General features: G+C 37.8%; 4 protein-coding genes and 1 long non-coding RNA gene across 18 annotated transcripts; 3 read left to right on the top strand and 2 right to left on the bottom strand.

Annotated features, from left to right (window-relative positions):
• Window positions 1-11,386: 11,386 nt before the first annotated feature.
• Window positions 11,387-22,002, top strand: LOC116420735 (myelin-oligodendrocyte glycoprotein-like). Of its 2 annotated transcripts, none has more exons than XM_031947446.1 (7): window positions 11,387-11,549; window positions 12,135-12,221; window positions 12,557-12,898; window positions 15,930-16,043; window positions 17,788-17,904; window positions 18,176-18,342; window positions 21,529-22,002. In XM_031947446.1, exons 1-7 carry the CDS (start codon window positions 11,507-11,509, stop codon window positions 21,556-21,558), a joined length of 900 nt encoding a protein of 299 aa, XP_031803306.1. In that variant the 5' UTR covers window positions 11,387-11,506; the 3' UTR covers window positions 21,559-22,002. The 2 variants fall into 2 exon arrangements, with proteins under 2 accessions (XP_031803306.1, XP_031803307.1); XM_031947447.1 differs by having other exon boundaries at window positions 11,389-11,589.
• A 19,315-nt stretch (window positions 22,003-41,317) lies between these two features.
• Window positions 41,318-53,657, bottom strand: LOC116420734 (myelin-oligodendrocyte glycoprotein-like). 2 transcript variants are annotated; one of them, XM_031947438.1, is made up of 7 exons: window positions 53,375-53,657; window positions 50,249-50,341; window positions 49,536-49,877; window positions 47,606-47,713; window positions 44,784-44,900; window positions 43,978-44,141; window positions 41,318-41,735 (listed from the first exon to the last, which is right to left on the bottom strand). In XM_031947438.1, exons 1-7 carry the CDS (start codon window positions 53,502-53,504, stop codon window positions 41,655-41,657), a joined length of 1,035 nt encoding a protein of 344 aa, XP_031803298.1. In that variant the 5' UTR covers window positions 53,505-53,657; the 3' UTR covers window positions 41,318-41,654. The 2 variants fall into 2 exon arrangements, with proteins under 2 accessions (XP_031803298.1, XP_031803299.1); XM_031947439.1 differs by having other exon boundaries at window positions 53,383-53,438.
• On the top strand, window positions 41,772-42,479 carry LOC116420736. The gene is made up of 2 exons (XR_004231148.1): window positions 41,772-41,949; window positions 42,359-42,479. It is a non-coding gene; the product is annotated as an uncharacterized LOC116420736 (long non-coding RNA).
• Window positions 53,658-69,234: 15,577 nt separating the features above from the next.
• LOC100917055 (myelin-oligodendrocyte glycoprotein-like) lies at window positions 69,235-97,027 on the bottom strand. Of its 6 annotated transcripts, none has more exons than XM_031947440.1 (8): window positions 96,751-97,027; window positions 84,239-84,357; window positions 79,055-79,147; window positions 78,354-78,695; window positions 76,273-76,380; window positions 73,552-73,668; window positions 72,696-72,859; window positions 69,235-70,441 (listed from the first exon to the last, which is right to left on the bottom strand). In XM_031947440.1, the coding sequence occupies exons 1-8, from the start codon at window positions 96,753-96,755 to the stop codon at window positions 70,382-70,384; spliced, it is 1,008 nt and encodes a 335-aa protein (XP_031803300.1). In that variant the 5' UTR covers window positions 96,756-97,027; the 3' UTR covers window positions 69,235-70,381. The 6 variants fall into 6 exon arrangements, with proteins under 6 accessions (XP_031803300.1, XP_031803301.1, XP_031803302.1 ...); XM_031947441.1 differs by having other exon boundaries at window positions 72,696-72,760; XM_031947442.1 differs by having other exon boundaries at window positions 84,239-84,352.
• A 15,723-nt stretch (window positions 97,028-112,750) lies between these two features.
• LOC100917315 (myelin-oligodendrocyte glycoprotein) lies at window positions 112,751-134,337 on the top strand. Of its 7 annotated transcripts, none has more exons than XM_031947448.1 (8): window positions 112,752-113,010; window positions 117,395-117,578; window positions 126,505-126,591; window positions 126,998-127,339; window positions 129,371-129,484; window positions 132,052-132,258; window positions 132,640-132,777; window positions 134,148-134,337. In XM_031947448.1, exons 3-7 carry the CDS (start codon window positions 126,510-126,512, stop codon window positions 132,765-132,767), a joined length of 873 nt encoding a protein of 290 aa, XP_031803308.1. In that variant the 5' UTR covers window positions 112,752-113,010; window positions 117,395-117,578; window positions 126,505-126,509; the 3' UTR covers window positions 132,768-132,777; window positions 134,148-134,337. The 7 variants fall into 7 exon arrangements, with proteins under 7 accessions (XP_031803311.1, XP_031803308.1, XP_031803309.1 ...); XM_031947449.1 differs by having other exon boundaries at window positions 112,752-113,015; XM_031947451.1 differs by lacking the exon at window positions 117,395-117,578 and having other exon boundaries at window positions 112,751-113,015.
• Window positions 134,338-136,878: the final 2,541 nt, after the last annotated feature.

Raw genomic sequence — 136,878 nt, 5'->3', positions numbered from 1 at the left:
TTTTTCACAAGCCTTTTCAAGGAAAATTGCCATCCTATGATTACAGATTTAGTCAAAAAGCACCTCAAGGGTCATCTAGTTCAACTTCCTCATATAAGATAAAATTGAAGCCTAGAGTAGAAACTTGATTTGTCCAAGGCCCCACAGATATTAAGTTGAAGAAAGAGGATTTAAAATTAAGTTCTCTGAATTCAAATTCAACAAAGGAGGAACTATCTATGCTGTTTATACAAGATTTTTATATAGCATTTCCAGAAGACACTGTGGCAGAATTACATCTGGGCAGGCAGCCACTCTCAGTTTGCACAACATCTCCCATCAGGAGTTGGAAAGGAGTATAAGCATCTGAAACTAACTTCTCAGAAGGTCATGTCTAAAATGTTAATTTGTTTCATTAATATAGGAAGTTTTTGGAAGGATTTCAAAATGAGTGGAACCATGGCAGTGAATGTATCAGGAGCTATAATGTGTCCAATAAAAGTTGGTAGAGAAAAAGCAGGTTGGGTTGGTGTGGCTTGTGGTTTATGGCACCTGACAATACTACCCTACTCAGTAAGAACAAAAGAGGACTTTATGCTAAATCACCAGTTCAGGCATTAACTGGCACAACTGTCCATTGTAGTCCTCTCTTCCCATAAAGTGTTAAAATGTGAATGTAATCTCCCTTTCAGTAATCTCTCCCCAGAAACACCAAAGACTATGTAACTACTTGGAATCTTGTTCTTATAGTTTGGTTGGTTTCTTTGTTGTTGTGGTTTTTTTGTTTGTTTGTTTGTTTGTTTTTAATGAATAGATCTCTTTTCCTCCCCCTCTTTTTTTCCTTTCCCTCTCCAATTTTTTCTCCCTCTTTTTCCCCCTCTCTTTTTCCCTCCCTCCATCCCTTTGCCTTCCTTCACTTTTCTCTCCCTTCCTTCCTTCCCTCTGCCCCCTTCTCTCTTTTTTTGTCTCTCCCGCCTTTTCCCTTTTTTTCTCTCTTTCTGTCTCACTCCTTCCTCTCCTCTCTTTCTGTCCTTTCTTTCTGTATCTTTGTCTTTCTATGTGTTTCTGTCTCTGTCTTTGAGTCCCTCTGTCTGATTCACATACACATATAACCCACACATCCACACATGCACATGCTCACACACAGTGCACACATACACATATGCACATACACATAAAATTTGGAAGCATGAAAAGACTGTAAAGAGACTCTAATCTGAGATTTCAGATTTTATTTAAAGTTTGGAGCAAGGAAGTATGTGAAATTTCACATTTAATAGTGTGAATGGATAATGTTTTCCTTACTTTTATCATGTTTTTATTAATCTAATTCAATTGTTCAACTATAATCTTCATGTTTAAGTGGCTGAAATAATCTGGTGGATCTAAAAAGAATAAGAATGACCAGTAGGTGGAGGCTGAGCCAACAAATTTAGCTAATCAAAAGTAACCAGTAGGGGAACAGTGTGGGGTAATTGACAGCTACCTACCTAGACTCCTATAAAAGGACTATGTAAGAATGTGCTATATTTTTATCCAGTGGTCTGCTATTTCATCACAGGGAGGCCTTTATTGTAATATTACAGGTTTCTATTTGTTTCCCACCTGCCATCCACAATTTTACCAATCTCTTCTTCCAACACTGTAAATTGCTTTCTAGTATCTTCTAACTGTCCTCACAGTTCTAAGTAATTGCATCTCTCTTCATGCTATCCCTAACTCTTCACATCAAGAATTTTTGCTACTGAATCTGGCTTAAACTGGTCAATCCAAAACATTGTGCTGAGATAATTTTACACTTTATTTTAGAGGAAGGCAGAGAGATAAAGCTTGAAAATTTGTGACATAAAAACTGAAGTTTATACAACTACCTTTCCCCAAACCTTGTGCAAATTTTCCTGGAAAAAAGAAGAAACAAGTATAGAGAATGTTATGGAAGATGTGAAATTTATGAGGAATCACTCTTGAAATCTTTGATAATCCCAACTGCTAGGATGCCTCCTTGTAAGTATCTTGCATTTATTCTGTATATATTTATTTTGTGTAACAGTGACTATTCTGGCCCCGACTGTCTGAAGGCCAGTGATATATTTTACCCTTCCTCCAGGGTTCTTCAGTAGTCTTAAAAGGTTTAGAATATGTTTACTCTCTCTGCCATTGACTCAAGCTCCATCCCACCATGGCATTCTCTCAATTTTAGGGGTCTTCTGTTCCCAAGTGCATTTAACTACTCTTCAATCCAGATTAACTTTTACAAATGAATATTTGCCTCAAAGCTATAATAAGAATAAACACATAATTATCACTTCCCCAGTATCTCACAGTGGTTCTCAAAGTATGGTCTAGAGAATCCTGGGGATCTCTGAAACCCTTTTAAAGGGTCTACAAATTCAAAAATAGTTTTTATTTCCAATATGGTAAATGTCTATAAATATAACCCAGATAAACAAAAATGCTTTGGAGAGATCCTCAATAATTTTTAATAGGATAAAGATACTGAAAACAAAAATTTGAGAACCAGAAAGCAAAATCTCTACTTGAATTACTTCAGTCTCTGGGGAAGAAAGGGGGATTACATTCACTGCTTAATTCAGTTTCTATTTAACATAGTCTCACCAAATTTCAAATCCAAAAATCTCCTTGGCTTGAGTCCTAAACATCCTGACTTCTCAGGGGTTCCTGCTGAGCTAATGGCAAAATCCAGACTTCTGTGCTGCCTCCAATGTCATCATGAAGAAAACCATTTACACCCAGAAAGAAGACTGTGGGAACTGAGTATGGACCATAGCATTTTCACTCTTTCTATTGTTTACTTGCATTTTGTTTCTTTTTCAGGTTATTTTTTTTTTCCTTCTTGATCCGATTTTTCTGTGCAGCATGATAACTATATAAATATGAGTACATATATTGTATTTAACATAAATTTTAACATATTTAACATGTATTGCACTACCTGCCATATTGGGGGGGGGGGAGAGGGGAAGATTTGGAACAGAAGGTTTTGCAAAGATCAATGTTGAAAAATTATCCATGCATATGTTTTGTAAATAAAAAGCTTTAATTTTAAAAAATTGTTTAGTATCTATTTGAAAGACTGAGGAACTGCTCTTGGGATCACAGGATAAAAAAGAGAAAATCCCTTCTGCTCTCTCTTCCCTGAAGGATAAAGTAGAGATATGGAAAGTCCTGGCTCCACAAAATTCATTTCCTGTCCACTGACAAATCATACCACTGACAATCTAGCCATACTCTTTCCCCTCCATCAGACTCTGGAATTGCTTCTGGGATCCTGGACTCGGTTCTGGGACCCTAGACTCTGAGAAGTAAATTTTTACAAAAGGCTTAGGTTCAGAAAGGTTCACATAATTCAGGTAAATCTGGATTTAATTCTCAGACATCCACCTCTGTCTGTTTCTCTATCCTTCTTTTACACTCCTAGTCCTGACAGAACAAAGTCTTTTCTGTCTGCTCATCTAGGCTTAATTCTGAGCTTTGATTAGAAATCACTATTCTCTTTATGTCAGTATATATATATATATATATATATATATATATATAGCTTGTCTCCCTTATAGAATGGAAGAGATTATTTCAAAACTTATAGCTCTGTATGCCCAGTTGCTACAGAAGATGCTTATTAATTCATTGCTAATGGCCTAAGGACTGGAGAATCTAATCACCTAAAGCACTGATGGGATTAAAGAGGTTAGAGGTACTGAGGAGACTGAAAGAGTTGAAGAGGCTGATTTTCTGAGGGGAAGTGACAGGTATTTTGCATGTCAACTATCAAGTTAATGTATGACATCTAGCCTATCACTGCAAATCCATTGTTGCCCTGCAGCTACAGGAAAGTATCTCCCTTGAACAAGGGAAAATGCAGTGAAGGAAGTGAGGGGAGCACTCTCTGGGAGGAGAGATGGGAAAAACCAAGTGTTTCAAAGGAACAAGTGGACCAAGGCCCAATGCTTATGGGAAAGAACAAAGTGTGTTTGATATTCCTAGGACCCAGAACTGTCTTCAGGGTTTAACAGTTGATCATATGAGAAAAATAATATTGAAACATGATGAGGGAATTAGTATATGAACATTTGAGTACTTCTTGGAGTTTTCTGTGTCTTCTTAGTTCTTTAAAGTCAATACAACCTTGTTTCTTCCTTCCTTATCTCTGAGGACTCCTCCACTCCCTCTCTTTCCCTTTAGAGAAAACATAGGTGTACAAAGGTGATAGTGATAGGCTTCTGAAAAAATGAACTGACATGTAGGGGAATGAAATATTGGTTTCTATTTCAATTTCCTTTTGTCTCATATGAGAAAGCTTTATCTAACATATTATTTATCCTTTCAACTTCCCCTTATACCATGACCACCACCCTGGTTTATCCTTGTCACAGTTCTTGACACCCCCATCCACGTCCCAGAGACCCAGAGAGTCTCCTGTGCCCCTGTCACAATTATTGATGCACTTCTCCTGCTCATGGAACTCTTTGAGGTCTGATGGACATCACATGTTCCTTTTTCTCTTCTTCTTCTTCCTTAAGTCTCTTCTTCTACCTGTTTCCAAAAGTCTAAAAGGCCTTGGATATGAATAAATGGATTTGGGTTATTGACTGATAAGATCTTTCAAGGCCACATTATTATTACCTACTATTTGTGAGACACAGTATGAGGCCATTCTGGGGTTGATACAGCAAGATGTAACAACTCCGTACTTCTATTTCTTTGGAAGCTTAAGTTTTGCATATTGCTTTTCTCATAAGTTGTGCAGATATAATCACTAATTTTGGCCTCAGGTTTGTCTCCCTCTTAGGTCAACCCAATGTAATCCAACAGCACTTAACACTGTACCTGGAACACAGTAGGCATTTAACAAATGTTTGTGATTGACTTAAAGTTCCCTCTGTGTGTCAAGCACTTTGCTAGGTACTAGGAATACCAAGACAAAGACAAAGACAAAATCCAAAACTGTTCTTACTTTCAAGGAGCTTACTATATACTCTCTATCAGAGGAGGGCTTATATCAGCAGGAGCATCACTCTCAGCCCTATTTACACTAACCCCTAAGTCTAAGTCAGAGGATCCTAGACATTGTTTCAGCTTAGTGTTTCAAGTGAGGAGTTGAGATTTAGAAGACTGATTTCAAATTTCCATTATGGCTATTTAATGAAGGAGGGAAAGGAGGGAGGGAGGAGGAAAGAAATGAGGAAAGAAGGAAGGAAAGATTTATTAAGTACCTATTATGTGCCATCACTGTACTAAGTTCTTTTTTTTTTTTTTTTTTTTACAAATATTATATCATTGATCTTCTGACAACTCTGGGAGGTAGGTAGATTAGAGACAATACTGATCACTGAATTGACCAGAGTCCTTAAAGAAATCAAGAGTTTAAAGAAAATATGTTGAATAAGGGAGCTGTGGATAAAATTGTCCTCCTTGGGAAAAATCAAAATCAAAAAGACAGAGATCACAAACATCTGATGCAAGATCACCATTAATACTGTCCCAACAAAGAAATGGGAGTTATTTTCTGTTATAGTTGTGGTCTTGAAGATAATTGAATGATAAAAATATTCAAAAGAAAAAGATAGAGTTCATGTATGTGAGCCCAAATTCAAAGGAATCGGGCAATGAAAATATGGTCAAAGATAGAGATCATTCCAAACCCCCTCCCAAACAATAAGCTTGGTGTCATCTTCAATCAGATCATGATTAGATACCAAAAAACCCCATCAAATCATAATCACACATGTAAAACATTTTCCTACTGCAAATATGAACCAGAGGATCACAAATATGACAAGTATGCTTAAGCAGAGAAGTGTCCCTTGATTCCCAGGAAGTAGATGCCCAAGGAATTAGCTTTAATATAACTAAAAATATAAGCAAGAGGACAGAGATTGGCTGGAAAACATTAGGGGTCAGAAAAAATTAAAATGATTTGAAACAGAAATCACATAACTACATAAAAACATCTGAACATGAGAGATCTCAACAGAAAAAGAAATTGACCAGTTAGGTAGAACAAAAGTACACACAAGAAATCAAGAAGTCCATATTGTAAACATAAAGAAACAAGTAAAAATGAGAAGTAACTCTAATCCTGATACAAAAAAAAAAAAATGTTAATTTGTTAATGCTCAAAAGAAAACTGCTACATTGAAACAGTCTCTGAATCCTGATACAAAAAAAAATGTTAATTTGTTAATGCTCAAAAGAAAACTGCTACATTGAAACAGTCTCTAATGGTTAAAGCAAATTTGTTTCTCCATGCTGAGAGCTCCTAGAAATAATGTAGTTTGAGTAAAATAGGCAATATATAAACAAACCAAATAACTGAGGAGAGTATCAATTTAGACAAAAAGAAAGGGATGAACCCAGAAATTGCACCATTTCTGCATAAAATCTCATTTTTAGCAATCTCTAGCGAAAAGATAAACACTACAAAATTTAGAAAAACTGACAATAATATTCAAATAATAACAATAATAATAACTGGCTTTAAGGACAAGTCAATATTAATATGCAGAAAGATCACTGGGTCATAAAATAGCCAACAAATCTATAACTATAATATTACAAGAAAAGTGTTCACACATGGAGTCAGATGTAAGCTCATTTTTGAATTATATATAATGTTTTTGTGCTTGTTTAAACAATAGGGAAGAACAGAAACAAGATTAAAAGGGAAGTACAAAGCTGGGAAATAAATTTTACAGTCAATGTTTCTGATAAAGGTCTTATTTCTAAAATATATAAAGAACTGTGTCAAATTTAAAAATATGTCATTCCCCATTTGATAAATGGTCAAAGGATTTGAACAGACAATTTTCAGATAATGAAATTAAAGCCATCTATAATTATATGAAAAAATGCTTTAAATCACTATTGATTAGAGAAATGCAAATTAAAATAACACTGAGGTGCCACTTCACTCCTCTTACATTGACTAAGATGACAGGAAGGACAATGATAAATGTTGGAGGGGAGGTGGGAAAACTGAGACACTAATTCATTGTTGGTGGAGTTGTGAAATGATCTAACCATTCTGGAGAGCAATTTGGAACTATGAGCAAAGGGCTATAAAATTTTGACCCAGCAATACCATTACTATGTCTGTATCCCAAGGACATCATAAAGAAGGGAAAAGGACTCACATGTATAAAAATGTTTGTAGTGGTTCTTCTTGTGTTAGCAAAGAATTGGAAAAGGGATAGATGCCCATCAATTGGCGAATAGCTGAACAAGTTGTGATATATGAAGGTAATGAAATATTATGGCACTCTAAAAAATAATGAACAAATTTATTTTAGAAAGGCCTGGAAAGATTTACCTGAACTGATGCTGAGTGAAACAAGCAGAACCAGGAATACATTATACACAATAAAAGCAACAATGTAAAATGATCAACTATTAAAGACTAGGTTCTTTTCAGTGGTTCAGCTTTGTATCATTGAACCACTGAAAAGAACCTAGTCTTTAATAGTTCCCAATAGTTGCAATCCCAACATATTTTGAATAGAAAATGGCCTCTGCATTCAGAAAAAGAACTAAGGTAACTGATGTAAATCAAAATATGCTATGTTCACTTCTTTTTTTCCATTTTTAAACTCTCTCCTATGATTTTTCCCTTTTGCTCTATTTTTTCTCTTCCAAGATGATTCATAAAATCAAAATTATTTTTTTTTTAAATACAGGCAGTAACTCATACATTGGAATAGACTAAAGATTAGTGGTAATCATGAATACAAGTCATGCATTGGAGAAAAATGGAGGAAGACTGAATCAAAGTGTATGTACACAGGTTGCCTTGAGAAAAATAAGCTATTCATCAGAGGCTGAAGTAAAGAAGGGAAGAACAGAAAAAATGGTGCTGATGTCAAGGAGTTTTGAGAAGTAGAAAAAGAAAAGAGAGGGACCTCCTGGTGAATGGTCTGCATTTATTCACTAAAGAGAGAAGCAGGTAGAGAAGCAGGTAGTAGATAGGGTTGGGCTAAAAATCAGGAAAACCTGGCTTCAAATCCTACTTCTGCAACTTACAAGTTGAGTGACCATAAGAATAACTTAATTAACCTCTCTTAACTTCAGTTTCTTTATCTATAGAATTAATCCATAGATTAAAATGCTTCTCATACTTATGTAGCATAATTATTGCAAGAATCAAATGAGATCAATTATATGAACTCTTAATTCTCATAACCTTAAAAATGTTTTTACTGTTACAAATTTTGGTTTTTTTCCATGAATTGCCTGAAATAGACCTATATCATACACAGGCTGTGTCTCTTGATGAATTTTTCTTTCATTCATTTAACAAGTCAATTAAATCTCAAGGTTGATTTTTTTTCCCCAAGGTTGATTTTTTTTTTTTTTTTTTTAAGAAAAACTAGCCTAACTTGCATGAAATAAGATCCTAGGAGAAGTTAGCCCACCTGTGTGGTAGAGCTTTTTGGAAACATTGTTCCCACAACATTTAGTCTCCAGTAAACCATTTTCCCCACCCAAATCTAATCAGTTTCCATGTCTCTGACAGTCACGTGTCTCTCAGCACTAGAGGCAGCTTCCTCGCCACCACTATCTCCACCATACTTCTAGCCTCCTTGTTATAATTTTGCATAAATCAATTATTTAGAGAACTGTCTTGGATGGGATAACTTGATGGCCCAGTGGATAGAGCACTGGCCCTAGAGTCAGGAGGACATGATTTCGAATGTGGCCTCAGACACTTAATACCTACTTGCTATGTGACCCTGAGCAAGTAACTTAATCCCAATTGCCACATACAAACATACATATATAGTTGGCAGGAGAGAGTACTAACTACACCTAGTAGAGATTCAGAACTTCATATATAATCCTTTTTCAGTTCTTTTTATAAGGAAATGTTCATTTTTGTTGATATTTGTCAAGTTGATTAGAACAAAAAAAAGTTTTAAAAGAGAAAGAGAAAAAATCTGAGGGTGTATGACTACAAACTCAACAGGAGTCATCAGGTGATTAGACAATTTTAAAAGGAAACTCTTAAGACTGTATTAATACCACTACACACCTGTCAGATTGGCTAAGATGACAGGAAAAAATAATGATGATTGTTGGAGGGGATGTGGGAAAACTGGGACATTGATGCATTGTTGGTGGAGTTGTGAACGAATCCAACCATTTTGAGAGTAGTTTGAACTATGCTCGGTTAATAAACTGGGATTACCTTTGATCCAGTAGTGTTACTACTGGGATTATATCCCAAAGAGATTATAAAGAAGGGAAAGGGACCTTATGTACATGAATGTTTGTGGCAGCCCTTTTGTAGTGGTTAGAAACTGAAACTGAATGGATGTCCATCAGTTGAGAATGGCTGAATAAATTGTGGTATATGAAAATTATGGAATATTACTGTTCTGTAAGAAATGACCAACAGGATGATTTCAGAAAGGCCTGAGAGACTTACACGAACTGATGCTGAGGAAATGAGCAGGACCAGGAGATCATATATACTTCAACAATAATACTATATGATGACCAGTTCTGATGGACCTGGCCATCCTAGCAACGAGATCAACCAAACCATTTCCAATGGAGCTGTAATGAACTGAACTAGCCATGCCCAGAGAAAGAACTCTGGGAGATGACTAAAACCATTACATTGAATTCCTAATCCCTATATTTATGCCCACCTGCATTTTTATTTTCCTTCACAAGCTAATTGTACAATATTTCAGAGTCTGATTTTTTGTACAGCAAAATAACGTTTTGGTCATGTATACTTATTGTGTATCTAATTTATATTTTAATGTACTTAACATCTACTGGTCATCCTGCCATCTGGGGGGGTGGGAGGTAAGAGGTGAAAAATTGGAACAAGAGGTTTGGCAATTGTTAATGCTGTAAAGTTACCCATGCATATATCCTGTAAATAAAAGGCTATTAAATAAAAAAAAAAAAAGACTGTATTAATAGAAATCTAGAATCTAGAATTAGAGAAATTCTGTTTCTCTGTTTCCAACTTGGTCTAATCACTTCTGGAAATGCTAAATACTGACCTTTTCTTTAGAAATGACATCATCTTCACAAGCATGACCAGAGAAGGGTGATCAGGTTGTTGAGGGTTCTTAAGAGCATGCCATACAAAGATCAGTTGAGGGGAAATGATTATGATTTTTCATAATTATCAAGATGATATGTTTAATGAATTTGCTAATAATTTAGATATCTCAGAGATGTCTCTTCTGGCTTGGGAGTCAGATTCTTATAATGCAGCTTGGAATGATTAATCAATTCTTATAATTCTCCCTTGTATATATTAAATGAAGTGGATCAAAGATTGTGAAACTTGTTCATATCACAGAATTCTTGGTCCTATCTCCCTCACCACTATTGAGTAATGATCCTTGTGATTTGAAAAAATCACTTACAAACTATGCCCACAGGACTAGAGAACACTCATATTGTCCTGAATTCTTGAGCTTGTCATGGGAAACCTCTCAGGTCCTAAGAATGATTATACTGTAATCCACCTTCTCACCTCTCTTCACTTATGGTTTGTGTATAAATTTTCTACCTCTCCTACAACAGGGAAGGTCTCCTGCTCAAGAGAACTTCTGATGTGTAAACTGTACTCCTCACTCTGAAAGTGTTTAATTCAACTACTACTTGGTAAAGTCTCTGCTTTGTGCAGTTCCAGCTATACACAGTTTAGAGACCAAGACAGTAAAATTCTGTTAATTAAGTAAACAGGAAATCTTTAGCCCAGAGAAAGAAGACTTAACAGAGACATAAAGTGTCATGTGGGAGATGGATTAACACTTTATCTGCTTGTCCCCAGAGACCAGCATTAGAAACAATGGATAAAAGTTGCAGAGAGGTAGATTTTGCCTTGGTATTAGGAAGAATTTTCTCATAATTTGAGCTGTCTCAAAACAGAATGTTTACCATTTTTAAGTGATCTATAAGTGATAGCTAGATGACCACTGATAAGAAATGTGGCAGAATTCCCCTTGGTGTGGATAGATAGGATCAGATCCCTGGAGTGCCTTTCAACTTGGGAATGCTGTGATGCTCTCAATTAATGTTCTGTCCATTCTGCCTTCTCCTTACCCCTTATACTCATCTTTGTCTATTCCAAATACTGTCTCCTTAGTCTGTTACAGGTACTTCCTAATTCCCAAGTCCCTCAATTCACATCTCCCATAAGGTATGCTTTCTTCCTTCATCCTGCTCTAGTGGACTCAGCTCTAAACTTCAGTTTTTGATCTGACTGGCAGCACAGAGACTTTGCTCAAAAGAAGTTAATTCAACACCGAAGTCATTCTTGCTACTACTGGTTTTTGGATTACGTCTTTTTGCTTATGCCATTGAGTTGAGCTTATCACAAGAATACAGTCCCAGGATGAAGGGTGGGGTTCCAACAGTAGAGATACAAGCTCCAGAGGAGAACAGAAAATACAACTATAACTGGAGGACCAACTTTTGGGCTCAGTGGTATTTCCAGAGTCACTTTCTGCCAGCAGTCTCAGGATAGAAGTGGATTTCCTAAAGTATGAGGACACAGTACAGAGCTCTATACAGGACAAGTTATACAGGTACAGCAATTATACAACAGAGCTTACTGGGATTTATGAGGTAAGTCTAGCTTCCCTTTTTAGCACTTCCTCCACTCTTTTCACCCTGAGTTCACCCAGATTCTCTGTCTTGGGAGAAATCGATTTCCCCTCAGTCCCAGATATCTAAGTCTCCCTACCCACAAAAGAAATGAGTGGTGAATCCCTGTGCTATATATACCCACAAAAGAAATGAGTGGTGAATCCCTGTGCTATATTCACTCTTAGTTGAAACATTCTTATGGAATAAGGCATTCAGAAAAGGCTCCAGGGAGAGAGGGAAAGAATTTAAAAAATAAAAATGGTAAATCTGGGGCATTTGAAGCTGAGGGGAAAGTATGAGCCAAAGTATACAGGAAGGTGAAAATAAATATGGAAGAAGAGGTTTAGAAAACTAGCCTGGGTGCAATGGAAGGTGGATGAATCCAAGGGTTCATTTTGTAAGTCTTACTCCTATTATCATTGGACTTCCTCAGTAAGATGTAAGGGATCAAGGTGTCTCTGGTCCACTGACACACTCCTTCCTATCACAAATACCCTACCTCCAGTGTATTTTTCTTCCCTCAGGTATAATGGAGATTATTAGTCCTTCAGGCAACTTTCTCTCCAGTTTTCTCATCTTCCTCTTCTTTGAGACATACACATTGGCCTCAGGTAGGAGTATTTATTTCTCCCTAACCCCCAGGATTTATCAGGTGGGTTCTGAAGGATAAACCCAGAGATATTTTGCCTTCCTATGTCACTCCCAATACTTTCCAAGTCATTCTTTCATTAACCACCAACCCTTCCAAATGCCTCCCAATTTGTCTTCTCTTCTTCCTGAAGCCTTCTAAGTGTCCTCTTCATTGATTCCCTTCTTCCTTGATTCCCTCCATGGACTCTATCTCTTATTCCTTCAGATGTTAGCCTCTCTACCATTAGAGGTTCCCCAGTTCTCCCACTTTCTGCAGGTTTTTTTCTTCTGAACCCCTCTCTCTTTCTTTCAATAGAGGAGTTCTCAGTGATTGGACCTACACAACCCATTCAGGCCCAGGTAGGGGGAGAAGCAGCCCTGTCATGCCATCTTTCTCCCCAAAAGAATGCTCAGGACATGAAAGTGATTTGGTCCCAATCACTAAAAATCGTGCATCATTATGAACATGGGAAGGATGAGTTTAGAGATCAAAGCCCTGATTACCAGGGGAGAACAAAACTGATGAAAGATTCCATCACTAGTGGAAATGTCATTCTGAGAATATGGAACATTACAGCCTCAGATGAAGGATGGTATAAATGTCATTTTGACAGCGATTCTCATCAAGAAGAAGCTAATGTGAAACTATGTGTCTCAGGTAAGGAGCTAGTTCTGAAAATTTGGAGTTCCCATAGGAAGGGTTGGGAGAGTGTTTTTTTTTTCCCATCTGAGCCATGCCAAGTTGGTACTGGTAGACAGAGGAGGCAGTGGAGTCCCTACTTGGGAGCTGAAGCACAGAAATCATAGTAAAAGGAATTGAAAACAGTCTTGCAAGACTGGCTGACAAAGATAAAGAGGAAAGGGAAAGAAAATAAGGAGGGGGAAATGGAGAAAGAAGAGAGGGGGGACTTTGGTGACAAAAGAGAGAAAGCAGAGAAAAGGGCTGTAGAGGAAGAAGCCTTATCTTTCCATCTTTTCCACAGTACTGATAAGAGAAATTTGAACACAAATATTGCTAAAATCTAGGTAAACTGTATCCACAGTATTTCCCTAGATTAGTAATCCTATCATAAAAGAAAATGAGCTTAGTCTGACATTACTTGTTCTCAATGGAGCCAACCTTTGTAAACATTTCTCTCTTTTCTAAATGTTCACCAACCACCTCTTTCATTTTTTTCATGGTAAAATCAAGTTCATTAGCCTATAATTTTCAAACTCTTCCCTTTTTTTGAAAATTAGACAATTGTGCTCTAATCTTGTGATACACTCTCTATTTTCCTGTGATCTTTCAAATATTAATGGATATTAATATTAGGAATTGTATCTGACAACTCTTTCAGGACATGAGGATGTAGTTCAACTAGACCAAGTGTAACTTGAATTCACTAGACACTCTCTTACTATTTATTTCATTCCTCTCACTTTTTCCTTTAATAAAGAAAACAACCCATCACCCTTTGACCTTCGATTTCCTACCCAACATAATAATTGTTGGCAATGGTTTTTAGGTTCTTTCTGATTGGATTATTTTTGCCAAAGTTACAAGGGAATGGCTTGGAAAGTGATGGGAGTAATCAGTTGCCATCCATTATTATAAAATGAGAGAAATTCTTTATTCAGTCTTGAGTATATGTGTATGTGTGTTCTTTTCAAGAAGAATCTCAAATCTGTATTTAAGCAGTCATTGTATGACTTTCCTCATCCTTCACTACCTCATGTGTTACCCTTTTCCATTCTCCATTATCCTGACAAGGCTTAAGTCTCCTCTCCATCCCAGATCCCTTCTTGTTTCCCCATGGCCTTGTCATGTAGGCAACAGGTGGTGCAAAAGATTGAGCAATGAGCTTGGAGGCAGAAAGACTTGAATTAATATCTGCCCTCAGATACTGGCCACTGTGCCTGTGTGCCCATATAAATGATAAAGCCCATCAAAAACTTTGTAAATAACTCTTGAACAGAATCTCTGGAGGTTCAGAGTAGTTAAGTGACTTTTCCATGGTCAAGTGGCTTAGGATCAAAGAAGAATTTGAACTCCAGTCTTCCCAGATTCAGCATTCTATCCATCAATGGAAACTGCTTGTTTTCATAGGAGTCTTTCTTCATAGAATACACATAGAACACAGAATAGAATATACTATTTCATCTTCCCTTTTATCAAACTTACTTTTTTTAAATCTATACTTTTCAATCATGGTGTTCCAGTCATAGTTTACATTCTGTTGGATTCCAATAATACTTATGCAGATATGTTTGTCTCCTTGCATTAAATTCTCTAGTTATTGTACTACACTAATTGGTGTCAAGATATCTGAGTCTATGAACTTTATTGTTGCTCTTCTTTTTGAATGTTGCAAACTTCACATCATAAGGGATTTCTACTACTATTTTCCTACTTTTTCCTTGTTTCTTTGGTGTCCACTATGTTCAGGGAGACAGTTTGTTCTCTCTCTCCTTTTTCAGTTTAACATTCTATAGATAGATAGATAGATAGATAGATAGACAGACAGGCAGATAGACAGGACCACCTCCAGTCATCCTGATCAATATCTTGCCCCTGGACCCAAATGGCTCTGGAGGAAAGAGTGAAGCTGGTGACTTTGTATAACTCACCCCCACTAAAATCCAAATCACCTGCATGTCATAGTATCACCTCCTTGGTGGACAGTGGTTTTGATTTTGACAAGTCTCATGTCTTCATCATATCATGGACATAATCTCCAAGGAGACAGTAGACCTCTCTATTAATCATTTTAGGTTGGTAGCCCTCAGAAAGGTATCTCCAACCAACACTATTTTTCTCTGCTTTCTCTGATGAGATCTAGATGATTCTTATCTGGGAGCATCTTTGGATCCTCAACAACATTCCACAGATCAAGAGAAATTGCTTCCAGCTCAGAGAGTATATAGCCCCACATTCCACAGCAAGAATTTCATATCCATTGCCTAAATTTAAAGGCTTAATAATATCTTTCCTTCCTTCTTTGTGACACATTCTTTATACTCCAGCTTTCTTCCATAGACTATGGCTCCCTTCTACCTCTTTGGAATTTTTTTCCTTTTTTTTTTTTCTTTCATTAAAGCATTTCCGTTTTTTCAAGGGATTCTTCATGCTTCCTGAAAAGCTAGAAAATAGACTACTTCCAGCTTTTTGTCCTACTTTAAAAGGAAGAACATCATAATACTCATTCATAATTAACTAACAGTATTCCCAGGAGCATTCCATATTCTCTTAATATTTTAATAATTTGTGAAACTATAAAGACATGGTTCATCACTGTCCCCAAACCTTCTTTATTAATGCTCTCATCTAATGTGTACACGAAGCTCAGAAATATTTTGTACATTTGAGAAATTAGGGTGAAAAAAGGAACAGAGCTACAGGATGGTGACAATCAGGGATAGTAGTAGTGAGAGTAAAAGTTTTTTTTTTTTAAATTTGGAGAGGCTTAGTTATATTTTGTAGGCAGCAGAGAAGGAATTAGTAGATAAAGGGAAATTAAAGATCCCTTCTTTGCCTAACAAGGCATGCAGTCTGTGATCTTTTAAAGCTATTTTGAAGGTCTCCTTTTTATGGCAATGCACTTACGTGGTATGAAATTATTATACTCTTTTTATTAATGTAGTCTAATGGGCTGCTGTGTGACAGAAAGCTAATGCTCCAAGGTAATGTCTAAACTATTTTCTCTTAGGTGATGGAGCTGAGCAACAGAGCCTACCTTGGTTGAGTATTTTCACTGGGATAATTATTACAAACTGGATACTGTCATTTGTCTTTTCTGCAGTTTACTTCCTTCGATACAAAGGTAAATATAAGAAGGAGCTGAAGGTAGGGGTTACCAGCCAACATACTGGGCAGGTCAAAGCAGGAAGGGCAAAAAAGGATATCAGAAGTCTGTCTTAACTTTTTGTCCGTCCCTCAGCCACTGATTACTAGTCTCAGCATATCTCCAAACCACTCCTTAAGTCACAGTCCTCAAAAACCTCCTATAGATTACTTCCTTTACCTCCCCATCATAAAGTTACTCCACCCAACACACCTTTTTCTCAAGGTCACTATTCTACCCCACCCTCAACTTCTACTTTTCTACATATACACATTGGATCAGCAGAAGGACCCAACCATTCCCAAGTCTTCATCTTGAAGTCACAGATCATGGACTTCAAGTTTTGGAAAAGACCTCAACGGCAATCTAGTGAAATCCATATGAAAAATGAATTACCACTATAGCATATCCAACAAGTGGTCTGTCATCAAGATCTCAAAGGAGGAGGAACTCACTACTTATCAAAAGAGACATTCCATTTTGGGCAGTTTTCATTATTAAGGCAAACCTGAATTTCTATCTTTGCAATTTCTATGCATTTGGAGTTTTGTCTTCTGGGGCAAATATAACAAATCTAATCTCTCTTCTACAGAAAACCCATCAAAAATTTGAACTTGAATAACACTCACATGTCCCTCTAACTCTTCTTGTCTATGGGCTAAACATTCCCAGTTTTTTTATTTGATCCTTACATGGCAAGGACTAAAGGCCCTTTACCAGCTGGATGCCCTTCTGTAGACGCTCACCAGATTATCAATATACTTAGCCTTCAGTGCCGAACTGAGCATTATTCCAAATAAGGGCTGGTGGAGGCAGAGTACAAGAGAAGGATTCCTTCAGTAATAGGTTTCTTCAGCTAAATCACATTGCTTGGTCATATTAAGATTATTGTTTATTAAAAATCCTAGATATTTTTAAGAAAAATTGCTGTAAAGCCTAAATACTGTTGTAGCGTAGACTTTTCTCCCATTACATCTCTTCACACATTGTACATTTCAGCCACACATGGATGTTCTCTAAATTAACCCTCCTATTTCCCAAATCCATGTTTTTACACAGGCATTGCCCCTGTATAGAACAAACTATTTACTCACTATTTCATTGTCAAATCAGAACTTCCTTTGGAGCTCAATCATTTTTATTTAGGAAATCTGAATGAAGCCTTAATTATTTATGCAAAGTGCTGTGTCCTGGGGTAGGGTGATAGAAGACACTCTGTCACTTTCTACAATCTCAATATGTACAGGAAAGGAGAGAAAGCATTCTAGAAAGAAGGGACAGAATATTCAAAACATAAAAATAGAAGATTTAAGAAATAGTACACTGGGTCAGTATGGCTAAATAACAGAGTTAAGTAAATAGAAGTCAGGAATATGTTTAAAGGATGAAAAGGTAGAATAGGGCAAGGCTGAGAAAAGTTTTAATTCCCAAAAATAAGAATTTACTGAAGAGTGTGATGATTTAAGAAAATCACCATGGCAATTCTTTAGAGGATGGATTAGATAGTGTGATTTGAAAACAGAGAACAATTAGGCAACTATTATATATTATATTTTAAATATGTAAAAAAAAATACAAGATAATTTAAGGGAAAGGGACTGCTAATTTGGATTGGGGGAGCATATAAAGAGGAAAAGTATTTCCTTAACTGATAGGGAAGAGAGATATGAAGGAGAATATGAGATCAGAACTTTTACTACAACACCCTTGGGACTTCTTTCAGAACATGGTCTCCAGAAACTTCCCTGGCCATGGGAGATAAATGGAATCCTGGCTGTGATATCAGCATTTGAAATTGGTCTTGCAATTTGTTATCTGTGGGTGTTTCAAAGATTTGAAGGTAAGGGCTAGAGGTTATGGGATGGGGATATGGGGAGAAGAACAAGATGAAATTAGAAATCCAAGACTCCATAGTTCCTATGCAGCTCTGATCCCTTCTTTCCCCTAATCCTCCTACTCCTATCTTGCCCTGACTTAGAATGCCTTGTACAGCCCTGCCTTGGGTTTGTGCTGATCAATGAGACTTGGTTCTGTCATGGAAACAAAATTCAGTGTCCTAGACATGCCCAGGACAGGGCTCCTGCTGATGGCCCTTGGGGTTTGGCCCCCAGGATGTGTTTACAGAGAGAAGTCGGACTGGATGGAATCGCTCATTTGGATCATCTTCCTAGTCTATGTTGTGTTCTCTGCTGCTGAACTTGGGATTGGACTTCTATTATTTACCTGCCTGTTTCTGCTATGTATAACCACTTCCTTCCACTTCTGGGTCACTAAAAAGGTAATATGAACCTGAGAGAGTATGCTGCTCTCTTCATCCCTTTCATCCATCTCTGTTCTTTCCTTTTCTATCACTTGTTCTCTCTCTAATTCTCCCTGACTTTTCCCCCTTTAACTCTCCATATGAAATTGTCTCCTCTCTTCTCTATTACTTCTCTCCTCTTTGTGTTTCTTCCTTTGTCTCTCTTTCTGTGTGTGTCTAACTTTCTGTCTCTATTTCTGTCTCTCTCTGTAACTGTCTCTGTGTTTATCTTGGTTTCTCTCTGTGTCTCTCTGCCCCTCTTTTCACTCTCTCTCTCTATTTGTCTTTTTAATCTTTCTCTGTCTCTTTGTGTATGTATGTGTGTCTCTGGCTCCTTTTCTCTTTCTTTCTGTCTCTCCCTGTGTCTGTCTGTCTCTCTCTTTTCTCTGTCTCTGTTTCTGTGTGTATCTCTCTGCCTCTCTCTGTCTCTATCAGCTCTCTTTGTTTCTTTCTCTCCTTCTTCCCATTTTGCTTTCCCTTTCTCATCCTCCGTAATCCCTAGGCCATAAATATCCATTCCTACTTGATATCCATGGAAAGCTAGGACAAATTTTATATTGTGCTCCCTGAAAAGTCTTCCAATTATAGAGGAGAGATGACTGAATCCTGACTCCAACATTTTCCCCTGACTCACATTTTCTGACTATGTGACCTCAAGCAAGTATCTCATCTATTAAGCAAGCAAGCAAGCATTTACTAAGCACTTACTATGTGCCAGGCACTGTGCTAAGTCAAAGTCTAGACAAGAATAATAGTAGTGAATAGAAAATGAAGATAATCATCAGGGGGAAGGCACAAGCCTTAAGAAGAATCCAGAAAGGTTCCTTTTATTATCAGTCCTTCCACCAGGGAGTTTTATGAAGAAACTTAGATTTAAAATTAGGATGTTGAGTTTAAATCCCACTTGACTGCTTAATAGCTTTGTAATCTTAGACAAAATACTTAACTTTTATGGGCCTCAGTTTCACCATCTGTAAATGGATGGAAGGGGGAGTCAATTCTCACCCCAAATAATGTAATTACAAAAGGTCCAAACATCTCAGTTATATAAATCACTAGGTATGATTAAGTTATCACAGATAAACAAGATATAACTGTGCCCAGATACCAGGAGTATTAATTAAAATTAAGGAATTTTATAACAAATGTATTATGTTATTAATATATTAATAATATATAATATATTATATGTCATATTATAATTGTATGTATAATTATAATATATAATAATATATTAAATTGTTATTGTGTTAAATCAATTGCAAGAGAGTAGGAGAGGACAAGAGGCTTTGCAGTCTCAATTTCCTGGACAATGTTTTAGTATCTCCCTGCCCTTCCAAATTCCTTAACCTCTGGTTTACTTAGAACCCTTAGAATTCACATCCTTCAATCAACCAATGGCTGTGTTCTCTCCCTTGGTGATTAAGAGCTATATGAGATGTGATTCACTTTCAGGTAACTTGCAGGTGTCATGACAAGATAAAATAAATACATGTAATAACACTATGTCCTTCTCCTGCTCTGAGAACTGTGACCTCTACAACTACCAGTATAAAGTCCACAACTTATAGACTAATATTCAAGACCCTCCAAAATCTAGTCCCAATATATTTTATTTCCAGTTGCTCCCATTCACATTCTCTATGCTTCAGCAAAACTGGTCCTCTCACCATTCCCTGAATATATATGGATTATCCAACTTCCAAGGCTTTGTTTGCCTTGATCTTCCTGACTTGAATGTGTCGCCTATTTTCCTCACTTCCACAAATCATATCTATGCATTAGGGCTCAACCCCAAACCCATATCCTCAAAATCACTCAAATTTTTAGAGATCCTTTCATCCACTGGCTTCCTTTTCCCTTCATTGTATGAACCTCTCCCTAAACCCTTATAACCTATGTTATTTATCTTTCTGTACATTTTATGTTGTGTTTCTCCAGGAGACTGAATTTCTTGAGAGCAAAGATGACCTCTAGCTCATAGTTTTTTCTCCCACAACTTAGATCAGGATAAATCTCACAAATATTTCAGACTCGTCATGCATTTCAAAAATATTTAAAGTGAAATAATGGCATTTGTGTAAGAGCCCCATACACCTTGCATTCACACTCAAAGTGGAGTCCCTTGAAGAAAATTGATATCTCAGATTTTAGGAGTGATCCTGTGAGTGACTTTTCCCAACTCAGAAGTCTTCATTAATGAGATCATCATTCACAATCAGCCAGAGTATTTAATTAGCTTTAAATAAAGGCATTTACTAAGATGTTTACACTAATAGTTGGTGTAAAACATTGCTCTCCAAAAAAAAAAAAAAATGGGGCAAAATCTTCAATAAAAACAGAGTTTTCATGGAAAAAGTGAGTTCATTGGTAATGAGACACATATAGAATACACATGCAGCATAGGGTAACATACACTCCCTAGGTAACAAAATCTTTTGTTTTCTTCTTTCCTTCTTCCTTCCTTTTTTCCTTTTCTTCTTTATTCATTCCTCCCTCTTTTTCTTCCTTCCTTCCTTCCTTCCTTCCTCCTTTCTTTTCCTTCCTTCCTTCCTTAGTCTGTCTTTCTTCCTTGGTAAAGTGCTCTTGCAGTCAGAGTGCTGCTCTCTGCTGGAAAGGCTGTTCAGATGGATTCCCCTGATTTCTTTTGTTGAATACTTTAATTCTACATTATGCATACAAATATTACCTCCTACTAATCCAGTAGTTCCAAAGTCTTTGTTGTTGGGAGAGAGAAAGGAGGAGGAACATCCCTTTCCCTCCCCCCTACTTCCATGTGTTTTTCACTTACAAACCATTCTCAACCCTGGACCTAAATGACTTGCTGTTTTCCTATAAAGTCTCAAGGAATGTGACTGATTCAGTCCTAGGTGACATCACTTGCTTAAGGACTTATTTGCACAGTGTAGGATTATAATAAAATTCCTTAGCAATTGCTTTAACTTTAGGCTCATTGATTTAGTTGATGAATTTTGTGATTATGTCAACTGAGGAAGAGAGGAAAGGTCTTTACCTTGCCTAGTAACCAACAAGGATAGCACTGGGAAGGGAAACCCTAGGAACTAAACAAAACATCTCTCCATCCTTTTGTCACAGATGGGATGTTGGAGATGAGGAACTGAGAGGCTGATTCCAATGTATCTCTGGTCTTGTATCTTTCCCCAGATTGATGAGACATCCGAAGCAGAATCATAAATGTGCTGACTTTACCACTGAATTTTGATGGGAACTCAAACTACTTTCTCCTTATTATCCCTCTGCTATTTGGTCACATAAGGATTCCTTGAGTTACAAAAAAGATTCTTCATCACTTTTATCTACAAATGAGAGACAGCCTGAGAAAGTTGCCTTCTAGTTTGTGTCTCCCCACCTCAAGTCTCTCCCCATTCAAACTGAGTGGATGCCCATCAACTGGAGAATGGCTGAATAAATTGTGGTATATGAATGTTATGGAATATTATTGTTCTGTAAGAAATGACCAGCAGTTAACATGTTTAACATGTATTGGTCAACCTGCCATCTGCGGGAGAGGGTGGGGAGAAGGAAGGGGAAATTGGAACAAAGGGTTTTGCAGTTGTCAATACTGAAAAATTATCCATGCATATATCTTGTAAATAAAAAGCTATATTAAAAAAAACACCTTAAAAAAAAGAAAGAAAGAAATGACCAGCAGGATGATTTCAGAAAGGCCTGGAGAGACTTACATGAACTGATGCTGAATGAAATGAGCAGGACCAGGAGATCAAGAACAACAATACTATATGATGATCAATTCTGATGGACATGGCCCTCTTCAACAATGAGATGAACCAAATCAGTTCCAATAGAGCAGTAATGAATTGAACCAACTACACCCAGCAAAAGAACTTTGGGAAATGTGTCTGAACCACTACATAGAATTCCCAATCACTCTATTTTTGTCTGCCTGCATTTTTGATTTCCTTCACAGGTTAATTGTACACTATTTCAAAGTCTGATTCTTTTTGTTCAGCAAAATAACTATATAGACATGTATACATATATTGTATTTAACATAACATATTTAACATGTATTGGTCTACCTGCCATCTGGGGGAGGGGTGGGGGGAAAGGAGGGGAAAAATTGGAACAAAAGATTTTGCAATTGTCAATGCTGAAAAATTACCCATGCATATATCTTGTAAATAAAAAGCTATAATAAAAAAAAGTCTCTTCCCACTCAAGTCTATCCTCCACACATCTATCAAAATCTTCCTATCTAGTTCCTAATGTTTTCTCTTTGAGGATTACTGTTTATGTCTTATATCTACAATTTTTTGTGTGCTATCTCCCCCATTAGAATGTGAGGTCCTTGAGGACAGGGACCATGTTTCCTTTCTTTTTTTGTATCCCTAGTGCTTAACACAGTGCTTTGCACATAGTGGGTACTTAATAAATGCTTACTGATTTGCTTTGGCTTCTTTCAATTTTTCCTGTCTTCTAAACATTGAATTCTTCCTACCACCTTGTACTCTGTAATCTAGCTGGTCTTGGTCTTCCACACTTCAGTAAAGGTATGTGAGGGTCAGTAAAGTCCACAAAAACAATTAGAGACTTTCAAAGAAAGAAAAAATAAAAAGGGGTTTACTATGATCTCTTGAGAAAGGGCATCTCCTATCTGACAAGACATCTGTCAGCAAATCATGATTTTCAAACACAAGATTAAATAGCCTACAGAAGCCCCCAACCAAGATGGTTTTTCTCTCATTGTTTGGGGGAGTCCAGGCTTACATCTCAGAAATCTAACCCAGAAACAAAAGAATACAAATAAATAATAATAAATTCTTAATTTAAGTTTCCCTAGAGAACTAATATACAAGCAGATATAGAATTCAAAGCCAACATCACCTTTAAAAGAAGTACTTAAATGTTAATTAAGAAGTGGTGGAAAAATAGGAATGGACAATACCTGCAACTTTTAGCTATAGCTCTATTTGTTATTATAAAGTCTCAAGTCATGATTAAAGTATAGTTTAAGGCTGTATTCCCATAAAAGCTTCTTCACTCAGTTAATTCCACCCAAGTACTTTCTCAAAAGCAGCTGCTGGTACAATAGAATGTTCAGCCTAAAGTCAGAAGACTGAGTTCAAATCTGATCTCAGACACTTACTAGCAACCGCATGGTCTTGGGTGATTTACTAATCCTGTTTGTCTCAGTTCCCTCATCTGTAAAATAAGCTAGAGAAGGAAATGGCAAATCACTCCAATATCTTTGCCAAGAAAATTCCAAATGGGGTCACAAAGAGTCAGATATAAACAAAATGATTGAATGACAATAAAAATGGGGTTATAATGGCTACCACCTCAAAAGGTTATTGTGAGTCTTAAATGATATGATTTATAAAAAGTGTTTAGGACAGGGCCTAGCCCCATTATGATTATAATGCTTCCCCATGCATATGTATTTCCATCTAGTGCCAGGACCACACATCTATGCTTCCTAATGTGTGATATCTAAGAACATCTACTCTTCCTACTGATGATGTGTATATCCATTGAAGAGTATACCCAAGGTTTACTGAAAGAATGTTCTATCATTATTGCTACTTTTATTGCTATGTTATTCCATTAAAATATATTGCTTTAGGGGTGGCTAGGTGGCACAGTAGATAGAGCACCAGCCCTGAAATCAGGAGGACCTGAGTTCAAACCTGGTCTTAGACACTTAACACTTCCTGGCTTTGTGATCCTGGGAAAGTCACTTAATTCCAACTGCCTTAACAAAAAATAAATAAAATAATTAATTAATTAAGATATGTTGCTTTGAACAAATTGTACATGGCAGGCAAATAAAAGGAAAAGCATCAGTAAAAACTTGTGAGCTGTGGTTTTAAGTGTGTGGATCCACAGTACACTTCTGAGCTTAGTATAACTTTTTTTTTTTTTGGGGGGGGGACTCACATGAAAGAAGGGATTCCCCAGATGCTACATTTATATTTAACCAAAATGTTCTTTTTTATGACTTCCACTCATTGTTCCTAATGTTGGACTCTGAGGCCAAGAACCTGTATCTGCATGGCAATCTTTCAAATATTTGAAGACAGATATCACATCCTTCCTAAATTTTTTTATCTAAATATCTCCATTATCCTGTTGTCAAACTAATGACTAAGCCAAACTCATTAATTTCTTCATCATATGAGAGTATTAGAGTATTAGGCATTTGGAGACTAATTTTCTGTGGGAAGAGAAAAAAGCTTTCAGTACCTTGCTTCATGAGTTAGTAAGTCTGATTCTTTATTCCCATGCCTAAAAGCCATTTATGTTACATTTCACTCCTCCTGCAGGTTTCTCTGTAGAGGCTATCAGGTCTCTTATCTTAACATTGTAATCTGGGGAGTCAAATCACCTTAGTTACATTTAACTGCTAAACAATCAGTGTAGTTGCTTTTTTTGTTGTTGTTTGTTTTAGAAAGAAACACATCAAAAGAATAGAACAAACATAAACATTCCTTTTTCCCCTGCTAAGTCCTTGGGGCATTATCCCTCCAAATCTCCCTCCTTCCCTTCTCTGGGAAAGGGAGATAAATTAAGTTTGTTGAGGTTCAGAAGGGACCCCAAAAGGCTGGGGTCACAGATCAGTGTCATGAGGTGTTGCAAAAATTTGCAGGCTTGAACCCATCTCCAAGTCAAGGGACAAAGTTTATTGTAATTGTAATATCAATTGGAGTAGGCTAAGTTCCAAAAAAAAATTTATCAAAGAACCAAGAGAAAGAAGACAAATTTAACCATTTCTTCAGGTCACTAATATGCTAATTTTATGGCCCAGAAGTAGAATTGAGGAATGGTCTATTCACTACTGTCTCAGGAATTTGTAATCACTGACCACCAGATTATCTGTCTGTCAGTAATGTTTGCTGATAGATTGTTAGAACAATAGCATTTTAAGTTCATCCTTACCTCTGATTGACAACTGATCATACAGTAATAATTCCACCTCATAGCCAGACTCAAGAATAATCAGGTGGAAAACAAAGAAATAGAATTGAGAAACTGAGTTAGAAGGATACAACCTTGAGCAGAGACTAAGATTGTCCTCCCAGCTCTTGCCCAGATAAGATGTTTACTTGTCATAAGATATGACAATTCACGAAGGCATCTGAGTAACTTATGGTATTTCTCTCAAATGGTGGGTTACTGACTTAATTATCAGGCAATCAGATTCAAAGCTCAAAAGAATATCAGTTATAGTCCCAAGAGATTTTATTTCTAATAGAAAATTCTACTAATCACAGTTTACAGCTAGTTACATTATTTTTAAAAATTTACTAGGACTTATACACATAGAAGCTTTTGTTTAACATGTTTTATATATTTAAACTTATTCTGGTGGAAAAAATCAATCATTAAACAAGCTTATAGATTCTTAGTAAAACACATTCCTTCACACTCTCAACAAGCTTATTTCTCAGAACTGACGACCTTGCTTATCCTGATGGTTTCAAGAAAACTTAAAAGCTTACAAATTAAGGGGAATTGACAGAGACTCCAGAGAAGAGCCTGAGCTTGCCATTTCCCACTCCAACTATTCTTAGTGTTTTCATGGACTGTGCTGTTTGATACCTCTCCCTACTCTGGGAAGGAGGAAAAAGATGTTGCACACCTCATACTTGTATGTGAATTGATAAGGCTTTTACCTCATCCCTTTTGTTATACACACATCATTACCAATCTTAGGTTTAACATGATGACAATAACTCCAAATAACTTAGTTTACAATTTTAGAATTTTTCTAAGTAATAGCTGAATAATCTTGACTATAATTTCTTTTCCTTTAATTCCCTTTTGTTTTAGGGAGAAAACAAGACAATTCTTAAAATTGAGATAGAACAGATTTTTAAATTGACTTAACTTTGAGCTTTCCTAAATTCTAATTAAAGGTTCTAGATATACTGAATTGCCATTTGGTTATTTTCCAATTCACACAAATCATTTCTTTTTTGGGAGCCAACAAAAGGAGTAAGGTGACAGTTTTTTGCTGAAAGGGCTCTCAGAAGTCTGACTCTAGATAACTCAGAAGCAGGCTATTTGTTATCAGAGCTTTTAAAGTAGTAGCAAGCTGTTTTTCTGTTTTCCTAAAGTTCCCAAACTATTAAATCTTCTGTTAATGCTATCAGTGCAAATAGAATACAGTTTATACGTCGTTTTAATTAGAGCTCCTTTAAGAACTTTTTTTTTTACTATCTTCTCTACTTATGTAAGGTCTCTTAGTCTTGGGGAGGCTTTAATTTAGTTGAATTTGCTTCCAAATTACTTTACACACACATAAAAATCATTTATCTCAACATTGGCATTATATGTTGGCCACATCTAAAAATCTATGTAAAGTTATCAAATATGAAGCAATTATATATAATGTAGCAGTTTCATATAGCATGTTTTAAGCTAAGCACTTTTGCAATCATGTGATCTTCATTATTATATCTCTTTATAAATCAAAAAAAAAAAAAAAACTAGGCAGAGATAAAATAATTTGCCATAACTTTTATAGCTAATACATGTCCACAACTGAAACAGAGAATGGTGGGCTTACCAAATACAGAGATTGATTGGCTTTCTCACCTCACACTGACTTGCTGGGTATTGCCAGGGGTACCCAGATTTTTCCCAGGCAATTGGTAGACAGAACCTGCTGAAGGCTGGGTTGACTAGTGCCAGAATCTGTCCATAATAGTAGTTTCAGGTGCCGGGACTCAGGGAATGCTGTACATGGAGCCTGACCTTCATGTCATTCCTATTCTCCCAAGCCAAGTTGGGGAGGTATTTGGGCAAGGTTTTGTGAAGTCCCCATGGCTGTTGCTTTTTCCCCTATTTCTACAAGTGAGGCAGAATTTTAGTTTCCCTACAGTACTTTAGCATTCTCTTTTCTTAATCTGCTCTGAGATGAGAGGAGTTAGCAAATAGAGAGACTTGGAGTATATTGATCTTGTTAGCAAGCCCCATAACTGAGATACACTCAGGGCTCCGGGGAGTAGAGTGGAGATGGTCCCTTAATATCTTCTAGGGTATTTTCCCAAAGGAGTAGGAGACACCAACAAGATAGGAGTCAGTGAAGGGTTAGCAAAAGAAAAAGTTGCTACTTATCTAGTTTGTTTCTTTTTCTTTTCTTTCAGAATGGGGCAAATTCCTGGAATTATCCCCAATGTTTCAGGAATTTTTTTGCCATGTTAAAATGACTAATTGCCAAACTTATTAATCATTGCTCTCAAAACTTGAGAATCTACAAAAATATTATTTTAATTTTCATTACCTAACTTTATTTCTATAGCCCAAAGGTTGGCCAGAGCTGAGGTCCACAGAACCATCTCAGATAGTAATATTCCATGATAATCATATACCACAACTTGTTCAGTTATTTGCCAATTGATGGGCATACCCTCAATTTCCAATTCTTTGGCACCACAAAAAAAGATGCTTTAAATAGTTTTATATGTATACATCCTTTTCCCTTTGATAACTTTGAGAAACTACTAGTGGTCTTGCTGGGTCAAAGGATATGCAAGGTTTTATAGTACTTTTCACATTAAAAATTGTTCTCAAGAATATTTGGATCCATTCACAATTCCTCCTCCTGAGCATTAGTGCATCTATTTTTTCAAATTCTCTCCAATATCAATCATTTTCATTTTTTGTCATATTAGCCAATCTGATAGGTGTAAGGCAGTACCTCGGAATGGCTTTAATGTTCATTTCTTTAATCATGACTATATTTTCTCATATGACTATAAGAAGCTTTTCATGCCCATTCATGTCCTTTGGCCATTTATGAATTGAGGAAGGATTCATAATCTTATAAATTTTACTCATACATTTGAGAAATAATGACTTTATCAGAAAAATTTTTTGTAAACAAAAAATTCTCCAATTTTCTGCTTTCTTTCTAATCTTGGCAGCATAGCTTTTGTTTGTACAAAAATATTTTTTAATTTAAAATAACCAAAGTTATCCATTTCGTATCACATGATGCTCTCCATCATCATAAATTCTTTCTTTATTCATACATCTAAGAGGTAAAATTTTCCATGCTCCCCTAATTTGCTTATGATATCACTCTTTACTCTAAATTGAGTACTCATTTTTACCTTATCTTGTTATATAATGTGAGATATTGGTCTAACTCTATACCTATTGTGATTATTCAGTCATTTTGGTTCCCTCAGAGGAATACAATCAATGACAACTTTGAAGGAGGCAACTTCTACAATAGATCATGGCTTCCTCGTGCTGTGTGAGGGAGAATGTTAGCATGTGGGAAAGTGATCCTGTCCTATAAATCAAATAATATAGAGAATTTCTAATATGAAAATTCTCTCTACCTATGCAAGTCAGCTATATAATCTGAACGAGTTTACTTGGGCACAAAGAAGATACCTTGATAATGGTTATACATCCAGTATGATTCATGGGACTTCAATCTAAGCTTTTCTGAATGTAAGGCAGGCCCTCCATTACCTAATCACTAATTCATAGATCCCTCTCTGGTGGAGGATGGGGGGAATTTGTTGCTTTTATTACAAGTTGGGATTTCATAGGATTAAGGAATTTGCAGTTTAAAAACTGTTCCCACTGATATAGCCCAGTAATTCATGTATTAGATTAGATTAGAAAAAGAATCCAATATACTAGAGATCATCTATTTTTTTATTATAGCTTTTTTATTTTCAAAACATATGCTTGGATAATTTTTCAACATTAACTCTTGCAAAACCTTGTGTTCCAATTTTTCCCTCTTTCCCCCCACCCCCTCCCCATAAATAACAAGTAATCTATGTTAAATATGATTTTAAAAATATGGTAAATTCAATATATGCATACATATTTATACAATTATCTTGCTGCACAAGAAAAATCAAATCAAAAAGGAAAAAAGTGAGAAAGAAAATAAAATGCAAGCAAACAACAGCAAAAAGAGCAAAAATGCTTTGTTGTGATCCACACTCAGTTCCCACAGTCCTCTCTCTAGGCATAGATGGCTCTCTTTAACACAAGATCACTGGAACTGGTCTGAATCATCTCATTGTTGAAAAGAGCCTTGTCCATCAGAATTAATCATCATATAACCTTGTTGTTGCCATGTACAATGATCTCTTGGTTCTGCTCATTTCACTTAGCATCAGTTCATGTAAGTTTCCAGGCCTCTCTGAAATCATCCTGCTTATCATTTCTCAAAAAAAAACAATAATATTCCTTAATATTCATATACCATAACTTATTCAGCCATTCTCCAACTCATGGGCATCCATCCACTCAGTTTCCAGTTTTTTGCTACTACAAAAAGGGCTGCCACAAACATTTTTGCACCAGAGAGCATCTCTTAAACACTGCACCAATGCTGATTTGCAAGGGAACTGCTCTTCTTCCTTCTCACTTCTTTTTCATAAGGATCTTGGGCTTCTTCCCTCACTCATGTTGTATTTGGGCTGCTGATAATTTGAGGTACATTCTGCCTGTCACATTTCCTAGGTTTAGGGCCCCTTCCCCAATCTTGCTCACAAAGGCTTCTCCTCTTTGCCACTTGTTTTTCTCCTTATTCAACAGTCGTCTGCATTTCTAAAACTACCACTCTGACCATACTCACATACACATATGCACACATATTATCCACACATACACACACATGCCCACACAGAGAGACATAGATAGGTCATTTTGAAGTAAAAAACAGAGCTATTTGGCCCACTTTATATGACTTACCCAGGCTTCAGGCCAGGTATTTATGTAATGAAAAGCAAGTAACCCAGTGCTGGAACTTAAGACACCTGGATTTCAGTCGCAGAGATGCCTTTGCCTGGATGAGGGGTCTTCTGTAAGTAAGTTTTCCTCTTTGGGCCATATTGGAATCCTAGTGTCAACTTGAAACAAGGTGAAAACTCAAGGGTGATGTCAGAATCCTGGTGTTAACTCAATAGAATTGATACAGTGCTTATTGGTTCACACCTTAGAGCGAATCCTTACAAGGTGATAAGTTGCTAATACTGATGGAAACAATGCTTGTGTTCATACCTTTAGAGAGCTCATAAGTATCTAAGTACTCAATGGTGTTCACACGAATGGGAGAGTTCAGGGCTTAGTATGAGATCTGAATTCACACCTCCCTTAGGGCCAGAGAGCACTCTGGGAGATAACCCAGAATCCCTCTCCCTCCAGAAGGCAGAATTAACCTTTGGGAGATCACATATATAGAGGGAGCTCTTGGAGCTTGGGAACTTATTTACTTGAGTTAGTTACTTGAAACTCTGGGAGCTCGAGAGAGTTTTGCTTAGAGTTGGAGAGGAGCACTCTGCAAGAAAGCCTACAAGCCCTATCTTCGAGGCAAGAGAGATTTCATCGTATCTTCCAACTTGGTGCCGGCTGGAGGCTGAGGAAAGCAGAAGCAGAAGCCAAGAACAAAGCTGCAAGAACTCTTGGAGCCAGGCAGAGAGATAGGCCTGAGCTAAGCAGCCTATATTTTAGGACACAATAAAAGTTCAGATCTTTTATCAGCTGGCTATGATTTTGGAGTAATTATTTATTTCAACTGAGACTAAGGCTGCCTCCAGAAAACCTTCACAGGGCCACAAATTCCCTTTTGGAAAAATGTGTGTAACAGTTATAGGTTCCAAATGGGGATTAAGAATGATCAAACTACATGATCTTTAAAATATTTCAAGTTCTAAGACTTCACAGTTCTATGAGCACAGAATCTCTTTCAGTTAGTGGACTAGTTCTGTTTCAAGTCTCTCTTCTTTTTCTAACATTTTGTTACAATTTTAATGAATCATTTTTTGAATTATTGAATCAAGATTCTTTTGTTGCTTTTGTTTATAACTTTCTAATAGTTCTGATTTTCTTATGGTTTTTCTTTTTGATCTGTTCTCCAGATCACTCGTTTATGATTTTTTATGAGGCGTTTTACATTCTCTTCAATTTTTGTTTCAGTCTTTATATTTTATTTTATTATTTATTTATGAGGTTTTTGGACAGTGCAGAGCCAAGGTAAAATGTGAAATGTCTCATCAACAGTCCTGCAACTTGCCTTTTATTTTCTGATGACACTTAGTATTTTATTTTATTTTTCAGTGAATGAGAACTTGTTTCTTTCCCTTTCATTCCTCCCAACATAAAAGAAAAGAAAACTATATAGCAAGTATGTATAGGTAGGCAAAACAAGTTTCCATATTATCCACATCAAAAAATAGATGTCTCATTCTGTACCTTGGATCCAATCAATGAGGTTTAAACTTCAGCCTCTAGCAAATTGGAATATGGAATTTAAATCTTCTTTAAACTTAGGGACCATCACAGGACATAGATTCAAGGCTCTTCATTATCCTGGTTACCTTTTTCTTTACACATTCCAACTTTTCAATTTCCATCTTAAGCCATGCTGCCCAGAATTAAACATACAATATTCCAGATAAGTTCTAACTAGGACAGAGTAGGAAAGGGCCTTCTTACTCCTAAAAGTCATGCCTCTTTAAAAGCAGACCAAGATAACACTAGTCTTTAATAACATTAATGATTCACATATGGGTTTGCTGTCCACTCAAATGATTCATACCTGGCTTGCTGTTTACTAGGTCTTTTTTTTTTTCAGATGAGTTTGATGACTCCTAGTCCATCCTATATTTGGGAAATTCATATTTAAAAATCCAAACAAAGTTTACCTCCTTCTTTGGGGGAAATTAAGCTCAGGATCTGTGCGTACAAGGGTCTTCCTCATCATAGTTTTGAGAAGGAGAAAAAGATGTCGCTAGAACAAGAGTTTGAAAGAGACCTTGTGCCAGCTAAGCTTCCTCCCTCCTCTCAAACTGATTCAAATTTGATCTGCTGCATATTAGAACTTGCTGTTTGGCCCTTTCCTAATCTATAAACATAAAATTCTTGCAGCAGAGGTTGCATGATTTTCCCAGGGAGAAAGAATTGAAATAGTCACTGGAAAATGATGCAACCAGTGTTCCATATAGCAGGTTCCCACCCTGATGGCTTTGCTCCTATTAGCATTCATAGTCCTATTTTGTTAACTCCCATCAGCATACATGATCTTGTGCCAAAATTAAAGCCAAACAGGATAAGGTAGGTGGGGGCTAGTGCTACAACTGAGGTGTGAAAAAAGGGTGAGGTGTTCTGTCAGTGGATAGGTTTCTGTGATAGTGACTAAACTTCACTAATAAGCAGATAGCTAGAACAAGATAGGACTACAAGACTCATGTTGCAGATTCCGGATAAGATGGAGAAACCAGTGAATAGTTAGAATGGGAGGAACAAAACACTTAGCTAGGATTCTATACTTTCATAGGATATAGCAAATGAAATTGAGGTCATTCTGAATAACTGGTAATATTCTAGCAATATCTCAGTCATCAAGGGCTCATGCTGGTATATATCAAGAGCTAAGTTGTAGTTCTTCAGCTCTTATTCCTCAGGCTCAAACTGGGGAAGCACAGGTTTGAGTTGAGAAACCAAATTTAATCCCCTTCCTCCTCGACCTAAATAATCTTGTCTCATCTACAAGAAAAGATTCTTAGGTTGGAAAGGAGTCCAAGGAGGCCAGATAGAGAGAAGACAAAGAGATATCTCAGAGTTTGGGAGAGAGAATTACGAAATTCATGGGGGCAGAGAAGAGATTGTGATGAAAGAGAAGTTGAGGAAAGAATGGTCAGAGCGAAGGAAATATGACATGAACCAAAGCAGAGGGAAGTCTAAGAGATATGAAGTGAAGAGTGAGGGTTTGGAGTTGAAAGGAAGACTAAAGGGACAGAAAAAACCACGATACTAGGAAGGCTAAGGGAAAAGCAGGAAGTTGGGGGAAGGCAAAGAGGGATAATGGGGTGTCTGAAGGCTTAGAGAATAGACCAGAAAGACTGGGGAAACCAAGAGAAGTCCTATAGAATTCATAGATAGCCTGTGGAAACAGAGAGGAAGAAAAGATGGAAGGGAGGTCAAGAAGGTCAGGTGGTAAGAAATAATTAATATGAAAAATACAGAAATGCAAGGGATGACTTATACGTCATTTGTATGTGATTTGGGGGATATTTGCAGGGAGGGAAAATAGGAGTTCTTATCCACTTTCACTCCATTGGAAAGTTTCCATAGGGCAGTTAGCTATTCTCCTTATGGGTCTAGGGATGCTTCTAAGAAGCTGGAGTATCTAATGCTACTGGCTCAAGTCTCCCTCCTTTTTAAACATGTACACTTTTATTTAACTTGTCTTCCATCAGCATATAGATTAAGTGACTCTTCTTCCCCAAATTTTGGCACTAATTTCATGGAACTACTGGGTAGACTAGAGAAAGCCTCCATCATACATATGTTGTGTGTCTGGAAGGAAATTGTTTTTGTTCAGTTATTCTCAGTCATGTCCAATTATTTGTGACCCCATTTGGAGTGTTTTTGCAACAATATTAATTGTCATTTCCTTCTCCAGCTTATTTTACAGATAAGGAACTGAAGCATTTAGAGTGTCTAGGATCACAGAGCTAATAAGAGTGTGAAGCCAGATTAGCTGTCCAGTAGGGTCAGTGTGGATTAAGGGGCCATTATACACACATATGAATATACACACATATATATTGGTTCCTTTTTTTAAATTGTCACAGGATGGGAAACTAAGGGGACATTATGGCTCTGACAAATTTTTTTAATAAAGAAACAAGTATTAAGGTGGAAGATACAAATTCTTTGATTGCTTAATTTACATGTAAGTAATAATACAACCTCCTCTTTTTTTTCTCTCTCTCTCTTGTCCAGATTTGTGTCAAATAGCTCCTTTAAGGGGAAGCTAGATGGCACGGGGCAGCTAGATGGCACAGTGGATAGAGCACCAACCTGAAATCAGGAGGACCTGAGTTCAAATCTGACTTCAGACACTTAACACTTCCTAGCTGTGTGATTCTAGGTAAGTCACTTAACCCCAATTGCCTCAGCAAAAAAAAAAAAAAAAATAGCTCCTTTAAGTAGAGCAAGGCAGTCATGGTGGAGGCAAGTAACGCTCTATAACAATACATTGGACAATATATAGAATAATTATTTTTTAAAAAACAGAACAAAAACAAATGTACAACCAGATTTCTGAATTTGAATTGTAGAACTCTGGGGATATTTGCTTCCAAAATACTTAGACTGCTTGATTGTTCCAATTTTTAAGTTCCAAGTACCTAAATAAGTAAAAAACCAAATAGATAAATGAATGAATTATGAAAGAAAATTATGCTTTTTATAATTATCAGGAGACCAAGGAGGTCAGATAGAGAGAAGACTAAGAGATATGTCAGAGTTTGGGAGAGATGTATGTGTATAATGTATATGTATATATATAATGTATATGTATATGTATAATGAATTTGTTAATAATGTACATTTTTCCAATAGATCTTGAGTTAGACTCTCACAATGCAGTACAAAAATAATCAATTGTCCTGTGTAAGTGAAATGAATCAAAGATTGCATTCATCTTTGTTTCTGATATTGTTTTTGTCACAGAATTCAGATCCTATCCTCCACCAAGTAATGACCCCCAGGATTTGTAACAAATACTTTAAGAATTTTTCTCACAGGATTGGATTGTATGTATCCAGCTATTCACAATTTAGAGACCAATACAGTAAAATGCTGTTAAGAAAAACATTTGAAGCTCTGCTCAAAAAATCTCTAAACTATGAATAGCCTTTAACTCAGTAATGATACTACCAGTCAAGGTACTCTCAAGAAACCAAGGAAAGGATAAAGACTCATGTACAAAACCTTCCTATCAGGTCTTTTCATAATAGAAAAAAACTGGAAACAGAGATTACCCACATATTAAGGATGACAAAACAAATTTTGGCCTGAATGTAATGAAATATAATTGCACATAATAAATTATTAAATGAACAACATCAGAGGAAAGTGGGTAGATATGTATGAAATGAGAAATTGTAAAGTAATTAGAATGAGAAGAATTTGAAGAAATACAGCAACATTCAATGTATAACCTTGGTCCCAAGGGTCAGGGTTGTATGAGACTCGCTTTTTATTGGTGGAAATCAATGTCCTACACCTCAGTGAGGGTTGGGCTGAAGTTGTTCAAAACTAGTGACAGAAGAAATTTCTCTTCTGTCTATTTCTAGCTTTCCAGTAAATTTCTCTGGCTTCTACTTCAAAAGAGGAGATGAGTAATGTTTTTTTTTTCTTTTTAAGACTTTTTAAGGTAAGACTACCTTAAAGGTAGTCTCTATCATATCCCTGTTTTCAACTTGCTATACTAGAAACTTTGGATAAGTTTCTCCTTGCATGCATGAGATCTCTGTCCAAAAGTTCTTTATTGTCTGAATTATATTCTCATAGAGAGACTTTCTCTGATTTCCCTTTTTTTTATTATAGCTTTTTATTTACAAGATATATGCATGGGTAATTTTTCAGCACTAACAATTGCAAAACCTTTTGTTCCAATTTTTCCCCTCCTTCCCTCTATCCCTCCCTCAGATGGCAGACAGACCAATACATGTAAAACATGTTAAATACAATATATGTATACATATCCAGACAGTTATTTTGCTGCACAAGAAGAATTGGACTTTGAAATACTGTACAATTAACCTGTGAAGGAAATAAAAAATGTAAGCAGACAAAAACAGAGGGATTGGGAATGATATGTAGTGGTTCACATGCATTTCCCAGAGTTCTTTTGCTGGGTGTAGCTGGTTCTACTCATTGAACAAATGGAACTGATTTAGTTCATCTCATTGTTGAAGAGAGCCACGTCCATCAGAATTAATCATCATATAGTATTGTTGTTGAAGTATATAATGATCTCCTGGTCCTGCTCATTTCACTCACTCATTTCTCTTTTGCTATCAACTTGTATAAATGGGTTTCTTTGCTATTTGCTATGTGCAACTAATATTTGGTGGGAAGAGAAATCAATTATTGGATAGAAAATCTAGAATTCTCCTCTCCCCCTTAAAAAATTAGTAATCAGAAGCTGTAACTTGAACTTACAAATTACATCCCTGGGAGGATTCTGGAAAGACAGCACAGTAGGTCAGAAAATTTCAAGCTCTCTAGGTTTTCTCACACAAATACACACAAACACACACACACACACACACACACACACACACACACACACACACAATTTCATCTCAGGACTGAAATAAAACAGTGAAAAATAAATAAGACAAGGCAAAACAGTGATCCTCATGGAACAATCCAAGAAGACGCAAAATAAGACCCCAGGACTAAGATTTAGCCAGTGTCAACATAAATGTCTCAGCAGAAGCAGTCAGTGGAGAGCCCAGGAGCTAACTGGCTTTGAAGGAAGCCTCAGTTTGAATCACAACTTTTTTTTTTTCCGCCTCTGAGACAGCTTGGGAAGTTGATTAGCTTAGCTAATTAGGTGATTAGGAACAACAGGCCAAATTGTGCCGATCTAGACTAAAAGGAGCCAGAACACTTAGTGAATACAGAAGCAGTGCTGGCTGCAAGCACTTGCAGGAGAATGAAGTTCTTGGTTTGAGGTTCCAGGATAAAGGGGACAGTTGAAGTAAATCCATAGGCACTATCCCTCCCACCCCAGGATTAGAGGTGCTTATAGTAATAAGCTCTCATTTTTTAAAATGAGCAGACAAAGAAGAAAGCACCCAACCACAGAAACTTACTGCAGATATAGGGAAGACCAGAATTCATCTTTAGAGGAGAACATTGAAGTAAAAGAATCCTCTCCTATCCTAAAGAGTAACGTTAAATGACAAACTGCACAGAATGAATTTATAGAAGAACTAAAAAAAAAAAAAAAACTTTAAAAATCAAATGAGAGAGTGTAGCATCTGGAATAGCTCTCTGAAGGATCTCAATACCAGCCCAAGTCTTTAATCTTGGGAGAGGAGTGAAGAGGTAGGAATCCACATGGATGATCAATCATGTAGTCCATTTATTTCAACTTCTCTGAGTCTTAAATATCTTGGTACAATTACATCACTACAGCACACTGCACATGTGCTAACTATAAACACCTTGCTATTATTATGTAGATGCTTCTTTGCTGCAAATATCTCTGCTTCAAGTAGAACACAGGTTGTCATGCCCCCTGACTTCTCAAGAAAGCTGAGACACCCCAAGGAGAGAAGAGAGCTGAACCAGACATTGTCAGTATGTTCCACCTGGGCTGAAGGGTCTTATACCTCATCCAAAGTTCCCCCACTATTTGTGGCCCTCTGCAAGAGAGACTGAGGAAAAACTAAAAACTAAAATGAAATAAGAGCCTTCCAAGAAAAACATATTATGAAAAGAAAATAATTATTTGAAAATTAGAATTTGAGCAAGGCGGGAGCGGGGGGGGGGGGGGGGGAGAGAGGGGAGAGCAAGGTCAGGGGAGGGGGGAAGGGTGGAATCAAGATGGCAGAGAATAGACAGGTGTTTGAGCTCTTCCTGGCTTTCCTTTGAGAAACACCAGATCAAATCTCTGAACTGCTTTTGGAATAACAGAACCCACAATATTTGGAGTGCAACAAATTTCCAAAAGAAGATATTTTGGAAGAATATTAGGAAAGGTCTGTTTCAGTCGGGCACAGGATAAGACAACTAAGCATAGGCATAGCACAGAGACTGAGGGCAGAGTGGTCTCCACACTCTGGGGGAATCTACCAGGAATATCTTAGCTAAAATCAACAATACAACATTGACTACTCTGTCCTGGATCAGAAGCCAGTGGATTGGCAGACTATCTGTTAGATATCCAATGTAACTATAAAAGGCAAATTATGAGCCCCTGAACCCCAGAGTAATGGGAGATTTAGGTTGGCTACACCCACCCAGCACTGGAAGGAAGCCAGGGCAGTGTGAACCTACTGTCATCTTTGGGTCTTTTTGGATTGTTCCATGAGGATCACTGTTTTGCTTTGTCATTTATTTTTCACTTTTATCCCAGTCCTGAGGTGCAATTTTGTGTGTGTGTGTGTGTGTGTGTGTGTGTGTGATAAAACCTAGAGAGCCTGAAATTTTCTGACCTACTGTGCTGTCTTCCCAGAAGGAAGCTTGTAATCATCTCCCCTTTGCCTTCAGATTTAAAAATCTTTTTAAAATGAGCAAAAAAAAGCAAAAAGACCATAAATAGCTTTTATGGAGACAGGAAGGACAGGTCTCAAACCTTGAGGACACTAAAGGCAAAATGTCTCCAGATGAAGTTGATCTCCATCTCACAAAAATCTCTTGGAAGAATTCTAAAGGGATCTTAAAAGAAAGAAGAAAAATGGGGAAAGGAAATGAAAATTTTGCAAGAGAGTTTGGAAAAGAAAATACAGATGTTATCTGAAGGAAAAAAACTCCTTTAAAATAGATTTAGTGAAATGGAAAAAAGCATATAACTTCTTACAAAATAGAAACAAAACAACTTGCAAAACAGAATTTTTGAAATGGAAAAATACGAACAAAACAATTCATTTGAAAATTCAACTGGCCAAATGCAAAAGGAAATTTAAAAAATAACTGAAGAAAATAATTCACTAAGAATTAGAATTGAATAAATAGAAGTACATGACTCAATGAGACGTCAAGAATCTGTCAGACAAAACCAAAAGAAAAATGAAAAATAGAGAAAAATATAAAATATGTCATTGGAAAAATAATTAATCTGGAAAATAAATCCAGGAGAGACAATCTAAGAATTTTTGGACTACATGAAGACCATGATTTGAACTCAGGTCCTCCTGACTTTAGGGCTGGTGCTCTATCCACTGTGCCACCTAACTGCCCCTAGCTTAGATAATTTTGTCTGAAAACTGCCAGTCATATCTTTTGACTATTGGTAAATAGTCAAACCAAGGAATGATTCTTATTTTTATAAATTTAACTCAGTTTTCTATATATTTGAGAAGTGGGGTCTTTATCAGAGAATTTTGCTGTTAAAAAAACATTTTCATTAATAAATAATTATTAACTATGTATTTCCCTTCATCTTACTTTCCTCCATTTATTCTATTCTCAACCTTTTCATCCTGTCCATTCTCAAGTATTTTGTTTGACTTTTACCTCCCCCAATGTGAGCTCCCTTCTATCAGTCCCACCACTTCTCTTATCGACTTCTTGCCAACTTTCACTTATGATAAGATATATCTTTTACACCCAAGTGTGTTTGTTATTCTTTCTTTGAGTCAATTCTGATGAGAGTAAAATTCACACATCCCCTTTGACTTCACTCATCTTGCTCTCCACTGTAAAAGTTCTTTCATCCCTCTTTTATGTCAGATAATTTACACCATTCTACCTCTCCCTTTCCCCTTTCCCCAGTGCATTCTTCCTTCTAACCCCTTAATTTTATTTTTTTAAGATAAACAACCCATCATATTAAACTCACAAGTGTGTTTTCTGTTTATTTGCACTCTTTCTAATCACTCTAATAGTTAGAAAAATTTTAGGAGTTACAAGTATCTTCCCAAGTAAGAATGTAAAAACTTTAATCTTTTTTTAAATAATTATAACTTTTTATTGACAGTACATATGCATGGGTAATTTTTTACAACATTATCCCTTGCACTCACTTCTGTTCTGACGTTTCCCTTCCCTCCCTCCACCTCCTCCCCTAGATGGCAAGCAGTCTTATATATGTTAAATATGTTATAGTGTATCCTAGATACAATATATGAGTGCAGAACCGAACAGTTCTCTTGTTGCACAGGAAGAATTGAGTTCAGAAGGTAAAAATAACCTGGGAAGAAAAACCAAAATGCAAACAATTCACCCTCATTTCCCAGTGTTCCTTCTCTGGATGTAGCTGCTTCTATCCATCATTGATCAACTGGAACTGAATTAGACATCCATTCCATTTCCATCCGAATATATCCTATACCGTATTGTTGTTGAAGTGTATAATGATCTCCTGGTTCTGCTCATTTCACTCAGCATCAGTTCATGTAAGTCTCTCCAAGCCTCTCTGTATTCATCTTGCTGGTCATTTCTTACAGAACAATAATATTCCATAACATTTATATACCACAATTTACCCAACCATTCTCCAACTGATGGGCATCTATTCATTTTCCAGTTTCTAGCCACTACAAAAAGGGCTGCCACAAACATTTTGGCACATACAGATCCCTTTCCCTTCTTTAGTATTTCTTTGGGATATAAGCCCAGGAGTAGCACTGCTGGATCAAAGGGTATGCACAGATTGATAGCTTTTGGGGCATAATTCCAGATTTCTCTCCAGAATGGTTGGATTCGTTCACAACTCCACCAGCAATGCATCAATGTCCCAGTTTTCCCTCATCCCCTTCAACATTCATCATTATTTTCTCCTGTCATCTTAGCCAATCTGACAGGTATATAGTGGTATCTCAGAGTTGTCTTAATTTGCATTTCTCTGATCAGTATTGATTTGGAACATTCTTTCTTATGAGTGGAAATAGTTTCAATTTCATCATCTGAAAATTTTCTGTTCATATTCTTTGACCCTTTATCAATTGGAGAATGGCTTGATTTTTTAATAAATTAGTCAATTCTCTATATATTTTAGAAATGAGGCCTTTATTAGAACCTTTAACTGTAAAAATGTTTTCCCAGTTTATTGCTTCCCTTCTAATTTTGTTTACATTAGTTTTGTTTGTACAAAGGCCTTTTAATTTGATGTAATCAGAATTTTCTATTTTGTGATCAAAAATGATCTCTAGTTCTTCTTTGGTCACAAATTCCTTCCTCCTCCACAAGTCTGAGAGGTAAACTATCCTATGTTCCTCTAATTTATTTGTGATCTCATTCTTTATGCCTAAATCATGGATCCATTTTGATCTTATCTTGGTATATGGTGTTAAGTGTGGGTCCATGCCTAATTTCTGCCATACGAATTTCCAGTTTTCCCAGCAGTTTTTGTCAAATAATGAATTCTTATCCCAAAAGTTGGGATCTTTGGGTTTGTCAAACACGAGATTGCTATAGTTATTGACTGTTTTGTCTTGTGAACCTAACCTAATTTTTTCTACCTCTCTTAATTTTAAGAATTCTTTTGAACTTCTCATAGCCTGGGGTCAATTCAAATTTTTCTCTGAAACTTTTGATGTAGGAGTTTTTGACAACTCCAACATGGGAAACTTGTTGACCCAAGGTCAGGAAAGAATAAACATAATGATGAAGAGGTCTATATAATCTCTGTGATAATGGAAACTGTGTGGGAAATGGGAAATCCCCTCTTTCCTGATCTTACTTTTCCATTGTAATATAAAATATTCCTCATGCTTCAAAACTAGAATGAAAAAGAGAGTGAGCTTTTGTTGATCTGATGAGTAATTAGCTCTTCTGCTTCAGCAGTCAGAGAACTCTCATCCTCATTTACCATTGCTAGGCCTTCCATTTTGAGTTATCCATATTTTGATGCAACAGTGCTCCCCAAACTTCCATCTGGTTCCCTAGAAACAGGAATAATTACTGAAGTTATTATGTGGTAGGAGGTGGGAAACACAAAGGACCCCTGTTGCCTGGCCATTGCCTAATGTTGTAGAGATAAGTGAAATAAATACAAAGCATAAACCTAGATTAAAGTTACTTGGAGTGGACAGGAAGAAGGGGTATTAGGAACAGAAAACATGAGAACTAAATGTTCAGAGAAAAAGCAACTTGAAGGTAAGTGAATCTTATCATTCATATATTCTTCCATACACCTTTTCTCTATACACTAGTCAAACTGGGCTACTGTCTGCTCTGCGAACCTTTCCCATTAACTTTCCCATTACCAAAACTTTACTCCATCTGTCCCCTATTGCCAGATTGCATGCTTTTCTCCTCTGTGCCTCTTAGAATTCTTTTCTTTCTTTAAGACTCAGCTCAAGTATCTATATTCTGTGACACATCTCTAATCCCCTCCAATACTTAGTGCTCTTTTTCTCTCAGATTGCCTTTTATCTATGTGATGGCAGAGAAAATCAAAGTATTTTGCTTTTCTTGATATAAGTAAATTCATATTAAAATATGACTTTATTTCAGTGCAAATGAATAGTTACATCTATCCCTGTTTGTTCTTTCTTGATTCCAGATCTTTGGCAAGGCCAACCAAAAAACAGAATCTGACCTCCTTCGGACACCTGAAGTCAACAACAGACCAGAATATTAGGAAATCTATTTCCCTCTTGAAATACAACAAACTATCTCCAAGACCATTGGCTGCCTAAACTTTAGGAAGGTCTCTTTGCCAGCAGAATGGAGGATGGACTGGAATAAGGGGAAAGAGTTATAGCAAGGAGTTTAACCAACATGCTACTCCAATAGTCTTGGTGTGAAATAATTGAGGCCTACTCCAGAGTAGTGGTACTGTCAGAGGAGAGAAGAGGTTATATAGTTCAGGTGTTATGAATGTAAAACAGACAAGCCTTGGCAACAAATCATATATGCTGGTGGTTAGAGGAATGAGAGAGAAAGAGAAAAGAAATGAAGATGACACTTAATTTGTGAGGCTGGATGACCAGGAGGATTCTTTCCATAGTCATAAGGAAGTTAGGAAGAAGGAAGAATTTTAATGGCAAACATAATGAGTTAAATTTTAGATTAAGATGCCTATAGGACATATACATTTCAGCATGTCCAATAGGTATTGGACATGAGGGATTGGAGGTGAGAAAATTTGGGATAGATAAGTAGATTTGAGAATTATGAGCATAGAGATGATAACTGAATCCAGGAGAGCTAATAAGATCATCAAATGAAATAGTAAAGAGGAAAAATAAAACATAATAGACCCCTGTGAGATAATCGTTGTTATCTGGCATGAATGAAGACTCAGCAATGGGAACCGAGAAGGAGCTTCTCTAATAAGAGAAAAACCAGAAAGGTGTAGTGTCCTAAATATGTAGCAAGAATAGGTCAAGGAAAACAGAGAAACTGACAGTCTCAAAGGCTGCAGAGAAGTCATGAATAATGAGGGTTGAGAAATAAAACCAATAGATTTGTCAATTGAAAGAGCATTAATAACATTAGAATAAGTAGTTTCAGTTGAATCATAAAATCAAAAACAAGATTGTAGAGATAAGAGAGAGAAAGGAAAAGATGTGGAGGCAAAACTTGTAGGTGACTTTTTCCAGGCATTTTAATAACAAAAGGAAAGAAAAATATGAAAAAAAAATTACTAATGGAGATGAATACATCAAGTGAGAGTTTTTTTGAGAATGAGGGAAACATGAGCATGCTTGTAGGGACAGGGAAAGATTGAAGGTAAGTGAGAAAATGGTGATCAGAGGGGGTAATACACCAAATAAGACAGAATGGAAGGAATCTCTTGTGCATGAAGAGGCATTGGCTTTGGCAAGAAGGCCACTTTAGTATGTGAGATGGGGTTAAGAAAGAGATAGAAGCAAATGACATGTGAGTGAGTTGATAAGGGGAAAATGGGAAAAGAAGAGGGAGAGTGGATTCTCTTTGACTTCCTTTTACTGACCTATTCCCAACCCAATCTGAGGTAGGTCCATTGCCTTTCTCAGTCATCTCATGCTTCCAATCCTCCCATCAAAATCACTGTTTTGAGTCCCCCTTTTCCTTTTATCCCTTTCATTCCTGTGCCACTCTCAGTTCAGATTTGGTGTTCAATGGCTTTTACCTCACTAGCTAGCTGCAAAGATAACAATCATTGAATCAAATTAGGCAAACCCAACCTAAAATTACCTTATTGTCATCTCTGGAGTCTGATTTGGTGCTGTGATGGCACTTTTGTTGATAGTAGTACTTTATTTGAAGTGTAAAGGGAATATTCTTTGTAATTATAAGCAAAAAACTTGCAAGTGCAAATTTCCATTCTTTCCAAAATGATGTTTCATCAAAAAAAAACCCTGTATATAAAAAAGAACGTTTGAGCTCATGTTGAGAAGAAACAAACAAACAAAAAAAAAAGCCTTCCCTGTACTCCTGGGGAAAGAGGGCTGGGATTATCTCTTGATAGTCCAGGGCCCTCAAACTTCTCCATATGGGATACAAATGTACTTTATGCACCATTTTCTATTTTAGATTATACATTCTCAGAAGGGTCCCCATCCTCTATACTTTCAATAAGGACATAGAAGAGGACCAGAGAGGAAAAAAACACTCAAGAATACATAGGAACTAGCCATGCTTACAGGGTCAAGACTATGTGAAGACCAGGAGACTTGTATCAGTTAGTTTGGGTTTTTTTTTTAAGAGTGAGGGAAAATTCAGGGTTTGGGTTGCAAAGAAAATGGGTCACACTCAGAATTTAGAGTGCACTCAGAAAGATGACTGCATATGGATTAGAGGACACAAAAGAGTCAGAGTAGTTTGTACACTGAGGGGTGCACAGTAGAGAAATGCTCAAGGAGGCAAAGGCAGATCAGGCTGTACTGAATTAGGAGAGGTGAGGACTGCACAAAAATGGATGGACTCAGTTCTAGGCTGCTTAAGGATTTGATTATCATCCCATGATTTCATCGAATTGCTCCCCATCCCTCCCTTCTTACCTCTGCATCTGTGCCGTGACCACAAATAAAAAAGACACATTTCAATTTCAAATGTTGTAAGCTGAATCAGAATCCCATTAATTGCACCAATCCAGGGACGTAACCTGTAAAAATATACTGACAGAAGCCCCCAACCATGAGAGAATGACTAAGGTCTTGTTGTCTTTGCTGTCCCCTCACCTATAATTAGGTTGCTCACATGGATTTAACATCCTTAGCTGTGCCACACCTAGAATAATAGAAGAAACATGGTCTCTGGGGCACTGCAAACTAAATTTCACCTTTCTATTGTATCTTCTGGAATTCCTGCTCATTAATACCAAATATTCCTTCATTGTAAATCCCTTTCTTGCTTCCTGCCCCTTGATTAATTCATAAAATTGTTTTCATTTTAGATTTCTTTTTCTTTCTTATTCCTTCCATTTTCTGTCACTCAGTAAGATTTGTCTGCCCTTCAGGGATATTTCATCCTTTGGATGTCCTTTCCAATATTTGTTATATCTTCCCTCATTTCCCCTAACACACTGCTCCTTGAGAGGGACAAATTTCCATTACCACTTCCAGACTCCAGCTCTGTAGCTATTACTCAGTAATCCTTTCTTCCTTGAGGCTCCCTCTACCTAAATAAACAATCCAATTAGTTGATAGCTTCCAAGTGGCCTACAGATCATTTTTCTTTTCTCAATGAGAAAATATCTGACTCAGAGTATCTCTTTTCATTCCAACTCTTGTCATACAAGTATACATCTACATCTGTGCTGATATTTCTTCAAGCACATTAGTTTTTCAGGTTTTTAGTCTCCTCAGGTCCCATGACTTAGTTTTCCAATCCAACTCAGCCAGAGAAGGTCACCTAGTCACACCCTTGACTTTCCTATCACCCACAAATTCTGTTCCTACTAACTTCCCTAAGCTTCATTCCTTCTAAACTGAATATTTTTCTTCAGCATGACCTCCTATCTTTTCATCCTTTAATATTTTTTCTAAACCATCACCCCTGAGGTGACTTCACTTTCCCCTATTCCTAATATTGACCTTATAATTAACCAATTAAATAACTCTTTCAAATGGCCCTAATCCTCTCAAGAATCCTCCATCATTCTTCCAGTCACACAGATTCAAGATTGTAATGTAATCCATGGCTCCTTACCATATATATAAAATCAGTTGCCAAATCTTATTAATTCTGCTTCCAATATGTCCTTTACATTGGTAATCTCCTTTTATGTTCACACGGCCACCTTCTAATGTTAGCCTTAGTCAATTTTTGCTTGGATGATAACAATGACTTCTCAGTTGGTCTCCTTGTTTTCAAGGTCTCCTCTCATCCATCCTTCCTCCACTGAGCTGTCAAACTGATATTTCTAAAGCACAAGTCTAACTATGTCTCTCTTCTGCACAACAGACTTCAGTGACTCCTATTCCCTCCAAGGTCAAATACAAACTCCTTTGCCTGATATTAAGCCCCTTTATATCTTGACCCCACATTTATAGTCCTTATTCTATATGACGTCTCTTCAAACTTTTTAAAGCCTACTATAGTCATCTTCCTGCCATTCTACTCAGTACATTTTCCAACTCTATGCCTTTGTACAGGCTGTCACTAATGCCTGCCACCCTAAATTTTACCTCTTAAAATCCTTAGTTTCTTTCTTTTTCAAATATCAACTCAATTATCACTTTTTACATATCTTCTTTTTAGTTGACATTTAACAGATGCTGGTCCTTTCCCTCCTTAGTTATCTTGTACTTATTTGTCTGGGTTTATAGATGCATTTTGTCTCCTCTGACAGAATGTACTCACCATGAGGGCAAGGATTTTCCCATTTTGTCCTTGTATCTAAAGTACTTAATAGTGTGTTTAGCATACAGGAGGGTTTTTTTTTAATCAATTTATTAATTGATTCAAGTACACTAAATTTTTGCCAGACTGTACTAGACTCTGATTTTCCTCTTTCATCATGTCCTCTCCCCATTTCTTTTTTCATTCCCAATACAAGAATTATCTCTAGCCCATCTCCACCTCTACTATCTAAGTCCATTTTTCCTTCAAGACCCTCCTTGAAACCTTTCTTGACCCTTTCCTATCATTAGGTAAAATGATTTCTCCCTCTTCAGAATTCTTAATAATATATTATCCAGATGTCCCCTTTGGATTTATCCACAATTCACTCACAGAATTTGTTAGCTCTATGAAGGCAAGTATAAGTTATTGAGTTATCAACTACAACTACAAAGTAATGAAAACATTAACTTCTTTCCTTACTCCACATTACAAAGCAAAGCATAAGCCATGTCTTTAAAATGCTGGTTAAGTTAAAATTTTTTCAGTTTCTTTAAAAGTCAATTATCATCTTTATTTAGCTTCTTATCCTATTTACCCTACCCAGAGGCAGGGATTGTGACTGAAGGAAAGAGACAAAACAATTTTTTGGTAATTCTATAAAGCCTCTTACACGATTTTTGGACAGAAAGCTGACCAACATATGAAGAATGAATGACCGATTGGAGAATTAAGGCCATGAATAAACAGGACAGTTTTTTTTCTCAGAGACCATCAGAAAAATGTAGAGGATGGGATAGAATGGAATAGGGGGAGTGGAATCATGTGGTCATATAATTGCAAATATGGAATAGGGTCTATGGTAGACATTATGGGTAACATGGAATATAGAATATCCTGGGGGGACAAGTGAACAGTGACTAGGTAAAAGTTATATTCTCAATACTTTGGGTTCAAAATCCTTTTCCTCTCCAAGACTAGATAGAAATATCTGATGAGCTAAATAGAAGCTTTTGCCCCAGTTTCCCCTCATAATTACCTTGGAATAGCAGCATACAGATAACAAAAATCAAATACATCACCACACAAAGCACAATAAGGATCAAAAAGTATGTTGGTGGCAAAGGTGGTATCTGAGTTTCTTTACCTAAAACACAATTGCACATAAGTCTCAGGAAAAACATACTAATGCATCAGTTTTTACATCATTATCTCTCCCTACCACCCATTTTCATATCCCCAATAAGCAGAGGGCAAAGACATCTCTATGCCAAATTCTGAGCCCTGCTGGCCCTGCTTCTCTCTGCCCCAGCTTTGTAGCCCACAGCAGACTGTCCTCCCCCCTCCCACCAATAACATTACCATTTTCCCTTTCTCTAACCCCAGCCCAGGCCACATCACCTTGTTTTTAGTACCACCTATTTGTGAGATACAACACCAGACTACACTGATTATATTATGGAATACAAGTAAGATTGGAGGCTAGTTTTGTATGTTTTTGTATAGATGTTATACTCATAGGTCTCAGAGTTAGAAGGGAAGTCAGAGGTTCATGTTGTTCAACACATACTTGAATCAGACTGTCTTGAGACTCTTCCCATGAGTGATCATCCACCCTTTGCTGTAAGTCTCACTAGGAGAGGTGACCAATTAACTTTTATAGGGGTCCCTTTCACTTTGTTATTGTTCTAATTGTTGGGCAGTTTTTCCAAATCTAAACTTTCTCTTCTGAATTTGGTGTTCAAAGACGTCAAGCCAATAAGAAACTCAACTTATATCGGCCCCTGAGTGGGAAAATGGACCTTGAATTGTCTTTCAACTAAAGAAAATTTGAAAACCGGGATGATCATTATTTCTGTCTCTAGTGTAAGCATTTTTCCAACTTTCAGATAGTCTTCGAGAAGGCTATGAATGATTTTGGGAGCTTCAAAAGACACAATCAGAGCATTTAGGAGCAAGAGTCTTTGCAAGGATTTGCTAGTAGCCAAACAGAGAAAAGTAAAGTCCCAAGGAACCTAAAGGATTCAGGGTAGGAGAAGCATGGAAGCAGATTCATCTACTCATAGGCTAAGCCACATTTGGAAAACCAATATAATATAGAAACTTCAATTGATTGGAGTCTATTCTCCTTACAATTCCTAAGGACTCACGTGATATAGAGAAGAGTTTGCCCCAAGGAGGAAATATTTGTAATTCTGTCCTTCAGTGTTCCTTTATAAAACTAATTATTGACATTGATTTTTTAAAAAATTGCAGTGCTAATCACTGACAGGTAATAGTAGAAGTTATCTTAGTTTCCTGAGAAGACATGTAGCTAGCTTCACAAAAAATCTAATATGAGAAAGTCTAAGTCTAAGATGAGAAATTGCTATGTACTTATCATAAGATTACAAAGAGACAAATAAGGCCATTGTTCCCAACCCCTCCTATTACAGATAAGGAAAGAAAGACACAAAAAAAGCAAAAGTATTTTTCCATGTTTAGATTAACAAAAAAAAAAATGGCAAATGGATTAAACTTCTTCCACTTGTACCTATGGTACAGAATTAGTAATAGTAGGTGACAGCTTCAGAAGATCAATTAAGCATGATATCAGTGAAAAAAATTCTTGTTGGCTAAAATTTATCCAGAAGTGGAAAGGGCCACCTCCTCCAGGGATGCAGAAAGACTTCTCATTAGAAGTCCTTGTGTAAAGGCTAAAAGATCTATCAAATTCAACAAGTTTCATTAGGTTTCTTACATGTTCAAGATATTAGGCTAAGAATTGAGGATACAGGCCAAATGAAAATAGCTACCTACAGAGAATGTAGACAGAAGTTTCTAGTTCAGAGAGGTATTAGAGTACATGATCTTTGAGTTCTCTTCCAAGTAGGATATCCTTTAGTTCTATTAATAACAGAGCTGGGAAGACATCTCTCCTCCCCCATACATATTCATAAACAGGTCCATTCCAGTCTCCACCTCCTTACCTAAGACCTTCAACTCCACATTAGCTTCTTCTTGGTGAAAACCATCCTCAAAGAGACAATTGTACTTTCCTGCATCTAAGAACTTCACATTTCGTATCTTCAGGGTGACATTTCCATTTGTAATATCATCTCTCACCAGTTCTGTCCTCCCTTGGTAATTAGGGGCCTGGTCTCCAAAGTGATCATCTCCACCTTGATAGAGATGTACCACCCGAGTAGATTGCAACCAGACCACTTCCATGTGTTGTGCACTCTGAGGTGGGGACAGGTAACATGGTAATTCTACCTCTTCCCCAAGTGAGGCTTGGATAGGTTCTGCAGGTCCAATCACTGAAAATTGTCCTGTTTAATCAAGCAGGAAAATGATACAACGGGTCAGAGAAAAGAACAGCTGAAGATGGAAAAATATGCAAGGTTTATGCAAGAAATCTGTCAAGGACATAACACTAAAATAGGATTGGGAGAAAAAAGTAGAGAGTAAAAAAAAAAGTAGAGAGAAAAATGTTAAGACTAATGAACGGGACAGTATATCAGGACAATGAAAAGTCTATAGGAGGAAAGAGGAAAGTTGAGAAAATCTCACAGAGTCAAGGAGAGTATTAGGGAATGATCTGGTTGGGTATTAGAGTAGGATAGAATCTCTATCCTCAGCCCTCAGTGTTTAGAACTCTATTCTTAGCCACCAAGAGTCAAAAAGAAACAAATGCACTTACCTGAAGTCAATATTGGTTTCTTGAGAAGGAGGATGAAAGCAATCACAAAATTAGAAAGAAAGGAGCCTGAAAGATTGGGAATTTCCATTGTGCCTAAGAAGAACAAAGGAAAGGGGTCATGAGGAATCTGAGCATGTAATGTGATATGATGTAATGAGAAGGGCATGTGAATGCTCTGGTATAGAGGCAAGGAGATCAGCCACTCAGAATACAGCCAAACCCACCAGACAAGGCAAGAGATTAACTGAGAAGTAAAGCTAAAAAAATGATTCCACACTTATTCAGATGAGAATACTAGAAGTTGCCTATGAGAAGAGCATAATTTATGTAATTTTTATATTCATTAATACACATGTTTATTACTGCATTTTGAGCATTTATTGAGTATTGTTTATTAAACTATGTAACTTTTGGGTTATATTTCTAATATAGCAATCTGCTATTGATTGTAATCATTTTTATTTATATGTATGCTACTACTTAGTAATGAAAGTAGCAGCAGCAGCAGCAGCAGCAGCAGTAGTAGTAATAGTAGTAGTAACAATGACAACAATTAGTTTACATAACACTCTAAGGTTTGGAAAGTAGTTTACATAGATTGTCTCATTTGAGTCATAAAAACTGGATGAATGATAATTGTGAAAATATGTATAGAAGAAATGCACATATTTAATATTTTTGGATTACTTGTCATCTAGGAGAGGAAGAAAAGGGGAAAAGAAGGAAAAATACATTGGAACACAAGGTTTTGCAAAGGTGAATTTAAAAATTAAAAAAACTTTAATTAAAAAAATAAGAACTGGGTAAGGCAGGTGTTATATTTATGTTCATTTAGTGAGTGATAAAGAAATGAAGCGCAAAAGAGGGTGTCTTGCCCAGAGTCACAAAGCTAGCAAGAATTTGAAGCAGGATTTAAACTCAGAGACTTTTGAATCCAAATCCAGTGTTCACTATGCCATTAAACCTTTACTTTTTATTTTTATGTATAGATATATGGATAGAATTATTATGTATATTTTACATTTACAGAATTACAGAATAATTTACAGAATTATTATAGTAATCGAGATTTAATTATTTTAGCCATTCTTTGCTTCATTGTTTATGATTATTTAATGTGGGCTGTGGATATCCATGTTCTATTAAGCTTTCTATGGATTATATCTGCTTATAACTTAACTATCTTGTCACAATGCTTTAGTGTTATTCTATTGCATGTACTATTAATTCACATTGATTTTTCTTATGGGTTTTTGGCAGAACTGGAAGCATTCTAGGATGTCATGGAAATTACCCTTATTTAAATCATTAGTACTGTGTGTCTCCTGTAGTGTTATAGATGTCAAACATACACTGGCTGACTTTTTTCAAAGGGCAACATAAAAGTTTCATCCCAAGGGACCTCTATAGCCCCTTTTGCACTACGTCTATCTCTTTGATGAGTTTTTCATTCCCCTGTGAAAGAGAATTGTGTGATGCTGTCTATGTAGAGAGATGTGACTCTTGATTGGTGGAAAGACTTCTGAGAAAAAGAAGCAGAGAAAGATGTGAGCCAAAATTAGAAGACTAGTAATTGAAGACCCTCTGAAGCCTCTTGTGGGTAACTGACTAGTGGAAAAATCTGACACATACACAGATAATACAAAGTGAAGGAGGAAGGACAGTAAGGACATATGAGGGATGGAGAATAAAAAAGGCAAAGGGCTCTAAATTGGGAGAACAGAGGAGAGATATGGTCCTGAGATACAGAGCAGGCCAGTTGGGCTAAAGAGAGTAAAATGTATGGAGAATAAGAGGTTGTCAGACTAGAAAAGTATCTGACAGTGAAGGACAATTCAATGCCAGATAGAGGAGGTGACACTTTGGTTCCCACTCCATAGATCACTCAGAAATAACCTTCTAGCTCACTGGAGGTCACTTGTTTGGTGGACCTAGGAAATAAACTACAAGAAGCAGAAAAATCACCTCTATACTCTCTTAGAGAAAGAGCCACTCAGTATTTGCATGAATGTTTCCTGGGATGAGAGAATCTACTACCTACAGAGGCAATTTATTTTATCATGGAATAGTTCTAATTGTGAATAAATGTGTTCTATTCGTTGATTGAGCTGAAATCTACCTTTGTCTCTTTTCCCACTGCTCCTAGTTCTGACCCTCCTGGCTTGACACTAAGGATATTTTCTCATTTATTTCCTACATATGAGTCCTTCAAATTTTTGAGGATACCAATACCCCACCCCCTCACCAAAGTTTCCTTTTCTCTAGGTAAATTTTAATTCAACTCAATAAATATTTTGACATTCATTTTTATTTAAGAAGCAATTAGTTAGTGCTTATTACTTATCAGGTACAGTTCTAAGCTTGGGGATTACAAATGAAAAAAAAAAAAAAAAAAAAAAAAACAATTCCTGCCCTCACGGAGCTTTCATTCTATTTCTTAGCCCCTATTTCTTTAAGACTCCAGGTGGAAGTATTAGCCAAGTGTTTGCTGGCCTGGGGATAGGAAGACCAAATATTCTATTTCCTGAATCTGTGAATTCTTCACTTACCAATTATCCTCTGCATCCTTTTCAGCATGGCTATGGCCTTCCTGGAATATAGCACCCAGAACTAAAAATGATGTTTTAAACCTGGTCTGAGCCAAGTGGCTTACAATGATTCAATCCCTTTCCATCCTCTGGACACAATGCCTCTTAGTGTGACTGCATTCCCTTCCAACCACTCTATCATGTGCCTTTTCTCCTATGCGATCCTTTCTGGCTACTTTATTCTTTCAATGTTGTGATATTCAGGGGACTTTCTCTAGTCTACCCCTTCCATACACCCTATCTTCTCTATTCTACCACATTCATTCCACATCATTCAGGTTGCCCTGTCTGTGCCAGCCTGCAGGTATATCCTCTCCCTCTGCTCCCACACCAATCTTCAATATGAAAACCAGGATGACTAGTACTGTTGCTCACTGTTAAGGAGTATGAAAACCATTGTTTCTGTTTGATTCCTGGCATTAGACCTGACTGGAAGGGACCCTCATTCCCCAAGGAACAGGGATCCAGAAAGAGAAAGTCAGTATGACTTGAGATGGGGCAGAGGAAGAAAAAGCTTAAGGAAAGAAGCCAAACTTACCTCCTAACCTGAGCTGAGGAGAGGGACTATGCTGAGTATCTGAGGTTGCAGATTTTGTGTCTCTTTGTTGATTATCTTCACTCTGCAGAAAGATTTCGCCTAGATGCCATCTGTTCTGAGAGCCAGTCATGCATGATATAGGAAGCAAATCTCTTCACTTTTGTGTCCTCTGGTCACTCCCCATTGTCCTCCTCCTTTCCTCCAGGCAAGGCATGCCCAGACTCATTTGCTCTCAGAAAGGGAGATCCCCTAAAGCAGAGCCCACATCTCTCCACTTTCCACTCCACCTTCTGAACCTGCTCTACTCCTGTCCTTGGTCTCAGCATAATGTGATCCAGATCACTCCCACTCCAGCACCCAAACTCACACACACTCTCCTTCCAGACCTGTTCCTTTCCATTGTTGTATGTCATTTGTTCAAGAAATAACTTATTAATCTGTTAGTTCCTCTCTTTTTTTGTATCCCCAACCCTTAGCAGGGTTCCTGGAACATATTAGTTGCTGATTTTACTTCCCTAGTCTCCTGCTCCAACTATAACCTTATTTCCATTATAACGTGGTGCTCTCTAAACTTAGACTAAATATCATGAAGGAATTAAATAGACCATTCATGTATCAAACGAGGATTCTTTCCTTTATTTAGGCTGGAAGTATAATTTCATCTATTTAAGGAATGACTGGTATAGAAACTCATTCTGCTAATTCAATTACTTTAAAGTATAATTTAAGGCAAGGAGAGATTGAATGACTTATCCATGGTCATATAGCTGGTGTTTGTCAGAGGCAGGATTTTCTGAGCCCCAGGCTGGCCTCTTGGCCTCTACATCATACTGTCTCTTAGATCTTTTATCATTGGAAAGGATACTCCATCTCTCTCCCCCATGCACTAAAAGGTATTTTTCTTGTTACAGCTAAGTAACTGTTAGAGTGCTTAATCGTAGGATTTAGCCTGCCATTTGATGCCTCTATTTCCTTTTCTCTGGTTAATTGGAAGTTCCACTTAGTTCTAGGTCCAATGACAAAATGATCCACTTGCAAGTCACTGAATATTTAACATTATACATTTAAAAACATTTGATCTGATAATGAGGTTCTGAATATCTAGGTAGAGTTGACAGAGAAAGCCTGATGTACTGGTAAGATTACTCCCTGAAGCAAGCCAGGAAGGGCACTGATGAGGATCTTCTTAATCTTACAGTCCTACCCTCTGTAGAAGTCTTGGGTAACCCCGCCTTATTGTATCAGAATAAATCAGAAAGCCAAATTATGATGTCAAATTCCTGAGGTTAAATTTCTTTTTTTTTTTAATTTAATAGCCTTTTATTTACAGGATATATACATGGGTAACTTTACAGCATTAAAAATTGCCAAACCTCTTGTTCCAATTTTTCACCTCTTACCCCCCCCCCCCCCCCCCTAGATGGCAGGATGACCAGTACATGTTAAATACATTAAAATATAAATTAGATACACAATAAGTATACCTGACCAAAACGTTATTTTGCTGTAGAAAAAGAATCAGACTCTGAAATATTGTACAATTAGCTTGTGAAGGAAATCAAAAATGCAGGTGTGCATAAATATAGGGATTGGGAATTCAATGTAATGGTTTTTAGTCATCTCCCAGAGTTCTTTTTCTGGGCATAGCTGGTTCAGTTCATTACTGCTCCATTGGAAATGATTTGGTTGATCTGGTTGCTGAGGATGGCCTGGTCCATCAGAACTGGTCATCATATAGTATTGTTGTTGAAGTATATAATGATCTCCTGGTCCTGCTCATTTCACTCAGCATCAGTTCATGTAAGTCCTGAGGTTAAATTTCTCCTGTAACTCTGCCCATGACCTACCCATCTTTGCTGAATATTTTTTGGGTTAGACTAACATGGAATCCTACTTCATCATATCTTTCTTTCCATCTTCTCCCCCATGCCTCAAAATGTCTTTCTCCTTGTTATAGCTAACTAACTCTGTAGGGTACTAAATCCTCTTCAGGATTTAATTTGCCATTTATTAGAGAACTTGTCTTTTCCATTGTTAATTGTTAAAAACCCCTTTCCTTTCTAACAATATGCCCACCAAAATCTTTTCATATTTACCACTACTGATACTTATTTCGACTCATCATTTTGTCTGTAACCTCTTCTCATAAATAAATGTCCCTTTTGGTAAGAAGACCTGGTGAAGTTTTTCACAAGTGAATTGCTATTAAATCTCATCATTTGATGTCAATTGCTTACCTGAATCCCATCATTTGCTAGGCCTACATTAATCTCATCATTATGCAACAAGGATGCAGTAGCACTTGGCTCCTTTGGATGCAGTCCCTTCTGTCCCCAGAAATGCATCTGGTCAGTGTTATGCTAGACTATAGTGACTCACACGGTTTCAGTTGCCCACAAACACTGAAAGTCACTTGCTAACCACACATGGTTGGGAACTTTTGTGCCCCAAGATCAGGAAGCTATATCAGGGAAGCTGAGCCAATTCCTTCCTCCTCTACAAGTCTGAGAGGTAAACTATCCTATGTTCTTCTAATTTATTTATAATCTCATTCTTTATGCCTAGATCATAAACACATTTTGATCTTATCTTGGTATACGTTTCTGCCTAGTTTCTGCCATACTAATTTACAGTTTTCCCAGCAGTTTTTGTCAAATAGTGAATTCTTATCCCGAAAGTTAGGGTCTTTGGGTTTCTCAAACATGAGATTGCTAAAGTTATTGACTATTTTGTCCTGTGAACCTAACCTACTGCACTGAGCAACTATTTCTTAGCCAATATCAAATGGTTTTGGTGACTGCTGCTTTATAATATAGTTTTAGATCAGGTACAACTAGGCCACCTTCATTTGCATTTTTTTTTCATTAATTCCCTTGAAATTCTTGATTTTTGGTCTTCTAGATGAATTTTGTTATTTTTTCTAGGTCATTAAAATAGTTTCTAGAGAGTCTGATTAGCAGTATATAAATATATATACTGGTATGTAGTGTAACAGTAAATAAATAGATTAGTTCAGGTAGTATTGTCATCTTTATTATATTTGCTCCACCTATCCAAGAGTGCTCAATATTTTTCCAATTGTTTACATCTGACTTTATTTGTGTGGAAAGTGTTTTGTAGTTTTGCTCATATAGTTCCTGTTTTCCCTTGGCAGACAGATTAAGGGAAAAGTATTTAAAGTACAATATGAATCAGGAATGGGACAGGTAATTTATTCTTATTCCCAAAAAGAAATGCTTAATAGAAACAAATTATAATGTGCTTTAGCAATATGATTAAAGCAAAGTTCAGTAACATCAGTATACACATAATAGGCTGGTAGAGTGATGATGAAACCATATCAAAGCATAAGGCAGTTTGTGTTTTTGTTATCCAAGCCTTTCATTTGTGTTCAACTTTTCTGACTCCAATTGAGTTTTCTTGGCAGAAGTATTGGAGTCTTTCCTTCTCCAGCTCCTTTTATGAATAAGAAACTGAAGCAAGCAAGGTTAAGTGACTTGCTTAGGATCACACAGCTAGTAAAAGTCTGAGGTCAGATTTAAACTCACAAAGATGAATCTTCCTTACTGACAATCTATCCACTGTGCCACCTAGCTATTCTATAAAGCAGCTGACAATGAATTAAACAGGTACTTCACATTTTACTTCAGACATTCTCAAATTGAATACCAATTTTGGGTCAGATATCCTTCTGGTAATGTCTTCTCTGAGGCAGAAACAGTTCATTTAGACATCAAATTGCTCACTGAAACTCAGGAATTTCAAACCTTTGAATTCACAAGGTCCAAGCCAGTCCTTAACAAATCCAACAGGAGAAGCTTATACCAAAGTCAGGGCAGAATAAACACAAAAGAGGCAGAAGCGGCCATGTGATCATAATTGTATGGCAGCTGGGTGGAAAGCAAAATAATCACCCCTTCCCCAACCTGATTCTCCTATTACATTAAAAAGCCCTCAAGCTTCAAATTTAGAATGAAAAAGAGAGTCAAGGTTAGTATCTAGGATTTTTGTGCATTTGATGAGGTCTCATCTAGTCTCACCAGAAATCATCTACCATTGTGAATCATCACCCATGGCTAGATGCAGCACTGTTTCCAAGCTTCCAGTCACCTAGAAACAAAAATATTTACTGAGCATGTTACCTGATGGGACGTGGGGAATAAAAGTGGTTCTGTTCCATAAGTATTGACAAATGCTGGGGAAGTGACTAAAATAAATAGGAGGCACAAGCATGGGGTATAAATGTTGTCCAGAATAGTCAGGAAGAAGAGCTACAGAAGAGGAGGAAACATGACAATTGTTTAGAGTAAAATATTATCCTCAAATCTTTAGTCTCTCTCACTTCACATAGATAATCTGTAGATTTTAGGTAGAATTTGAAGAAAGTCAAGGGAGGCAGAAAGCTAAGGCGAGGAGAGAGAAAATTCCAGACATGGAGGACAGTCGATGGAAATGAGAAGTATTAGGAAATAAGCACTTCATTAGGAGATGTAGTGAATGGTGCAAGAACAGCCAGGAGGCCAGTATCCCAAGATTGCTGAGAACATGGAGGGGAGTAACATATAAGAAGATTGGAAAAGTAGCAAGTATTTAAATTAGGAAGGGCTTTCACAAACAGGGGGTTGTAAGTTTGATACTCAAAGTAATAGACAGCTACTAGAATTTTTTGAATTTGGTGACATACGTTCTAGAGTGGCATGGGAGGAGAACTTGAGGCACAGAGATATACTAGCAGGTATTTGAAAGATAAAGGTGTGAGGTGATAAGGGAGTAGAAATGTCAGAGAGAAGAGACCATATATGAGAGATATAACTAAGATAAAATTGAAAGGCCTTAGCAAGAGATTATATATGAGGGAGAGTGAGGAGTTAAGGATGACCCTTAGAGAGCTAGCCTGGATGTCTAGGAACCTCAAAGAAAGAGAGAAGGAAAAGGAAGGATTTGAGAGAAGATTATTGAATTGTTTTCAGTATATTGATCTTAAAATGTCTATAAGACATTGATATTGAAATATCTGATTGACTGTTGGAGATGCAAGACTTTAGGTGAGGAGAAAGGTCAGTACCAAACAAATAGGTAACAGAATTATAAGTTTAGAGATGATCATTGAATTCATGTGAGATGATTAAATCATTAAGTAAAGCAGTATAAAAGGAGAAAGGAAGGTCCACAATAGAATCCTATGCACACTCATGGATAGCAAACCTGACCTATATAAAGATACAGTGAAGGGTATTGATAAGATCTGAAAGAGGAGAACGAGGAAAAAGCAGTCTAGAGAAAATCTAGAGAAAGAGAGTATTAAGCAAAAGAAAGTGGCAAGTAAGTGTTACAGTGAATGGAGCATAGCGCCTGGAATCCGGAGGACTCATCTTAATGAGTTCAAATCTGGCCTCAGACACTTACTAGTTGTGTGACCCAGGGCTAGTCACTTAACTCTGTGTAAGTTTTCTCATCATTAAATATGAACTGGAGAAGGAAATGACAAATCGCTTTAGTATCTTGGCCAAGAAAATTCCAAAATGGGATTACCGAGACTTGGAACTGACGAACAGCAGTCAAAAGAAGACATCAAAAACATCAAGGGCTGCAGAGTAATCAAGAAGAATGAAGTCTGATAAAAGGTCATTAGATCTGGCAATTAAAAGATTGTCAGTGATTTTGAAGAGAGGAGTTTCATTTGAGTGAGGAGCTGAGAAGCTGAACTATAGGAAGTTAGGACAAATGAGAAGAAAGTAAGTTCCTATTGTATCTGCCATTTCAAGTAGTTTAGCTGCAAAAAGGAAGAGAGAAATGACAACAATGAGCTGAGATGGACAGATGACTTGGTAATTTTTTGGGGGGAATAGAGAAAACATTTATGTTTGTGGCAGAAAGGAATCAGCAAGCAGCTATGGAAAGACTGAAAATGGGAGAGTCAAATGATAAAATGGGAAATCTGGAGGAGAGAGAATGAAATGGGCTTGCCTTTGGCAAGAACAGAAACTTCTTTGTGTGAGACAGGAGTGAAGGAGGAGACTGTGGCAGGGGGCATCTGAATAGTGTAAAATGCAAAATAAGGGAGAATAGAGCTCTCTTAACTATTTTGAAAAAGGAGGTATCTCAGTTTTTTAATTAATTATAAGGCTAGGTTCTCAGCTGAGAGAGTGAGGGAATGCCACGGGAGACTTGTGAAGGGATGAATAGATTTGGAAGACCCACTGTGGTAAATGTGATAGTGAAACAATTAGGGAAGTTTAAAAGGATTGATTTGTAGCAGTGAGAGTCTGAGTTGAGTTGAGACCATATAACATAAATATAAAAGGGATTGTTGGAGATACATGACTTTAGGAGAGGAAAGAGGTCAGGATTAAACAAATAGATTAGAGAATTATCATTTTAGAGATGATCATTGAATTCATTTGAGATGATCTAATCATCTCAGTATAAAGGGAGTAAAACAGTATAAAGGGAGAAGGGAGGTCCACACTGATGACTGAACTGAGGGGATTAATGGATGAAGATGATGCTGAGAATGAAGAACAGACCAGAATAGAACTCGGGTTGCAAGGAGAAAGACCTAATATAAAATCCTCTGTTTGGCATTCATATCTTGCCAACCTCTTTCCATTCTGCTTATAGCTTATATCCTCCACCCCATGTGCTCTGTAACTCAATGACAGAAACCTGTTTTCCTTGAACAAGACAATCTATATCCCAGCTCCAAGGATTATCTTTGGCTTTCCTTGATGTCAGGAATTCTGTCTTCTTATCATATCTGTCTATCTTATCTTATCCAACTTTCCCAACCTCCTTCAAATGCCATCTAAAATTTCACTTTCTATGAAAACATCTTCTTCCTTCCTCTTTCTTCTAGTGACTTTTCTGTGCTGCTTACCTCCCATTTATCCTGTATATCACTTGCTTGTACATCATAGTTTGCATGACTTCCTCCTAGAATGTGAGCTTCCTGACAGCAAAGACTGTCTTTTCCATTCCTTGTATCCCCAGAGCTTAGCAGAATACCTGGCACATAGCAAGTGCTTAACAAATATTTACTTAGAGACTGACCACCATGAGCCATAAAATGTGACCCATGGAGGAGATGAGGGCATTTAGACAGTGAATGACTGAGAGGACTGGAACTGACTCTCAAGGACTTTAAGCTAATCAAGGACTGGGGAATCTGGAAGGGAAAGGTTGTCCTCAGCAACTAGCCTGGAAAGAGAAGACAGAGGGGTTTCATCTCCCATACACCCCCATGCCTAATTCCCACTACAACTCAGAGATCTGAACATGGCATCTACTTTCTTGATCTGACTAGGGAACAAGGGAAAGAAACCAACCTGTGTACTGGATCATGATTGACTCACCTCAGTGATTAGGCATCTGTTTGAGATGATGCATAGGGAAAAAGAGAGAGGGTTGAGGAAAGAATGGGGGGAAGAGAGGAGTGTGTAGAGGGAAAATAGCAAAAGGAGATACAAAAAGGAAGCAAAGAAGGAGAACAGGGGGGAGAGGGCAGGGATGAGAAGGGACAAAAAGCATAAGGAAATGGGAGGAAAGAATGGGAAAGAAGAGAGGCAGAATGACCTCTCTTTGACCTCCCTCTCCTTTCCTCTTCCCAGCCCAGTCTGTGGCAAGTTCACAGTCTTCCTCAGCCTATCCCCTCTTCCCAAGTCTCCCACTGACTTTCTTGTGGTGATTCTTCCCTTCCCTTTCATCCTTTTGAAGTCCTCCACCAAGCTAAACTCCACTCTTAACTGAGTACATGTTCCCTAGGTTCAACTTGGTTTCTTATCAGCTGCCTACGGGGATGTTCACCTGTAATTCAGTCAAATACAGGTCCTTTTCCTTAAATTATTTTATTGTCAGTTTAGGGGCCTGATAGGATCTGATGTGAGAAACATTCTCAGTTAAATATGGTCTCAAAAAACATGATTTCCGTAAAAAAAAAAAAAAAAAAACATTAAAATTACTAATATATAAACTCCCCCTTTAAATGTTCCATCTTGCCAAACTGATAGCTTCTTATAAAGAAACACTGTAAACCAAAAAGGACCCCTGAGCTGATGCTAAGAAGAAACAAGATGACCCTTCCCAGTTTTTCTGAGGAAAGAGGACAAAGACCATGTATTTCTGGCCCTTTGGCAGTTCTTGGGCTTATTAAATCCTCTTCCAATCCCTCCCTGGGCTTTAAATGTGGATTCTTATGCACCAGATTCTATTTGAATTAATGTAGACTTTAAAAGTTCTCAGTCCTTCAAACTTCAGGCAAATGTACAGAAGAGAGTGGGGGGGAGACCAACCTCAGGGCTACACTTTTCTGTGTGTACATTACATAAGGATACTATTTAGTTGATTTCCTCCCCAGTCCGCAAGGTGGTGCTTTTTAATTTTCAGTCTCTACTTTAGAGTCTCTGAATTTTCAAAGACATGAATTTCAGGTTCATCTCCAACCCTAAAGCTATGAAAATATAATACTCTAAAAATGGTAGAGTTCTCAGTTCTTAACTTATTTGTGCCTTGTCCAAATTTCCTTCCTCTCCCGTGCCCCCAAATCTCAAGGTCCTCCTTAGGCTCAAGGAAGTCACTTCCTTTACTTCCGACATATATACCAATAACTCACATCTTAATTTCTCACTGAACAATCACAGATCCATTGGAATACATTGTCTCTCTAGTTCTATATTGAATAACAGAAGTCTCCTAACAATCCACCTTTCCCAAGGGTTCCAAAGGGTCTATTAGAGAAACCAAGCAATATTATGGATGTTGAAAAGAAAGTTGAAGTCCTTAACAGAACCACAGACTGAACTGCTACAAAAGAGAGAATTATTGAGTATTACAGTTGAAAATAGTCTTAGAGAATGCTTGTACAATTCTCTTATTTTATACTTAATATTCCACTGTCCTTGATGACAGGATTTCTTATATAAAAATCTTTACAAATCTTTTCCATTTATATTTCTTCATTACTCTCTGGTCACTTTGAATCTCTTAAAATCACCCACATACTTGTAATTGATTAAAACCCTCAGTTATTTTTCACCAAATGTTGGTTATCCTTATTTTTCCTATCTTGTACTTGTGGATTTGACTTACAAGTCAAATTTAAGCCTGTTTAAGGGATTGAGGTAAGAGGGCAGGAGGACATGAGGCTTGAATTATGATTGGAATATCCTTGAATAAGAGAAATAATGCAGAGATGCAAGAGAGAGCTTTTCCTCACTTCACATGGATCTGAGGATGGAAACTTCCCATGGAAGTTCCTCAAGCTCTAGAGCACTAGTTCTTTGGCTAACAGATATATTGAGACACTAGGTGGAGCTATCAAGAGAAAGATGTTGGAGGTAATGAATGCACAGAAGTAGAGAGAAAGATCATGGATCCATCTACTTCAGTGCTTTGGACATGCTCTCCCCTCTCCCACTGTGCACTTTGACCCCATTTGCTCCTTTGTAATTAAAGAGTTGTAATCTCTCCCTTCCAAGGTCAAGTGCTATCCAGAGAAGGAGCTAGGATGTGGGTCAAACTAGATAACTACAGCTATCCTCTTAGAAAGTACCCTGAGGAATCCACAGCCAGAAGCAACAGAGATATCATTTGAAATAGAGCCAGTGAGCTGCTCTTCAGATCTTTGAAAAAGAAAAAGAGGAGACTAGAGTCAGTATAAGACTAAGAGGCTTCACCAGCAGGAAGTCCTGTGCAGATCTGAATCTGTGAATTTGGACTGAGAATTAGAAGGAGTCACAGGGGCCATCTTTTCACTTTTTCATCTTTCAAATTAAGTCTGAGGCCCAGAGGAGCTAAGTGACTTCCTTGCCCAATGACATAGAGAAGTAAGATTTGATCTCAATTCTGTGTATTCCAAAGTCATGCTATTGAAAAACTGTAGATGACATACCTGTCAAATTGGCTAGGATGGCAGGAAAAGATAACGCTGAATGTTGGAGGGGGTATGGGAAAACTGGGACACTGATACATTGTTGGTGGAATTGTGACTACATCCAGCCATTTTGGAGAGTGATTTGAAACTGTGCTCAAAAAGTTATCAAACTGTTCATACCCTTTGATCCAGCAGTGTTACTACTGGGCTTATATCCCAAAGAGATCATAAAGAAGGGAAAGGGACCTGTATATACACAAATGTTTGTGACAGCCCTGTTTGTAGTGGCCAGAAACTGGAAACTGAGTGGATGCCCATCAATTGGAGAATGGCTGAATAAATTGTGGTATATGAATGTTATGGAATATTATTGTTCTGTAAGAAATGACCAGCAGGATGATTTCAGAAAGGCCTGGAGAGACTTACATGAACTGATGCTGAGTGAAATGAGCAGGACCAGGAGATCATTATATACTTCAACAACAATACTATATGATGATCATTTCTGGTGGACATGGCTCTCTTCAACAATGAGATGAACCAAATCAGTTCCAATAGAGCAGTAATGAATAGAACCAGCTACACCCAGCGAAAGAACTCTGGAAAATGAGTGTGAACCACTACATAACATTTCCAATCCCTCTGTTTTTGTCTGCCTGCATTTTTTATTTCTTTCACAGATTAATTTTACATTATTTCAAAGTCCGATTCTTCTTGTGCAGCAAAATAACTGTTTGAACATGTATACTAATATTGTATTTAATTTATACTTTGACATAGGGAAGGGGCGGGGGAAAGAAGGAGAAAAATTGGAACCAAGGGTTTGGCAATTGTCAATGCTGAAAAATTATCCATGCATATATCTTGTAAATAAAAAGCTATAATAAAAAAAAGAAAAATTGTAGATGTAATCCTTGCCTGAAAGAGATTTCTGCTTTAGATTGAAAATGTCTTCTTCCTACATCTGGAAGAGCTTTAGAAGACAAAGAGAGATGAAAACTCTGTGGACAGCTGGGCTTTAGGGACAGTTTGGTAACATTCTGACTACAAGCTGCCATGTAAATGCTCCACATTTGGGTAGGATTTTTAACAAGATTTTAAAGCACTCTTTATTGTGGGAGATTTTTGGTTCATCTGTCTAAAATTTGCTCTGAGTATTCACAAATACTGACACAAAACCAAGATTTGGTGGCATATTGAATAGAATGGCAGGCAATTGGGAAGATCTGACTTCAAATCCTGCCTCAGACCCTTGCCATAGGTGTATTCCTCTGCAAACAACCAACAACCCAACTTTGGTGAGCCCTATTTTCCTGTTCTGTATAATGGGAATAATAAAACATCAACTTCACAAAGTTATTTTGAGGATCAAAAAACATACTATACACAAGATAGGGATGACCTGTCAAAGAGCAGAAAGGTCCAGTAATGCTAGGGCATTTACTGGGTTTATAAAAGTCAATAAGTGATGCAGACCTCTGTTCAGGGTAGAAATTATCTGAATGAGCTCTTTGTCTTGTTTAGAACAGTTCCTCGGAGGTGTCAGGGAATTCTCCTAATGGGGGAAGGAAAAAGCCTCTACTTCCAAAGCTCTCCTTTTTGACAAAACCTATGTGACACAGTGGGAAAATTGCCAGGTACCCAGGAACTAAATATGAGATGGGGCTGGGAAAGAGCCCTCTTGGGAACCTGAACAGATTTTAGGGCAGGATGTAGGCCTAACCTTACTTCACTTTCCCCTTTCCAACTTTCCTCAGTAAATATTCCCATAGAATTCTAAACTCAATCAATTCTTCACTAAAGAGTTTTTGCTTTGTGCAATTACCTTCTAGTAGCAAAACCTCATTTCCAAAAAGCATAATTCATAAAAAGAAGAGATGCAATGCCTCTTTTCTATTTTTGTTTCTCAAAGCGTAGTGGGTAGTAGTAGAGAGCACTACTCAGGCTATAGCTGGCTAGAAAGGCAATAATCTCAGAAAGTTCAGTGCACAGCAGGAGGTTTCAGCACATTTCCAATCAGCACAGTCTCTGAAGAGTGCTCTCAGCTGATCCATGTTTTCTCTAGCCAATCAGCAAAATTATGCTGCTCTTCCGATCAATAAAGTCCTGCCAAAACAAAGAAGGAATTTTCCCATCATCTCTCACCTTCTCCTATAAGCTGGAAGGAGTTTAAGGAAGCTCCTCTCTCTGTCTTCTATTTCTTCTGTCCCTGGCTTCTTGTGTTTCCTCCCTCACTCAGTTTACTCTCCTGCTTCTTTCTCTAGGTGAATCTCTACCTATAGCAAATTCTCACTTCTTCTGAAGTAGTGATTTAAGTCTAACATGGGGTGTGAAAATCAAAAAATGTACCTCTATCAGAAATGTCAGGAATTTCCAAAATCCCCAGAGAATTTTCCATAATTTATAAGTATCAATATCTAATACTCAAAAACAAGTCACATATAAATGAGTTGATGGATCACAATATCCTGCTGCTACTGTTACCTCAGTCAATGCTCTATCTTCAAACAAGACTTCTCATTATATTCATCTGAAAATTCCTTATATGGTCCTCAAAAATCTATGTCTCTCCTGAACATTTTTTCTGAAAAGTTTTCTTCCAACTTGATTTTTATCATTCTTCTTCACCTAAGTGTTCTTTTCCTGTCTTTTCAGCATTCAAATGTCTTCATATGAAATGGATAATACCTTGCAATAAGGTAATAAGGAGCTGGAAAAAACCGTAGGTGTCATCTCCTCCAGAGCTTTCAAACATATGGTCCATAACATTCCCCAGTACACCTTAACCAGATTTCAGTCATACTCACAGCAGGGTAGTTCACAGAGAAGGCAAAGATCATGAGGGCAGGTACCTATGATTGATTTTTCATCTGTTATAACACAAGAATGGAGATGTTAGGCAGGACTAGGGATGCACTGGGTCAAATCACACATGCAAGGGGCACTCAGGCCCCTTTGTTCTGTACCTCACTATGGTGTTGGGTTAGATTCAGGTTTGTGCAAATTAGCCTCTAGTGAAAGAAGGCTTACTATATTTCATCTCACATTCACTGACTCACTAACAAACCTTTACCATGAGGATAATTATAAATGACATTATTTCTTACAAATATTATGCTAATTAAAAGGCAAGATAACAGAAATGCAAGATCCAGTATGAATCAGGAATGGGGCAGGAAGTTTATTCCTTTTCAAAAAGAGGAATGCTAAGTATAAACAAAATTTTAATATGTATTGATTGAACTATTAAAACAGAATCTAGTAATTTATTACTGGTACAGTAGGATGAGAAGCTAAAATTTATTTTTGAGTTGAATTTCTTTTTTAATATTTTCCCCAAATACACATAAAGACAATTTTAACATTCATTTTTCTTATTAATTTAATATTACATTTCCCCAATTACATATAAAAACAATTTTAACTTTTTTTTTTTACCTCAAAATTCTTTCCCTTCCCAATCTTCACTCACTGGGAAGGCAAGCAATTTGACAAAGGTTATACATGTATAGTCTTGTAAAACAAATTTCCAAATAAGTCATGCTATGAAAGAAAACACAAACAAAATAAGACCCAAGAAAAATAAAGTAAAGAAAAAGTATCTTTTATCTGAATTCAGGCTTCACTAGTTTTTTCTCTGGAGATGGAAAGCAGTTTTGATCATGTCTTTCAGAATTGTCTGAGATCATTGAATTACTGAGAATATCTTAGTTATTCACAATTGATCATCATAAAATATCCTTGTTACTGTGTATAATGATCTCCTGGTTCTGCTTACTTCATTTTTCATCAGCTCATGTAAGTCTTTTCAGGTTTTTCTGAGGGCATCCTACTCATCATTTCTTATAGCACAATAGTATTCCATCACAATCATATAAAATAACTTTTTCAGTCATTCCCCAATTGATGGGCATTCCCACAATTTCCTATTCTTTGCCACCACAAAAAGAACTGATATAAATATTTTTGTACATATACTTTTCTTTGTTTTTGTTGGATTTTTATTTAATCTCTTCAGGATACAGTCCTAATAGTGGTTTTGCTTTGTCAAAGGGTATGCATGGTTTTATAGTCCTTGGGGCTTAGTTCCAAAATTGCTCTCCAGAATAGTTGGAACAGTTCACAATTCCAACAACAGAGCATTATTGTTTTAACTTTCCCATATCTCCTCCTACATTTTTCAATTTCCTTTTCGATAATATTACACAACCTAATAGGTATATTGTAGTACTTCAGAATTGTTTTAATTTCCCTTTCTTTGATCAACTCATGTGGAGCATTTTTTTTTCATATGATTATAGATATCTTCAATTACATTATCTGAAAATTGCTTGTCCATAGCCTTTGTCCATTTATCAATTGAGGGACAGCTCTTATTTCTATCAATTTAGCTAAGTTTTCTATATATTTGAGAAATGATGTCTTTAGAAGTATCTTGCTGTAAATTTTTTCACAGTAATTATTACCAATTATGTATTTCCCTCCATTCTACTTTCCCCCATTTATTCTATTCTTCCTCTTTTCACCTTGTCCATTCTCAAAAGTGTTTTGCTTCTGACTTTTAGCTTCTCCAATCTGCCCTCACTTCTATCAGTCCCCCCATTCTCTTATTCCTTCTCTCCACTACTTTCCTTTATGGTAAGATGGATTACCAGGAACAACTGAATGTGTATTTTATTTCCTCTTAGAGACAATTTCAACAAGATTAAGGTTCATGGAATCCCTCAGCTCCTTCCCCTATCTTTCCCTCCACAGTAAAATCTCTTTTGGGTGTCATTTATGTCAGAAAATTTCCCTATTTTGCTTCTCCTTTCCCCCTTCTCCCAGTGTATTCTTCTTTCTAACCCCTTAATTTTATTGCCTTTGATAAGTATTCCATCAAGTTCAGCTCAACTGTGCTTTCTGTTAATGATTACTCTTTCTAACTATCTTAATAATGAGAAAGGTTTTAAGAATTTCAACTATCAATTTCCCATGTAGGAATGTAAACACTTTAATGTTATCAAATTCCTAATGATTTCTCTCTCCTCTTTACCTTTTATAGTTCTTTTGAGTCTTGTATTTGAAAGACAAATTTTCTATTCACTGTTTTCCTGGGTAAGTGATCTTTTTTGTCCTTCAGAGCATGATATTTCAAGACCTCTGAATTTCTTAATGTAGAAATTGTGACATCTTGTATTATCATTACTCTAATTCCACAATACTTGACTACTGGCAATATTTTCTCTTTGATCTGAGAACTTTGGAATGTGGCTATTATATACCTTATCAGTTTTTTGGGGGGATTTCTTTCAGGAGATGATAGCTGGACCATTTCCATTTCTATCTTTCCCTCAGATCCTAGAATATCACAGCAGTTTTCCTTGATAATTCCTTGAAAGATGATATCCATGCCCTTTTTTGTATATCATGGTTTTCAGGTATTCAATAATTCTTAAATTGTCTCTCCTAGATCTATTTTCCAGGTCTATTGTTTTTCTAATGACATATTTCACATTTTATTATATTTTTCATTCTTTTGACATTTTCTGTTTTTTGATGTGTCATAAAGTCACTAACATCCACTTGCCCAATTCTAAATTTTTAAAAAATTATTTTCCTAATGGAGCTTTTGTACCTTCTCTTCATTTGGCCAATTCAGCTTTTTAAGGAGTCCTTCTCTTCAGTGAATTTTATACCTTTTTCTAACTGGCCAATCCTATTTTTTAAGGCATTGTTCTCTTCATTAGATTTTTGTACTTCTTTTACCATTTGACATATTCTGGTTTTTAAGATCTTCTTCAGTGGGCTGTGTGTGTGTGTGTGTGTGTGTGTGTGATATCACGGCATCTCCAGTGATCTTTACGGCATTAGGTAGTTTTTAATTTGGGGGTGGTTTATCAACAGGGAGGAGCCTGGGGGCCGCCATTAAAACTGCAGACTTATATAACAAGATTCAACAACGTTTCAACCAGACATCAACTGAAAATGAACACAGGGCACGAGCTTATTTCCAAATGATGATATTTAATGAATGATGATTAAACATAATATTAATTGAATGAATTAAGCCTTTAAATGGGCTCTAAAGTATATATTATGTTGAATTGCAAATTCAAAAAAGTAGCTTAAGTGCTGCCAAGGCTTGTTAGAGAGCTTAGCTTAATTAAAGTGCTCAATTTGGGTTTGAATGATGCAAGGTAAAGTCTTGTAGTTCTTAGTTATGAGAGTGTAATGAACATGGAGGTTAGGGGAAGTAATAGGGCTGAGATAATTGTAGTTGTTGGAATTAGTGTAGTAGGTTGTATTGAGTTATTGTATCATTGTATTTTGGAGTTGTTAGTAGATGGGAATATGGTAAGGCTGGATGCATAAATAATTCGTATATAGAAAAACAGATTTAGTAAGGTTGAAAGGGCTATTGTTGTGGCTATTATAATGTTGCCATTGGTAATTAGTTCTTGTAGGATGAGTCATTTGGGTTTAAAGCCAGTGAGAGGCTGTAGGCCCCCTAGGGAGAGGAGTGTGAGGAAGATGATGATGGTTGTTGGTGCTGATTTATTTCATAGGCCACCTAGAGATTTGATTTTGGTGGTGTTTGAGAGGTTGAGAGTTAGAAATGTGGTTAGAGGGGAGAGGGAGGGGGAGGGAGAGGGAGGGAGAGAGAGAGAGAGAGAGAGAGAGAGAGAGAGAGAGAGAGAGAGAGAGAATGAATGAGTGTGTGTCTCCTTTATCAAGTTGTTCACTCTTCATGATTTTCTTGCATCACTCATTTCTCTTCCCAATTTTTTTCTACACCCTTACTTGATTTTAATTTTTTTAACTCTTCCATTGATGTGGGGACAATTTGTATTTTTCTATGGGGCTTTGCACATATAAGTCCATGAAAATTCCAACATGGGAAACGTAATTGAAGATCAGGAAAGAATAAACAGAAAAAAGGCAGAGTTAGCCATGTGATTAGGGAGGCTAGGTGGGAAATAGTAATTACTTCTTCCCATTTTGACTCTCTCAGTACAATATGAAATAGTCCTCATGCTTTAAAACTAGAATTGAATAAAATCAGAGCGATCATTAGGCTCTTGTTCATCTGTTGAGTGATAATCTCTTCTGACTCAATAGTCAAAGAACTCCTGTCCTCATTTGCCAGTGTGAGTCCTTCAGTTTCGAATCATCCATAGCTTTTTGCAACAGAGAGAGCAAAACTTCCATCTGGTCCCCTAGAAACAAGAATAATTAATGAAGATGCTACATGATGGGAAGTGAGAATTAACAGGACCTTATTTGCCTATTGACTATTGTTGCAGAAATGATTGAAATAAATGGGGAGCACAAATCTGGATGGAAGTTATCTAGAGTGGAGAGGAAGAAAGGGTGTTAGGAACAGAAAACAGGACAGATTGCAACCTGCAGGTGAGTGAATCTGATGGGTCTCACATACTCCTTCATACATTGCTTCTCTATATTTCAGACAAACTGGACTATCACCTACTCTCTAAACTTGATATTGCCTCTCTCATGGCCAAAATTTTACTCAATCTGTCGCCTGTGGCAAGAATGCATCCTTTTCTCCTCTATGGCTCTCATAATATTTGTCTATTTTTAAAGCTCAGTTCGAGTATCAGTATTCTGTGTGACACCTCTCTGATCCTCTGTAGTGCTTAATGTTCTCCCTCTCAAACTGCCTTTTATCTGTGTGATAGCAGAATGGGTCAAAGCATTCTGCCTTTCTTGACATAAATGAAGTCATATTAGAATATGTCCCTATTTTGGTATAAATGAGTAGTTACAATCAACTCCTGCTTTTTTTTTCTTTCTTGACCCCAAGTCTTTGGCAAGATCAACAAAGAAACAGAATCTGACTTTCTTTGGGTGCCTGAAGTCAACAAAGACCAGAATATTAGGAAATCTACCTCTTCCCTGAAAGACAATAAACTGTCTCCAAGGCTTGTGGCTGGCTATATTTTAGGAAAATCATTTTATCAACTGAGTGAAGGATGGACTTCAGTGGGGAAAGAGTTATAGGAGGCTAATCAGCAAGCAATTGCAATAGTCCTGTTGTGAGATAATCAGAGCCTGTTTCAAAAGAGTGGTGCTGACAGTGAAGATAAGAAATTATATAGGACAGATGTTATGAATGTAAAATAGACAAGTATTAGCAATAAATCAGATATGCTAATGGTTAGAGGAATGAGAGGAAAAAAATGAGATGAGGATGACACTTAGTTTGTGAGTTTGGGAGACTAGGAAGATGGTGGTATCTTCCACAGTAATAGGAAAGTTAGAAAGAAGGAAAGATTTGGGGGCAAAGATAGTCAAATTTTGGACATGTTGAGATTAAAATGTCTATATAACATACACATTTCAGATGTCCAAAACACAAGTGGAGGTGAGAAACGGGATAAACAAGTTAAGGCTGAATAATCAGATTTGAAAATCACTAACATAGAAATGATAATTGAATTCATAGGATCTGATGACATCATCAAATGCAATAGTAAAGAGGAAGGAGAAAAAGTGAAGGGCCTAGAACAGACCCCTGTGAAATATACATAGTCACTGGGTATGATCTGAAAGAAGATTCAGCAAATGGGAACTGATAAGGAATGTTCTAATAGATAAGAGGAGAACCAGGAAAATGTGCCCTAAAAATGAAGAAAAAATAGAATATCAAATAGAAGAAAGTGAGTGATAGCCTCAAAAGTTTCAGAGAGGTAAAGAAAGATAAGGATTGAAAAAAATTGGATTTATCAATTAAAAGAACATTAGTAAGCTTTAGAATAAGCATTCCAGTTGAATCATAAAATCAGAATCCATATTATAGAAATAAGAGAATGAAAGGAAAAGATGTGGAGACATTTCTTGTAAGTGACCTTTTCAAGGGTTTTAAAGACAAAAGGAAGGAAAAATATGGAACAGTTACTAATGGGGATAAATAGATCAAATGAGAATTGTTTAAATGAGCATGCTTATAGGCCATAGGGAAGTAGCCAATAGACAGGAAAAAATTGGAGATAAGTGAGAAAATGATGATCAGAGGAGGTAATGCACTGGATGAGACAGGATGGAATGGGAGCAATCACATGTGCATGAAGAAGGTTTGGCTTTGGCAAAGAGAAGGCCACTTTAGTATATGAGATAGGGGTTAAGGAAGAGATAGTAGCAAAAAGCATGTGAATGAGTTGATAAGGAGGAAAGGAGAATGGGAAGAAAAGCAGAGTGGTCTCTCTTGACTTCCCTCTATTGTTCTCTTCCCAGCCTAGTCTGAGGCAGTCCAGGACCTTCCTCAACCTGTCTCATACTTCCAAGCCTCCCACCAAGCCTATTGTTATGAATCTCCCCTTCCCTTTCAAACTCTTTCACTCCTGAACCACCTTCAACTCAGAATTAATATCTCTTGGTTAGTCCCTTACTAGATGATTACAAAGATAACTGCCTCTCATTGCATGAAATGCAGACTCTGCCTGAAATTACCTGATTGTCAGCTCCTGGCTCTGACTGGGTGTTGTGATGATGCCATTGTTGACAGACATATTTTACTTGAAGTACAAAGGGAATGATATTTGTCAGTGTCAGCAAAAAGATTACTATCGCAAATTTCCATTCTTTCCCAAGTGAAGTTTCATCAAAAATAAATCCTGCATATGAAAAAGGATCTATGAGCTCATGTTGAAGAGAAACCAGATAAATATTTCTAGTTCTCCTGTGGAAGAATGGCTGGGACTATCCATTTCTGATCCCTTAATAGCCCTGGACCCTCAAACCTTTTCAAATGGACTACAAATGTGCCTTATGTACCACACTCTATTTTAGTTAATCCATACTCAGAAGGGTCCCAAGTCTCTATACTTTAAGTATTGACATAGAAGAGGACAAGGGAGACCTAGCACTCAAGCTTACATAAGAACTGGTCACATTTAAGGGGTCAAAACTGCTTGGAGATCAGGAGACATGGATCCATTTTGTTAAAAGAGAAAGTGAAAACTCACACTGGATTATAAAGAAAATGGACTACACTCAGAATTTAGGCAAAATTCAGAATGATGGTTGCCTATGGATTGGAAAGAGATTAGAGCAATGTGGACATTAGGACACAATTACAGGTAAGGGTAGTACATGGACTGAGGGGTACACAGGTAAAAAATACTCAAGGTTGAGGCCTGATAAGTAAATACATATCAAGATACTATACAGAAACACATTTACTACACTGAATAAAGAGAGGTAAGGTTTGTACAGTGCTTGAAAGACACTCAGATTCTAGGCTGCTTAGGAATTTTATTATTATCTCATGATTCTTTCACATTGCTGCCCACCTATCCCTGCTTACCTCTGCATCTGTGCCGTATCCACATGTAATAAAGAGCCATTTCAACTTCCAATGAAGTAATCACAATCAGAATCCCACCAATCTCCCCCATCCAAGGACTTGACCTGTGAAAATATACTGCCAGAAACCCCCAATCTTGAGAGGATGATTCTGATCTTGTTTTCTCTGCTGCCCCCTCCCCATAGCAAGGATCACATATGATATGGTAGCTCACATAGATATAGTATCTTTAGCAGCTTACCACACCTAGGATAATAAATGAATAACAGTCCCTGAAGTACTTCATATATGCGTGATCTAGTCACTTTTACATTGTGCCCTCTGTAATTCTCACTCCTTGATAACAAACATTCCTTAGTTTTAAACTTTTTTCCTGCTTCTTACACCTTAATTAATTAACAAAAATTGTTTTAATTTTAGACCTTTCTTTGTCTTATTCCTTCCGTTTTCTGGCACTCAATGAGACTTGGTTGAGCCTCAGGAATACTTCATCCTTTGGATGTCCTTTCCAATATTTCTTGTATCTTCCCTCATATTCCCCAACACACTGGTCTTTGAGAGAAACTAAGAAACCCGTTCACTTTCATTGCCCCTTCCAGACTCCAGCTCTGTTACTATCACTCAGTAATCCTGTCTTTGAAGCTCACTCTATAAATGTAGAATCTAATAAGTTGTCTTTCCTACTGAATTCCTTTCTTTCTCAGTGAGAAAGTATCTTAATCTTTCTGTAACTTTTCTTTCTGTATTTCTTTCTGTAACTTTTGTCATACTGATATCTGTGTTAGTATTCCTCCAAACAAATTAGCTTCTCAGTTTCCTAATCTCCATATGCCTCATGACTTATTCCTCCCCTCCAACTTAGTCAGAGAAAGGTCACATAGTCATACCCTGGTCTTTCCCATGGCCTATAAATTGCTATTCATGCTATCTTTCTCTATGCCTCATTTCTTCTAAGTCATATCTTTTTCTTCAACATGACCTCCAAACTTTTTACTCCTTAATACTTTTGTATACCATTACCCTGACATGAGTCCAATTTTCATTATTCCTAATAATGACTTTATCTTAACCAGCTAAATGTTAAATTGTTGTTTTGTTCTCAAAATAAAATTCTCTTTCAAACTTCCTCTCAATAATGTTACTATAGTCTAGCTACACAGATTCAAGATTATAAAGTAATCCATTGCCAAATCTTGTTAATTTAATTTTTAATATGCCTCAAATTATAAGTCTCCTCTGCTCACATGACTTTCATATATAGGACTCAGTCAAGTCTTGTTTGGATTATTATAATGATTTCTCCATTGGTCTTATTTCAAATCTTTCCCCCCTCTAAGCTACCAAAGTGATTTTGCTAAAGCAGAAGTCTAACTGTGTTTCTCTTCTGACAAAAAACTCCAGCGACTCCTATTGCCTCTAGGTTCAAATATAAACTCTTTTGTCTGGCCTTTTAGACACCTGTACATCCTGACCCCCATATTCTATATGACTTCTCTTTGAACCTTATAAAGTATAACACAGTCACATTCCTGCTATTCTATCCAGTCCATTTTCCAACTCTATGCCTTTATACAGGCTGCAACTTTTGGCTGCAATGCATTTCTTCTGAAATTTTGCCTCTTAGAATCTCTAGTTATTGTTGTTTTTTTTTTTTTTTTCAAATATCAATTCAATTGCCAGATGACATCTAACAGATGCTGGTACCTCCCCTAATTATCTTGTTTTTATTTATTTAGATTTATAGATGCTTTTTGTCTCCTCTACTAGGATGTAAGTTCTTTAAGGGCAAGGATTTTCCCCTTTTTATATTCTTTGTTAATGTGCCTTGTATACAATGGTACTTGATAAATACTTCTTTCTTGCTTCTAAATCAATACTTCTTATTGATTTAAGTATGATAAATTTAAGCTAAACTGTACTAGTCTCTGTCTTTCCTCCTCTTTTTGTCACCTCCCCTCTCCTTGTTTCCTCCCAAGATAAGAATTACTTCTAGCTTATCCTCATTTCTATCTAAGTCCATTCTTCCTTCAAGATCCATCTCAGGGGTGACATCCTCATTGAAAAATTTCTTGACCCCTTCTTATCACCAAGTAAAAGTGATTTCTCCCTCTTCCAATTTCTTACAGTATATTATACAGATCTTTCTTTGTACTTATCTCAGTTTTATATGCATGTCTCACTCTCAAAGATTTTTGAAAAGGTAAAGCAGCTCTTTAAAATCCTGGTAAATTTAAGCTTTTTTTAAATGTTTGAAAAGTCAAAGATGGCATCTTACCAAGGGACAGAAATGGAGACAGAGGGAGAAGAAGGAAATGGGATTTTTGTAATCTTCAAAAGCCTAGAACATGATTTTTGTAGGGTAAGTTGACCAACATATGATGAAGGAATGGTTGGAGAAAGAAGGCCATGGATAGGAGGGACTAGTTCTTCTCAGAGATCCCCAGAAGAATGTAGAGGAGAGGATTGGATGGGAAATAGGATTCATGTGGTCACATAACTACAAAGGTAGTTGGAAGGAGCAGGGTTCCATGGGTAGATATTGAAGAACATAGAACATAAAGTATCCTGAGGAAATGATAGATAACTCTTGGCAAATGAAGAGTGACTAAGTAAAAGTCACACTCCCACAACTCTGGGTTCAGAATCCTTGTCCTCTCTCTAACCAGATATGCCTAAAAAGCCAAATAGGAAGCCCTTGCCCCAGTTTCCCCTCATAGTTACCTCGGTATCGTAGCATCAAAAATAAAAAGATTGTATATAAGGTAAACCAAAACATGGTGAGTAACAAAAAGTATATTGGTGGCAAAGTCTGTGACTCAGTTTCTTCACCTAAAATACAATTGAATATATGTGTTAGAACCAGAGTAGTAATGCACCAATCCTTACACTTTCTTCCCTTCCTATCTCCCACTCTCAAACCCCAGCAGAGCAAAGAGCAAAGCCATATCTAGGGCCAAATTCTGGGCCTTTCTGGCCTCTGCTGCTCCCTGCTGAGCAGTTTTATAACCCACAATATATCTCCTTCCCCTTCCACCAATAATATTGCCATGCCTATATCCTCATTTTCCAATCTCAGCTCAGGTTACATCACCTGGTTTTAGCCCCACCTGTTTATGAGATACATCATCAAACTGCTCTGATTATATCAGGAAATATAAATAGGAATAGGAGCCAGTTTGTGTACTTTGGGATGGATGTTACATTCACAGGATTTCTGACTTGGAAGGCAATGCAGAGACCTGTCTAGTCAACACATATTTTAATAAAAATCTCACCTAAGATTTTCCATACAAGAGGTCTTCCAGCTTTGTTTAAAGTCTCACAGGAAGAGGTAGTCAATTAATTCTTACAGGAGTCCTCTTCATTTTGGTATTACTGTAATTGCTAGGTAATTTTTTATACAACAGGCTTAAACTTGCTCTTCTGAATTTGATGGGCAAAAAGGATCAGCTATTGTGAAATCCACTTTTTGTGGACCTCTTGAGTGAGAAGAGGGACCTTGAATTGTCTTTCACACAGAGCTAGCCTTACACTGAGAAGATATGATCATGTCATTACTTCTGCATCTAGTGTAAGCATTTTTCTACTTTCAGGTAAAAAATCTTCAAGATGGCAATCAAAACGTACCATTAGAGCATCTTGGGGGTAGAGTTCTTGCAAGGACTTGCCAGCAGCCAGAAAGAGAAAAGCAAAGCCTCAAGAACTTAGTGCAGTTCTTTAGCAAACTCAGCCATTTCTAGGTTAAGCCGTATCTGGAAGTCAAGGTAAAAACTTTCATGGGTTTGAGCCTACTTTCCCTACAATCCCCAAGGACTAGAGTGGTATAGGAAAGAGTGTGCCACAAAGAGGAAATATTTGTAATTCTGTTTATGGTAAAAGGATTTGTAATCCTTTGTAAAAGATAGTTGATGTTAATGTATTAAATAGAACTGGAGTGCTAATCACTGGAAGAAACACAATGAGATGGTGGCTTTGAAAGCACTAGAGAAGGATCACGCCACTCTTTCTCAAATGCACCTTAGTCTCTTAAAAGGAAATGTAGCCAGCCTCATTCTGGAAGATTATGATGAGAAAATTGCTACATATTTATCATAAAATCATAGAATTAAACCTAAATCCTCTCCTATTACAAATGATGAAATGTATAGAAAAGTAAAATAATTTATCCAGATTTACACAGATAGCAAAAACGGAAAAATGCATTAGAATTGTTCCACTTGTGCCTTCAGTTCAGAATTAGTAACAATGGGTGAAAACGTCCAAAAAAAAATGATTTAAGCTTGATGTCAGAAAAAAAAATCTTGTTCATTAATTTTTTTGTGCCTGAAGCAATTGGAATTAAGTGACTTGCTCAGAGCTGTGTGACCCTAGCTGTGTGACTAGGAAATGTTAAATGTCTGAGGCCAAATTTGAACTCAGATCCTCTTGACTTCAGGGCTGTTGCTGATTAAAATTTCTGCAGAACTGAAAAGGACCTCTTCCCACAGGGAGGCAGAAGGACTTCTCATTAGAAGGCTTTGAGCAAAGACTTGAAGCTATAGCAAATTCAACAAGCATTTTTAAGCATCATCTCTCTGCAAGGTCCCAGTCTAGGGGCCAAGGATACAGACCAATAAAATTAGGCACCCACAGAGCTTATAGAGAAAGATTTCTTGTTCAGAAAGGTATGAGAGTCACATGACCAGTTAGTTCCCTTCCAACTAGGAAATGTTGTGATTATCTTAATAACAGAGCTGAGAAAACATCTCTCCTCCCTCCATACATGTTCATAAACATGTCCAATGCAGGCCTCAGCTCCTCACCTATGACCTTCAGCTCCATATCAGCTTCCTCTTGGTGAAAACCATCTTCAAAGAGACATATGTACCTTCCTGCATCTAAGAATCTCACATCTCGTATCTTCAGGGTAACATTCCCACTTGTGATCGCATCTCTCACCAGTTCTGTCCTCCCTTGGTAATCAGGGGCCTGGTCTCCAAACTGATCCTTCCCATCTCGATAGAGATGTACTACCTGAGTGGATTGCAACCACACCACCTCCATGTGCTGAGCACTCTGAGGTGGGGACAGGTAGCATGATAATTCTGCCTCTCCCCCAAGTGAGGCCTGGATGAGTCCTGCAGGTCCAATCACTGAGAACTGTCCTATTCAATCAGGCAGGAAGAAGAGACAAAAAAATCAAAGAAAAGAACAGCAGAAGATGGAAATTTATACAAGGTTTATATGAAAAGAGTATGAAGGAAAATATTAAAATAGGATGAGCAGGTGGGGGGGAAGAGGGAAGTAAAGTAGAGAGTAAGGGAGGATGGGGAAAAATGTAAAAGGAACATCTGATGAAAGGAGCAGTGTATCAAGACAATGAGAAAACAATAAGAAAAAAGAAAATCGAGAAAATGGTTTTAGAGGGTCCGAAGGCAAGATAGAATTTCTAAATGTCCCACCCTCAGTATTTAGAACTCCATTTCTAGCCCCCCAAGAATTAAAAGGAAGCAAATACACTTACCTGATGTCATTGTTGGCTTCTTGAGAAGGAAGATGAAGACAATCACAACATTAGAGAAAAAGGAGCCTGAAAGATCGAGAATCTCCATCATACCTGGGAAGGACATAGGAAGAGAAAGATATTAATAATTGATGTAAATCTGGGCATGGAATGGTAAGTGATTATAATAGAATGAATGAGGGCATTGTCTGTGATAAGGAAATAGATAGTCCATGCCTAATTGTGATTAGTATCTCTGACAAGAACACAGAAAAACTGTGACTGATATGAACCTTGGAGATCATTGGCTATGACTGGGACACAAGGTATCAGCAGCTGTGAAAAAGACATAGGACATCTTCAGTGTGATGATTGTCAGTGACTTCTATAGGTCTTATTAAAGTCTCCACTTCAAAATGTGACTCCATTTCAAAGATTATCCCCTCAAATCCTATTTCAGTCTTGGACCCATAACCAAATCTCTGGCATCATTCTTAGGCCCAGACTCTTTCTCCAGTACTTGAGAAGATTTTCTCAGATCACATAAACTTCAAATTTGCAACTCAATTCCCCTCTACACTCTCCCAGATCACAACGTCTCCTGCTCTTGCCTGCTCTGAGACAGCCCTCGTGAGCCTCACAAGACTAACCTCTCACCTGTTATAAGGTTGGACTTAAAGGAAAGACCTTAAATGGAATCATCTGCCTGCTTCAGAAGACCTCTCTTTAGTCACTGATACTTGACTTGGACTCATTTTTCAGCATTAAGCACAGTCCCACCCTCTCTCTCACCATGCTAGTGATTCTGAAACCCTTTCATACATTGTACAAACTCTGTTCTCCATCCCTTACTGCTGACATCCTTAATGTCTTAACAATAACCACCAAATGTCCTATGTGGGATCTACCGATTCTTTCTATTGTGCTCTCTGGAATTCTAGATCCCTAGTTAACAAATCTAATTTCATTTCAATTTTGTCTTCTCCCTCTCTGTATCTTCTGGCTCTCACTAAAATATGAATCTCTTCTTATGATCCCATTTCCATAGCCACCATTGTTACTATTGAGTGGAAGGTCACTCATACTGCTTCCCTGCCCCCTGTACTTATGCACATATTGAAACGCTGAGAAGAAGGATTGTATTATATCCTAGTATATATATTATATCCCAGTATATGTATACAATTCCACTGGGAATAATATTGGCCCTACACAATCCTGCTCATGTTTAAGTAATTACCATGCCTACCTATTGACTTGTGTTTTAGAACCTCAGATTAAAGAACCATTGCAACTACTTACTATTAACATATCCTTCACTTGAGAGAAAAGCTAAAGGACACCTCCCAATTACTTAACTATGTCTGCAACTCATAATCTGTGAAAGGAAAAAAAGACAATATGATGTGAACACATAGTAAAGACTTTCAATAGTGAGATAGAGTTGTGTGGAGAAAACTTAGCATTCCAGGGACACACAGTTAGCTGACTGATGGAAGGCTAACCCTTATCAAGTTGTTGAGAGATTGGGTAGTTTGTCCTTTTACAAAATAGCCCCAGAAAAGAGAGGAAGACCTATCAAGACTATTCCCCACAACTATCTGTTTCCCACAGGAGAGTTCACTGGACTTCAATGAATGGAGAGAAGGAAGGAACAATCACTTCAGTGAACATTGAGCAAAGGAGATCATCCAGCAATTTAAAGAGTTTAAACTTTAAATTGTTCAATTATAGCAAATGAAAATGATATTCGCAACAACTTTTATTGGAGTCCAGCTTCTTAAACTGTGATTCATGAGCCCATATGGGATCTCATAACTGACTGTGAGGGTCACAAAATTATCATTTATTATCAGTAAATGATTGATTTGTATGCCTATTTCCATATAACTCTATATTCAGGGTCATATAAAATTTCTTAGGAAAAAGAGGTCATGTGTGGAAATAATTTAAGAAGCCTACTATAAAGACTCCCCGGGTACAGATCCACCCCACAGAACACAGTCACACAAATAGGTCAACCTATTTCATCATGGCATAGTTCTAATACTGAAGTAATGTGTTCAGTTCGTTGATTTAACTGGAATCTATCTTTGTCACTTTTCCCACTGATCCTAGTTCTGATCCTCTTGGGAATCACCCAGCATTTGCAAGAATGTTTCTTGGGAGGAGAGAATCTCCTACCTACAAAGGCATAATTTAATTGTGAAGAAATGTTTTCCATTTATTAATGAGCACAATCCCCTGCCAAACACAAGTGTAGACAAACAAGTCTATAATGATGCTGATGGTCAGCCATCTGATACCTCTGGTACAGAGAAAAAAGAGATCAGTCACTCAGAAAAGAAATAGACCCACCAGAAATTAAGGAGACTGACAGATCAACCTAAAAAGTGGTTACACACTTATTTAGGTGAAAATACTAGGGTTTGCGTATGAGAAGTGTGTCATTTATATAATTGTTTATGTTCATTGCTACACATATTAATTACTAAATTTTTTAGCAAGCTTGTTTATTATTTAACTGTCTTCTTCATGTGACTTTTGGGTAATATTCCTATTACAGCAATGCCTACTAGTTGTTGTGATCATTTTATATATATAAGTATACTACTGCTTAGTAGTAGTTGTACTCCTACTATAGTCATAATCTTAGTTGTACTCATAGTCATAGTCGTACTTGTAGTCCTAGTAAAAAATGGCAACAATTAGTTTATATACCACTCTAATGTTTGGAAAGTAGTTTACATATGTTATCTTATTTGATTCTCATAAGAACTGGGGGAGGCAGGTGCTATATTTATGCCCATTTAGAGATAAGGAAATGAAGACTAAGATAGGTAAATCTCTTGCCCAAAGGTATTGCCCAAAGCCACAAGGTTAGCAAAGGTCTGAAGCAGAATTCAAGCTCAGGGCCCCTTAAAGCAAAATGCAGTATTCTGTCCACTATGTCATTCAACTTTTATTTTTATATAAAGGTATATTGATAGAGTTGTTTTTACAGCAAACATGGATTGATTTTTTTACCCATTAATTACTTCATTGTTTATGATTATTTAGACTGTGTTATGGATAGGTGATAGATGTGAATATCCATGTTCTGTCAAGATGAATGTTTTACATTATGCTTATAAATGAACTATTATTTTTCACTAGATGCTTTAGTGTTATTCTATTACATGTACTGTTAATTCACACTGATTTTCTTGTGTGTCTTCAACAATACTGGAAGCATTCTAATATGTCATGACAGTACCTTTATTGTTTAAATCACTGGTATTATGTTTCTCCTATAGAGTTACAGCTTTCTAACATACGGTGGCTGATTTTTTTCAAGGGCCAAATTTTATCCCAATGGAGTTATTTAGCCCCTTCTGCACCATTTCCACTTCATTAGTATGTTTGCCAGTCCAATGGTACTACCTGTGTAGAGAAATGTGACTCTTGATTAGTGGAAAGATTTCTGAGAGAAAAAAGTAGAAAAGGGTGTGAGCCAGAAGAAAGACTGAACTAGAGATCCTTTGAAGCTCCTTATGAGTAATTGATTAGTGGAAAGATCTGACACATATACAGATAACACAAATTGAGCAGGCAAGACAGAGAGAACTTGTGAGGGATGGAGAATAAAAAGGGCAAAAGGTTTCTGAGCTAGGAGAGCAGAGGAGATATGGTCCAGCAACACAGAGCAGCCCAGTTTGACTAAATGATAAAATGTGCAGAGAATAAAAGTTGTCAAATTAGAAAAGTGTCTGATTTTGGAGGACAATTCAATGCCAGGTAGAGGAGGGAACACTTTGTCCCTAGCCCATAAATCACTCAGAAATGACCTTCTAGCCCTCTGGAGGTCACTTGTTTTATGAACCTAGGAAAAAGACTACAAGAAGCAGAAAAATCCCCTCTACACCATCCTTAACAAAGAGTCATTCAGCATTTGCATGAATGTTTGTTGGAATGAGAAACTCTATTACCTACAGAGACAACCTATTTCATCATTGCCAAGTTCTAATAGTGAAGTAATGTGTTCAGTTCACTGGTTGAACTGGAATCTACCTTAATCACTTTTTCCCAGCGCTCCTAGTTCTGACCCTCTTGGGAATCATCCAGTATTTGCAAGAATGTTTCTTGGGAAGAGAGAATCTCCTACCTACAAAGGCAAAATTTAATTGTGAAGAAATGTCTTCCATTCATTAATTAAGCAGAAATATGTCTTTGCCACTTTTCCCAATGCTTCTAGTTCTAGTCTTCTTGGCTTGGGGCCAAGCATATCTTCTAATTTCTTTTCTACACAAGAATCCTGCAATTATTAGAGGATACCCAACACTCTCTACTCCCTACCAAAGTTTCCTTTACTACAGGTAAAATTTAATTCAATTCAATAAATGTTTTGCACATTCATTTACATTTAACAAGCATTAATTTAATGCTTATTATTTGTCAGACAGTTCTAAACCTGAGAATTACAATTACAAACAAAAAGACAGTTCCTGCCCTCAAGGAGTTTCTCTACTAAGAAATAGTAGAGTAGCCCTATTTGTTTAAAACTCCATGTGGAAATATTAGCCAAGTACTGCACTGGTCTGAGGATAGGAAGTTGAAGATTCCCAGTTCCTGAATCTCTGGGCTTTTCACTAACCTAGTCATCCTCTGCATGCTTTTCTTTTTGGCTATGAACATCCTGAAATGCAGTCCCCAGAACTAAAGCTGATGATGTAAGCCAGGCAACTTACAATAACCCAAAACCTTCCCCTTCTTTAGGCACAATACCTCTCAGTGTAGCTAGATACCATTCCAACCCCTCTATAATATGTCTTTTATCCCATGCAATCCTTTCTGGCTACTTCATCCCCCCAATTTTGTAATGTTCAGGTCACTTACACTAGTCTACCCCATCCATACATCACTTCTGCTCTACCCTACCACATTCATTTTAACATCATTCAGTCTGCTCTGTCTATGCTGGCCTGCAGTTATCTCCTCTGCCACTGACCCCACACCTGTCATCAACACATGACAACAAGGGTGGTCAGAACAGTAGCTTAGGTTTAGAAATTATGCAAACCATATTCCTGGCATTATGCTAGACTGGGAAGATTCTCATTCCCCAGGGTCTAAGGATTTAGGAAATGAAAGTCAGTATGAGTTTAGGTGGGTTGAGGGCAGGGGTGGTAGAGGAAGAAGGAGGCTAAGGAAAGAAGTCAGACTTACCTTCTACCTTGAGCTGAGATGAGAGACTATGCCGAGTAACTGAGATTGTTGACTTGAGTACAGAGTCTCTGCTGATTATCTTCACTCTGTAGGAAGATTTCGCCTGGATGCTATCTGTGCTGGGAACAAGTCATGATATAGGAAGCAGATCGTTTTTTCATTTGTCTCCTCTAGCCACTCTTCATGATCTCCTCCTATCCCCAGTAAGGTATGACTAAACACATTTCCTTTCAAAAAGGAAAATCCCCTAGAACAGATCCCAGAACTCTGCAATTTCCATTCCACCTTCTAAACCCGCTCTACTATGCCTGTCCTTGGTGCATCAAGAGATGAATAAAATCAGAGCTGTCACTGTGAAGTAAGGCATTCTGCTCTTAATGTCAACATAGAAGGATGGAATGTGGAAGGTACGGTCAGAAATGATTATTAGGAGAGGCATACCCAACTTCTCTGAGCTCTGCCCCTCCTTCTAAGTCAGTGGGTCACAAGCATATCACAGGAGGGTAGCTCCCAGAGCAGCCAAAGATCATAAGATTTGACGAGGACAATACTGCCTCGCCCTGGAGAGCATCTGCATTAAAATGTTCCTTTCAGATGCTCACCTTTTTGGATGCAAACCCATCCCAAGTATGTCCCTTTCAGATGTAAAACCTATGCACCTTTTGGATGCAAACCCATCCCAAGTACATTCCTTTCGAATGCAAAAACCCAAATTGTTTTGTTTCTGTATATAAGTAAGCTCGAGAAAACGGCTCCTTGCAATTCTCTGATATTGCCCACTAAGAGAACATCTTAGTGTCTTTCTCTCTTTAATAAAGTGCCTTTTCTTATCATAGCCTTTTGTGTAGCGTTTCTCGCTGCGAACCCGCCATAACTTGGTGTTTTGGAGAACTAGGAGACCAACCCATATTCCTGCCACGATCCATACCTCATCATTTGGTGGCCCATACGGGGATTTCTTTTAACTGAGGTAAGAAGCCCATTATAATTTCTTCTATAGCGGGGGGCAGCTCTGGTTACCCCGGGTTAGAACCTAAGCTGCTGACAGACTCAGGGAGTCGATTAAGAGGAAATTAGTCACCTACAAGACGTTATAGGGACGAAATCCTGGTTTTGTTGTTGTTATTGTTGTTGTTGTTGTTTGTTTTTTTTGGACGAATTGTCTTCTTACAAGAGGACCTTTCGTTGACACCTTTCTTGAGACGTCTAGAAAGGTTACACTATAGAATCATAAAGTTGTTTGGGCTTGTGGCAAAAATGGGTCAGTTTCTCTCCTCCATCCCTAAAGATTATCCATTGGGCTATCTCTTGAGAAATAAGAACAAATTTAGTATAAAAGACTTAAAATCGAAAAGGCTTGTCTATTACTGTAATTCTGTTTGGCCTCACTATAAGTTAGACAAACATGAGACATGGCCAATTAATAGCTCTATCAATTTCACCACTATTAGAGAATTGGACTTGTTTTGCAAGAAACAAGAAAGATGGATGGAAATTCCTTATGTTCAGGCCTTCATGGCCCTTTCCCAGAATCCTAAAGCATTGTTAACTTGCAGGATGTTGCTGGCTAAGTCTGTTGTGGAAGAAATAGAGAAAGAAGCTGATCCTCTGAATGACTCTCTCCTTCCTACTTCTTTAGAGGTGCAGGGAGCATCTGCCCCATCTTGTGGCCCTCCGCAGGTTGCTCCTAAATCGCCTCCAAAGCCACCTCCTTACCAGACGGAGGACCCAGGATCCCACACTACTCGACCTATCCCTCCTTCCCCTCCCGAGGTTAGCCCTTCTCGGACAAGAAGAGGCACTTCCTTCTCTTCCCGCTCTCTCCCACCTCCTCCTCCTTCACCTTCTCCTCCTATACCACCTCCTCTGGCCACTCTGGCCCTAACCCTTCACCCTCCTACCCCTCCCCCAGAGCCTGACCACATCACAGCTGTGGCTCAGGACTCTGGTTTGGGGACCTCTTCTAATCTTTTCCCCCTAAGGGAAGTGGCCAGTCCTGGGGGGGGGGAACGCTTAGAGTGCAGGTGCCCTTTTCTATGTTGGATCTTTCCCAGATTAAGGAGAAACTGGGCAGATATTCTGAAGATCCCACTAAGTTTACTGAGGGGTTTAGAGCTGTTACTCTCCAGTACGATCTGTCCTGGGGAGGTGTTAACATCCTTCTCTCTACTTGTTGTACCATAGAGGAGAAAAGGAGGATCTGGGACCTGGCCCAGAAGTTTGGAGACGAGTTGGCCGTCACCTCCCCCGGTAGATATCAAGCAGGGGCTGCAGCAGTGCCTGTTGTAGACCCTAGGTGGAACTATCAGCAGGGGAGCGAGGATAGAGAAAAAAGGGATCATTTCCTAACCTGCCTCATTGAGGGTATGAAAAAGGGGATTAAAAAGCAGGTGAATTACGATAAGCTTAGAGAAATCACCCAAGCAGCTGATGAGAATCCCGCTTTATTTCAGGGGCGCCTCGTAGAAGCCATTAGGAAATATACTAACCTAGATCCCACTTCTTTAGAGGGGACTGCTGTCCTCGGCATGCATTTTATTAGCCAGTCTTCCCCAGATATCAGATGGAAGCTGCAGAAATTGGAATTAGGACCCCAGACTCCAATGAATCAATTAGTGGAAATCGCCTTTGGGGTGTTTAATAACAGGGATCGCGAAGAGGACCGAAAAGTCAGAGCAAGGAACAGAGAACATACCCAGTCTCTGGCTGTCGCCATTTCCAAGGGTCCCCAAAGCTTGTGCTTTAGGTGCAATCAGCCCGGCCATTGGGCGAAAAACTGCCCTCAGAGGAACCAGCCGCCAGGCCCTTACCCCAGGTACAAATGGGAAGGACACCGGAAGAGCAACTGCCCAGAGAAGGGGAGAACCACGGCCTCCAGCCTCGCCCTCCAGGCCTCTCCAGGCCAGGACTGACGGGGCCCTGGGCTTGGCCATGGACCCCCTACCTCCATCATCGAAGCCAAGCCTAGGGTAACCTTGGACGTAGGAGGTACGCCAGTCTCTTTTCTCTTTGACACCGGGGCTTCTTTCTCCATTCTGCTGGAGCATTCGGGTCCTATTCGTCCCTCCCCCCATAAGGTAATGGGAATTGAAGGGAAAATTAGACATTGCTTAGAAACCCTCCCCTTGCCTTGTCGGTTCGGGGACCTGTTGTTTCCACATTCATTTTTAATTATCCCTTCCTGTCCCAGCCCTTTGATGGGTAGGGACTTGATGATGAAACTGGGAGCCCAATTCTCTCTGGTAGAGCCTCAGATAATCTCTGTGCCTCCTCTCAGACCTCCCACATTCCCTGTGAAATCTGGAAATAGACTCTTCCGTGTGGGACCAGGGCATCCCTGGGAGAGCCACGCATGCCACTCCAGCCCTTATTAGACTAAGGGATCCTAGTGTATTTCCTCATAGGCACCAATACCCAATTAAGCGGGAAGATAGGATAGGGCTGCAGCCTTTAATCGACAAGTTTCTTAAATTCAAACTCCTGATTCCCTGCAACTCCTCTTGTAATACTCCGATTCTTTCTGTCAGAAAGCCCAACGGAGATTACCGGCTAGTGCAGGATCTTAGGGCGATTAATGAAGCAGTTATACCAATCCATCCCATAGTAGCCAACCCGTATACAATTCTCCCACAAATTCCAGGGAATACACAATGGTTTTCCACCCTGGACCTTAAAGATGCCTTTTTCTGTATCCCTCTACATGAGGACTCGAGATTCCTTTTTGCCTTCGAATGGGCTAAGCCAAGGGAACTTCCCCATCAACTAACTTGGACTGTGTTGCCCCAGGGCTTTCGGGACAGCCCGCATTTATTCGGCCAAGCCCTAGCTAAAGATCTGCGGGACCTTAATCTGTCCAGCAGCAGCCTTGTACAATATGTGGATGATATATTACTTTGCAGCCCGACCAGAGAGGAGTCTCTGATAGCGGCCACAAAGACCTTAAACTTTCTAGCCTCGAGGGGGTACAGGGCCCACATTGCCTGCCAGTCAGTTAAATATTTGGGTCACAATCTCACCCCCACCTCTCCATCTCTAACTGAGGAGAGGAAACAGGTTATTTTAAGCCTCCCAGATCCTGCCTCAAAAAGGCAACTAAGAACCTTCCTTGGAATGGCTGGTTTCTGCAGGATCTGGATTCCTAATTTTGGGATTATTGCCAGACCCCTCTATGATTCTATTCAAGGTCCTGATAACCTTCCTCTCGAATGGGGACTGGAACAAGTCAAAGCTTTTAAAACCCTGAAAGCCAAACTGACCTCTGCTCCTGCTCTTGCCCTGCCTAACTTGCAGAAACCTTTCACTCTGTATGTAGATGAGAGGCGTGGACAGGCATTGGGTGTCCTTACTCAGCTTCTAGGGCCTGATCCCAGACCCGTGGCTTATTTTTCAAAGAAACTGGATTCTGTCTCCCTAGGGTGGCCTTCCTGTCTCAGAGCAGTGGCTGCCACAGCCCTGTTAATTGAGGAAGCCTCCAAACTGACCCTGGGTCAGACATTAGAGGTTTTAACCCCACACAGAGTCCAAAGCATTTTAGAAGCCAAAGGGCATCAGTGGCTCTCAAGTGGGAGGCTTACTAAGTACCAGGCTCTCCTGCTGGATACCCCGGACCTGTCCCTCCAAGTCTGTCGTACTTTAAATCCTGCCACTCTTCTCCCTGACATCTCTCAATCGGAAGAGATTGTTCATAATTGTGAGGAAGTTATAGATTCTGTCTACTCTAGTAGACCTGACTTAAAGGACACCCCCCTTGAGAACCCAGACGGGGAGTGGTTCACAGATGGGTCTAGCTTTCTCGAGAATGGGGAGAGAAAGGCGGGCTATGCTGTGGTATCTCTTCACGGCACTGTGGAGGCCAAACCATTGCCTCCTGGCACCTCTGCACAGAAATCAGAGCTCATAGCATTAACCAGAGCATTAGAACTTGGGAAGGGGATGAGAGTCAACATATACACGGACTCCAAATATGCTTTCCATATCTTACATGCTCATGGAGCTATTTGGAAAGAAAGGGGTTTGTTGACAGCAAAAAACTCTCCCATTAAACATGCGGGAGAAATTATGCACCTATTGCAAGCTGTCCATGAACCGAGAGAGGTCTCGGTCATATTCTGCAAAGGGCACCGGAGGGGAGATTCATTTCAAGCAACCAGGAGACTGCTTCAGAATCTAACCTCAGGTACCGTCTGTGCACCAAAGGGATATGCCTTCCTCTGCAAAGTAAGTTCCCCATCCCCCTCCATCACCTCTCAGAGGCCTATTAAGAGAAATGCCTCTGATTGGAACCCATTCCCATCTGTGATTCTCTCCACCCGGTGCTTGACACCCTTCAAACACTATGGGTCTTGCACCTTAGGCCACTTGATTACCCCTTTCACTATATACAATGCCAGTGCCCCAGAGGCAGCCCCCATTCCCCTGAGGAGACATAAACGGGGATTTTGGGAAAACACTCTGTGGTACTTGAAGAAAGGGGCCGGGATGCTATTTCCTTGGGTTGGATATTTAGAGCATGAAAGCATTCTCTCCAACCTGACAGTCACAATCCACCAGTTTGCCAACGAAACGGCTCATTCCTTGAGAGAGATTCAGGAATCTCTTGACTCCTTGGCTAATATGGTTTTGGATAATCGCATGGCTTTAGATTATCTTCTTGCCTCCAGCGGAGGTGTCTGTGCTCTAGTCAACAGCTCTTGCTGTATGTATTTTAACAACTCAAGGAAAGTTGAGTTGCACACAGAGAGAATCTTACAGAAGGCTGCCTGGATGCAAGACATCCATGAGCAGTTTTTTACACCCCCCAAGTCCACTGGGTGGGATTCCTGGATATGGTCCCTACTGGCACCTATACTAACCCTCTTCTGATTATTATCCTTCTGCTCATATTTGGTCCTTGCGTTTTCAAATTGCTTGTGAGATTTGTTTCTTCTAGGCTACAAGCTGCAAACTTTCAACTTCTCCTGCAACCCGGGAACCCTGAAATAACTGAAACACCAACTTCGCATCCACTGGACACTATGGCTGCCGCCTTCAGATCTCACTTCTCTCCTCCAAGCACCACTTCCCCTTCTTCCCTCCTTTAGGTTGAGCTCTACGCCCATCCCCAGCAGGAAGTAGATACAGAAGACTAGAGACCACCGACCCTTTTCCAAAAGAATTTGTGTTTAGTGCTTGAGGGGGGAGATGATGAGGACAACACAGCCTCGCCCTGGAGAGCATCTACATTAAAATGTTCCTTTCAGATGCTCACCTTTTTGGATGCAAACCCATCCCAAGTATGTCCCTTTCAGATGTAAAACCTATGCACCTTTTGGATGCAAACCCATCCCAAGTACATTCCTTTCGAATGCAAAAACCCAAATTGTTTTGTTTCTGTATATAAGTAAGCTCGAGAAAACGGCTCCTTGCAATTCTCTGATATTGCCCACTAAGAGAACATCTTAGAGTCTTTCTCTCTTTAATAAAGTGCCTTTTCTTATCATAGCCTTTTGTGTAGCGTTTCTCGCTGCGAACCCGCCATAACTTGGTGTTTTGGAGAACTAGGAGACCAACCCATATTCCTGCCAAGATCCATACCTCATCAGATTTATGGGACTATTTTCCCCCAGGTGACAATTGCGGGTTTTGCTTCTCCGAGAGGAAGAGAGACAATAGGTGTAACCTAAAAGTATTACTGATTGAAATTGCAGCTGTTGAGGCACTCACCCCTTTCTGTCCTGTACTAAGTCTGTGGTTGACTTGCTTGTTCAGTACTGTGCAGCCCAGTATCTGGTAGGAGGAGATTCCCTTTTTTCACATGCCTTGCCTGACTAACAGATCCCTACCCTGGACATAAAAAGAGAGAGAGAGATTATTTCTTGAAAAGTCTCAATTTCACCCAAAATAGGAATGTAATTAAGTTATTTAAACTACAATAGGAATCAGAAAAGGAATCAGATGAGTAGTTTATTCTTACAAAACAATGCTGAGAAGAGACAAATCACATTATGATTTAACGATATGGTTACAACAGATTTCAGTTATTTATCCTTACACAATAATCTGTGAGGGTAATATTGAAACCATATCAAAGCAAAAAGTTCTGTTTTGTTGTTCAGTCATTTTAGTTGTGGTCAGTTTTTGTGGTTACATTTGGAGTTTTCTTGGTAGAAGTTCGAGATTTTTCAACTTCTTTTATGAATGAGAAACTGAGGCAAACAGGACTAAGTGACTTGCACAGGGTCACAGAGCTAGTAAGTGTCTGAGACCAGATTTGAACTCACAAAGATAAGTTTTCCTGATTGGAGGCCAGGCAATCTATCTACTTTGCCGCTTAACTATCCCATAAGGCAGTTTGTGATACATTAAACAGGCATTTGATATTTTACCTCTGACATTGTCAGATCAAATGCCAAGTTTAGGTCAGACATCTTTCTAGTAGCCCTTTTTCAGATGCAGAAAATGATCCCTTTTGACATCAAACTGCACACTAGAATTCAGAAGTTTCATATTTTCACAAGCAAGGTCCCAGGCATATGCAGCAGCAGGAAATTTATTTACCAAAATCAGAAGAGAATAAACACAAAAAAGACAGAAGTATCCATGGCATCATGGATACATGGCAGTTGTATGAAAAACAAGACAGTATAAGAAAAACAAACATTTGACTTTTTTATATTTGATTTCAATGTGTCCTGTAACTGGCTAAGTTATGATTTTTTGTCTCTAAACTTTGTTCAGAAATTCAGCTGGTCTGTAATGAGTCAAGTTTAGGAAATCAGTTGTCCTCTTAATCTTTATCTTTATCTTAATCTTTTGTATTCTTAATACAATTGTAATCTTAATCTTAATCATTGTTGTATTCTTTCCTCATGGAATCCTGCTTTTCTTGAAAGATGCAGATGAACAACAGGGAGTCTGGTCTAGTATCTATATAGAACCAAAGAAGTATCCTTCAAGGATGTCTAGTCCATTTTCTTTGACAGTGCAGGTGGACTTAAACATTTCTTAGTTCCAGGAGAAAAAGAACTATATTTCTGCTGTAAAGATGTATAAAAAATACATGTATACCTTGTTCTAGAAATTAGAGGTGGAAAGGACATTGTATCAGAAAAAGGGTAAAGTGGGTACTATATCTCACAAAGAGGCAAAGGAAACCTATTATATCTGAGAGAAAGAATGGAGGGGGATGAATATAGTGGGTATTTTACTGCCATAAGAATTGACTTTAAGAGAAAAATTTTAGACATATTCAATGTATGGTGAAACTTCTCCCATCTCATTGAAAAGTGAGAAGGGAAAAGTGAAAAGGGAAGGAATAAGCTAAGCAGAAGGGAATACAGAAACTGTGAGGGAAAGGAGTAAGATAGGGGGAGGAACTCTAAGGTGGGGAGGGGAGGAGGGATACTAAAAAGGGAGGGCTGTGAGAAGCAAGTGGTGCTCACAAGTTTAATACTGGAAAGGGGGTAAGGGGAAAGAAGGGGGAAAAGCATAAATAGGGGTTAACAAGATGGCAAGTAATACAGAATTGGTCATTTTAACCATAAATGTGAACGGGGTAAACTCCCCCATAAAGAGGAAGCGATTAGCAGAATGGATTAAAAGCCAGAATCCTACAATATGTTGTTTACAGGAAACACACCTGAAGCAGGGAGATACATGCAGAATAAAGGTAAAAGGATGGAGCAAAATCTACTATGCTTCAGGTGAAATCAAAAAAGCAGGGGTAGCCATCCTGATCTCAGATCAAGCAAAAACAAAAATTGATCTAATTAAAAGATAATCATGCTGTCTTCAACCTCATGATGCCATAAATTCTATAATAAATTATTTTCTCATCTACCCTGTTCTGATCTTTGTTCTATACTTATGAAAAGAGGAATCATTTTGATTTATGGATGTTTTGGTTAACTGAGGAATTCATTAGGCCTATTCTCTGGCAGGTTTGTACCTTTCTCATAGACTGTTACCTTGCTCAAGAAATGCATGCCTCACTGTACTTTCATTGAATTTTACTAATTATAAATGTTAATTATAAGCTAAGTTGATTGAAAAATCACCTCTTACTCTGTAGTTCTAAGTTGGAAATTTTTCTACATCTCACTCCCCGCAACCAGAAAAAGTGAACCTCAAAAAGATCCATTTCCTTGTAGTTGAACTATCTGATTGTAATGGATATAATTCAAATACTTCTCTTAAAGAAAGTAAGGAATAAGCACTCACTGACTACTGTTGTTTTTACTGTCTACAAAGGTAGAAACTAGAAAGCATGGGGAAAAAGTCACCCTGGGGTGGGGGCTTTAGAAAGCAGGACTTTCTCACTTTTTCTTAAAATGGTAAGTAGTATCAATCTAAAAACAGGGATAAGCATTATCTATAATGAAGATAAACTAGAAGGATTCTCATAAAATCAGGGATTAAGTATGTCCATTATCACCATTACTGCTCAGTATTGAATTAAGAATAATAGCTACAGCAATAAGAGAAAAGAAATTGAAAGAATAAAAAACAATAAGGAAAATAAATTTGTTGCAGATGCCATACTTATAGAGAACACTAGAAAGTTCATCCAAAAACTACTTGAAACAATGACAACTTCAGCAAAGTTTCAAGTTACAAAATAAACCCACATAAATCATCAGGATTTCTATATATTACTAACAAAACTTAAAAGGAAGATTTAACCAGGATGAACTTGTTACATTTCCTTAATATAGAAGAAATATGAAAATAATCGTTTTAACTATAAGCACTATGCCACTGCAATATTCTTTGGAAACCAAAATGAGGATTCAGGGTCCCAAGTTATTTCTGCCCAAAAAGATAAAAATTAGAAGAAAAATTAACAGGAAAAAAAGTTCACCAAAAACCAAAATCAATAAAGGGAATCCACAAGAACAAAATACATTGTTGCAAACAGGAAATCAAAAACAAAGTAAATATTTCTAGACACCACTTTCTAATCTAGGATGAAATATTTTCCTTGAGGCAAGTGAATGGCAATAAATCCTGCCAAAGTCACCAGTGTTGTACAGTGTTCAGCAACTCAAAGATCCTAATTACTAGGAGACTCACTCTTTGACAAAACCTTCTGGGAAAATTGGATAGCAATTTAGCAAAATTATAATTAGACCCAAAACTCACATGATAATGGAAAACTCTAAATGGACAGATGTTCTAAATATAAAATCCCATCATTTTTTTTAATAGAAGAGAAAGGAAGAAATTATCATTTGGATTTTAAAATTAGAAAAGTGTTCATGACTAAACAAGTGATAGAGAGGATCTCATGATATAAAATTGACCATTTTGATTATATAAAATTAAAACATTTTTACATAAATCTAATTTACTTTATGTATAAAGACAAATTGGGGTATAAAACTTTGCAGCAAGTTTCTTTAATAATGATCTCATATAGTTAAATTTATTAAAGAGCCATTCTCCAATTGAGACATGGTGAAAGGATAGGAAGATATAGTTGTCATTCCAAGATTCTACTCCTGCCTCTCCAAACACTCTCTATTATGCCCCAGCACCTTCCTCATCTCTACCACCACCCCCAAAGTTCATTCTGCCTCTGTGACCTTTTCCCCCTGGAAAATAACTCTATCCCTGTTCTACTTATCCTGAAGGTTCACCCCACCACTCTGGCCCCTTCCTCTCATTTACTGATTTATTCTAGAAACTCCATTTTAAAGAAAATATGTGGGAGAATCATATTTGTCTACGTTTTTTTCCTGGCTGTCCTTCAAGAAGTTTTTAGAATTCTAATCAAGGGAAATGATAAATCACTATTCCAAAATAATGCCAATTAAGTGATCATTTAAAAGCTAAACACAAAGAATATTTACTAGTGATTTAAAGTCAGCCTTCAAGGTCTCAAATAGGCTGCCTCAGGAATCTGTATTTCCAGCCCACAACATCTTTAACTGATGACTTGAATAAATGTCTAGAAGGCAACAAGGTAGATGTCCACCAAGAAAAAACAAATATAATGAAATGTTACATTGTTGTAAGAAATGACAAATAGATGAATAGAGTGAATTTCAGAGGAAGAAAGAAGCCAAAAATACCAAAGGAGGGAGGGGATGCCCTGAGAAACTGACCTGTCTGTAAGGATGCAGGATTTCCTTCAAATATACAAAAGATTTGATACAATTCCACAAACATCCCCTTTCATTGTTGTGTCCTGCTTTCTAAACCCTCCACCCCAGGGTGATTAAAATATACCTTCCTAATGAAGAAGTGATGAGGCCAAACTCCTGAAGATGGTGTAAAAATGGAATCTGTTTATTTCAAGGATTTTCCCCTTTATATAATGTAACAAAAACAACACTGAACACGTGGGACCACATAAACAACTTGCTATTGTACATTGTTTGCCACCTGGTATCACTCTTCCACTTGCCCTCACTCTGCTTCAATCACAACACAGGTTGTCCCCGCCCCCTGACTTCTCAGGAAAGCTGAGAGCCCTTAGGAGAGATGGGGAGCCGAAGCAGACATTGTCAGCAGTTTCCCTCTGGGCTGAAGGGTCTTATACCTTACCCAGAGTTTCCCCACTGACTGTGACCCTCTCCATTTCATGTTGAAAGAATTAGCAGATTTAGATTTCTCTACATCTCTGGCTTCTGAGATGTCCCAGTATGGAGAGGAATAACAAGATGTCAGACTTTAAAGGGACTTGATTGTAAACGTCATCTTAATGCCCTCCAAAGGAGCTGAAATGTGAGTCCCTACACAATAGGGATAGTTTAGGGCATCAAAGATCTCTAGTTTGGTGGGTCTGGGGAGCATTCCATAGGTAGCTAAGGGGAGAATCATGGTGCTATTAAAGTGAGACATCCTACATGTCAGGATCAACTCTTTGCAAAGGCATTCTTACCTCCTTTTCTGTGCTGAGCTGAGTTAAGGCTATGCTGGGTACTCGTGCTTCCTAAACTATGTATGGAGTCTCTTATCTTTACATTCTACAAGATGATTCTGCCTGGATGCCACTTGGGTTGGCAGCCAGTCATGGCATGGGAGTCAAATCACTTGTCCACAGTTTCACTCTGCCCACTCCCCACAACTCATCCTTTTCCCAAAACAGAGCAGCAGCAGATACTTTTGTTCCCAGCAACTAAAAAAGGGAAGCCCTTGGAACTGAGACAAGACCTTTATACTTCCCATACTTCTAAACCTGCTCCAAACCTGTCTTTGGTATCTGCAAAATATGACCCAAAATGTCGTCCTTCCTTGGTCTATATCCTGTGACTGCTTTTTTCGGGTCTTTACAGGTTCTTTTCTAGACCATCCCCATTCCCTTCTGCTTTTTTCAAACTTGCTCCTCATCCCACTGTCCTTCAAATCTCTCTTCTTCTCCCTCTCCCTGTCCCTCTCCCCTCCTCTCTCTCTCCCTTTACCTCCCTCCCCCTTTGTCCCTCTCTGTGTGTCTCTTTCTTTTGCTCTCCTCCTTCCTTGCCCTCCCCCTCGCTTCTTTCTTTCTTCCTGTCTCTCCCTCCTCACCCCCTGCATTTGGATGTAAATCTTACCTCATCTTCAGTACCAGCTACTGAATTTCCCTTTCTGCCTGAATTCTTGGATAAAAAGTTGAGCCTATGTGTGTTGAGTCTTCCATTGTTTCCAGCTTTTTAGTTTCCCCTCCAAAGTAGCCTAGTTTTACTTTCTACATAGTTCTGCCCCCAGGTTCCTCCTGACTTTGTTGCCTCTGGGTCTGGGTATAAAGCAGATCCTCTCTTCCGGAAATTTTTTGTTGGAATCCTAGACTACAGCGAGAAAGACAGAAGAGGAATGACAAAATCTCTCTCCCAGTGGATATCTTCCAATCCACACCCTGCTTCTTCTCACTTCAAACCTTGTCATTCCAGTTATTCTTCTCTTATTGGAATAAATCTTCAACTCCCAACATCTTACTCATCTGACAACCTCCTCTCATCATTCTCCTCCTTCCTCCTTCTGGGAAATCTTTGATGGCCACATCAACTGAGATAGTAGCTGAGGACTATAACAATACAGGATGAGAATTGATGGCATATAAGAAAAATAATGACCAAACTTCACTATAAATCATTTCTTTTCATGCTATGTAGTCCTCACACTCCACCTTAAACCCCTGTATGTCCCCATATATCAGCTTCATTGTAAGGGAGAAACAAAAAAGTAGAATAATCAGCCTCTACCCTGTTCACCCCAACTGAGGATTTCAGCTTTTTGGCTGGAATTAAATTGTCCTTCGCAATCAAGTCCCTGTAAAATCTGACATCTTGTTATTCCTCTCTGTACTTAGACATCTCTATCCTGGATAGAAATAGGAAACTTTGTAATATAGATAGGTTTCAGAGGAAAGATCATGAGGAAATGTAGATTAGGTTATAATTTCTATTTTAAAGATAAAGAAATTAAGGATAAGAGAGGGAGGGACCTTTCCCTGGATACACGATTAGTGTAGGATAAAGCAGGGACTCAAAACCAGGCTTCCTTGTTTCCAGATGGCAGTTGCTTTTATTATACTGTGGCTTTTTAGAAAACCATGGGATGAAGAGGTAAAACAAAGATGTTGAAATAGCATTACAACAACTTTCCCCAATCACCTGATAGGAAGGAACTCAGCTTGCCTTCCCCTAAGAAAGAAATTCCTTAATCCACTCAAGAATATCTCCCCAACTCCCCCCTGACTTTGTCTCTCAGCTCTCCTCTGAATTTGTCTCTCCAACCTCTCCATTCTCCCTGACTTTACCCTTATCCTTCAAACATTTTCTCTAACTCCTCGATTATTTTATCCTTTAAGCATTTCCCCAACTCCTCCAGACTTCCTTCAAAATATCCCTTATCTCCCCAACTCATTTCTGGTTCCCCCCTTTCTCCTGTCTATAAAAATCCAAAGTGACAAAAGTGTGTCACAAAATCATATTTGGATTTGTCCATAACATTTACTCATTAATAAAGGTATTTTTTTGCCAAAGAGAATGCCTCATTGTGATTTTTCACAATCTTTGCACCTCTTCTTTCTCTCTTGAACTTCATCGTGTGACATCATCATACACACCCAAACTCCTGTAAGTAGATTTAGAACATGCACCAGACCAAATCCTAACCATCCTTATTGGGATGAGTGTTGTGTTGGACCCTGAATAATAACCCAAAGTGAATGTGTTGAAATCACAACCTCCCCCTTCCTTGCCATTAGGAAAAAGGGCCCAGGCAAAACCTTGAAAGCTCTGACCATTTTTACATACCACTGTGACACAACCCACCACTCTGACTTTATCCTTGTCCAAAACGACTCTGGGAATAGAATTATACTATCTTGCCTCCTGCCTAATAACCTAAGTTATAGCCCATATCTATCCAAGAATGGTCCTTCTCCCTTGTCTGACAGGGCCTGAGCCACAATCCAAAGCTGTAAATACCAAGTTAACTCCTTTCTCCCTGCTCTCCCTCTGAAGTAAAGATAACAACAGCTGTAAAATGTTAGACTAATTGCTTTCTCAGCTTCTGTATCCTGCTTGCAAACCTAGTTTTTTTAACTAGTTAGCTAGTTAGCTAGCTAGTTAGCTAAACCCCTATATAAGTTCCCTGCCTCATTTTATCTGGGCTAAATACTTTTGGACAAGAGTCCCATGAGGCAGGCTAGCCTAAAACTCTCCACATTAAAAGATTAAAAATCAATCTCTGTTTTGCCTCAGTTTCTCTGGTATTACATGAAAATCAGGAGGTACACCTTGGATAAAGATGTTATCTCTAGGTGACCCAGGAATCCAAGAGGACACTGATGGGAAGATGAGAAGTCTAATATCTTCCAAAATCTTTGAAGCTTGATAAAAACAAAAAAATTATAATTGCTTTAGCAGCTGCATGAAGGATAAACTGGGGAGAGGAGAGACTTGAGGCAGAAAAACCAGTTGGTAGGTTGTTAATAGTAAAGGCAGGTGGTGACAAAAGCCTGAATTAAGTGAAGGTCAAATGAGTAGAGAAGAAGATTGATATGAAAGAAGATCTGAAGGCAAACTTAACAAGATTTGATAATTGAGTCAATGTGCTATATGTAGTGATTAAGGAGCCAAAGATTACTCAAAGTTGCAAACCTTTGTGCCTTTTAGGATAATGTTATCCTTAATAGAAATAGGAAACTTTATGATATAAATAGGTTTGAAAGGAAAGATAATGAGAAAATGTGGATTTTGTTATTAAAATATCATTGATAATTTTGGAAAGACTAATCACAACTGTACAATGAGGTTGGAAGTCAAATTTCAGAGAATGACAAGAGAGAAAGCAAAGACATGAATCATAGAAAGCTTTCTTTGGGAGACTGTGAAAGAAAAGAAATAGAATAATAACTTGAAGGGATGATAGAGTTAAATGACAGGTTTTTAAGAATGGCAAGACCTCAATGTATTTTTAGGTAGTGGGAAAGGAATTAGCAGATATGGGAGAGAGAGCGGATATGTGGAGAAAATCTAGGAGAAGACAGAGGGTATGAGAACAAAACTACATATAGAGGGATTGATCTTGATTAGAAAAGTCATCTCTTCATCAGAAACTAAAGAATGAGAGAGTTAAAGGATAATTTCAAGGGGCTTTGGGCAAGTAGAGAAAGGGTGAAAAGGAAGTTCATGTGTATTGGTCTTCACTTTCTCACTTCACTTCACTTCACTCTTCACTTCTATTGTCTGAGGTAAAGTGCACAGCTCTAGAGGTGAAGAGTATTGGGCAGGGGAGGTTTGAAATAAGAAAGAAATGGTACAATCATTGTGGGGAATGGCATAGGCAATCAATGAAGCAAGTACAACCATCTATATAGATAGTACAGCCTAACATAACAACAGGGAGAATACTGAAAACTATCAATCCATTGGTTTTATTTCCCATTTCCACAAGATTTTTATGAGAATAATTGATCAAGCAGGATGAATACAAAGAGGCTTGGAGAGACTTACATGAACTGATACTAAGTGAAATGAGCAGAACCAGGAGATCATTATATACTTCAACAGCGATACTGTATGAGGATGTATTCTGATGGAAGTGGATTTCTTTAACAAAGAGAATATCTAACTCAGTTTCAATTGATCAACGATGCACAGAAGCAGCTATACCCAAAGAAAGAACATTGGGAAATGAATGTAAACTGTTTGCATTTTGGTTCTTCTTCCCGGGTTATTTTTACCTTCTGATTCCAATTCTTTCTGTGCAACAAGAGAACTGTTCAGTTCTGCACACATATATTGTATCTAGGATATACTGTGACATATTTAACATGTATAGGACTGCTTGCCATCTGGGGGTGGGGGTGAGGGAGGGAGGGGAAAAATTGGAACAGAAGTGAGTGCAAGGGATAATGTTGTAAAAAATTACCCAGGCATGGGTTCTGTCAATAAAAAGTTATAATTATTAAAAATAAATAAATAAAATAAAATAAGAATAATTGATCAATCATTGAGGAAATTATTGATGAAGGTTGAAAAAGTGAATAGGTAGCCTTTCATAATCCATATTCCCTAGCAAAAAAAAATCTTTATAATCACACAATTGATTTAAAGGTATATAGAATATAGAATTCCATTATGGATATTGATTATTGACTGTCTTAAAAAGTGGCATTTGACTTGATAGAGGAGAGCTTTCAAGGCTGTCCTGCATTAAGGCATTTCCCATGAATGTGTCATACATAATCATATAAGAGTCCTCGAAGGAGATGTTATTTGAAATTTTCTTATTATTCATTTCAAACAAAAAATAGAGAAGAGACACAAATGGGCAAAGATGTTTGCCATTTCCAAGAAGATTGTCTAAAGCAGGGTTCCTCGAACTATGGCCCACAGGCCAGATGCAGCAGCTGAGGACATTTATCCCCCTCACCCAGGGCTATAAAGTTTCTTTATTTAAAGGCCCATGAAACAAAGTTTTTGGTTTTACTATAGTCCTCCAACAGTCTGAGGGATAGTGAACTGGCCCCCTATTTTAAAAGTTTGAGGACCCCTGGTCTAGGATATGATTTAAAGTTGTTTGGATAGCCCATAAAGAAAGTTCATCGATGTATCTTAGACATGACTTTACACATTCAGTGATCTGGACTGAGAACTAAGGATAATGAACTGAAATGTGTCTGAGAAATTGTGAAGTTCTTTGAATTAATCAATCAACAAGAACATACTAAGCACTTGTTCTTTACCAGGCACAATGCTTGGTGCTAGAGATGCAAATAAAAAAGAAGGAAATTGTGACATAAAGGAGCTTACATTCCTGTAACCTCAATTACTCCCCTAAATAAAGGCCTAATTTTCTTTTTACATAGTAATATTCATTGGTGATATTGTTTGACCAGAAGTCATGAAATAAGTCTCTGAAGCGCTGAAATTCAGTATTACTCAAAAGATGATAGTGAGGGATCATGGAGGATGAACAGGGATATGAGTAGCACATTAAAAATGAGAAATTATATAGAACTGATATCATGCAAAAGAAACTTTTATGACTGAAAAGAAGGCAGATCTTATAGGGAGTGCCAAGTATAAGAATGGTATTGTCCAAGTGGAGGCTCTACTGGTTTGGACAGGGTTGCTACAGCCTTTTATTCATCCTCTCCATTTTTGTCCTGGTAGAACTATTCTTGTTTTTGGAAGAAATTCACTCTGCTTATCCACTTACTATCTCATTCCCTCTCAACTTACTAAGACTGGGTTTTTTTTTTTCTTTCTAAATGGCTATGGAAAAAAACAGAAAGGAAACTAGTGGAAGTCCCACTTACTAGGGGACCATAACCACCACATCAGACTTATTCTTTCATTACCTATAGTAATTCCAATATATCTTTAGATAGACATAAAAATTATAAAATTGGATCAGAGACAGATAAGTGTATAGAACTTAGATCTGAAGTCAGGAAGACATGCGTTCAAATTTAGTCCCAGACACTTTCAACTGCATAAATCTATATCTTTTAACTTCAGTCTGCTTCAAATCTCTTCACCTAAAAAATGGTGATAATAATGTCTCCTTTCCATGGTTGTTACAAGGAGAAATGAGACATGTATAAAGTGTTCTGCAAAGTTTAAGGTTCCTATATAAATGTTAGAAATTATGATGATAAACATATTTAACATGTATTGGTCAACCTGCCATCTGGGGGAGGGCATGGGGGAAGGCGGGGAAAAATTGGAACAAAAGGTTTGGCAATTGTCAATGTTGTAAAATTACCCATGCATATAACTTGTAAATAAAAAGCTATAATAAGAAAAAAAAAAAGAAAATCCACTTAAAAAATTATGATGATGATGATAATGATGATGATATCAGTTACTTTCATTTTCAGCTTTGAAACATTAGCCAACTCATCAATGGAGAACAGAAAAAAAACATATTTTTACATCTGTATATCTATATCTCTCCCCGCCTCACCTTTCTCCATTTCTCCCCTTTTTCTCTTCTCCTCTCCCCCCACCCTTCCTCTTTCTCTCTCTCTTCCTTTTTCCCCTCCATTTTCTTCATCCCACTTCCTTGGTCTTTTTCTGGACATTACCTGCTTGACTTTCTCTTCTACATTTGAACAATGACCCATATTAATCAGCAATACAATGGTGAAGCATGCATATATCACAATTGCCAGCTTGAGATAAAGTAAATACATCTAGCACAGTAATTAGCTTGGCCCTTTGGGATGACAATATAGAATCTAAAGAGTTGAATCAATCCCCCATTCTTTATGTGCCATAGTAATTTGCATTGGGCTCTTTGTTCTGGGATTGCCTGATTTCTCAGTAAAGAAAATGGACTCCCCAATTCTAGAATTGCTCGTTATAAAAAATGTTACATCTCAAAATCTTGGATTCCCTTAAAATGTACAAAAAGAGTCACATATAAAAACTTATTTATCCTACACAGAAGTCAACAATCTAGGTGATACATCTATTAAGAGCCTATTTTATCCAACATTCATCCCTTTTAAAAACACTAGAGAGTATAGGAATAAATAGGCTTTTCCTTAAAATAGTCAGTAGTATATATTTAAAACCATCAGCAAGCATCATATGTAATGGGGATAAACTGGAACCATTCACAATAACATTAGGAGTGAAACAAGGTTGCCCACTATTACTATTCAATGTTGTATTAGAAATGCTAACTGTCGATGGTATAAAATATTTGGGACTCTATCTGCCAAGGGAAAGTCAGGAATTATATGAACAAAACTGCAAAACACTTTCCACACAAATAAAGTCAGATCATTATTGATCACAAAATAGATCATTTTGATTATGCTAAATTAAAAAGTTCTTGTACAAATAAAACTAATGCAGACAAGATTAGAAAGGAAGCAATAAACTAGGAAAATATTTTTACATTCAAAGGTTCTGATAAAGGCCTCATTTCTAAAATGTATAGAGAATTTACTCAAATTTATAAGAATTCAAGCCATTCTCCAGTTGACAAATGGTCAAAGGATATGAACAGACAATTTTCATATGAAGTAATTGAAACTATTTCTAGTCACATAAAAAGTGACTAGGTTCAAATCACTATTGATTAGAGAAATGCAAATTAAGACAAGTCTGAGATACCACTATACTTGTCAGATTGGCTGAGAAGACAGGAAAAGATGATGACAAATGTTGGAGGGGATGTGGGAAAACTGGGACACTGATACATTGTTAGTAGAATTGTGAACAGATCCAACCATTCTGGAGAGTAATTTGGAACTATGCTCAAAAAGTTATCAAACTGTGCATACCCTTTGATCCAGCAATGTTACTACAGGGCTTATATCCCAAAGAGATCTTAAAGAAGGGAAAGGGACCTGTATGTGCAAGAATATTTGTGGCAGCCCTCTTTGTAGTGGCAAGAAAATGGAAACTGAATGGATGCCCATCAATTGGAGAATGGCTGAGTAAATTATGGTATATGAATGTTATCGAATATTATTGTTCTGTAAGAAACGACTAGCAGGATGATTCCAGAGAGGCCTGGAGAAACTTAGATGAACTGATGCTAAGTGAAATGAGCAGAACCAGGCAATCATTATACATGGCAACAAGAAGGCTACATGATAATCAATTCTGATGGATGTGGCTCTCTTCAACAATGAGATGATTCAAACAAATTCTAATTGTTCAGTGATGAACAGCCCAGAGAGAGGACCATGGGAACTGAGTGTAGAACACAACATAGCATTCTCACTATCTCTGTTGTTGTTTGCTTGCATTTTGTTTTCTTTCTCAGTTTTTTTTCCTTCTTGATCTAATTTTTCTTGTGCAGTAAGATAACTGCATAAATATGTATACATATATTAGATTTAACATATATTTTAACTTATTTAACATGTATTAGACTACCTGCCATCTAGGGGAAGATGTGGGGGGGGGAAGGAGGGATAATTTGGAACACAAGGCTTTGCAAGGGTCAATGTTGAAAAATTACCCATGCATATGTTTTGTAAATAAGAAGCTTTAATAAAAAAAATCTTAAGCCTGCTTGAGGGATTGAGATTAGAGGGCAGGAATTCATGAGGCTTGAAGTATGACTGAAATATCCTTGAATAAGAGAAATAATGCAGAGGTGCAAGAGAGAGTTTTTCCTCACTTCACATGGATCTGAGGATGGAAACTTCCCATGGAAGTTCCTCAAGCTCTAGAGCACTAGTTCTTTGGCTAACAGATATATTAAGACACTAGGCAGAGCTATCAAGAAAAGATGTTGGAGGTAATGAATGCACAGAAGTAGAGAGAAAGATCATGGATCCATCTACTTCAGTGCTTTGGACATGCTCTCCCCTCTCCCACTGTGCACTTTGACCCCATTTGCTCCTTTGTAATTAAAGAGTTGTAATCTCTCCCTTCCAAGGTCAAGTGCTATCCAGAGAAGGAGCTAGGATGTGGGTCAAACTAGATAACTACAGCTATCCTCTTAGAAAGTACCCTGAGGAATTCATAGCCAGAAGCAATAGAGATATCATCTGAAATTAAACCAGTGAGCCAGTCTCCAGATCTTTGGAAAAGAAAGATAGGAGACAAGAGTCAATATAAGACTGAAGGGGCTTCACCAACAGGAAGTCCTGGGCAGATCCTGAATCTGTGAATTGGAACTGAGAGTTGGAAGGAGTCTTAGGGGCCACCTTCTCACTTTTCCTTTTTCAAATTAAGTCTGAAGTCCAGACGAGCTAAGTGACTTTCTTGTCCTATAACATAGAGAAATAAGATTTGATCTCAAGTCTGTGTATTCCAAAGTAATGCTATTGAAAATCTGTAGGTGTAACCCCTGCCTGAAAGAGGTTTCTGCTTCATATTGAAGATATCTTCCCCCTATACCTGGAAGATCTTTAGAAGACAAAGAGAGATGAAAACTCTGTGTAGGACTGGGTTTTAGGCAAAGTTTGGTAACATTGTGGCTACAAGCAGCCACAGAGATGCTCCACACTTGAGTAGGATTTTTAACAAGATTTTGAAGCACTCCTTATTGTGGGAGGCTTTTGGTTCCTCTGTCTAAAATTTGCTCTGACTGAATAGTTTTCCCAGACACTGACACAAAAACAAGATTTAGTGGCATATTAGAGTAGTTGGCAAGCAGTTGGGAAGACCTGACTTCAAATCCTGCCTCAGACCTTTGCCATTGGTGTCTTCCTCTGCAAGCTACCCAACTTTGATCAGCTTTATTTTCTGGTTCTGAATAATGGGAATAATAATAGTATCGACTTCACAAGGTTATTGTGAGGATCAAAAAACATACTATACAAATACAAAGTATTTTGCAAACATACAGTTCTTTAAAGAGCTTTATGGAATTAACTATTATTATCTAGGCAAATAATCTTACTATAAGGGTGCCCTGGGTGACTCTAGGGCCACTCCATGAGCAACTGAATCACATGCAAAATGTCACATGTGGGCAGAAGTTAGGGAAGTTAGGGACATAGGTTGATAATGCATGAAGAGAATGCTATTTTCCAGAGCCAGCCTTCTGATTTATTGATCAATACGTCAGGGTATAGATCAGAGAAGCAGTCATGAGGCAGAGAGCCAAAAACAAAATTTACTTTTCTTGAAAACAATAAAATAAGGCAAGTGAGAGCATATTGTGATAATTTCCCTTCCACTATGACTTTAAGTTTGGGAGAATGAAAAGTGTTTTTCAAAAGTCTTTGACTATGTCAATCTTTCCCTCCCTTCTCCTGAAATAGGAGAAGCTGTAGAATTGGAAATTCACCTTAAATATGAGCAAATGTAATTGGTTACTTCAGAATTTATTACATTGTACATTTGTTTATGAAGTAACAGTATTTTAGCTTATAGGCTGATAGTCTATACTGAGTTAGAAAAGGACATGGATTCCAGCAGGCGGGAGTCAAGTAGCCAAAGAGAGTTAGGAATTGTTACTAGAATATCCAAAACTCTAGATAGGAACTCAGATCATAGAAAATAGGGAATAATTGGGAAAAGGATAAAACTAGTAAGTAGGAAATGAGTGTAGTAAGTTTTGAGTACTACCTGGTATCTTGCATGGATATAGCACTCTAAGCAACTGATCCAAATCTACCACCAAAGTTAAGTGAAACATGGTTCTCATTCACTTCCAAACAAGATTTCATATATAAAGGTGATCTATTAAAGCTCTGTCCACCTTTCATTTGTGCCCTCCAGAATTCCCTTTCGTTAATTAACACAACTTTGATCCTTTTAGACCTTTTTCTTGCTTCCTGTCCTTTAATTCACAAAATGGCTTTGATTATAGATTTCATTCTCATACTCCTTCCATCTTCTGGCACTTACTGACACTTGACCCTCCCTAGAGAATACTAAATTCCTTGAATGTCCTTTTAAATACTGGTTTGTACCTTCTGTCATACTACACAACCTCACTGTCCTTGGGAGGGATTTAGAATACTACTCACTCCCATTATCATTGCAATACTCTTTCTGTTGCTAGAGAACACTCAGTAATTCTCAGAAAGAATTTGAGTCTTTGAGTCTTTGAATCTTATTCTATTCAAAAATGTAACCCATCAGTTGACCTATTGGTCAGATCATCCTCTCTCCCTTCTCAAAAAGTTCAGTTCTTGTCATTATCATCTGGAAGACTCATATAACAGTATGCTCCTGTTGCTATTTCTTCAAAAACTCTAACCTCTCAATTTCTCAGTCTATTTAACTCCCATGACTTTAACTCATCCACACAAGGACAAAGATTGGAATACCTCTGAATTTGCCATTACTCACAAACTTCTACTTCCATGATCAAGAATTCTGAAATTCCACAATCAAAACAAAACTGTTATCTCTTCTTGTAACTCACTCCTCCTCACTCCAAAGATCTTTTAGCTCCTTTTCCTTCTACCTTGAGTACCCATCATGGTACCATGAGTACCATAAGTATGCTTTAGTACTTTCTCAAGCTATCATCTCTACCATAGCTTCACTTGCTTCCCCTCCTAACTTTGATTCTATTTTTAATTGGTTAAATATTACACTGTGTTCTGCTCTTTAATCCCTTTCCCTCATCTTATTGCTGACCATGATTTATCAAACCCCCTTTCTAGATTATTTCCATCACTTACTTCTGTTCTTACTTATAAGGCTATTCACATGAATACAACTAGAAAAAATTGTGAAAAATTATTGAACAAGTCCATTGCAAACTTATATTATCTGCAGTGAACAACCATGATTTCAGATGACCCAAGGAGAACCCATGGTATTCTGTACTTTTTTGTTACCAGAGTTTTATTTTTAATTCTTTTTCAATGGGGGAAAGAGAAGTAAGAGAGAAAGAAAGGGTATATTGTTAATTTAATAAATTAAAATATGTTATCTCAAAAAAAACAAATTTATATTTTGTAAACTCAGCCATGCCTTTAACACAGAGAAGTCAGATTTTTACTAATTTCTAATTGATTCTCTGTTCCAACAGTGGTCATTTCAAACCTTCATTTCTCTCAAGCTTCTCATATGACCTCTTGCCATAACTGAAAACATAGTCTCATATTTCCTGAGAAAATGTAGATCATTCCACATTAGCTTTCTCTCCTCCCTCCTTTACTCCTCTAACTTCTTAACATCTTCTTCCACATTTTCCTCCTATTTCTAGCCACTGATAAAAAGGAAGCCTTTCTCCATTCCAAGACAAAGCTCTCCATGTAACCCTCAAACCCATCCCCCTTCCATCCTCTCTAGCAAATGGCCTCCACAGTTAACATCCCAACCCTTTCTGTCTCATTCGGTCTCTTTATTATCTCCCAGTTCCTTTCTGTTGACTACAAATATGCCCAGATTTCCCCCATCTTTAAAAATATTTCATTTCACTCTACCAAACTCTTAGGCTATTATTTTATATATCCTCCACCAATATTACAAAATCTCAGGGGAAAAAAACTGTATCTTCTTGCTTTCCTTACTATTTAAACAAGTCACTTAAATTTTCTAAAATCTAGTTTCTGACATCACTCCAGTAAAACTTCTTCCAAAAGTATCAACAATTTCTTAGTTGACAAATCTAATGATTTTTTCCTCCATCTTAATCTTTTTTTACCTCTCTGTGACATCTGATACTATGGTTTTCCCTCTCCCCTTTGGGTTATCATGACACTATTCTATCTTGCTTTTCCTTCTGAAAATTCAATCACTCTTCAGTTTCCTCTATACCATGACCTATAGCCTACCTCCAAAATGTCAGTGCATGCTGTGGTACTGTTCTAAGTACTCTTTTAATAAATCTCTCTCTCTCTCTCTCTGTCTCTGTCTCTGTCTCTGTCTCTCTCCTTTCTCTCTTCTCTCTCTCTTGTTTCTCTCTTCTCTCTCTCTCTCCTTTCTCTCTTCTCTCTCTCTCTCCTTTCTCTCTTCTCTCTCTTTCTCTTCCTCTTTTGTTTGCAATTTCATCAGCTTTCATAATTCAATTTATTTTTCTATACAGATAACTCAGATATCTTTGTATTTCTCTGTATGTTGTCTCTAGAACACTAAGATTGCATCACCAAAAAAATCTTTTGGACAATTCAAATTGGATTTCTCATAAGCATCTTAATTTCAATATGATCAAGACAACATATTCTTATCTTTCTCCCCAAATCCACTCCATTTCCACAATCTGTATTTCTCTCCATAGTATTAATATCACATAATTTGGACACTCTAAAACAATACTTAGCCCCTTACTCTCTCACACACACTATATATCTAATCAGTTGCCAAATTTTGTTAAGTTTACCTCCAAACATTTTTATATGAATCTCCTCTGCTTGTATGGTCACCCCTTAATAGAAATAATTGTCAGCTTTTGCTTTGGATTATTATAGTAGTCTCCCAATTGATCTCCTTACTTCATGGGTACAATTTATTCTTTATTCAGTTGCCAAAGTGATTTGGCGAAGCATAGGCTTTTACAACTGCCTTCTATATATTAATAGTGGCTCCTCAGGTGGCACAATGGATACAGTATGAGGTCTCAAATCAAGAAGATTCATCTAAGTTTAATTCTGGCCTCAAGCCTTTATGTGGCATGTTATTTGTTCCCTTTTTGCCATTGTTACTCTTCTGTAAAATGAGCTGGAGAAGAAAATGATAAACCATTCCAATGTCTCTCCCAAGAAACCTCAAAAATGGGATCATGAAGAGTCAGACATAACTGGAATGTCTGGACAATAATGACAATTGCCTTTAGGGTCAAATATAAACTCCTCTGATTGACATTTAAAACTCTTTAAAACCTGAACACACTTTTAGAGCCCTTTATTCATGATTCTCCTTCAAACACTCTAAGATGGAATCATATTTGTCTATCTGCTGTTCTTGACCCTTTTGTTTTCTATCTCCATGGCTCTGCATGGGCTTCACTATTACATGCATTCATCAAAGACAGTTCTGAGGGACAAATGTTATGCCCTGGTAAGTGACCAGGAACTGGGAAAAAGTCTACCTCCTAAGACCTTTGCATCCAAAATCTCTCTTCCCCACCCCACACCAGATATACCTGATGAGCTGAAAGGAAGGCCTAGCCCCACTTGCCTTTATAATAATCTTGAAATCACAGGATCAATAATTGATGAGTCAGGTTCTTCACTTAAAACAATTGAACATAAATATTGGATGCAGGGCTGTCATGAGGATCCTTACAACATCATCTCTTCCACACCTCAAATTCCTATATCCGCACTGAGCAAAGAGCAAAGCCACATTTGTGGCCAAATTCTCAGCTCCTCCCATCTCAACAACTCCCTGGTCCATCCTTTGTACTCTGTAACAGACATATCTTGCTCACCAAAAGTATTAACATGACTATATTCTCCTTCTGCATCCCGGGTTCAGGCCTTATCACTTGGGTTTAGTTCCACCTATTTGTGATAAACAAATTGTTGAAAATACTGTTAAGTACAAGAAGAATAGGGAATTAATTCTGTGTATTTTTTTCATAGGTGTTATACTCAAAAGATCGCAATGATAAGAGAGATTTCAGAGGCCCAACTTGTTCGACACGTGAATCAGAATCTTTTCTAAGACTCTCCCTACAAAGGCTCCCAGCCAGCCTTTGCTTAAAGAGCAATAGGAAGGGCAAGTCACTCTCCCCCACAAGAACTCCTTTCACTTTGGTATTGCTATAATTTTTAGGAAGTTTTTCCCATACACCTAGTCTAAATTTGCCCTTTTACAACTTATGTTTCAGAAGAAGAATGAACTGCTATAAGCCTTTAGATGGGTAAGAATTTGGGGATGCTTTTCATTTGAAGTTACATTGAAACTGAGAAGTTATGATTGTGCTAGTACTTCTATCTTTGTAGAATGTTTTCTTTCCTTCTTTTAGGTGAAAGAGTTTTGGAGATGACTACATTCCTGTGAATTTTAAAAGACACTATCAAGGTACTTGATGCTTAGAACCCTTGCAAAGATTTGCCAAATCCATAGAGTACAAAGTAAAGCCCCCAAAACCTAAGTGACCAAGGTCAGTTGTCATATGGATACATCCATAGGCTGTGACACATCTGGAAGTCAATTTGGTGAGAAAATTGCTATATAAAAACTGTTTTAAATTTGATTCCACTCTCTCAGGGACTGAGGTGGTGGAATAGGGAAGATTTCAGGTGGTGGGAGAAAACATCTGTAGTTTTATTCTTGAAATATTTTAGTAAATATCCCTTTCTAAAGAGATAATTGATATTAATTGTATAAGTAAAATTGGATCACTGATCACTAGCAATTAACAGTGGCAAAAATAGAATGGAATGAAGACTCAAACTAAAAATATCCAGAGCATCCTAAAATCCTGAGAGAAAATGACTCTAGTCTCACTCCAGAAGATTAAGATAAGGGAATTTGGTTATAAAGTCATTTTTCAGTGACAGGCTGTTTGTGACCCTATTTAGGGATTAAATCAATTGTTGATTTCAACAGGTTGAATCAAATAGATAAAGAAGATAAGGGAGTCAAAGAAAAGCACAGCAGAAAGTAAAGTAGAAGAGATCAAATTTCAGGTTACAAGGGGAAAAGGTAGGAACCTTGAAGTAAAATGTGGAGTGAGGTAGTATGGTGGAAGAGTTCAGAGAGAAAAGTAAAGGTGTAAAGATAGATTATGGCATTTATGAAAAAGCCCCAGCAAGAAGAGAATTTAAAAAGTTGAGAAAATTCCAAGAAAAGATTACAATTACAAAGAATTACTAGGACTTGGGAGAACATGGAGAGTAAGTAGGGCAACACAGACTCTCTACACATGCAACCATCAGCCTTCAGAGCTCTGTTCCAGATCAAATGAAACAAAATAAACGAAGCAAGCATTTGCTAAAGGTTCAACGGGAGTATCATGAGGCTGTCTCATGGAGTCATTAATTTCCATTTAAGCAAGTGTAACTTTTAAGTTTTTACTTTTTTCAGTGAAGTTTTATATCTCTTTTTTTCCATTTGACCAATTCTGCTTTTAAGGAGCTATTTAGTACTTTTTGTACTCTTTTACCACGCTGTTAATTATCTTTTTTTTTTTTTTTTTTTTTTTGCTGAGGAAATCTGCAGACTGAATCACTTCCATTTGAATTGCCTTAGGAAGAGACTGAAGATCATCTAGCAAGATAAGGTCCTAGATATTGGTATCTAGACATACAAACACATGTAGTGGTTGGCAAATTCATCACTGGTATTATTTCTTTTTAAAATCCAATATTGCTCAGTGATATTTCTCTCTTTTAGCCGATCCCCTGTTGCTATTTGCTATATTGTTATTACTATTATCAATATGCAATATATACATATATATCAGAATTAAAAGAATTCATGCTCACTTTACACCATAAATGGGAACACTATAACCAGAAATGGCCTATGACCTACATCATCTTAAGGCTGAATGAAAGATATAGGTATACTCTAAGATTCTATAAGCCTCTACCCTCAGTTTCCCTCTGTATCCATGGGGTAATTACAGTGCAGTGAACTATTATTCACCCCTGTTTTGCAGCTGCTGAATAACCCTGGGAATAAATACAGCTGAAACAATAATATCCTGGATGGATTTTGGCCAAATCCACTAAGGACATGTTATCTATATATTAGAACTAGCCACTCCAGAAGTAAAGCTTCATTCTTGACAGACTCTAGAAGGACTGGCCTCTCATCTGGATTCGCTCAAGAAAGTGAAGTCAGGATTACTGGCATTCATCCCCTTTTGTTCCCTGGGCTAGTTATGTTGTGATAAATTAATATCCAAATTGGAATCTCACCCATGGAGAAGATGCTCTTCCTTGGACCCTTCTGGTCCAAACTTGCAAGTCTGTAATCCAGTATTCCCCAGCCAGAGGTCTGCAAAGTTGGTGCTTCCTCAAATTGGTGAGGTATTTTTTCTTCTTTTCTTCTTTTCTCTTCTAGTCTATGTATCTCTGTATTGTACTAGTTATATTAATCATAGGATGCATAAAATGTTTTTGTTGTAAGATCTGCACTGTCAATTCTTGTTTTCCTTTTTTATTATTCATTGTTATTAAATATTTTCATATAAGCTGGTATCTTAGGTCTTGTTGTGGGAGTGAGCCATTCTGTAGGAGCAAATCATAAATCTTAACCTAATGGTGGGAGGTCTTTCAAACATAACTAATGTGGAAATATGTTTATATGATTGCACATATATAACCTACATCAAATTGCTTACCTTCTCAGGAAGAGGAAGTAGAAAATTTGAAACAAATTTTTAAAGAATTAAAAATGTTTTTACATGTAATTGGGAGGGATAAAATATTCAAAAAAAAGTATTCAAAATGCCAAGAACACTTTTTTAAATTAGTAGTCCAATTTGTCTGGAATGTAGAGTAGTTACAAAGAGAGGAAAATTCCTCAGATCTAGAGCCCTCTGAAACCCTTAAGGTCCTTAAGAGACAGCCAGCAGGCTGTCTCTACTCTGTACATGGTTTATGACCTTTTTTCTTTTGAAAACTGATGACCTACGTTGTTTCATATTTGTTTTAGTTGGTCCCCCAACAATAGCCAATATCTACTACCTTTCTTTCTGCCTATGAAATTAGAGATGGGAAACTATCCCAACTCATCTTGCAGAGAACATTACTATAAAACTCATTGTGTCCTGCTACTGTCTCAGAAAGTTGCTATGTGTAAAACTGACTGGGACCTACTCACCCAGAGAGAAAAAGAGAACTCATCAAACTAGATGTACCTCTCCAAAGAACCATTGCTGACTATTCCCATCTACTGACACTTCTCCTATGGAGACGTGACAACCAGCACACCCAGATTCATAGTGATAGCTCTCATAGTCCTTCTCTGATTGTACCTGCCCTCCCAAGCTCCTCCATGTATTTCATTCTAGTTCTTGATTCTCTCTTTGTGAGACTTCATGTGCAGTAATAAAAGAACTAAGAGGCCATATGATGTAGCCTGACACATGCTAGTGTAACCATCATCAAATTATTTAAAATCTTAATGCCCCAAATAACCAGACTAATCTGTACTGTACTGGAAGAGGGAGTTTCTACACTTGACAAATCCTGCTCTTGTAGGAGCCTCCCACAGTTAGGTTCATTTTTGCCTTAAAAGATATTGAGAAATTTCTCATAAGTTGGTTGGTTCTAAAGGCTTAGTAAGTTTATGTCATTTCTTGGTTGCCTAAATACAAACCAGTCTGGAGAATTTCCAGTAACACTCTGATACTAATGGATAACTCAAGCAAGGCAGCTTAGCTCAGCTGAATCAACTTGAGGCATCCTCAGTGCCTATCTTTGTCAAATATCTTTCTCCTCCAATGTCTGAGAAAATCTCTTTTCTGTTAATTGCTGAAGGACCATCGGGTGTCTCAAATTTTTTTCATTATTGAACTTAAATTACCAGGGAATTGATTTGAAACAGACCCAGCCCAGAGCACTTACCAGATTAAACTATAGTTCTCAACTATAGCAATACCTCTTTGTAGGTTCATTAGTAATCTGAATCTTTGGTGAAATCTTTAAGTTTGGGATCTGTGGATTTTGGCTCTGACACTTACCACCCATGTGACTTTTAAAAAGTTATATAATCTCTTCAGACCTCAGTTCCCCCATCTGTAAAGCAAAGAGTTTAAGCTAAATTATTTCCAAGATTCTTTTCAGCTCTCTGATTCTCTCTATAGGTGCATCTCTTTTTCTATGTGTTTGTGTGTGTGTCTCCCTCCCCCCTCCCTCCTCTCTCTCTCTCTCTTTCTCTCTCATGCTGATTTAGGCACTAAATCCCTAGTACAAGCTGTCAATTACTATGATAGGGAGTAATGTGAAATAAGATTAGATAATGAGGTGGGTACCAAATTGTGGAGGATTTTAAATATTAAACCAAAGACTGACACTTCTATTTTGTGCTACATGCAATGGGAAAGTACTAAAGGTTATTGAGAAAAACGTTATCACAATCAGGGATATACTTTAGGAAATTTATGCAAAGGATACTTTGAAATAGAATCAAGAGAAACAGGGAGATCACAACAGCCCAGCTGAAAGAACATGAGGGCCTGAAGAACAATGGTGTTTATATAAGTGGAAGGAAAGGGAAAATGTTGTAGAGGTAGAATCAACATGATTTGTTACTGATAGGAGAGAGAGACACAGGCACACAAAGAAACAGAGACAGAGAGGAAGAGACACAGACACAAAGTGAGCCAAAAATATATAGAGAAATACAGACAGATACAGAGAGAGAGAAGCACAGATAGGGACAAAGAAACACAGAGAGAGATGAAGAAACAGATAAAGAGATGAGGGAAGAGAAAGAAAGAGAATAAAAAAGAAGAAGAAAGGTTGGCAGAGATTGTGACCCTGGGTATCTGAAAACAACAAAAATAAGGAAGTCTGGAAAAAGAGCAGAGTGGGCTGAGTTAGTTCTTCTAGAGACACTCAATTTCTGTCTACAATCAAGTAAAGTTCTCAAGACTTTTTGGGGGATTGGACCCTTTCTTTTTCAGGGGCCACCTACTCCTAAGAATAAGTCATCAAAAGAAATCTTGTCTCAGGTCCATCAAATTGGGGACACCAGACCTTCTCTTGGTGTAAGGAATGATCAGAGCACAGGAATATATTGGGTGGCTCACTCAATCACATGGATAGACTAATTCACCAGCAAGTCATTGTGGGGAATATCCTATACTCTTCCTTAGGAAGGGACCTCTACAGGGTTCTGAGGGGAGAGGGAAAAGAATGAAAAATAGATCAGATTTGATTCCATCTCTCTAAAAGTGTCCAATCTAACAAGAAGTTCAAGAATCACACGGCTCATCTTTATAAGCACAAAAATTCCCAGGCCTAGGGGTTTTGGAGAAAAACTATAGGAACCTGTGTGAAGAAATGAATAGATTGTTTTTGTAAGGAAATCTTAGAAGATGGAAGAAGTGAGGAAGTTGTAGAACTCTAGAATAGATGCCTTCAATTTCTCTTGGAGGAATTCATGTTGCAGTTATAACACCAAAATTGCTTGAGTTATCTCACCCATTTTCGTTGGAATCTTTACAAATTGTTAAGCCATTAGAGTTGATAGAGATAATAATTATCTAATTTGGCATGGTTCAATATGATTGATTTGATCTTAGAAAGAGATATTTTGGGCCAGAATTTGAAACAAGGTACTAAGTACAACTGATAGAAACAATGCTTGTGTTAGAGAGCTCATAGAAGCAAGAAATATTTAAGTACTCATTGGAGTTCACACCGTTTAATATGAGATATCTGAATTTACACCTCCCTTAATCCCTGCCTCCAGAAGGAGGAGTTAACCTTTGGGAGATCATATATATGGAGGAAGCTCTTAGAGCTTGAAAGAATTTTCTCTGGAACATTGACTGGGGTTGGAGAGGAGCACTCTGGGAGGAACCCCACAAGCCCTCTCTTCAAGGCAAGAGAGATTCATTGCATCTTCCACCTTGGTGTTGGCTGAAGAAAGCAGAGACAAGCCAAGGACAAAGCTGCAAGAGCTCTTAGAACGAAGCAGAGAGATAGGCCTCTGAGCTAACCGGGCTATATTGAAGGACACAATAAAAGATCTGAACTTTTATCAGCTGGCTGCGATTTGGGGTAATTATTTGATTGTAACTGAAACTAAGGCCGCCTCCAGAAAACCTCTCTGAGAAACCTGCTTTCTCCCAGAGAGAACTCTTATATTTTAAAGAAGACACCACACACTTTGATATCAGTCATCTCAATAGCACAATCTTTGAGACCCTTCACAGTCTCGTGCAATATTCTTTAAAATGTTTTTTCCCTTATAATTTAGATAAATGCCTAATATTAGGAAAGCTTTACGATCCCCAGAATGGGGTCAGATCCACTAGGAAGAAAGCAGCTATGTGATTCCATAGCTAGAAAGCAAGGTTGCCTCACCTTGCCTGATCCTGCTGGCCTATAGAAACTACTAAGGGAGAGGCTCTTTAGACAGTCTATTCTTATCCAGAATCACTGGACAGTTTTGAGGGGCCAGAGAAATAAAGACTGGAAGGGGGAAAGAGAAAGTATAGTAGGCTGAAGTGAGTGGGAGGGACTGCAACCCAAAGTTCAGAGCACGCACTCAGAAAGGATCCTCCCCCTTCTCGTTTCACTTTTTTTTTCTATTTCTGGGTCAGAGATATCTATCATGATGCGCCTTGTAGATTCAGTCACAAAAGAGAGTTAAGGCCGCAGAACCTTTCTCTCTCCTCCTCTAACAAGGAGATATCTCCACAGAAAAGCATTTTCCCCACTCTACCTCCAAGGTGTCAGAAGAACTGAAAGACAGAACAGGCAAAACAGAAATCTTCACCATGTAGCAGAAGCCCCAACCATCCACACAAATCGTGCCCTGGAAGTTCTGGACCTCTCTGTATTTAGAGAAGTTACCTCTAACCTGGCCCTAGATCTTTTCTTCCAGTGCAGAGGCTGCCTTTGGAATTTGACAAGGTAAGTAATGACTCTATACTTACAAAGGTAAGTTCTCCACAGATCTTCTCCATTAAACATATCCTTATCTTTGTCACAGTCATTGACTCTATATCCCTGTATAGTCACTGATCCGTGGTGTCCCTTACAGAAACCAACTCTACCTATTCCGCCCCCCCAGTCATATTCATTTGCTTTTCCATACTTTTGTCCCTGACACAGTCTTAACCTTCCTATTTAATCTTCCTTCCCCTCCTCCTCCTTTTGCTCCATCTGCTTTTGCTCTTTTTCTTCCCCAGCCCTCCTCCTCTATGTTTTAATACTTTTTCTTTGTCTTCTTCCTTATGTCCTCTCTTAAGTGTAATAGAGATTTTCCCTCAAGCTCTTTTCTCTTCAGTGAACTTATTACTTCTTTAGTCCTTGACAGCCCACATTAACTATAGGTATCAGAGTTTGTTTTTATCTTGAAGGAGGGACCCCAAAACTCAAAAATCTTCTTCAACTCTGCTTCAGTGAGGGACCCCACCTGAGGGAAACAAGATAAACAGCTTCATTCTGTTATCTAGGTGGGATTGGTTCAGAACTGAGCTAAAATAATTCCAACCCTATTCAATTAAAGAAACTCATTCAATTCTACTCAAATTCCAGCTCAAGCTGAAACCCAGTTTGTAGATAGAGCCAACTTAGGACTCTACCCACTAACCCCCTTCAGCTTGTAGCCAAAGTTCCTATTATAAAAGAGCCAATATAAAATTCTCTCTTTGCAGAGGTTCTAAACATGCCATGCTATGCCATGCTATGCCAAGGAGGCCTCTGCCCACTGAAACTTTTCCAGTGCTACTCTCTTTATCCTCACCTATTTCCCTAATCAGACTTTATGCCTCTCTGTCAGGATTTCTAACCTTACTCCCCAATCCCTATAATAAACCTCTTTTATCAATCTAGGTTTTGGGGTCTGTAAATTCCTTTACAGAGAATCCCTGTGCCACCAGAAGGGGATTCCCCAAAACTCCCTACCCTTGTGCTGAATCCAAGGGGGTACAGGGGAGCCAAACCTCTCCATTTGGTTCCCTGGACCCTGAACCTGCCACTAGACCTTATCATTTAACTCCCTGACCACCAGAAATCCTAATCTCATTTTGGTTCCCCAAATCTAGACCTTATCATTTGGTTCCCTATAAAAGGGAACACCAAAACCTAAACCTCATCATATTTTTGGTTCCATACTGGAAGCCCTGAAAACTAGACTTCACCTCATTAATCTGAAGGCTGAAAAATGGAGTTACAGAAACACTATGTTCCTTGATTCTTCAGTTTACCTCAAACCATTCTCTGTTACTCTCCTAAGTCTTGCTGCAATGTTCTTATCATGTCTTCTACTTTACTTCAACTCATGATCTCTCCTAATTCTTTCCCTTCCTATTTCCTTTTCCTTCTCTTCTCTTATCATCCTCTCTTCTTCTCCCCTCCCCCTACCACTTCAGGGTTTTAACCTCCTCTTCATCTCTATTTTAGAACAAAGCAGCTAATAAGTTCCTGGCTTGCCTTAATAAGCAGTTTACCCTTCAAAAGTCCCTTCCACATCAAATTTTCATTCAAAGGGGATGGAATAGCTTGCTGGGATGGAAATGATGGAAACTGTAAAGGACAGTACTACTTCCTCTCACTGTTTGTAATACAAGAGAAGAAATCTGGGAATAGTTTAAAGGTATAACAGGAAACAATTCCAAGGAAAAGAGAAAATGGGGTTTGCCTCTAAAGAGACTAATTCATAGTTGCCTTAATTCACAGGAACTAATTCATCAGCATTTTTGGAGGTTAAAAAAAAAAGCTGGAGAAATAACTAGAAATTGCCCAGAGACAAGGTTAGGTCTGATGTCAGGAAAACCTTCCTCACAATCAGGGCTGACCCAAAGTGAAATGAGCTCCCTCAGGAGATAGTGGATTCTGCCTCCTGGAAGGTTTCCAAGAAGAATAAGAATGGTCATTTGCTGGATCATATTATAGAAAATATTTTTTTTCCAGAATGACTTAGACTAGATAACCACTGAAGTCCCTTCTAAATATCCTATTCTGTGAGGCTGAGTTGTAAAATCGAGGCCCTACCCACCTACCCTCTGTTGATCTCTATTCTGATCCCATCCCCTCTTCTGCCCAATTGAACAAAACACTTCTCAGTAACTGGACCTATGAGATCTATGGAAAAAAGGAGAAGACAATGTGTTCTGTATTCAACATGCTAAGTTTAAGATCCTAAGGTCACTGAAAGAACTATGGAAACAGCCTTGAGAAGAGATATCTGGGTGAGGAAATATAATAACTGCTTTAAACTCTGCCATATCATCTCCTCTTAATCACAATAGTGCCCTTCATCCATCAAACCTCTTAAAGAAATATTATCTTAAAATTTTCATACTTCCTCTATGTCATATCTTATCCCTCTATAAGCTGCTCTATATATGGACAGAACTGGAAGCTATAGAAAGAGATTGCAAAAGACCAATTTAGATCTGATATCAGGAAAACAGCATCCAGTTAGATCTGCCCCAGTGTGAAATGGACTCAGTAGAGAAGTCCCCTCCTTAAGGGTCTTCATGGAATAGCTAGATAACTACTAGTTCAGAATTTTATATGGAGGACTTCTGTCATAGAGCAAATTAGACTGGATGATCTTGAGGGTCTTTGACATTCTCAGGTTGTCTAAGGCACAGTAGGAAAGATGGACTGATAAGAATAAGGGGACAGAATGGAACAAATTAGGTGGAGGGTGTAGAGCATAGTGAGTAATATGAAATAAATGGAATAAAATGGGTAAGGCAAGCTGGAGTGATTCAGTTGTCTCTGTCAACATGGTAGAATGGTCCAGAGGTGTTAAATGCACTGCTCACATTGGGCAAAGGAGACACCTTATATAGGATCACTCAAATACTGCTGCTTGCCAAGAAAGACAAACTTTTTTAGCCTTTCCTCAGATTATTTCTGAGTCTTCCTTTTTAGAATGTAAGTTCCCCAATAGTAGGGATTGTTTCCTATTTTGTTTGTTGGTTGGTTGCTTTTTTTTTAACCCCAGTGCCTCACATTCAATAGGCTTTTTAAAAAATAAGTTTTATTAGTATTTTCTGATTGTTGGGTGTGTTTTTTTTTTAATATTATCACAGTTCATAGTAGACTTTTAATGAATGCTTGCTAATTGATTGCTTTGATCTAGCTGGTAGGACTTTACCGGCTCTTTCAGAGCCCCAGATGTTCTCTTCTCTATCATCCCTTACCATCTTCTTTCTTCTCTCCATTCCCTGCCATTTGTTTCAACTACTGCCCTTCCAGGGAAGCTGAGAAGAGAAATATTGCTCTTGGTGCTGTGTTTAGTCTCTCCATCGTGAATTAGATACCAGCATTCAAGGTTTCCAAATGACTCAGCAAGCAAGTATGGATCTGACCCATTCAGACCATGGTTGTGGGACTCAGAAGAAAGGCTTCTGGGATGGATGGGATCCTTATTTCTCCCTGCTCTCCAGTCTGCTACATTAATGTTCTTTAAAAAAAAAAAAAAAAAAAAAAAAGGCTCTAATCTAATCTTCCTCAGCAACATCCATGGACTTCTCATTGGATCACAAGATAAAATACAAAATCATTAATCACAAAGATATTCACAATCAGATGTCTCTACTACACCCTGCACTCTACACATTACCCCTTCCCCACGCTGCCACCATTCTAGCCTCATTTCACAACAGTGGCTCAGCTAATAACAATAATCAAAAGAATACTGAGAATTTGAATAGCATGTAAAGTTTTCAAAACACTTTATATACATTGTCCCATTTGATTCTTGAAAAAAACCTATGAAGTTAATACTATTATTTATGGTTATTTTATAAATAAGGTATCTGAAGCCGAAAGAAGTTAAATGTCTTGCCCAGGATATCTGGGCAACTAGTGTCTGAGTCAAGATTCAAATTCAGGTCTTCCTTCTTCATTGTTGTCCAACACTATAGCTACTGTGTCCCAAACTTGCTTTCTCAATAAGACTAGAAAGTCCTCCAAGGCAGGAACAGAGAAGTAACTTCATTCTTATCTCCCCTGATACCAAAAATAAGGCCTTTTATGTAATTGTCATTCAGTGTATACTGGATGACTTGGACTTGGATGCTCCAAAAGCAGCTAAAGGGGAGGAAGTCTCTGTCACTGACTGCTACCCTGAGGGACCATATTTTTGGATTCCATGCTATTCACTTTCCTTAGATTCAGGGGAATATGATTATTGTCCTTTTTGTGCTGTGTTACAGAAAACTCTGGGGTAAGGGGAAGGGATCTTGGCCTACAAGTCAAACAGGGTAAAAATTCTGCCTATGCATGTCAGCCACTCAATCTCAGTGAGTTTACTCGAGTATGAAAAGGTTCAACATTTTTATGGTTCACAGAAAGGACTTCAACCATAATCTTTCTAAATCCAAGGCAGGCCCTTTATGTCCTAGTCACTAATTCACAGCTACCCCTCAGGAAACTTTTTGTTGTTGTTTGTTTCATAGGTGTAGGGAATTTGCAGTATGAAAACTACTTCCTCTGATGCAGCCCAGAAATTCATCTCTTATATTAGAAAAAGAATCCAATATCCCAGAGACCATTTCTTAAAACTGGAGTCAACACTGATTTGCAGACAGGAACTGCTCCACTTTCTACTAACACATCCTGTTTCACTTCTCCTTTAAGAAGGGTCTTGAGCTTCCTCCTTCACCCATGTTGCTTCTAAACTGCTGACAATGTGAACCACATCCTGCCTGTCAGGGCCCAGGTTCAGGGTTCCTTTCCTAGTCTTTCTTGTATAGTCTTCTACTGCCTGCCTCTGGTTTTTCTCCCTATGCAACAGACACCTGTGTTTCCAAAGCTATCACTCTGGCCTCTTTTGTATGTGAATTCTTCTCACATACGTATACTTACACACACATACACACACACACACACACACACACACACACAACTCATAGTAGGATGAAGCACAGAGAAATTTGGCCCACTTTGTATGGCTTTCCCAGGATCCAAGCCAGGCCTCTGTGTAGTAAAAAGAAGCAGACCTGTTTTGGAACTCAAAATGTCTAGTGATGCCCTTGCCTAAGTGACAGAGCTCCCATAGGTAACTATTCCTCTTTGGGCCTCAAATTCTTCCTTGTAAAACTGTGTGTGACAGCTATAAGGGTCCAATAAAGGATTAAGAGGTATTAAGCTACCTGATCTCTAAAGAGACTTCAAACTTCAAACTCTAAGACTCCATAGTTCCATGAATGCTACCAGAGCCTCTGAGACCCTTATCTAGAATTTCCTATAACAAGGGAGGAAGGGAGGAAGGAAGGAAGGAGGGAAAGAAGGGAGGGAAGGAAGGGAGGGAGGGAAGGAGGAAGGAAAAAAGGAAGGGAGGGAAGAAGGGAGAGAAGGAGGAAAGGAGGGGAGGGAGAGAGGGAGGAAGGCAAGCATTTATGAAGTACCTATTATGTACCAGGGCCTATGCTAAGTTCTTCATCTTATGTGGGTGTTGGGGTTAGTGGAAGGCAAAAGAAAAGACAAGGCATAATAGGGAAATAAGCCAGCTGTCAATTTCTTTTCTATAGTAGACTGAAAATGACACTTGGAGACTTAGATTCTCATAGAATGAAATCAGTGTACAAACCCTACCCTGAGAGGCCTGAAGCCCCACCAAGACATACTTGGGACCCCAAGACCAGAACTGAGCAACTGAAAGAATTATTGAATTTAAGGACTTAGAAAGTGAGAGAATTTGACAGACTAAAATGACCAAGTGATTGAAAGACCCAGGAAAATAAAGGGATTTAAGAGACCAAAAGGTCAAAGTGTACAGTGGGTTTATCAGGCATATAACTCCAGATCAAGGATACTGAGGATATTCAGAAAGGTCCTTAGACTACAAGAATGTGGGTTAAGAGCCCTTAAGCTACATAGCAAGGATCAGACAGGTAATTGTGAACACTCACTCTTTCCTGTTGCCAGATCCAATTGTCACTCATAGCCTAGTTCCACCAAGCCCTTTTCCCTCCTGGATCTATTTTCTTGTAGACATGTTCTACAACATATTCCCAGAGCCTGCTTTTTATCTTTGAGTCTGGGTTGCTTGTTCTTCCTCTTATAATGAATCCATATAAGTTTCCACACAATTAAATTGATGAGCATGAAAACTGCCAATATAACGATCAGAAAGGGTTCTGAAAGACCTTAAAAGTCATTAAATCTCACCCATCAGGTAAAAAGTTCCATCCTCTGTAACTAGATCATTTTTCATATATCCCAATTTTCTAATTCCTGGAGTCATTAAACTATACAACCTATCTTTCAAAATAAAAATTTAAAAATTCCAAGCATCAAAAAAAAAAAAAAAAAAGATACGTTGGAGCCAGTTGTAAAAGGCTTACAAACTAAAGAGAGTTTTTATTTAATCCTAGAGGTACTGAAAAACCGCTGGAATTAGTTGAATAAATTATTCACATAGTAAGATCTGTATTTAAACAAAATTACTTTGGCAATTAGACATCATGGTGGTTAGAGCACTGGGACTAGAATCAGGAAAACTTGACTTCAAATCTAGCCTCAGATTATTTTACACTCTGTGTGACCTTGAACTAGTCATTTCACCTTTATCTGCCACAATTTTTCCTACTATAAAATAAGAATAATAATAACACACATATCACAGAGTTGTTGTGATCAAATAGGAGAGTATTTGTAAAAAGCACAATGCCTGACACATAAAAGGAAGATTTCAGCTGCTTATTTTCCTTCTTCCTTTTCTAACAGTGTAGGTGATGGACTGAAGTGATGAGAGAGGGGAATCAAGTAGGAGTTTGTTGCAATAATCTAGATAAGAGGTGATAAGGGTGTGAAATAAGGTATGACATGAGTGGAAAGAAAAGATTCTGATGTAAAAGATATTGAATATACTTGAACACGGCTGCCATGCCTTTCTCTCACTTCCTGCCAATTTTCTCTTATCCAGGCTAAATATCCCCAGTTCTTTTGATTGATATTCAAATGGCATAGTCTCAAAACACTTCAGCACTTTGGGTGCTCTCCTTGGGACTTTCTCCAACTTCTCACTGTGTTTTCTCATCAGAACACAATACTTTACCAGTGGTCTGATCAGGGAAGCAAACTTTAGTCCTAGATACTATGCCTTTCTTGATGTAACTCAAGATTAAATTAACTTTTATGGTGCTTTAACGTAATGTTGACTCATGTTGAGTTTGCAGTCCACTAAAAGCAACACTTTTTTCAGACAAATTGCCATCTAACCATATCTCCTTATTTTGTATTAAGGTGATATTGAATTTTTTGAACCCATGTATAATAGAATTTTCATTTATCTCTATTATTTTACATTTGTTGTTATTAGCATCCTTTTTATTAAATTCAAATTAAATTTCTGGGTCAGAGATTCTCAAACTCTTTAAACTATGGTCTTTCTTCAATCACCTCAGGTTATCCCAGGAAGACCTGAGTCTTCTTTGTTTTTCACTAGTTCTCTATGTTCACTTTGAGGTACAAATTTTTTATGTTTGTGGGTAGAAATGTGGAGAGTCTGAAATTTTCTGACCTATTTCACCATCTTCCCAGAATCCTCTTCTCTTGAAATATTTTTAATATTTCATGGTGTCTCATGTAGTCATTACTTTGGTTCTTCCAAATTTTCAAGGAGCATCTTACTTGGTTAAGGTTCTATAATTCTTATACTAAATTGTTAGTTGTCCTTACACATCTTTCCTTCAAACCCAAATTCCTATTATATTCTTTACCCCAACCTCATTTCATTTATAAAATCATTTTAATTATTTTCAAAATCTGTTTCTCCATTTCTTCCAGCAATTCAGGTTGACTTTGTTTTGAAATTGAGTTTGTCTTTGAAGCTTTGCTTGTAAATGTTTTGGAGGAGGTTACATTTAAAAATGTAAATGTAAATACAAACTATTTTGAGTTTTTATCTTGACCTCTCTCCATAATAGCTCATTATGAGGGGAATCTTGTTAATTCATTCATTCTTCAAGCCTTATTCCCTTAATCATTTATATTATCCAAAAACTCTTTTCACTTTTGAAGAGTATTAATGGAATTTATTTGGTCATGTTTTCTATTTTCTGTGTTCCTGATGCTGCTTTCTCTGAATATTGAATTCAGTGGTCTTCAGGGATCCCAGGGTGATTAGCATACTTTCAGTGTACCCAAAGTGATCTTATCTATGACAAAGTCTGATTGCTATTTTCCTGATCTAAGGTTTGTGAACTCTGATTTGGGTCTGGTAGAGTCAAGGGTAGATTTAATCCTGAAAAGATCTCAAAAAACCTCCAGTAAACTGGAGTCCCTGTCAGGTAGCTGGATTACAAGTCTAGTATAAGCAAAGGCTAAGGCTTTTGGAAGGCACCTCCAAGTTATGGTTCACCAACCACAGCCATTCAAAGGGGTTGCTGTCCACCATGATCTGAACAGGCCACAGTCAGTTACAAAATAGATATACATCTTCTCAATTCTCTCTAACATACTTCCTCATTACACATCATCACAGGTCATCTAAAAGCACATTCCTCAGCCTCTTACATATAGAGTAGCCTCAAAGATGCTCTAAACATGTGCTACTTCTGTAACCTAAGTATAACCTCCTTGGCATAGAACTGCCCCAAACTGGCATACATTACTTTAACATGTGGTTAGCTATCCTTCATTTTACTTCAAAAGTTTAATAACTACCTATATTAGAGGAAATTCTTATTGGGATAATTGTTGAAGTAGGTGACCTCTGAACACCTCTCCACCACTGATATTCAGTGAGGTTTTGTTTCTGCAAATGATATTGACCCCTGAAGCCATGACCACTGCCACTATGATCCCTAGTCCTAGTTCCCATTCTAGTCATTGACCTTGCCTCATGCTTCCTTCTATTTTTCTCTCCTAGGTGTGATGGATTTAATCAGCCTCTCATGCCATTTATTCAGTTTCTTTGTCCCCATTTTCTTCCTTGAGACATCCACAATGGCCTCAGGTATGAATATTTTTTCCTAGTATGTTGTAGTGAGGTTCCATGAATTGAGGAGTGAGGCTGAAGAGAGTCTATCCCACCCTTCATCATTCTTCATTAAACTATTTCCTCATTGCCTGACATCTCAATCCCTCTCTTTTCAACATCATTTCCTGGGGTTTTTACTAGTTTCCCTTTTTCTCCACTTTGGGAATTTCTCAATACTTTTACCATTTTTATTTTTCTTCTCTTTATCTTTCCATGGGATCCCCTTCATTCTCCTTCTGCCCCCTCCTTTCTCATTTTCCCTGTTTCCCAACTGACCTGGGAACCCTATTCTTCTCCCCCAACTATGGCACAAAGGTTGGCCTTTTAATTCTACTGAATTCTTCTCTGAGCCCTGACATCTTCTTCCTAACTGATTGAACAGGGAGATTCTCAGTTATTGGACCTACAGGACCCATCCAGGTCTCAGTGGGAGAAGTTGCAGAGTTGCCATGTTACCTCTACCCAGCACAAAGTGCAGAGCACATGGAGGTGATCTGGTTCCAATCTACTCGGATAGTTCATCTCTATCAAGATGGGGAAGATCAATTTGGAGAACAGGACCCTAATTACCAAGGGAGAACAGAACTACTGAGAGATTCTATCTATAGTGGGAATGTCACTCTGAAGATACGGGATGTGAGACTCTTGGATGAAGGAACCTACAGATGTTATTTTGAAAATGGTTTTGATCAAAAGGAAGCTGATGTAATGCTAAAAGTCTCAGGTGAGAATATGGACCTTGGACTGGGCTAAAAGCGTACGGCATACTTTCCTCCCAACTGGGTGCTTATTCTCCTGCCAAAGAGATAATATATTTAAGAATTAATTTGCTAAGGGATGGATGATGGAAAGAAAGTCAAATATATAATTTTTAAAAATTTTACTAAGTCCTTGCTATGTGTCAAGCCTTATGCTTAGCATTGAAATTATAAATAGTAGCAAAAAAGAAGAAAGAGCCCCTGCCCTCAAGGAGCTTACACTCTAATAAAGGAAGATAGCACATAAGAGGAAATGAATATGTAAGAGAGGAAGTGAAGGTAACCCATAGGAGACCATGGTTTTAATAAAAGTCATTGTTGAGGAGCTGGGACCTCAGGAAGCAGGAGGAGAAATTGAAAATAGTCTCCAGAGGTAGGTTCCTTGGGGGGGGGGAGGGAGGAAGAAGGAGGGGGGGGGGGGGGAGGAGAATAAGAATCAAAAAAGTGAAAAGAATTAGAGGACAAGTAGGTGGAAGGGGAAGGAAGGATTATAAAAGGTTGAATATCACATTCTTGTGGTCAAATTCCCTATCCAACATTTCCTTGATCATTCCCTTCCCCAGACCACAGAAAGCCAGAACATACAGTTTCATTTATAGTTAGCAGCATAAGAAACTAGTACTTCCTAAACTTTTCCAAACAGGAAACATGTTTGGCTCTAAAGTATTTTTAAGCTATTGGACTGAATCCAGAAATGCTGATACTGGAACTTGGGGTATGAGTTAGTAAAATTAAGAGACATGAAGTCAGTTTGTAATCTAAGGCTTCTTTCTTACATAATAGTCATGTAACTTACGCATTATTTCATAATTAATTATTAGAGGAGAAATATTGATTGCACTAAAGTAATATTCTGGAATTAATGTATTATTTACTAATCAAAATATTTTCTTATCTCATTTAATATTTTATTTTTCTTCAATTACATGTAAAAATAATTTACAGGATTCAATTTCTCCCCTTCCCTCCTCATCTTCTTTATTGGGAATACAAGGAATTTGATATAGGTCGTAATGTCCAAACTTTATTTCCATATTAGTCATGTTGGAAAAGAAAACATGGATGACAATAAAAACCCAAGAAACACAAAGTTTTTAAAAGTATGCTTCAATCTGTATTAAAATCTATCAGTTCTTTCTCTGGGGGATAGATAGCATTTTTGTGATTAAATCCTTCAGAGTTGTCTTGGATTGTTGTATTGTTGAGAATAACTATAATTAAGTATTTTCAAAGAAGGAAATTGCCATAAATATGATATATGCAGACTTAATCAAAGCATCAGAAAAGATTTCTCAGTATCTCTCCAGGAACACGATGGAGAAATATGGGATGAATGATTGGTTAATTCCTTTTTGGAACTAATCCAGGAGATTAGTTCCATGGGCCTCAGAGATTTTATCTTTCACTGTTTTGGTCACCTTCCTTGACACCTAAATTACAATTCAAAGTGCCAAGTTTCCTGCATATAAGTGATCCCAATCCTGCTTGACACCCTGAATCCTGAGATCAGCTCTACTTTTTTGACTATTGCTTCCAGAACTTATAAGTAGTTATCCTTGTCTATTATAATATTCCTTTTTCCTTCTTATTTATCCTCTGCTCACCCTTCAGATTGAGTGTATCTTCTCATATTACTAATAAAAGAAAGGGAAATATATAAATTCAGAAATATTAATTGGAAAAAATTGATGTAGTCCCTTGTGGAACATTCCTTCATTTGCCAGATATTTTAACAACAGTTATTCATAGGCCCATCATGATACAAACCTGGTCTTCCTTTATACTTGACCAGATCAAAATACCTCTCCCTAAATAAAATTGACTTCATCAAGGGTATTCCTAAACCAAGGGAATCATGTGCTTTCTGAAAGAAAATTGCATGTGGGGAGTGAAGAGGCTGCAACGTTCCTCATCCCAAACCCTAGTTCTAGGCCAGGGGAGACTGACTGGCATGAGATTTCTCCCATTGATGTGTTTTGGTGGGGTTTATATTTTAGGTGAAGAAATTAAACCGGTATTGGTTTTCTGGATGATCCTCTTCATTGTATATGTAATTGCTGTCTGGGTACTGACATTTGGCTTATTCATATGGTTGCTTCTGCGATACCAAGGTAATTATGAAGACCAACTCGAGGGAGGGCATTTTTGTGATCCTTATGGCAAATTTAGCACAAATCTTTCACAACCATGAGAGTCCTGGGAGCCTGACTAGGCTCTGGTCACTTATTCCAATGCACTGTCCCCCCATATCTCTGTGGCCAAAACCTTAAAAAGGGTGATTCTAAAAATGCTCACTCTTGGCCAGCCTTGATTCTCCTGTACAAACTTGTAACATGATAACACTATGCTTTCTGGTCAGTGAGAAAACTCTAAAAGAAAAAGGCAATATTATCTATTCCGGATCTTCTTTTACCATCTCTTCAGTAAATCTACTGCCTAGAACTTGATAGAATACTAAGAACTTTTTTTCCTTTCTTTAGTACTAACCCTCTACCCCAGGAGTAGGGTAGAAGAATGAAAATCATTCTACTTCAGCAGGATCCCAAATAGTGCAACTAATGCCTTCTCTGAAATGATTTTATGCTTTCAAATTTCCACTATTAGATGTTACTGTTCGGTAAAATATAGTAATTGATTCTAGCCCAATGGAAGTGTGCAGTGTAGATTGGAAACATGCAACTAATCTGAAACCAACTGTATACACTTTCAGTTTCATTCCTATAGTTGCCTAATCAAGAAGCAGATGGACACAATTGTAGCCTGGCCCAAAAATCAGTAATTTGAAAAAAACAAGAAATCAGAAAAACAAAAAAGAAGTGTCAGTGAGTTGAAATGAGTGACCTGACCTAAAGTCAATGGCAACTGAGATTTCACAGCAACTTCCAGTGGTCTGGACCATCTTTGTCTCTCACTCAGTTCTCTGATCCATTTTATCTGCCTAATGCATTGGTCTCAACTTCACTGCAGAGCCTCTGCTTCAGCCACTATTAGCTTTGGAAGATCTATCCCAGTTGTCTTAGCTATTCAGGAGTTCAGTGATCGGAGTCATCACCCATTCTGTTCCTAATCATTTAGAAGAAATAAAATGGAATGGAATGGCAAGTATGCAGTCTTCCCAAAGAGTCATGAAAAATTCACCCAGTCTTCAAATTTTTCAATTTCTGTCTCAAATTTGCATTCAGACAATTTTGTCTTCAATATCATTGTGAATCAGTAACCCTGTGGTAAGTCCATGGGCCCTCTGGATTCCATAGAAATGAAACATTTTACAGGTTCAAAGTAAAAGCTAACTGGATCTTCGTTTATCAACCAAAGTGAGAAGGAAAAAAAAAAAAGGTTGGTCCTTGTTATCTTTTGCCCCTGGTCAGAATATAAATTCAATGTTGTTTCCTTTTTTGGACACTTTTTAACATAGCATATATAAACTTTATATATATACACACACACACTTTAAGAATCCTTATCCCAATTCCCAAGATTGGTCTTAAGTCCTAAATTAAGGTTATATCTCCCCTTTAGGATTCTAGGAGTACTGCTAAGGAGCTAGTGATGACTCTAATGTCATTGGCTCAAGCCCTCACCAGTGTGCTTCCCCCTCAAGATGATCAGTTTCTAAAACAACTGAAGTCAACCAGCCTTAAACAGCTTTAAGGAAGCAGTATTTACTTAGGCAGTATGAACAATTGGACAAAATTTCCTTCCCAAAAGTCTATGCCATGTTATACAGAGTTCAGGGGAAAGTGAATTCAACTTCAGAGGACACAGGAGACAGCTATAATTCACAGATAAAAGATGAGGGAATTTCCTTTCTTCCATTTAAAGGTTACTAGAAAAGATCCCTGCCAATTTGCTGAACCTATGTCAAACTTAATACCAACTCCTTAAATACAGATACTTCTGTCAACCATTGCTGGCCCAGGAGGATAATGCTAGGTCACTGATAATCAAATAGGAAACCTCAAATTCTCCAGACTCTTTGAGGATTCCAAGGTCTTCCTCTGACCAAAAATAAGAATAAGACAGGGTATGTGAAAAAGAATTGATCATGATTGAGGATGAGCTATCTCCTTCTTCATAGGTAGCTGCTCCTTAAGGATTTTACTAGAAATTCATATTTTCTGCAATATCTACAATTCCCTGATTCTACCTAACTTTTACATAGACTCAGAGGATTTGATAAAATTCTTTTTTCAGTTGGAACACAATTCCTTTCTAGTGTCATTTTAATTTATCAGATAACTTACCTAAACATTCACACTGAGTCTAAAGTAGTTTGATTGAATTGATTGTTTGTGCATTGTTATTGATGAATCAACCAACCCCCACCCTTACATTGGGAAGAAAAGTGGAAAAGTTACAGAAATTCTCTGGATCTCACAGAATTTCTCCAATACAGCATAGTATGAAGGTAGTTTTATTTGCTCTCCCTATTTGATGGGTTTCAGGGCCAGCCTTGTTCAGTCTCAAGCCTTCCCAGATAACCTAATGCAAGTTCTCCAGAACCTTCTTCTCTTAGAATGCTCTCATCCCTTCTTTCTTGTTTAATAAGACAGCCTCTAATGCACACAGGAACCTAGACTGAATCATTATGGATTCAGAGATTAATGGAGATTCTTTTACGTATCAGAAAAATATCATGGAGTCTATTTTGATTTCAGCATCTGCTTTCTTCATCTAGGAATGCCCTGGTATTTTCTAGGGGTTATGGGACTGAATGCAGAGGGAACCAAGGGTCACAGTCTTTTCTTGGGATTGGGGGTTCTTTCAGAACATCTTACCCAGACCAATCCCTGGTTATGGGAAGGAAATGGTATCCTGGTTATATCTTGGGCATTTGAAATTGAAATTGCCTTGTATTTCCTGTGGATCCTGCTACGATGCCAAGGTAAGAAAGCATGGGCTCAGGGATGAGTTTAAATTATGGGATACTATTAAAATTCAGTTCCCTTCCACCCCCGGACCCTGAGTCCCATTGCAGATTTGGTCTCTGAATACCTCTAGAAGCCTCCATTGTGGATCCACCATTTGTCTTAAGTCTTTCTTAGAGATGGGATCAAGGGGATGAAGATGGATGAACTCTTAGAGAGCATAAGGTGTTAGGCAGTGCCCAAAGGTCCAGCGGGGAGGCTGGCTGGGGCTCAGATCATCAGAAGGAGTGGGAACTGAAACCTATAATCCCAGCCCTTCTAGCTTTAGGGGTGTTGGGTAGGGAAGGTCAAGAACTTACTCAGAACAAGTGCAACTGATGATTCCAACTGTTATGCAGGGTTTTCTCACAAGGAAGAGTCTGACAAACTAGACTGGATGGACTGGGTGGCCTTTCTGATCTCACTTTTCCTGCCCTGGAGAATGACTATGGCACTTCTTGCCCTGTTCAAAAGACTGTACTACTGACAAATCAAAGGTAATTACAGATACTCACAGCTGTGCATACACAGACTGGCCTGCCTTTCTCCAATAAAAAGCTGTGGAGGGACTGGAGTTTTGAAATTCCTTGTATTTTGGGAGTGGGGAGCAAGGAAGGGAAGCAATTACAACTGGAATTGGCAATATTTATTTAAACTTGGGATGAGCTGGGAGATAGGTGGGGAGATAAGACTGTCCTGTGAACAGGATACACAATAGGTACAAAATTCACCCAGAGATACTCCTAGGTGAATGTATGGAGGAAGATGAGCTTTGTAGTTGGATGGAGGAGAGCATTCTTCAGGAGTGTGCTACCAATGCCAATAAATTTCCCAGTCAGAAACAAAGAATGTCTGTCTGTCTGTCTATCTGTCTGTCTCTCTCTCTCTGTCTCTCTCTGTCTCTCTCTCTTTCTGTCTGTCTCTCTCTCTCTGTCTCTCTCTTTCTCTGTCTCTCTCTTTGTCTCTCTCTGTCTCTCTCTCTTTCTCTCTCTCTCTCTCTCTCTCTCTTTCTCCCTACTTCCCTCCCTCCCCCCTCCCTCCCTCTCTCTCTCTCTGTCTCCCTCCTTCAGTCCATCTATATCTTTTCTTCCATCTTGAACTCTCTTTCTCTCCCTTCCTTCTTTCTTGATGCCTCTCTCTCTTCCCTCTGTTTCTTTCCCTCTTTCTCATCTCCCTCCTTTTCAACTCTCAATTTCTCTCTCTGTTTTCTTTCTCCACTTCCCCTCCCATGCATCACCCATTTCTCACTCTCTACTTTCTCATAGCTCTGATCCCCCATTAACATGAGTAACCCTGATACAAAACAGACTTCCTTCCCTTGTTTTTAATTCCTAGAAGGGGTACAAAGGATGAAAGGCCATAATGCTCCTCTTCTTGACCACTACTTTAGTCCTACCCTTTCTTGCTGTGCTCTCCAGTCCCTCTTCCCCTACCTATTTGTGCCTAAATTTCAATTAGAGGTTAGGGAAAATAAAGATGAAATTATTTTTCCAACCAAGTTCACGGTGCCTTCTGAAAACCCTCCACAGACCCCTTGGGAGTTCAGGTACCCCAATTTAATAAACTCTGATCAAAATTCTAGTGAGATTGACCTGACCTCTTGTGTTCTGTGAGAGTCCTGCTTCCAGATGGGCAGATAGTAGTGCCAGCTAAGGCTACAAAGAACTCTTCCCCAGAGGTAGTCACTTCAGCTTCAGGCCATCTAGCACAGGAACCCAATAAAGAGGTCTTAGTAGAACTAAAAGTGAAATTTAAAGTGACAATCAGTTTCCTAAAGATCCTTAGGCAACTTAGAAGCACAAAGCAGAAATCCAGAAACCCCATAACTCATTCACCAACCTTATCTCAAGAAGTTTTGTCTCCTCAGGTTGCTGCCACACATCTGAGTGAAGTCCCAGGACCAGCACCTAAAACTTCAGTGACTCAGGGATTCATCATGGGACTACACAGGAAGCCTTGAAAAATGCTCTCTGACTCTGAAGAGACTGGAAAGCCCCTCCCTCTGTGCTTGCTTCCCTGATGTCATATTAATAAAATAATCCTGAGGTACCATCTCATATCTATCAGGTTGATTGCTGTAACAGAAGGAAAATGAAAAATATTAGGGAAAGATGGAAAAATCAGAACAATAATGCACTAAGGGTTTTTCCCTTTTTTTTTTTTTTTTGGGGGGGGGGGTTGTATGTTTGTTTTGGCAAGGCAATTGGAATTAAGTGACTTGCCCAGAGTCACACAGTTAGTGTTAAGTGTCTGAGGTCAGGTTTGAATTCAAGTCCTCCCAACTCCAGGACCCAATAATGAACTGTTGATAGAACTGTGAACTGGTCCAACTACTCTGTAGCGCAATTGGAACTATGCCCAAAGAGTTATAAAGCTGTGTATGTACTTCCCAGTGAAACCACTACCAAGTCTATATCCCAAAAAGATCAAAGAAAAAGAAAAAGGACCTATATGTACAGAAATATTTATAACAGCTCTTTTAGCTGTAACAAAGAATTGGAAATTGAGGGAATGCCCATCAAGTCAAGAATGGATAAAAAGATTGTAGTATGTGATTGTGATAGAATATTATTGTTATGAAAGAAATGATGAGCAGGATAGTTTCAGAAAAATCTCTAAAAACTTACATGAATTGCTCCAAAGTCATGTAAACAGAAACAGGAAAATATTATACACAGTAATAGAAACATGGTGTAATCATCAATTGTGAATAATTTAATTTTTCTCAGCAATATAATGATCCAAGAGAATTCCAAAAAACTCATAATAGAAAATAATATCCAACCCCAGAGAAAGAACTGATGGAGTTTAAATGAATATCAAAGCATATTATTTTCACTTTCTCTTTTATTTTCATGGTTTTTTTCTTTTTGTTCTGTTTATTCTTTCACAATATGACTAATATGGAAATATGTCATAATGATTGCACATTTATAACCTATATCAGATTGCTGGCTGTCTTGGGAAAGAGGTAAAAGGAAGGGGAGAGGGAGAAAAATTGGAATTCAAAATATAAAAAATGAATGTAGAAAATTGTCTTAACACGTAATTGAAAAAAATTGTATACCAAAAAAACCCTGTGCATATCTTTTGACCCAGCATTAGCATTAACATTAACATTAGCAGAATGCAGACATTAACAGGTCTGCATTCCAAACAGAACAGTGAAGAAGAAAAAGGATCTCTATGTAAAAAAAATATTTGTAGCAACTCTTTTAATGTTGGCAAAGAACTGGAATCTGAGGGGGCACCCATCAACTGGGGAATGATTGAATAAATTGTATCTGATTATGATGGAATAGTATTATAATATATGAAATGATAAGCAGGACGGTTTCAAAATAATCCTGGAAAAAATTGGTGAATTAGTAAAAAGTGAAATGAGCAGAAACAAGAAAACATACACTGTAACATCACTATTGCCACAATGATTAACTGAAAGACTTGCTCTGATCAATGCAATTATTTAAGAACTCAGGATGAAAAGTAGTATCTATTTTAGAAAAATAAACTAATGAATTTTGTGTGCAAATTAAAGCATACATTTTTCACCTTTTTTTTTTTTGCTTTTGTTACAAAAAGGCTAATATGAAATATTTTGCATAATTTTATATGTAAAATTGAAATTATATTCCTGGTTTTCTCAATTGGGGGGTAGAGAGCTAAAGGGAAGGAACCCCCCAAAAAATTTAAATGACTGTGTTTTTTTTAAGAAATAAAGGAAAGTTCCTACTGTGAGAAAAGGAGCAGAGACATCCACTTGACACCATCCTAACATGGTTTCTCCAACTCACTAGATTAGGTCTCAAATTCAAGGGACTGACTCTAACTAGTAATACAGAAAGCAGGGATATAATAAGAGAATTTAAACCTGTATTTCAGGGGATATTCTGTCAGGCATAACATAGAGATGGAAACTCACCTCTCAATTGGTATCTTTCCCTTTCTTATACAAATGATCTGCAAAATTGTAGAGAAGAAGCTAGGGAACTTGGAAGAAATCATCTTCTCCAACATTTCCTGGAGGTTTTCCTATAGTATTTCTCCCTATGAGAAAGAAGTGAAGATCATAGATTTAGGATCTTTACAGATTTTTGAGGCTATCTGGTCCAATGACCCCATTTTCTGGCAAAGAAACAGGTCCAGAGAGGTTAAGTGACTTTTCTAAGATCATGCGGGTAGTAAGTAACAAAGGCAAAATTTCAATATAAATCTTCTGATTCCAAAGGTAACATTTTTACTAGTATATAGTATTGCTTCTCTGCTAAATACCTCTTTATATTATGTGCCCTATAGATAACCTCTCAGAGACATTCTAGGCTCTGTTCAAAGATATTTCACCCTTCACAAGCTAATTGTACAATATTTCAGAGTCTGATTCTTTTTGTACAGCAAAATAATGGTTTGGTCATGTATACTTATTGTGTATCTAATTTATATTTTAATATATTTAACATCTACTGGTCATCCTGCCATCTGGAGGAGGGGGTGGGGGATAAGAGGTGAAAAATTGGAACAAGAGGTTTGGCGATTGTTAATGCTGTAAAGTTACCCATACATATAACCTGTAAATAAAAGGCTATTAAATAAAAAAAAGA

Source organism: Sarcophilus harrisii, chromosome 1, assembly GCF_902635505.1.
Source record: "Sarcophilus harrisii chromosome 1, mSarHar1.11, whole genome shotgun sequence".
NCBI lineage: Eukaryota > Metazoa > Chordata > Mammalia > Dasyuromorphia > Dasyuridae > Sarcophilus > Sarcophilus harrisii.
Note: the sequence above shows the minus strand (reverse complement) of the source record. Positions and strands in the feature narration are given on the sequence as shown.

What these genes read in the sequence shown, in the direction of transcription:
- LOC100917315 (XM_031947451.1), top strand. Translation starts at nt 126,510, where the DNA reads ATGGATTTAATCAGCCTCTCATGCCATTTATTCAGTTTCTTTGTCCCC. An exon ending in GTTGCTTCTGCGATACCAAG is followed by an intron (nt 129,485 to 132,051) that starts GTAATTATGAAG and finishes TTCTTCATCTAG; the next exon opens with GAATGCCCTGGTATTTTCTA. An exon ending in GATCCTGCTACGATGCCAAG is followed by an intron (nt 132,259 to 132,639) that starts GTAAGAAAGCAT and finishes ACTGTTATGCAG; the next exon opens with GGTTTTCTCACAAGGAAGAG.
- LOC116420735 (XM_031947446.1), top strand. Translation starts at nt 11,507, where the DNA reads ATGAGGACACAGTACAGAGCTCTATACAGGACAAGTTATACAG. An exon ending in ATACAGGACAAGTTATACAG is followed by an intron (nt 11,550 to 12,134) that starts GTACAGCAATTA and finishes TTCTTCCCTCAG; the next exon opens with GTATAATGGAGATTATTAGT. An exon ending in GGTGTTTCAAAGATTTGAAG is followed by an intron (nt 17,905 to 18,175) that starts GTAAGGGCTAGA and finishes TTTGGCCCCCAG; the next exon opens with GATGTGTTTACAGAGAGAAG.
- LOC116420734 (XM_031947438.1), bottom strand. Translation starts at nt 53,504, where the DNA reads ATGACTGGCTCTCAGAACAGATGGCATCTAGGCGAAATCTTTCTGCAG. An exon ending in CTGTATGCTGCTATTCCAAG is followed by an intron (nt 44,901 to 47,605) that starts GTAATTATGAGG and finishes GGCTTCTGTCAG; the next exon opens with TATATTTTTACAGGTTACGT. An exon ending in ACTCCAGAGATGACAATAAG is followed by an intron (nt 41,736 to 43,977) that starts GTAATTTTAGGT and finishes TCCTGTTTCTAG; the next exon opens with GGAACCAGATGGAAGTTTGG.
- LOC100917055 (XM_031947440.1), bottom strand. An exon ending in GAAGCCAACAATGACATCAG is followed by an intron (nt 78,696 to 79,054) that starts GTAAGTGTATTT and finishes CTGATTGAATAG; the next exon opens with GACAGTTCTCAGTGATTGGA. An exon ending in GATACGGCACAGATGCAGAG is followed by an intron (nt 72,860 to 73,551) that starts GTAAGCAGGGAT and finishes TTTCATATGCAG; the next exon opens with GATTTATTTTTGATGAAACT.